This window comes from Lactuca serriola, chromosome 5 (assembly GCF_051521515.1).
Source record: "Lactuca serriola cultivar US96UC23 chromosome 5, Lser_US96UC23_V15, whole genome shotgun sequence".
NCBI lineage: Eukaryota > Viridiplantae > Streptophyta > Magnoliopsida > Asterales > Asteraceae > Lactuca > Lactuca serriola.
This window is the reverse complement of record NC_136412.1, coordinates 149784316-149928494: the sequence shown is the minus strand read 5'-3', so window position 1 is coordinate 149928494 and position 144179 is coordinate 149784316. Positions and strand designations below refer to the sequence as shown.

Below are 144179 nucleotides of genomic sequence, written 5' to 3'. Positions count from 1 at the left end.
GTTAGCCGAACGGGTAGGATAGACGAAACCTTCCATTATAAGTATAATGAATTATTAAAGTAACTAAATGTTTTCATAAAATTCCCAATCTTAGTTACTTAGGCAAATGTGAATTCATGCAATTCCATGAAATTAGACTTTGTGCCCTTGTAATTCCCCGATTCCTAGGTATTCATTTCTTTTGACATAAGATCTTTTTGATTTCAAGGTCTACTCGACAAGTTGGTTTCTAGACTAGTCGACTAGCAACGGGTTGGTCCACGTGTTTAAGTGACCTACTCGCCGAGTAGGAGCTGGAGGATGAAACCCTAATTTTCGGGGTTTTGCACCCTATTTAAAGGATCATTGCCCCCCCCCCCCCCCCCCCCCGCAGCCTCCCCTCTACAGCCTCTTGTCATTCCAAAACCCTAAATTTGTGTGTGTGTGTGTGCTTCCTTGGTGTGTTAAGCTTCGAAGAAGGATTTTGGTGAGAAAAGCCTGGGGAAACAAGTGATTAGTAGCAAGGAGCTTGTGGGAATTAGAGATCTACTTCAGTTGGCACCCTTTTGAAGGTATTAAGTTGTTACATTGGCTAATTTCTTCCTAGATCTCTTTTAGGTGGGTTTTTAGGAAGCCTTTCTTGTATTTGAGCTAAGATCTGAAGTTGCAACTTCAGATCTGAGCTCTTTTTGGCCTCTAAGTCCATAAAGTTGTTAGCTTTGGCAAGTATGACCTCCCTTTAAGTGTAAGACTTATTTGCAAGATTAGTTTTCTCATTTAAAGGCTTTAGAGCTTCGCATGCACGTAAAGTTTGCAACTTTACATGATAAGCATGCCTTGGGGAGCTGGATCTACAATATGGAGCCTTTGCATGGCTTAAAAAGCATCTGAATGGATGTAGGACTGAAGGGACTCGGCGAGTGGTATGGTCGACTTGGTGAGTTCGATGAAGATTGTCATGGGCTCGGCGAGTTGGCTAGTGTTTTCCCAACCTTTGGACATATATGAACTTAGCGAGTTGCAAGGGAAGCTCGACGATTCGGCCGAGGAGTTTACAGCCGCAAACCTTAGGAACTCGACGAGTCACTCTAGTGAATCGATGAGTTGGCGAGTTATGCAAGGAACTCGGCGAGTAGCTGAAGGTACTCGACGAGTTGAGGTCAACGTGGACTGTTGACCTTGGCAATTGACTTTGACATTAAACAAGAGTTGACTAGTGGGCTTCTGGGGACGTTTTAGGAGGTTGGAAATTTAGAAGTATGGTTTTGCAATGAATATAGGTGGTGGAGTTTGGAACGGTGATCCGAGAGTTTGAGCTTATCTTACGAGTCGACAGTTGTGAGGTGAGTTATACTCACTATATCAACAAGGTCTAAGGCACCAAGGCCGGCCCTCTATGGATTGTATTTGGGTATGGCATGATATGCTTATTGGTTTGCATCCTGGTTGTTAGGATGAGATTATGTTTATGCTTAGCGACCTGTTTAGGACAGTGTCTTGGTTATAGGATGGTATTATGTGATATGCTAGTATGATCTGTTAGATTGATATCCTGATAGATAGGATGGCATTATGTGCTATATGGTATGATTATGTTAGATCAGTTGTTGTCTATAGACTGTTATGTGATTATCTGTTGTATGTACACATGTTTGTTTGGTGGTTGAGGCTTATTTGCTTTGTGCGAAATCCAAAAGACTTGGGAATTCCAACCTATTGGTTGTGGGCCGTGAGTATTCCATCTCAAGGATGATTGGACTCATAGTATGTGGGCATTCCAAACTGGTGGTTGTGGGCATGGGGTATTCTATCGCGAGGATGATTGGATCCATAGTATGTTAGCATTCCAACCTGATGGTTGAGGGCCTGGGGTATTCCAACCCGATGGTGGATTGGACCCATAGTATGTTGTTTATGATTATATGTGTATTGCTGTGAGTATAGGTATTTTGGGGGGACTCACTAAGCTTTCGGGCTTACAGTTTCAGCTTATTGTTTCGGGTACATCAGGGGATCGTAGCAAGGCGAAGGCGTGATCGTACAACATCTTATGTTTTATTATTGTTTCTGGGGAAAACTCTGATATAGACTATTTTGGAAACAAATTTTTAATAACTGTTGGTTTTAAATGTTTTTGAAAAGTCTTAAATTGGTCTAAATTTTATGGATGTTACAAATTGGTATCAGAGCCTTGGTTTGAATGAATTGGAGGAACATTCGTGTGGATCCAGTCTCAAATCAAGGAAAGATTTTTTTAAATAATTTCCAAAATGGTTTTTAAAGTAAGTAAAGGAGGATGCAGGGTGTATGATCAGCCGGAGCCAGTAAGTAAACCTCAAAATATCATACAACTATTTGATTATGTGATATGTTAGAACAACATGCTAGTACTAGGCTAGGGATCTTTAGGAATTGCATGATAGAATTACCTAATTATATGATGCCTGCTAGCCTAGGGTTTTCCTTATATGGGATTGACATCATTACCGTAGTTGCTTGTGTATGTATCACAACTGTAAATAATTAAGATCTTATAGCCAGAGAATGTTTGATTTGGCCTTATGTTTTGTTCTTATTGATTAGGGCTTAGGGTAGGATCCGATATTCGAAAGTCTATAGGGTCCAACATTATTAATGGTTAGCATACACTAGTGCTGCAGGGTTGTTTGAAGTCTAATGGATGAGTGAGGTTGAGCGACCACCATATGCATGTATAATGTTGGGGTGTTGTGATGATACTTGAGACAAATGAGGTTAGGTGTGGAAGGTAGTATGCACCGGTACTACTGAAAGCACAGGACCAATACGCATAGCAAGGAAGTCACAACCCTAGGATTTGGTCGCGAGTTGGTTCCCGGTTGTTTATGTGGATTGTCTGATATCTTCCTTTTATATTTTCAGTATGGTGGTTATGAGGCATTTTGTGTCTGGGTCCAGATCAAGATCAGGGTAGGGAAATTAGGAGGCCCCAGTAGCACCTGAGGTCATTGGCCAGTAGGGGCCAATGTTGACAAAGGATCGAGTCAGAGAGATTATCCGCGGGGAGGTGGTCGAGATTGTCTGGGGTCATATCCCGGAGTTGTTTGGGTCTATCAAGACTGCTATGATGGAGTACTTCGATGACATATACACATCGCTTGTGGAGATGGCTGCCGTTGTAGCTGCATCAGCTGTAACAACGGTAGGAGGTGGAGTAGGAGCCGGTCGGGCTTCCAGTATAGGGACTTCGACAACACGAAGCCCCCTACATTTGATGGGACTCAGGACCCCATCAAGGCTATAAGGTGGGTTTCCGATGTGGAGGGATGTTTCTTTACTTGCTTATGTCCTACTGACCAGAGGGTCAGGTGCGCTTTGAACCTGTTTAGGTCCGAAGCCAAGGACTGGTGGGGGTTGACGACAAGATCGTACACTGATGATCAGAGAGCTGCGGTTACATAGGAGCAGTTCCGGGATATGTTATGCGCCTGATACATTCCACAGGTTGAGCGGGAATGTTTGGCTCAGGAGCTTTTGAGTTTGAGACATGATGGGGAGTCGGTGACGGAGATCACCCGTATGTTCACTGAGAGGGTGATGTTCTTCCCAGAGTTTGCTTACGAGCAGGATCAGATGACTCGTTATCTGAGCATGCTTAAGACCGATATCCGACAGTTTGTGTCTACCCAACGATGTGATACTCTTCTGGAGTTACAGGACGCCATGAGGCGGCGTGAGTTGGAGATCGAGTTGCAGTTGAAGGAACAACGGCAGGCCCCAACATAGTCGCAGCCGGCGCCAAAGCGGTCTAAGACCGCTGATACCAGGATTGGGGGACAGCCAGGCCGCACTTGTAGAAAGTGCGGAAAGGATCATTCATGGACATGCTAATCAGCGAGTGGGGGCCATCGATGTTGCAAACAGGGCCATTTGCCCAGGGATTACAAACAATAGACTCCGAATTTCGGAGTCAGACTTTGTTATCATTTTGAGCAGGTGGGCCATATGAAGGCCAACAATGTCCTCTTCTAGCCGTCAAGCCGGCACAGGCTATAGCACCGACTACTCTGAGGATTGCAGATGGGAGGCCAGTTAACGCAGGGCCTCCGAAGGCTTACGGTCGTGCCTTCCAGCTTATGGCCGAGGAGGCCAGGGCAGTGCCGGATATGGTTGCTGGTATGTTTCTATCATTTATCTCATTTATTATATATGTGTTATGCTTATCTGTTGTACCTGTGTTTAGGTACGTTTTTAGTGAACTCATTGCCTGCATTGGTTGTATTTAAATCCGGGGCGAGTCAGTCTTTCATATCTCAGACATTTAGTAGGGTGTTTAGTGTGCCAGTAGGCGAGCTAGAGTGTCTATTGCGAGTCTCTATCGCCAACGAACATGGAGTTTCTGCTTCTTCGGTCTACCAAGGATGTGAGTTGGAAATCTTCGGAGTGTCCTTTTCGATAGAATTGATTCCAATTCCTATGGGGGAAGTATGCGTGATTGTGGCGACAGACTGGCTTAGTTGATTTGGTTCCATGATAGATTGCGAGGGCCATCGAGAGGTAGTTCGAACCCCAAGTGGGGGAGAACTGATTGTATATGGTGACAACACAAGAATGGGATCAAGGTTCTGTTCAGCTGCTAGGGCTCGGCAGTATATTCTGCTCGGGTGTGCAAGTTTTCTGGTGTATGTGGTGTATACACGAACCAATGATCAGATTTCAGTTTCATAGGTTCCAGTAGTCAGGGAGTTTGTAGATGTGTTTCCAGAGGAGTTGCTAGGGATACCTCCGAAGAAACAGGTCGAGTTTTGAATCGACCTAGTGCCTGGTGCAGCCACTCTCGCCAAGGCGCCGTACTAGTTGGTGTTACATCCCTTAACTGAATTGGTGGAAACATTCGGGGGCGGAGGACGTCATGTCAAGTATCACAACACATGCATTATAGAAATCAAAGTACAACAACCATTGCATTAATAATGTATAAGTTTTTATATAAGTTTAAACATTAGATATTCAACATTAAAAGTAGATTATAGAAAAAGGCAAAAGACGCAGCACGGTACTAAGTTGTCTTTACAAATTCTCCGGGAGTGTACCTGTCTACTGGGTTCCTGAGAATACAAGTTATTTTGAAGGAGAGGATCAGCATTAAAGCTGGTGAGTTCATAAGTATTTAGTTATGGTTGTTTTAGCTTTAAGAAAATGACTGAGTTTGCTTCAGAAAGGCGTATACTTTCTATTTTACAACATAAAAGTTGTTTTACTCCATAAAACCGTTCTGATTAAGTGTTATTGTACGTATAACCTATTTAGACATAGTTTTAACTCTCCATAACATTATAAGGTGACTGTCTTCCATTTCGTTTGTTAAAAGTAGTATTAAGTCCAGTAAAAACGTTTAGCTTATTGTGGGTCATGATTAATACAGTAGTATTTATTAAGCATACGCTACTGATATAATGGCAACCCTGTAATTAAGTTGGTTTAATTAGGGTTCTAATGTGATAAGGTTGTAACCATGCTAGTTGACAATGAAAGAACACGACGACCTTCCGGCGTCGAAACTGAATATGTGACATTTGTCACCCCTTGTCCTCTCTGGTTAGGACTGTAGCTAACAGTCGAGGTGTGGGATTTTCAGTCTCATATATATCTATACAAACAAAGCCCGCTCTCCCTCCAGGAGATTATGGTTACAAAATGTGGCACAACAATGTATTGCTATGCCATGAAGTAGTATCTCAGATTTTAGTTATCATGTACATGTTATTGTGTGTACAATTCCTTCTGTTTCTTATAAATGTTTATGTATATGTATATGTTCCTTCTGTTTCTTGTAAATGTATATGTTCCTTCTTTTTCTTGTAAATGTATATGTATATGTATATGTTCCTTCTGTTTCTTGTAAATGTATATGTATGTTCTCTAAACTATACCTATTATAGTTTACTAGTACGTTTGTTTTGTAACTAACTTGTAGAAAATACTCAATTGCTAAGCCTGTACAATTGATTTAAGTATAACTTTAAAGGTAAACTTTAGTATTCATATATACATTTAGCATGTATAATTATGAGTTAATTGACAGTCGAAATGTGTATCCTACCCTAAGCCCACAACCAAACAAGAAACAGGAGTCAAGGTCATTAACATTATTCCTAAGTCCATTAAAGCATATTTATACTCGAAAACATAAAGGAATATGGTGTGGAAGTAAAAGAGTTTGCAAAGGGTTTTGAAAGTAGTTTAAAAGTAGTTTAAAAGTTGTTTGAAAATGGTGTTAACATGATGTTAACAGTGTTTGAAAGTTATATAGTTCAAATGTTTGTAAGTTTATATCTGTAACATAATAACAAAATTTTATTGTGTTAAACTTTTATTCCCCCCTAAAAGCATTTAAAACAATTAAAAGGTTGATTGTAGGGGTATGAACTCACCTGATTGTGAGTGACCTGCTATGAAAGATAGATATAGGATGTTTGAGTTCACAAATGAAGTCCCGAAGCACAATTGGATCCTATTAAGCACATATTAACATGTATAGGCTTACAATTAGTGCCTATAACAACTAATAAGCATAGGAAACAACCTTAGGATGTAGGAAACACTTACAGTGAAGTGTTAGAATCGAGACTAGAGGGATGAAAGGAGTCCACGACCAACCACTATGGGTTCACGGCCTAAGATGTGTTCACGGCTCATTACCACATGAAGTGTTCACGACCCTCACATGAACATTTGAAGGGCTTACGGTCGACATATGAAGGGTTCACGGCCTTGAACTCTTGGAGATCATCAAGCTGATGTAGAAAGTGATGAATCAATGGTGGAATCAAAGGAGTTTTCAAGTATGAACAAGTAAGGGATGAACACTTACAATTTTTTGAGTGAAGTGGGGACTTTATTTGATGCTACTTAAGAGATAATGGGTAGTTTACAACCAGGAGAGGAAGAAATGAAGAAAAGTGAAGCAACCTCATATATATAGGGGAGAGATCATAACCAGGAGAGAGTTCACGACCATGAACAGGGTTTGCGGCCGTGAACCCCTTATGTTGGGTTCCTGGTTCAGGTGCAGCCTTCTCATCTTGAGCTAATACTGCATAACACTCAATCCTTAAGTGTACAAGGCTCAGAAACCTATGTATGACCCTTAACACAGCTAGAAGATAACAGAAACAAGGCTGGACTTTTGATGGATTAGGTTGACTTATCAGATAGAAATTTTGGGTTGTCACATCATCCCCCCGTAAAAGGGAATTTCATCACAAAAGTAAGTCTAAGGAATATACATGGACGGAGGTGAAGGTACGGATACTCGAATTCCATTTGACCCTCCCGTTCTTAAGTGCAATAAGGTCCTCGCTATAACTTTTAGCGAACCTTTACTAACGAGGTACGGTTTCGTTTTCTTTCTCTGGACTGTGTTGTCTAGTGTTTCTATGGATTCCTTCGCAAGGTTGAGGCTCTCGCTTAGCTCGATCTAAGCGAGTGAAATAATAAGAGTCCCGATTACAAACTCTTTTTCAAGTTACAGGCGTGGAATATAGGGTGTATGTTATTGGATTCTCGAGGTAGTTAGGGTCTGTAAGCTACTGGTCCAATTCTATCAAGAATCTCAAATGGTCCTAAGTACTTTGGATTTCGTATTTCATGCTTCTGAAGAAGATTATGCCTTCCCAGGGTGTGACCTTCACTTGACGTGATCACTATCCTGGAACTCCAATGGTTTTTCTCTTATTGAAGGCATAACTTTTTTGATTGGTTTTGGAAGATTTACGTTGCTTTCGGATTCGTACACTCTACTTAGTAGTTCCTCGAGTGATTTCTTGACCAACGGATGTGTTCTCTAAAATTTTACCTCTAGCTAGTTGTGTGGCACCTACCTTAGTCTAGTGTAGAGAGGATTTGTACTTGCGACCAAGGAGGGTTTCGAATGGGGCAACTTCGAATTCTAGTATAGTAAGAAACTTGACTAATTGGCAAATGGGTATCCTTTGCTTTACCAAGGTTGATCAAATGCACTCTCAGCATAATTTTTAATGGTTGAATTGTTTCTTTGATTCGGTCTGTTCTTTTGGGGATGGTAGGCTATGTCCATGATCAACCTAGTTCCCAAAGATTTCTAAAGTGATTGACTGAATTGGGAGATGGGTTCACTATATCAATCGGAGATAGCAGAAATATCAGAATACCGTGTAGTCTAACAAATCTCTCTGACACACATTCTAGTAGTTTCCCTATTGTGTCTACTTCCTTCAGTTTGCAGGAAGTGTGCGGACTTGGCTAATCTGTCGATGATCACCCAAAATGATATTGAGTCCATCCGTTGCCTCGGGTAGCATGATTATGAAGCCCATCACAATCCGCTGCCACTTCCACTCAGGTACATTTGGTCGGGGTCAGAATCCTGCGGGGTCGGAATCCTGTGAGTTTTTAATATTCTACTTTTAACTTATGTGTGGGTAAGACACTTGCCTATAGGGTAGCCATATACATTTCCCATGCCCAACCACTGATATACTTTTTGAGGTCTAGGCACCTATTGTCTGAATCTGGATGAACGGAGTACCGAGTATTGTGAGATTATTTCATGACAATGTCTATGACGCCACCAAACTTCGGTGTCTAGACCAAATCCATGTGGTATAAGACTCCATCACCCATGACGTCTAAGTTCTTATCTATCATTCTACGGGTTTCACTTGACCCTTTTCTAGGTTTCTAGGCTTCATGTTGAGCCACCTTAATTTGTGTGGGCAGGTGTGAATGGAAGGTCATAGTCAATGACTTGACTCTATGACTTGAGAACTGTTTTCGACTAAGGGCGTTAACTACTACATTGGCTTAATCGGGATGATAACGAATTTCGAATTCATAGTCATTTAGTAGTTCGACCCACAACCATTTTCTTGAGTTCAAGCTCTTTCCTGTTGGATACATGATGAAAGGTTTTACTTCAAGGTTCATGATAAGACTCATACTTGGCTCGTTCATCACTACTACATGTACACAAGTCGTATATAGTTGAGACTGACAAGATGGTCGGATGGATGGCTTTGCCCCAAGTCCACCACCAGACAAGGAATAGGAAATAGGGCGGAATCACACATCTTAAACCTTATTGATCTAAACTATATACCACTCTCACGTATACACTTGGCAGTAATAGATTAATCCCATGAGTTCTTATTCTCTTTTCACGAACCTGACCATGCTGTACGAGTGGTCTTTCTAGGGGATCTATTGTGTATACCTCGGGTGCTTACTGGCTTCTAGTATATCTTTAGCGCTTTTCACTTCAATTCTATTGAATACTAGGTCGGCTAACAAGGAGTGGTACCCCTCCCTTGGATACTTCGGAAGTTTGGATGCGAGAGACGACTTGAGGGTTCGTATTAAGATTGCGATTTATAGCTTGAAATAATTTTATTTGACGGTTGACTAAGTTCAAAGTTCTTTTGCACAACATATAAATTTTTTGCATGGTGAGGGCCAAACCAAACCATGACAGATGACGATGTTGGAATTCCTCGACGTAATAGATATCGAATCGATATGGAAAAAATGATTATTAGGACGATGTGCTATATCAAGTACATAAGATTTCAGTGCTTCCGGATCGTCCATGGTATTACTACTGCGAACTTTTGAACCGAAAATAACGAGCGCTTAACAATTTGAGGGTCCTAATGATTTGGAATAATTTACTTTTCATGGAATGATACCTACTAGGTCTCTCTATAACCGCCTGGTGCATACTAGTCATGTATAATTAAGATTGGAAATACATTTGACTGAGTGACTCTGCCCTAAATTCACAACCGAAGAATGGATATGAAATGAGGCTGCATCACTCAATCTAGGTCTAAAAATCTTAATTATAAATGGCCTTAATGTATACACTAAGCCATTATAGCTTACTTACTAGGGTTCTTAGTTTTATGACAGTGCTATGATTTTGTTTTAACGAGAGAGAAATTATAATTTTTAATTAATTATTAAGGCTGGGAAGCATACCAAAATTCTAACAGGATTCTCTGATGCTTCTTCATGATTCGGGGTTAAACTCCTCCTGCGCCCTCGTCATTTCTTTCTGTTGGATAGTCCCTCTTGAAATGTCCTATTTCACCACATAGGTGGCATATTGGACTAATCCCAACATTGGTGGTTGAAGTGATGTGCTGGATTGGGATTCTGCAGAAACGGGTAGTGTGCCCCTTCTTGGTGCAGTTCCTGCATTGCAACACTCGGTAGACTCCCAGGTGATAAAAGCTACACTTCTTGCATTGGAGTAGGTTTCTGGCATACTGCCTTGTTGGGGTAGTGGTAGCTGGGACAGCAGTAGGAATGGTAGTAGGATCAATAGATGTCGTGGCCGCAGAGGCTGTCTCTGGGTGCTGTCTCTTGACCATCTTTTAAAATGATTTGCACTTCTTTTTATCCCAGAATAGTCATTTCTTACTCTTAGGGTTGAGGTTTGGTGTGTCTTTACAGGCAGGCGCTTGCTGCAATACTTGGTTATTACTGCGATCGGGATCGTCGATAAAGTTTCCACGAACATTTGTGTTGCTAGAATTAAGGTGAGCCATGACAGCTGCTACGGCTGCTGTAACTGCAGCTTGAAATGTAGCTGAATCTATCTGAAGGATTTGTGTTTTGCCAGTGTGTTGGTTACGTTTCTTCGGAGGCATGATTATGATACACGATGAGGAAACAAGCTTGTGAGTGGCGATGGTTTCTTCTAGATTACTTATAAATTTTTCTGTGTTTTGATCTATGGTTCTCAAAGTTTCAACCTACATCCCTATGATGCAGTCCTGGTAAAAAGGTAGAAGTAAGTTTTTAGAAAAGGTCATAAACCGGGTGTTGCTCGAACTAAGTTGTCTTTAGATGGGTGGATGTCACTCTCCAATTTCGAAAAGATTTGAAAACAGTTTAGAATGAAGACTACATAGGAAAGACTTATGAATTTTTAGAAATAATCATTCTCAATTGAGATTTCGTGATCTGATTTACCGATATTAGTCGTGACGGAAAAAGGTGATAAGCCTAACACATAATGTGAGCAGTGTAATAATTGACTCACTAAGTTGTATTAATTTATTAGTTATTAAGGTGACGCAATAGGCACAAAAACACTTCTCATGTTTCATGCGTTGGCTCCCTCTGTTCTCCGTTTTACTCTGGGTGGTAATGATTTTGGCTATCTACGGGGTCCTATACAGTGTCCTTCTCCTGTACAGGTATATTGAATTTTCGTGCTGTCTTACTTTCGATTCTAACACTGATCCTCATTACTTCATAATGGAGATTTTGAATCTTGGAAGTTCAGGCGAACATCTCACCGATGTCCCTAATAAAGTAAAGGCACATCGTGATTTTCATAGTTTCTTTATTGTTCATCAGTTTCCTTCTCGGAAATCCTCCTAATGAATCTCTTAGGGGTCCTTGTTGACTCCTCTGCTGACTGCTGAAGTGGCTACATCTATCTAAGTGGTATATACGACAATGGGAATGTCTAAAGAGTCTTAAGAGGTTAATAAAATATTTTTACTGTATGATCCTTACCGGGACCTTCTAGAATCACATAGTGCATACGAATTATATATAGCTCAGATCTAATAGAATTTCGAATATGTGATACCAACCTATATCCACATCTAAACAAGGAAAAGGAAATAAAGTGAAACCACACATAATGAGTCTATAAGATCTTTATTATATATATATATATATATATATAATGAGTCTATAAGATCTTTATTATATATATATATATATATATATATATATATATATATATATATATATATATATATATATAATCTTGGAAGCATACACTCCGTAACTATAGACCTACCAGTAAGGCTCTTTTAGTTTTCACGTAGGTTTATTTATGGTTTCTAAAATACTCCTATAGTATTTTAATTATATGTTTGGTTCTAGAATTTCTTGACCTTCTTTTAGGTTTGTTGTTATTATATAGAATCATGAAATACTACTATAGTATTTTAAACTTTAGGTTTGGTTCTAGCATTTCTTTATGTATATGGTTGGTAAGTTTCAGACTTGTTGCAACACCACTATCAGTCCCAAACACACGTTGGTCGTATCTCGAATAAATATAGTTGACCATGCTATATTTATCCCATATATGATTACATAACTGCCCAGGTTTGACGGTAATGTCCAACATCCAAAAACTTTTATCTTACTCTTCTTGTGATACTTGTTCTAGTATGCATATATATATATATATATATATATATATATATATATATATATATATATATATATATATATATATATATATATATATTCTGAATGTACTTATACTTTTATAAAATATTATTATTATTATTATTATTATTAACATTATTATTTTAAGTATAACTTTTGGTCAGAGTGTTTTTATCCAAATGTATTTATAGTTGTATATCTTTATGAATTGATATACTGATTTTTCTATAAACAATGCTCTGATACCAATCTGTTACACCCCTAAACTGAATTGGCGTAAACATTCAGGAGCAGAGGACGTCATGTCAAGTATCACAACACATGCATTATAGTAATCAAAGTACAACAACCATTACATTAATAATGTACAAGTTTTTACATAAGTTCAAACATTAGATATTCAACATTAAAAGTATATTAAAGAAAAAGGCAAAAGACGCAGCACGGTACTAAGCTATCTTCACAAATTCTCCGGGAGTGTACCTATCTACTGGGTTCCTGAGAATACAAGTTATTTTGAAGGAGAGGATCAGCATTAAAGCTGGTGAGTTCATAAGTATTTAGTTATGGTTGTTTTAGCTTTAAGAAAATGACTGAGTTTGCTTCAGAAAGTCCTATACTTTCTATTTTACAATAGAAAAGTTGTTTTACTCCATAAAACCGTTCTGATTAAGTGTTACTGTACTTATAACCTGTTTAGACATAGTTTTAACTCTCCATAAAATTGTAAGGTGACTGTCTTCCATTTCGTTTGTTAAAAGTAGTATTAAGTCTAGTAGAAACGTTTAGCTTATTGTGGGTCATGATTAATACAGTAGTATTTATTAAGCATACGCTATTGATATAATGGCAACCCTGTAATTAAGTTGGTTTAGTTAGGGTTCTAATGTGATAAGGTTGTAACCATGCTAGTTGACAATGAAAGAACAGGACGACCTTCTGACGTCGAAACTAAATATGTGACATTTGTCACCCCTTAGCCTCCCTGGTTGGGACTATAGCTAACAGTCGAGGTGTAGGATTTTCAGTCTCATATATATATATATATATATATATATATATATATATATATATATATATATATATATATATATATATCTATAAAAACAATGCCCGCTCTCCCTCTAGGAGATTATGGTTACAAAATGTGGCACAACAATGTATTGTTGTGCCATGACGTAGTATCTCAGATTTTAGTTATTGTGACAACCCGAAATTTCCATTCGGTCAAACCCTAAAAGTCAACCACTTCATATCATAAGCCAATGTCATTATTTCTTATTTTTAAGAAATATAAAGTTCGTTTGATTTTTTTAATATTATTTTTAAACGAACGGGTGAGAGAAAGTGTCGTCTCGGGTTTTGAATTTTAAAAACCGCAAACACTTCACATATTAGAAACACCCGACCAAACTTTTATGTTTTGGGTTTAGAAATCACCCAAAACCGTGAACTCATACCTATGTATGAGTTTACTCCCCAAAAAGTTAGTCATTTGTGTTTACTCCCCAAAAGTCAAAAGAGTAAACTCCAAGAAGTCTTTCAAGTATCATCCAAGATTTAATTCCAAATCTTCAAAGTTGTAAGTGTTCTAACCATTTCAAGTTAGTAAAACACTTAATCTAGTGTTTGTGCATCTATTCATCCATTCATTTATGTATTTTGTCTAGATTTTCCAAAACACCAAGAACACACACTAAGTGTTCTTGGCCTTTTAGCACAAATCAAGCCTTCTAATAGTAAGTGCTTCTATCCTTGAGTGATTTTAAGCTAGTATTACATTTCAACATCAATAAAATATGTCAAGAACACAATACTTGAGGTGTTCACGGTCCAAGGTGATGCTTGGGCCGTAAACACCATAAAGTGCACCAAAGTGTGCCTAAGTCTTTATCTAAGCCCTAGTTTGATGTTTAAACCTTCCTTAACATGTTTAAACCCTTCCTTATAGTGTTTAAGCTTAGAAAAACATCAAAGACCATCAAATATAGGTGTTTACGGTTTGGGGATCTCCCAAAACCGTAAACACCCTAAAGTGGGTTTAAGTTGGTCATTTTTCTTCCTTAGGCTTAGAAACTAGCTCATACACTTACCAATTTGTGTTAAGGGCTTGAAAACATGGCTATACCCTTCCTCATGATGGTTTACGGTAGTAAACCCAAAGGGAAAAGTCCATGAGACCGTAAACTCCTCCAAGGAGTGTTTTTGAGGTCCTAGTCCATTCCAAAGGCCAAACCACTTAGTAGAATTGCTTCAAGAGGCTTGCTAAACCACAAAACAACACCTAGTCATTAGGACTAGAGTTTACGACCATATACTCTAGAGTTTACTGCCATAAACTCTTTGAGTCATGACCATCAAAACCCTAAACCCCATGGGAGTTTACCCTTGGACTCCAAACACACTAGTTTTGCCCTACCAACACTCGGATGCAATCCTTGTGATCTTTAACACTTGAAACAAAGTGTTTTCATGTTATAGGGTTTCCTAACTTAATTTATTAGTTATAAATTGGCTAATTAGTTATATATATGTTCATTATATGATAACTAGGCTCGTGCGTGTGTACAAGTCTTCATTTGTCGCCTAGCACAATACCCGACACTTCAATCCAATCCACTCACCACAAGTGAGTTCATACCCCTTTAATCAATGTTTTAACTGTTTTTAAATGTTTTATGGGGGGGATACAAGTAGAATTATGCTAATTATTATATCAATCACATGTGATTAATAAGCAGCATTCAAATGATTGGCTACTCATTAGCCGTTTTACCAAACAGTTTCCTTCAAATGTTTATCGTAAACATTTATTATGTTTAAAACTCCTTATTAAACTGTATATTTTACTCTGTATATTTCCATTCAAACTCATTTACAATTGTGTTTCAAACAAATGCTTCCTTATACTTAAACTGTTTATTCAAACCCATGCCTTCAAACCGTTTTATAGATTGACATCAAGTCGATCTTTTCTTAGACAATAATCATGTTCAAAGGTTTTACAAAACTTATTTTATACTTTTATATTATAAATTGCATGCCTATATATTTATAGTTATATAAGAAATGTTGAAAGGACTTAGGAAGGCTATCCACCCTGTTTCCTTTTCCTCAATTTGGATGTGGTCTAGTGGGATATCGGGTACCCGTCCGAAGGTCGGTTAAATATTAGTTATATATCATGTGTACATATATAGTAATAAAGGTCCTTCCATTACATCCAATGCCCTTGGGTAGCAAGGGTATACATCAATGTCCATACGTACCAGTTAGATTTCTATTAAACTACCATATGGGTAGTTTAGGAAGATATTAGAACGATTACTAGAACGCAATATCATACAATGAGTCAGTTCATTCATGAGTCAGTACATTACTATACTTGCTAGATAGAGAGAGCATACACTACAGCTAGAACATTACAGTACATTACTATAATTGCTAGGTAGAGAGAGCATACACTAAAGCTAGAACATTATAGTACATTACCATACTATTACCTAGATATGGTTACATGATCACATTTACATGAGTACACTTACATGAATTACTAGTACATTTTATATGTATAGATTCTGTTATATAATCCTCATTCTTATCTTTACCTTGTGATTCAATCACATAATCGACGAGATAGATTGGATTTAATATCCTAGTACCAAAGTATACGTTGCGGGATTGACCATTCCTAGAATCTCTGTTAGCTACAGAGGTAAAAGCACATCCACGGATGTCAACGGTTGATACCATTACATGTATACTTTAAGGGACTGACTATTCCTATACCCAGTTGTTAGCAACAGAGGTAAATGTACATCTACGGATGTCTTCAGTTAACATTGTTAGTTGCCCTAGTACCAAAGGGTAATACTAAGGCTACATTCAGAACAGTCGGGTCTTGGTAGAAGACTACATTCAGAGCAGTTGGGTCTTGGTAGAAGACTACATTCAGAGCAGTTGGGTCTTGGTAGAAGACTACATTCAGAACAGTCGGGTCTTGGTAGAAGACCACATTCAGAGCAGTTAGGTCTTGGTAGAAGACTACATTCAGAGCAGTTAGGTCTTGGTAGAAGACTACATTCAGAACAGTTAGGTCATGGTAGAAGACTCCCTTTTATAATAGTAGGAATCATAGGGATTTCTAGGGTTTTTCAAACGTTTGCAGTTGTTTTACAAACATGTTCATACTTACAATTCATATACATTTTTAACACTACAGTTCATATACATACAAATACTTACATACAAATTAAGACACTAAAATACTTATGATCTCACCAGCTTTAAAGCTGATACTCGCTTTCAAAATTACTTGTATCCTCAGGTCATCGTTAGACAGGGACTGATGCAAGGTTTAGAGAAGATGGAGCTCGTTCAAGACTCATCTTTCATTTTGATTTATGCTCTTAGTGTCTATTATAATTTGACAGAACACACTTGTATAATAATTATATTATCAATGCAATGGATGATGTTGTTGCTTGTTTACTACTTTTCATTGTTGTGATACTGTACATGACATCCTCCGCCCCAGAACGTTTCCGCCGTTCTTGGTTTTGGGGTGTGATAGATTGGTATCAGAGTATTGTTTATAGTGAATTAAGTATATCAACCCATAAAAGATATACTAACTATAAATACATAAGGGATTAAAAATACTCTGACCAAGAGTTTATAATAAAGTATACGTGCCTGCATTTATACTAAAATCAGGGTCACTAGGACAATACAAAAGAATTACGATTGTTGGGAAACACAGGTGGGCTTAGAGACATATGGTCGCCTGATCACCTATATTATCCGAGGGTTGACTAGCATGTGCCTAAGTTTAATTGTGTGGTTGCAACAAGTCTAAAATCTTACCAACCCTACCACAATGAGAACAGTAGAACATAACATTAAACTTAAAATACTATAGGAGTATTTGGTGTTACTATAAGTACTTTATACTTGAGAACTAAAATGGGATCTTCATTACGAAGTTGATACTTGCTAAGTGGATACACTAAGGCTATATGTAATTAGGATGTTATAGACTTAGAATCTGTGAAAATTTTACTTTATCCCTATTTTGTGTGAATTTGAAGTTAAGGTCACTTATTCGAAGGCCTATTTACATATAATGGGTATGTGTGACAACCCTATATTTTCCGAAAGTGATGTAACACTCAAAAGTCAAATACAACGAAAACTATTCGGAATCAACGAAATTAACCTAAAAAATAAAGTGTTCAAATATCTAAATTGGGATGCATCAAATGTTAGAGATCGTGCCAAGGTTTCCAAAAACATGAAGAACATTCAAAACTGGGTTATATCGAAGAAATTATAACCACTTGAATATTTATGACACACCGTTAAAACATTATTTAAACGTAAAAAGTGAAATTTCAATAAAATGCATTTTAGCCTTAAGCATCTAAACAAAAGTTGTAGAGTTCGTTAAACTGTAAACATATATAAAAAGATCGCCCAAATTGGACCTTGTATGAAGAAGTTACGAATTTTCTAAGTTTTGCAACAGTAGTAGAGGGCTAAAAACTCGAATTGAAGATCGAGCGTTATTTATCTATCGCAACCTAAACGAAAGTTGAGGGTCTCCACAATAGGAGTAAAACGAAAAAAAGACAAACGAAAACCGACGTCGAATAAAGAAGCTATGAATTTTTAACGGACTTTAGCAGTCCCGACCTATTAAAAACATATCATTAAAAATAAATTCAAAACTAGCTGACGGAGTCTAAATGAAAGTTGTAGAGCATAATCTCACCTACGCGTGGATATAAAGAACGTGAAAAACGAAACCCATACGCGAAAGTTACGGAATTTAGAAGACGGAAGCCGAGATTACGCTCAACGTAATGTAGGAGTACGCCCAGCGTACTCAGGAGCAGGGTCGAGTCCCATCGGCTACAGCTCTACGCCTAGCTAGACTCGAGTCGTAAGCCATGACGCAAAGTTATGCCTAGCGTAACCGAAGTACGCCCAGCGTACTCCGGTGGTACACCCAGCGTACTCGACTTTCCAGCACTATAAATAGAAGGCTTGAGCTACGGATTTTGGCACACCTTCTCAAAGCTCTCACATACTCCCATATACTTTCAAGCACTAGAAGCTTCTCCGACGCCCTTGGTTTCCGCACCCGAGCCCCCGACGAAAGTTCTACGCTACCGAGATCCCCGAAGAGCTCGAAGACGCAGCATCCGCGGCTGAAGTTCTGCTCGACCCTAGCCCCACTCTCTTCAAACCAAACAAGTGAGTTCATACCCCTACCTTTCAAGTCTTTTCATGTTTTAGGGGGGAAATACAAGTACAATACAAGTAAAAGTATCGTTTTATAAACATAAATGTAACATTTATCTTATTGATTATCGATACCAACAACTACTTTACGTATAAAGGGCTAGTATATCATCAAGTTATTTTCACCAAATCGAACGTACTTTCTGAAAAACTATAATGGGTATAGTTAGCAAGTTATTCATACATCCTTATGTATACATCTTGAAAAACGAAATACTTTCAAACAAAATGAAGTAAAGTCTTTCTTATCGTAAATCTATTTATACTAAGTGATGTGAGATATTCAAACTTCAACGTACCGTTATGTATACATTTCAAGTCCTGTATTATATACCATAATCTCTTGGAGGGAGAGCGTGATACTTGTGTATAGATATATACGGGATTGACAACCCCGCACCTAAACTGTTAGCTACAGTTAGACCGGCAAGTCTGGGGTGACAAATGTCATAACACTACAACACATGAAGAATGTTGTTACAGGTAGTCAGTGTCAATAGTATGGTTATAAAACTCACATGAAAGTATAAAAACAAGTTTGATTTACGAGATTCATATATGCATTCAGGTTTTACATTATTTTGAGCACAAAGTTTATCTTTATCATTCAAGTAGGAAAAATACTAACGCTCTCCAACTTTGGGAACTTTTCAAACTATATATAGAAAATATTGGATTTTCTAAAAACCACGTTCATCGATTTTCTACCAAAAGGACATGCTTTTCAATACAAAACACTTATGAACTCACCAACTTAATTGTTGACACTTTTTCGGAACCACTTGTATTTCTCAGGGAATCAGTAATACAGGTAACCACCAGCTTTTGAAGAAGGAACGCTAAGGACGTTTATTATTAAACATTTACATCATCCTATTGTAATATTCTTTTGGAAATATGTATAACGCAACAATATACGTTTTTATTATATATTTGATGGTTGTGTTACTTTCTTTACAATATTCAATTGTTATGGTACTACGTGAAGTCATCCACACCCGAATGTTTCCTCCATTCTGGTTTGGGGGTGTGACAGATTGGTATCAGAGCATTGTTTATAGTGAACTAAGTATATTGAACCACATAAGATATACAAACTATAAATGCAAAGGGGACCAAAAACCCTATGACAAAACGTTTTCATAAACAATATATTTTCTTTTAAATATATACATTTTTACTCGCATGTAACAGTCTCGTATCATGACAAGTTTTCTAAAAAGTATTAAGGCAAGTTGCGACACTACGATTGGGCCTCGGGGTATGTAATCAAATCAAGAATAAATATAGCCTGATCAACTATATTTATCCTGGATTTTACCAATGTACGTCGAGGAATGGTCGTAGTGGACAACAAGCCAAAAACTTACCAAATAAATTTTTTTTTTAGATTCACTAATTTGAAATACTATAGGAGTATTGTTATAAATAATAGTACAATAAAAAACGTGCGCTCCGTAAGATGTAGTTAAACGTAGGATGTCATTAAATAGAAATTTCTTTTCTTATAAAATTCTCATACCTCTATCCTAGTACAGACAAATGGCCGGATTCCATTTACCGGGAGATCCCTACTACCCAAACCAAGGCAACGATGGATGGATAGAAGAAGACCCGGAGGAAGACTCGGAAGAAAACAAAGAGGAGGTCGAAGAAGAATTCGAAGTCGAAGTTGGAGAGGAATTCGAAGTCGACGAAGAGGTCGAGGAAATTACTAGTGGAACAGACTCCGAGCTGGAAGTAATCGACCCTCCCGCTCCTCATCCTCCCGAAGTCAGACCATATCAACCAGGACCCATCCCCTTCTGGGGAAGCCATCTCTACTACTGGAGCCGCCAACTAGGTGTATGCCTTCCTTTCGACATGTGTCGAGATTTTTACAATGTCAGTGGGGGAGGCTCAGCTGATCGAGAACTTCCTGTTATTGTGGTCACTATAGCTACCCAGAACTACAATGCGGACAAGCAAGCAGCCAGAGTTCGCGGGATCAATGCTGCTACTCAGGGTAACGCCGCAGACATCCGTCGTCTGGAAGGACTACACGAAAATACCCAAATCTACACAGGGACGCTTCAGAATCAAATGGTGACCGCACTAGCAGAAATAAGAGAGATGAAGGAACAACAAGCAGATCTTGAAAGGCGCCTGATGGGAGCCAAGCAGTCGGATGCCGAATCTAGCTCCAAACGTACAACAAACCGCAAGTAGAACTTGCTCAACTCCAACAATTTTGATATAGAATAGGACCTCGGATAAAGTTTTTTCTCTTATTTCCTTTGTATATGTAATCGGAGACCTCTAGATAGGTTAAATTTTCCTAAACATGAAGCATAATGTAACACACCTTAGGTGTGACATATATATAAATATGAAGTACTTCTTTATATACCTCTCGAAACTTATGGGATTAACTAAATTGCTGTACCTACTTTGAAACCATAAACTAAAGTCAAAACAAATTACAAGATACAACTAACCCTCTAGTACACGATTGTCAAAACATTAGAAACTTATAGTAGTCATTCTTATTTTCTCTACCAGAACATGCCTCCTCGGAGACCAGCACGCAGAAACTCAACTCCAGCACCACCTCCACCGCCCCCTCCAACTATGGATGTAGCTATGTTCCAAACTGCTGTAACAACCGCTGTAACGGCAGCAATGGCTCAAATGAGCAACAATGGGTCAGGAGGAGGAATAAACAGCTTTACAAATGGCCAAAGCCAAGGCCGTTCCGGGGTATGCACTTACAAATATTTCACCAACGGACAACCTATTCCCTTTTATGGGACTAGGGGAGTATTGGCTCTATCCCAATGGATAGAGAAAATGGAAGCTGTATTCGAAATTTGCGCATGCCCTGAAGAAAGCAAAGTAAAATTTGCTGCTTTTACTTTCTCTGAACACGTCCTGACATGGTGGAACGGCCACGTCAAGACACTAACCCTAATGGTGGCGAACTCCATGGGTTAGGAAAACCTGAAACGAATGCTCCTACGAGAGTACTGCCCAAGAGGTGAGATTCAGAAGCTCGAACAGGAACTGTGGGGTCTTTCGATGGTAGGCTCGTACATCGCAGGATACACCAACAGATTTAGTGATTTGATAACACTTTGCCCAAGGATGTTGATCCTAGAAAGCCAAAAGGTGGAGAGGTACATCTGGGGACTATCACCCCAACTTCAAGGAAGCGTGTTAGCTTCCAAACCAATGACCCTCGACAGCGCCAAGGAACTGGCGCAATCTCTCGTTGATCATGGTGTCTGTCAAGGAGTCACGGCTATCGTGGCTGAACCAACCAAAGGGAACAACAACAACGATAACAATGCCAACAACAATAGCAATAAGAAATTCTGGAACAAGAGAAATGGGCAAACTTCGCAAGAACCTTCAAAGAAACAAATGGTGGCGGTTCATGCTGCTACTGCTCCCACCACAACTCCTGCTACCCCTGCGCCAACAAAACAGTATGCGGGGAACCTGCCCAAGTGCAGCAAATGCAACTACCACCACCACGGTAATTGTTGCGAGATGCACTGTAAGAACTGTGACAGGAAAGGGCACACAGCCCGTTTCTGTAAGGCACCAGCGCGACCAGTCACTCAAGTTCCTGGTACTGGGATAAGCCAGGCATGTTATGGGTATGGAGAAACTGGGCACTTCAAGAGGGACTACCCCAAGACAAGGAATGTTGACGGTGTTGGGAGAGTGCTGGCGATAGGTCAAAATGAAGCAATAGCTGACCCAACAGTAGTTATGGGTACGTTTCTCCTCGACAACATTTATGCATGCATACTTTTTGATTGCGGTGCGGAGAGAAGTTTTGTGAGTCATAAATTCAAACACCTACTTAATCAAAGACCCCAACCACTCAATAAAATGTTCACAGTAGAAATGGCTAACGATAAAACGGAAAGCACAAGCGATATGTACGTAGGGCGCACATTAAATTTAAATGAACACTTATTTCAAATCGACCTTATGCCCATTTCGATAAGAAGCTTTGATGTAATCATCGGTATGGACTGGTTAAGTCTTCACCATGCCGATATTCTTTGTCACGAAAAGGCCGTTCGTCTCAATCTGCCCAACGGCGCAACTCTTGTCATATATGGAGACAAACCTAGTTCAAATTTACAAATCATCTCCTGTATTAAAGCACAAAAATATCTTCGCAAGGAATACCATGCCTTTCTAGCCCACGTAGTAGACCAGAAACAAGAACCAAAGAACATTAAAGACATTCCGGAAGTCTGCAACTTCCTAGACATTTTCCTAGAAGATCTTCCAGGAATTCCACCAGAACGCCAAGTCGAGTTCAAAATCGACTTAATCCCCGGAGCTACTCCAGTAGCAAAGTCGCCTTACCGGTTAGCCCCAGCCGAGATGCAGGAACTGTCCAGTCAATTAAACGAGCTGCTGAGCAAGGGCTTCATCAGACCGAGTTTCTCACCATGGGGAGCACCGGTCCTATTCGTGAAGAAGAAGGACGGATCTTTTCGCATGTGCATCGATTACCGGGAGCTGAACAAACTCATGATCAAGAACCGATATCCCCTTCCGCGCATAGACGATCTGTTCGACTAACTACAAGGAGTGAGATACTTCTCAAAGATCGATCTAAGATCTAGTTATCACCAACTGTGAGTACTAGAAGGAGACATCCCCAAAACGGCTTTCCGAACACGCTATGGTCACTATGAGTTTGTAGTAATGCCCTTCGGGTTGACAAATGCTCTAGCGGTGTTCATGGACTTGATGAACCGAGTATGTCGTCTCTTCCTGGATAAATTCATGATCTTGTTCATAGATGATATACTCATCTATTCAAGAAGCCAGGAAGAACACAGCCAACACCTCCGCCAAGTTTTGGAAACATTGAGGGCAGAGAAGCTATACGCAAAATTTTCAAAGTGCGAATTCTGGATTCGGGAAGTGGATTTCCTAGGACATGTAGTAAGCAAGGAGGGGATACATGTGGATCCTTCTAAGATCAAGGCAATAGAGAGTTGGATGACTCCAAGAACCCCTGCAGAAATCCGGCAATTTTTGGGACTCGCCGGGTATTACCGAAGGTTCATACAGAACTTTTCAAAGATTGCCAAGCCACTCACCACCCTAACTCAGAAGAGTGTGACCTTCGACTGGGGAGAAAAACAAGACACCGCATTTCAGACACTAAAGCCAACCTTATGTAGTACACCCATCCTAACCTTTCCAGAAGGAATAGAGGACTTCGTGGTCTATTGCGATGCATCAAACCAAGGACTCGGGTGTGTACTGATGCAACGATGGAAGGTCATCGCCTACGCTTCAAGGCAACTAAAGACGCATGAAGTAAACTACACAACGCACGATCTTGAGCTAGGAGCAGTCGTCTTCGCTCTAAAGATATGGAGGCACTATTGCTACAACACGAAATGTACGATCTTCACCGATCATAAAAGCCTCCAGCATATCCTCAACCAAAAGAACTCAACATGAGACAAAGACGGTGGGTATAGATACTAAATGATTATGAATGCGAGATTCGATATCATCCCGGAAAGGCTAACGTGGTGGCCGATGCACTCAGCCGGAAGGAATACTCGGGCCGTAGAGTGAAGTCTTTAACCATGAAAATCCATTCACACCTGTCCACACAAATCAAGGAAGCTTAAATAGAAGCCTTAACATCTGAAAATGTGGCAGGGGAAGCCTTAAGGGGAATGGATAAGAAGTTTGAGGTCAAGAATGATGGAGTTCATTACTTCATGGATCGGATCTGGACGCCGAAGTTTGGCGGATTTAGAGAAGTCGTCATGAATGAAGCCCATAAGACACGATACTCCATACACCCCAGCTCCGATAAGATATATCTCGACATCAAGAAACTGTACTGGTGGCCGAACATGAAAGCCAAAATTCCTACCTACGTGAGTAAATGTCTGACGTGCGCCAAAGTCAAGGTAGAATACCAAAAGCCCTTAGGATTGTTGCAACAACCAGAAATACCTGAATGGAAGTGGGAACGTATAACCGTGGATTTCATAACCAAACTACCCAGAACGGCAAGCAGACTCGACACCATCTGGGTGATCGTCGACAGGTTAACTAAATCAGCGCACTTCCTACCAATCAAAGAGACGGATAAATTGGAGAAACTAACTAGGACATACCTCAAAGAGATTGTACGACTACATGGTGTGCCCATATCCATTATCTCGGACCGAGATAGTAGATTCACCTCAAGGTTCTGGCAGTCGCTACAAAAATCTCTAGGAACAAGACTAGACATGAGCACTGCTTATCACCCGCAAACCGACGGCCAGAGTGAGAGAACCATACAAAACCTAGAAGATATGTTGAGATCTTGTATAATCAATTTTGGCAAAGCATGGGACACCCATCTACCCTTGGTCGAGTTCTCATACAACAATAGCTACCACACTAGTATCAAGGCTGCCCCGTTCGAGGCCCTCTACGACCGTAAATGCAGGTCACCACTATGCTGGGCCAAAGTGGGGGACACTCAACTAGCAAAAGGACAAGCAACAGACAACACGCTCACTGGACCAGAAATCATAAGGGAAACTACGAAGAAAATTGTTCAGATCCGGGAATGTCTGAAAGCATCAAGGGACAGACAAAAGAGTTACGCGGATAAAAGACGGAAACCCTTACAATTCTAGGTTGGAGATCGAGTCCTACTAAAAGTCTCGCCCTGGAAGGGGTTAATACGCTTCGGAAAGCATGGGAAACTGAACCCAAGATACATCGGACCATTCGAGATCCTTGACAGGATCGGTCCAGTGGCGTATAAACTTCGATTACCTCAGGAGGTCCACAACGTACACCCTACCTTTCACGTATCAAACCTAAAGAAGTGCTTGTCCAATGAGACCCTTGTCATCCCTCTAGACGAAATTGCAATAAGTGAGAATCTCCAATTCGTAGAGGAACCAGTAGAGATCATGGATCGGGAAATAAAAAGGACTAAACAAAGCCGCATACCTATTGTAAAGGTGCGCTGGAATGCCAAGAGAGGACCTGAATACACCTGGGAACGCGAGGATCAGATGAAACAAAAGTACCCGCATCTTTTTCCTAACCTGTAAACTCTACCTTAGATTAAATTTCGGGACGAAATTCCCCTAACGGGGTGATGATGTGACAACCCTATATTTTCCGAAAGTGATGTAACACTCAAAAATCAAATACAACGAAAACTATTTGGAATCAACGAAATTAACCTCAAAAATAAAGTGTTCAAATATCTAAATTGGGATGCATCAAACGTTAGATATCGTGCCAAGGTTTCCAAAAACATGAAGAACATTCAAAACCGGGTTATATCGAAGAAATTATAACCACTCGAATATTTACGACACACCGTTAAAACATTATTTAAACGTAAAAAGTGAAATTTCAATAAAATGCATTTTAGCCTTAAGCATCTAAACAAAAGTTGTAAAGTTCGTTAAACTGTAAACATACATAAAAAGATCGCCCAAATTGGACCTCGTATGAAGAAGTTATGAATTTTCTAAGTTTCGTAACAGTAGTAGAGGGCTAAAAACTTGAATTGAAGATCGAGCGTTATTTTGCTATCGCAACCTAAACAAAAGTTGAGGGTCTCCACAATAGGAGTAAAACGAAAAAAAAGACAAACGAAAACCGACGTCGAATAAAGAAGCTATGAATTTTTAACAGACTTTAGCAGTCCCAGCCTATTAAAAACATATCGTTAAAAATAAATTCAAAATTCGCCGACGGAGTCTAAATGAAATTTGTAGAGCATAATTTCACCTACGCGTGGATATAAAGAATGCGAAAAACGAAGCCCGTACGCGAAAGTTATGGAATTTAGAAGACGGAAGCCTGGATTACGCCCAACGTAATGTAGGAGTACGCCAAGCGTACTCAGGAGCAGGGTCGAGTCCCATCGGCTGCAGCTCTACACCTAGATAGACTCGAGTCATAAGCCATGACGCAAAGTTACGCATAGCGTAACCGAAGTACGCCCAGCGTACTCCGGTGGTACGCCCAACGTACTCGACTTTCAAGCACTATAAATAGAAGGCTTGAGCTACGGATTTATACTAAGTGATGTGAAAAACGAAATACTTTCAAACATCCTTATGTATACATCTTGAAAAACGAAATATAATGGGTATAGTTAGCAAGTTATTCATACATCCTTATATATACATCTTGAAAAACGATATACTTTCAAACAAAATGAAGTAAAGTCTTTCTTATCGTAAATCTATATATACTAAGTGATGTGAGATATTCAAACTTCAACGTACCGTTATGTATGCATTTCAAGTCCTGTATGATATACCATAATCTCTTGGAGGGAGAGCGTGATACTTGTGTATAGATCTATACGGGATTGACAACCCCGCACCTAAACTGTTAGCTACAGTTAGACCGGCAGGTCTGGGGTGACAAATGTCATAACACTACAACACCTGAAGAATGTTGTTATAGGCAGTCAGTGTCAATAGTATGGTTATAAAACTAACATGAAAGTATAAAAACAAGTTTGATTTCCAAGATTCGTATATGCATTCAGTTTTTACATTATTTTGAGCACAAAGTTTATCTTTATCATTCAAGTACGAAAAATACTAACGCTCTCCAACTTTGGGAACTTTTCAAACTATATATAGAAAATATTGGATTTTCTGAAAACCACGTTCATCGATTTTCTACCAAAAGGACATGCTTTTCAATACAAAACACTTATGAACTCACCAACTTAATTGTTGACACTTTTTCGAAACCACTTGTATTTCTCAGGGAATTAGTAGTACAAGTAACCACCAGCTTTTGAAGAAGGAACGCTAAGGACGTTTATTATTAAACATTTACATCATCCTATTGTAATATTCTTTTGGAAATATGTATAACGCAACAATATACGTTTTTATTATATATATGATGGTTGTGTTACTTTCTTTACAATATTCAATTGTTATGGTACTACGTGAAGTCATCCACCCCCGAATGTTTCCACCATTCTGGTTTGGGGGTGTGACAATATGCACTTCACAAATAGAGATGTAGCTAATGAAGATTTTCTAAATAATTATCTAGATAGTTCGTCTAATAATTATTCTCTTACCCTAATTATCGCATAGATGACATGGCTGGACTCCATCCCACGGCAACCAGTACCTCCCGAATGAGGTCATTGCTGGATGGTTTGAAGAAGAACCAAAGAATGATCATCCTATCCCCGTGAATGATCACCCTGATGAAAACCTTTCGGACGATGCTAACTCCGAACCAGAGGTTGAGAACCTACCTCAAGCAGCTCCCTTTCCAATTCCTAACCCTCGTCCGGCTTTTCATGGCCCGACGCCTGAGTGGGTGGAATGCTTGGAAACATGGAGCCAAGTTCAAGGCCAGCCCATGCCATTTAATGGTGACCGAAGATTTTATGACCTAAGCAATGGGGGCTCAGCAGACAGAACCCTGCCAATCTTGGTCCGCAGAGTGGCCTAAAATGAGATTCAAGGCAGGACAGCCCTACATCAGATCACTATGGTTGTCGCCGATGCGAGAATGCATACCCTCCGCACCATTCGTCTAGAAGATGCTCGCGAGAGATCTGAGAGAAACCATGAAACCCTGCTTCAAGCACTGGCTGAATCACGAGCCGAAGTCATAGAACTCTGCGTACGCCAGAGTGTACGAAAGGCACCTACTTGATATGGAACGTCAACTGGCTGAACTGAGAGTTCACCAGAGGGATGACCGTCGCCAGTAGTAGACGCTTTACTTTATTTTTCCCTATTAAAAGGAATCATTTTAATAGTCTATGCCCGATGTGGCATTTTCTATGAAATTATCTTGTACTGTAAGTACTTTTGGTTAGGTCTATATGCTGTCAAGAACTATCTTCTCTGGATATGATGTAAGACCTTTTACAAGGTCATTTTCCCGAACTTTTACGTCATGAATATCAAAGATATTGACAGTCGGCTAGCTTCTGTTTCATTCTTTATTCAAGTACTCATATCATTCTTTCATTGGAGTCTATCTGAAACTTGCTTTAGTCAAGTCATTGGACTATAGTAATTTAACTCTGGAGACATTTCCAAGTCTCTTTTAGTGGTTGAATCCTGTTATTCACCAACCATCGATACCTCGGCTTGAACGACAAACGTCTTGAGACCATTTTACAAACTCACTTCCATTCCGCACTAGGACTGCATCACATGGATGTAGGTCAAGCCTCCGTGAACATACTTCCAATCCGTACTAGGACTGCATCATAGGGATGTAGGTCAAACTTTCAAGAACATAGTCTTACTCTTTACATGAACAATCTAAGTACATCAAGGGTCAACCATAATCGCTCACAAAATCCTTATCTTTCGTATTAAAGAATCATGTCGTCATCAGGAAGCAATCAGTCAAAAAATGAAAGCTCCGCTTTTCCTATGGATGCCGCTACATTCCAATCCGCAGTTACAGCTGTTGTGATGCCTGCCGTGACAGCTGTCCTTGCGCATCGAAGCACTACCAACGCAAGCAATGTTGATGATGGGATTGAAGTTTCCAATCGTGGTATCCATCCAGGAAGTTGCCAAACAGTAACAGTCACAGGCTCGCAAAGCCGAAAGACAGAGAACAAGAAACGAAGGCGTCAAGCCCGGAAAGAACGCAAGAAATCCCAAAAACTTGCCATGTAATAACAGCAAGTGGAAACCCCTACCATCCCCATACCGAGCAGGCCATACGAGGGAAAACTCCCGAAGTGTGATAAGTGTAGTTTCCATCATCATGGGGCTTGCCATGAAATGAAATGTTGCAATTGCCTAAAATTAGGGCACCATGCTCGTAGTTGTGGAGCACCGACACGACCCATCACTCAAGTCCCTTTCCTCGGGACCAACCCTACACAAAAAGTAGTGATAAAGCCGAATGCTTTAGGAAGTAATTTCCAAGGTGGAGTAATGAGGAAGACAATCGTGTCCACATAACACTGGCTAAACACCTCACTTCCACCACCATTGTTGGTGTTGTCCAGATATGTCACCAATGCGGTGAAATTGGACACCTCAAGAAGGATTGCCCGATAGCGAAGAACTCGGGTGCTGATGGGAAGGTTCTCAGGATCACATCTACAGGAGAAACTACGTCGGACCCTCGTTAGCGTAATTTAGGCGTGTAGTTGTAACAGACTTATAAACTATCCAAAACTAGTGCAACTAGAGTCTTACCTTTTGCGAGATCCTGTCTGTATAGGGATGCTCGTGCTGCGTATACTTGTCTTTTGTAGCATACCTTATTCGTAGCAATAGTCTTGTAGTAAATCTAAAGTACTGTAACTTTGTTCATGGTTGCACGGTTGTGTTTTGTCTATAAACGCCTTATGTTCAAATCTAATGTCTTTAATTTTTTGTATGATTCTGACATTATCATGCAACTCGATTCAATTTGATCCTCACAAAAACAGCTTCATACGTACATCTCCTTATCAGTAAACGTCATTGTAGCGAAGCCGTCATATCAGAACACCAAAGTACTCATGCATGGAGTACCTCATAATTCTTCTCTTTTCCGAAGAAATCCCCGAAGTACCACTCGTGTAGTACGTCAAGTTTAATCCAAGGATTCAAGCGGTTGATCTATCACTGAGGAATGTATACGTAAGGGTAATATATAATCAAGGTTCTACAGGTTTAGAATTGATGATTCCACTTTAACTTCTTTTTCCTCGATGGGATATGAGCTTAAAGAAGAATCAGTTATTCGAATACCTTTTCAATCTTAATTATATACAATTTGTATACATGAGATTGCGATTGTGAAACCATGTATGAATTCTAATATGAACTTCAGGACAGAGAACTGCCTAAGTCTATGAGTAATCGCATCCTCATGTGAACAAACTTAGAACCCAGTACGACTTCTATAAATAGATCGCCCTATAGTCTAAACACCTACGGAGATACAAGAACAGCCCGGACAACTTAACAAACTACACAGAGATAGAATTAGAAGACTAGGATTCTCACCCTGGAGAACCCTGGTCATATTCTTCCAGAGATCGACAGATTGCATCGTATGTACCTCGGCTATCGAGGGCTCCGTCAAGATTTTTTTCAGTAGAAATCGTTATCTCTGCCTCGCATAAATGAATTGGTTGAGTGGACGCAAGGAAAGAATTATTTTCAGGAATGGGTCTGAGATCCGAATATCACCAGTTCGAGTGTTAGGGAAGGATGTCCGAAAGACTATCTTCCAAACTCGATGCGGACACTTCGAGTCCGTAGTGATACCCTTCGGATAGGACCAATATGCCCATTGTTTTCATGAGCTAAATGAGTAAGGTACGTCTTTCTTACTTGGATCAGTTCGTCATTTCTCCATGTAATGACTTACTTATCTACCCTCGTAGTAAGAAGGAACCCGCGGAAACATTACCCTCGGAGGAACTTTTCGTGAAGTTCTCTAGGCACGAGTTTAGAAATTGAAGAGTCAAATTTCTATGACACACTGTTAGTGATGTGGGAAGTTTTGAGTACTCTTACAATTTGTAAAAACCGTTGAGAATTTGTCGACACCAGAGACACCGACAGTCATTCGCCAAATTCTAGGTCTTACAGACCTACTGTCATAGTTCATCCAGAACTCCTCGCAAATCAAAGAAACCCTTTCGACTTTGACCCGGCAAAGGGGTGGCCCTTGACTGGGAAGTTTAGCAAGAGAAAGAACCCTTTGGAATTCCAAGTGAGAGACCAAATTCTTTAGGAAGTCTCACTCTGGGAATGGCTTAATACGCTTCGTATAAACCATGATAAATAGGACCTCCAAGATTCTTACCAGAATCGGTCCTGTATCTCGCAGACTAGACCTGCTCCGCGAACTCAGTAACATACATTCTACTCTTCGCGTCTCGATCATGAAACCGTACCTTTCCATTAGGACTCTTGTAAGTCCACTCGATGAGATCCTCGCCTTCGTACTAGAACCGTAGTGACCCTCGACCGAGAGGTCAAGCGGACGAAGCAACGCAGTCCCTCGTTAGTGAAGGTTCGTTGGGATACCAACCGAGGACCCGATTTCACTTAGGAGCGCTAGAACCAATCGATTAGGAAGTTTCCTCCTCTCGACTCGATCATTCATACCTACTTCCTTATCTAAATTCTAATTTTGGGACGAAATTCCCTTTAACAGGGGGATGATGTGACAACCCAAAATTTCCATTCGGTGAAACCCTAAAAGTCAACCACTTCGTATCATAAGTCAATGTCATTATTTCTTATTTTTAAGAAATATAAAGTTCGTTTGATTTTTTTAATATTATTTTTAAACGAACGGGTGAGAGAAAGTGTTGTCTCGGGTTTTGAATTTTAAAAACCGTAAACACTTCATGTATTAGAAACACCCGACCAAACTTTTATGTTTTGGGTTTAGAAATGACCCAAAACCATGAACTCATACCTATGTATGAGTTTACTCCCCAAAAAGTTAGTCATTTGTGTTTACTCCCCAAAAGTCAAAAGAGTAAACTCCAAGAACTCTTTCAAGTATCATCCAAGATTTAATTCCAAATCTTGAAAGTTGTAAGTGTTCTAACCATTTCAAGTTAGTAAAACACTTAATCTAGTGTTTGTGCATTTATTCATCCATTCATTTATGTATTTTGTCTAGATTCTCCAAAACACCAAGAACACCAAGAACACACACTAAGTGTTCTTGGCCTTTTAGCACAAATCAAACCTTCTAATAGTAAGTGCTTCTATCCTTGAGTGATTTTAAGCTAGTATTACATTTAAACATCAATAAAATATGTCAAGAACACAAGACTTGAGGTGTTCACGGTCCAAGGTGATGCTTGGGCCGTAAACACCATAAAGTGCACCAAAGTGTGCCTAAGTCTTTATCTAAGCCCTAGTTTGATGTTTAAACCTTCCTTGACATGTTTAAATCCTTCCTTATAGGTTTTAAGCTTAGAAAAACATCAAGGACCATCAAACATCAAAGACCCTAAAGTGGGTTTAAGTTGGTCATTTATCTTCCTTAGGCTTAGAAACTAGCTCATACACATACCAATTTGTTTTAAGGGCTTGAAAACATGGCTATACCCTTCCTCATAAGGGTTTATAGTAGTAAACCCAAAGGGAAAAGTCCATGAGACCGTAAACTCCTCCAAGGAGTGTTTTTGAGGTCCTAGTCCCTTCCAAAGGCCAAACCACTTAGTAGAATTGCTTCAAGAGGCTTGCTAAACCACAAAACAACACCTAGTCATTAGGACTAGAGTTTACGACCGTAAACTCTAGAGTTTACTGCCATAAACTCTTTGAGTCATGACCATCAAAACCGTAAACCCCAATGGAGTTTACCCTTGGACTCCAAACACACTAGTTTTGCCCTACCAACACTCGGATGCAATCCTTGTGATATTTAACACTTGAAACAAAGTTTTTTCATGTTCTAGGGTGTCTCAACTTAATTTATTAGTTATAAATTGGCTAATTAGTTATATATATGTTCATTATATGATAACTAGGCTCGTGCGTGTGTACAAGTCTTCATTTGTCGCCTAGCACCGTACCCGACACTTCAATCCAATCCACTCACCACAAGTGAGTTTAGACACCTTTAATCAATGTTTTAACTGCTTTTAAATGTTGTATGGGGGGGTGGATACAAGTAGAATTATGCTAATTATTATATCAATCACATGTGATTAATAAGCAGCATTCAAATGATTGGCTACTCATTAGCCGTTTTACCAAAAAGTTTCCTTCAAATGTTTATCGTAAACACTTATTATGTTTAAAATCCTTATTAAACTGTACATTTTACTCTGTATATTTCCATTCAAACTCATTTACAATTGTGTTTCAAACAAATGCTTCCTTATACTTAAACTGTTTATTCAAACCCATGCCTTCAAACCGTTTTATAGATTGACATCAAGTCGATCTTTTCTTATACAATAATCATGTTCAAAGGTTTTACAAAACTTATTTTATACTTTTATATTATAAATTGCATGCCTATATATGTATAGTTATATAAGAAATGTTGAAAGGACTTAGGAAGGCTATCCACCCTGTTTCCTTTTCCTCAATTTGGATGTGGTCTGGTGGGATATCGAGTACCCGTCCGAAGGTCGGTTAAATATTAGTTATATATCATGTGTAAATATATAGTCATAAAGGTCCTTCCATTACATCCAATGCCCTTGGGTAGCAAGGGTATACATCAATGTCCATACGTACCAGTTAGATTTCTAGTAAACTACCATATTGGTAGTTTAGGAAGATACTAGAACTATTACTAGAACGCGATATCATACAATGAGTCAGTTCATTCATGAGTCAGTACATTACTATACTTGCTAGATAAAGAGAGCATACACTACAGCTACAACATTACAGTACATTACTATACTTGCTAGATAGTGAGAGCATACACTATATCTAGAACATTACAATACATTACCATACTATTACCTAGATATGGTTACATGATCACTTTTACATGAGTACACTTACACGAATTACTAGTACATTTTATATGTATAGATTCTGTTATATAATCCTCATTCTTATCTTTACCTTGTGATTCAATCAAATAATCGACGAGATAGATTGGATTTAATATCCTAGTACCAAAGGATACGCTGCGGGATTGACCATTCCTAGAATCTCTGTTAGCTACAGAGGTAAAAGCACATCCACGGATGTCAACGGTTGATACCATTACAGGTATACTTTAAGGGACTGACTATTCCTATACCCAGCTGTTAGCAACAGAGGTAAATGTACATCTACGGATGTCTTCAGTTAACATTGTTAGTTTCCCTAGTACCAAAGGGTAATACTAAGGCTACATTCAGAACAGTCGGGTCTTGGTAGAAGACTACATTCAGAGCATTTGGGTCTTGCTTGAAGACTACATTCAGAGCAGTTGTATCTTGGTAGAAGACTACATTCAGAACAGTCGGGTCTTGGTAGAAGACTACATTCAGAGCAGTTAGGTCTTGGTAGAAGACTACATTCAGAACAGTTAGGTCTTGGTAGAAGACTCCCTTTTATAGTAGTAGGAATCATAGGGATTTCTAGGGTTTTTCAAACGTTTACAGTTGTTTTACAAACATGTTCATACTTACAATTCATATACATTTTTAACACTACAGTTCATATACATACAAATACTTACATACAAATTAAGACACTAAAATACTTATGATCTCACCAGCTTCAAAGCTGATACTCGCTTTCAAAATTACTTGTATCCTCAGGTCATCATTAGACAGGTACCGATGCAAGGTTTAGAGAAGATGGACTTAGTGTCTATTATAATTTGACAGAACACACTTGTATAATAATTATATTATTAATGCAATGGATGATGTTGTTGCTTTTTTACTACTTTTCATTGTTGTGATACTGTACATGACGTCCTCCGCCCCAGAACGTTTCCGCCGTTCTTGGTTTTGGGATGTGACAGTTATCATGTACATGTTATTGTGTGTACAATTCCTTCTGTTTCTTGTAAATGTTTATGTATATGTATATGTTCCTTCTATTTCTTGTAAATGTATATGTATATGTATATGTTCCTTCTGTTTCTTGTAAATGTATATGTATATGTATATGTTCCTTCTGTTTCTTCTAAATGTATATGTATATGTATATGTTCCTTCTGTTTCTTGTAAATGTATATGTATATGTATGTTCTCTAAACTATACCTATTATAGTTTACTAGTACGTTTGTTTTGTAACTGACTTGTAGAAAAGACTCAATTGCTAAGCGTGTACAATTGATTTAAGTATAACTTTAAAGGTAAAATTTAATGTTCATATATGCATTTAGCATGTATAATTATGAGTTAATCGACAGTCGGACTAGTGTATCCTACCCTTAGCCCACAACCAAACAAGGAACAAGAGTCAAGGTCATTAGTATTAGTCCTAAGTCCATTAAAGCATATTTACACTCAAATACATAAAGGAATATGGTTTGAAAGTAAATGAGTTTGCAAAGGGTTTTGAAAGTATTTTAAAAGTAGTATAAAAGTGGTTTGAAAATGGTGTTAACATGATGTTAACATTCTTTGAAAGTTGTACAGTTCAAATGTTTGTAAGTTTATATCTGTAACATAATAACAAAATTTTATTGTGTACAACTTGTTTTCCCTCCCTTAAAGCATTTAAAACTATTAAAAGGTTGATTGTAGGGGTATGAACTCACCTGATTGTGAGTGACCTGCTATGAAAGATAGATATAGGATGTTTGAGTTCACAATTGAAGTCCCGAAGCACAATTGGATCCTATTAAGCACATATTAACATGTATAGGCTTACAATTAGTGCCTATAACAACTAATAAGCATAGGAAACAACCTTAGGATGTAGGAAACACTTACGATGAAGTGTTAGAATGGAGACTAGAGGGCTGAAAGGAGTCCACGACCAACCACTATGGGTTCACGGCCTAAGATGTGTTCACGGCTCATGAACACATGAAGTGTTCACGACCCTCACATGAACATTTGAAGGGTTTACAGTCCACATATGAAGGGTTCACGGCTCTACGAAGGGTTCACGGCCATGAAATCTTTAAGATCATTAAGATGATGAAGAAAGTGATTAATCAATGGTGGAATCAAAGGAGTTTTCAAGTATGAAAAAGTAAGGGATCAACACTTAAGATTTTTGGAGTGAAGTGGGGACTTTCTTTGATGCTACTTAAGAGAGAATGGGTAGTTCACAGCCAGGAGAGGAAGAAATGAAGAAAAGTGAAGCAACCTCATATATATGGGAGAGATCACAGCCAGGAGAGGGTTCACGGCCGTGAACAGGGTTTGCGGCCATGAACCCATTATATTGGGTTCCTGGTTCAGGTGAAGCCTTCTCATCTTGAGCTAATACTTCATAACACTCAATCCTTAAGTGTACAAGGCTCAGAAATCTCTGTATGACCCTTAACATAGCTAGAAGATAATAGGAACAAGGCTGGACATTTGATGGGTTGACTTATCAGATAGAAATTTCGGGTTGTCACAGTTGGTGCCACCAGAGATGCAGGAGCTATCATCACAACTGCAGGAACTACTGGGAAAGAAGTTCATTCGACCTAGCATTTCTCCATGGGGAGCACAGATCCTCTTCGTCGGGAAGAAGGACAGATTGCACCGGATGTGCATTGATTTTAGGTAGTTGAACAAGTTGAGGTGAAGAACCGTTATCCACTCCCGAGGATAGATAACCTCTTTGATCTATTACAGCATGCATCTTCGTTCTACAATATAGATTTGAGGTCAGGGTATCATCAAGTCCGGGTCAGAGAGTAGGATGTAGAGAAGACCACGTTTCGAACTCGTTATGGTCATTACGAGTTCGCGGTGATGCCATTTGGGCTCACCAACGCGTCAGCAGTATTTATGGATCTGATGAATCGGGTCTGTAGACTGATGCTTGATCGCTCGGTCATAGTGTTTATTGATGATATCTTGGTATATTCTAAGACCTGAGAGCAGCACGAGGAGCACCTCAGGGAGTTATTGGGAGTTTTGAGATGAGAATGGTTGTATGCTATGTTCTCGAAGTGTGAGTTTTGGTTTCGAGAGGTCCAATTTCTCTGACATCTCGTTAACCAGGAGGGGATTCTGGTCGATCCAGCCAAAATGGAGGCAGTCATGTAGTGGGAGGTGCCAGGATCTCCCTTCGATATCAGGAGTTTTTTAGGATTAGCAGGGTACTACGGGAGATTTATTTGGGATTTCTCCAAGATTGCAGTACCCCTCATTCGTTTGATGAGGAAGGGGGTGGATTTACGGTGTGGCCATGAGCAGCAGAGGTCATTTGAGACACTCCGTCAGCAGTTGTGCAAGGCACCGGTCTTGACACTCCCGGAAGGAGTGGAGGATTTTGTGGTAATCTATGATGCATCCATCATAGGTTTGGGGGTGATCCTCATGCATAGAGGACAGTTAATAGCCTACGCGTCGCGGCAGCTGATGCCGTATGAGACGAGATATCCTACTCATGATTTAGAGCTGGGAGCGGTGGTGCTCGGTCTCAAGATATTGATACATTACCTATATGGGGTCCGTTGTACCATATACACGGATCACAAGAGCTTGAGACATATCATGGATTTGTCAAATCTGAACATGAGGCATCGTAGGTGGCTGGATGTAGTTAAGGACTACAATTGCGAGATCCTTTACCACCCCGGTAAAGCGAATGTGGTGGTAGAAGCTTTGAGCCTCAAGTCAGTTGGGTCTTCCACCCCAGAGGTACGTATGAGGATAGCGGTGGATTCTCCGCTTGTGAGTTTGATCAGAGATGCTCAGGTCGAGGGCATATGACCATAGAACTGCAAGTTGGAGAGGATCAGGGGTGAGAACACCCGGTTTGTACAGGATAGCCGAGGATTATTGACCCGATGCGGTCGGGTATGGGTTCCGATTTCTGGTGGGGTCAGACAGACAGTCACAGAGGAGGCTCATAAGTTTCACTTCTCAATTCACCTGGGGGCCACCAAGATGTACAGAGACCTGAGTTTGAGTTACTGGTGGCCATGTATGAAGCGATAAATCGCTTGGTACGTCGAGAGGTGCTTGACCTGTAGGATGGTCAAGGCCGAGCATCATTGGCCGCATGGTATGTTGTAGCCCCTAGAGATTCCAATGTGGAAATAGGAACAAATCACGATGGATTTTATTACCAAACTGCCAAGGACGGCTAAGGGGTTTGATGTTATATGGGTCATCGTAGATCGACTTACCAACAGTGCCCATTTCTTGGCTATACGGGAGAGTTCTTTGACCGAGAAGTTGGCTGACGTGTATGTTCGCGAGACCGTTGCTTGCCATGAGGTTTCGGTCTCCATTGTTTCCGACCGAGATGCTATATTTACCTCCCGTTTCTGGCAGAAGTTCCACGAGGAACTGGGCACACGGCTGTATTTTAGTACAACATTTCATCCACAGACCGACGGTTAGAGCGAGCAGACCATCCAGACCCTCGAGGATGTGTTGAGGGCGTGTGTCATTGACTTTGGTGGGATTTAGGATTCCCACCTATCCCTTGTGGAGTTAGCTTACAACAACAACTATCATTCCAGCATCGACGCCCTACCTTTTGAGCTGTTGTATGGAAGGATATGTCACACCCCGGTTTGTTGGGGTGAGGTCGAACACAGGGTGATGGGATGGACGGAGGTAGTTTTGCAGACTACCGAGAAGAATCAACAGATTAGGCAGCGATTGCAGACCGCTTAGAGTCGGTAGAAGAGTTACGCTGGCAGATGCCGAACTGAGTTAGAGTTCTAAGTGGGTGATATGGTACTCCTGAAGGTCTCCTCCTGGAAGGGTGTGATCTGATTTAAGAAGAGAGGGAAACTGGGTCCCCGTTACATTGGGCCATTAAGGATCATTTCCAGGGTCGGCAAGGTGGCATACAAGCTAGAGCTACCAGAGGATCTTAGTCGAGTCCATAACACTTTCCACGTTTCACAGTTGCGAAAGTGCATTATGGATCTGGAGGCGGTGGTGTCGTTGGATAATATTAGGTCGATGAGAGCTTGAAATACGTGGAGAGGCCTGTGGACATACTGGAGAGGAAGATGAAAGTTCTGCGGAACAAGGAGATACCTTTGGTGAAGGTGCATTGGGAGCATCATAGGGGATCCGAGTGGACGTGGGAACCGGAGGCAGAGATGCGGGAGCACTATATGGCGTTGTTTACCTCAACGGACTTCGAGCATGAAGTATAGTTCAAGTGGGGGACAATTGTTGTTGGATTAATGTCTAAGTCCATAACTGTATTTGGTATGTACTTGACCCGACCCGGCATGGTCCATTTGGGTTGCACTTCACCGACACAATTTATATGGATATTCTTTTGAGAATAGTATATTTATGATTTATATTAATATATTATAAGATCTAATATATTAATATATAATCATATTATTTAATTAGTATTGATGAATAATTAATTTATAATTAATTAAGTGATCAAAATGAACTAATTAAATATGGACTCTTATATATATGGAATGGGCCAAATTCATTTAGGTTGGGCTAAGCTTTCATGGATAGTCCATGGAGTGTTTAACCTATGGATCATATGAAATGAAAGGTCATGGGTTTAACCCTAGTCTCCATACTATATAAACATGTCATTGGTTGGTGAAATTGGCACTAGTGTGGTTACATTAAGAGGGCTGGCCGATTTCACTAGAGAGAACCAAGTATCCATATTCTGTAAAGTCTTCCAAGGTGTTTTGGTGATTTGTGATTCCGCTTGAGGCTTCCACACTATTGGGGCTAAGCTCTTAAAGCTTGAAGACATCAAGCTACATCAAAAGGTATGTCATCTAACTAGTACTTTGTAGTATAAGAGCTTCATAATATGCTAGTTAGGATTTAACCCTTGGAAAGTTCTTATTTGCATGTATAATAGAGAAAACATAGATCCAACTGTTATTCAAAAGGTCCAACAATGTATATATATTGGACCTTTTGAGGCAATTATAGATCCTGGGAGGCAATTCTGATTGGTCAATAAAAATCGATTTCAACGCCATTTTTTTTTATTTTTTGTTAGTTTAGCCAATTTATCATAAAAGGTAAAAGGGGGTAAAGGAACCATGTGTTGATTGCCCTCTAAATTTAAATTTTCTTCTTTGGTATGTAAAAAGGGAATCAATAAATCAATCAAATTCCGGGAGGCTTCATAAAGTGCTTCTTTAGGAGTTAAACTTCCATTTGTCCATATTACCTCTCTCTTTTTTTTTCAAAAGGGGGAGGCAGTGTGGGGAGAAATGACAAGAAGATATTGGAACATTAATTTAAAAGAGATGATGGAAGCAGGAGTTCATTTTGGCCATGGTACTAGGAAATGGAATCCTAAAATGGCACCTTATATCTCTGCAAAACGTAAAGGTATTCATATTACAAATCTTACTAGAACTGCTCGTTTTTTATCAGAAGCTTGTGATTTGGTTTTTGATGCAGCAAGCAGAGGAAAACAATTCTTAATTGTTGGCACTAAAAATAAAGAAGCTGATTCAGTAGCATGGGCTGCAATAAGGGCTCGGTGTCATTATGTTAATAAAAAATGGCTCGGTGGTATGTTAACGAATTGGTCCACTACAGAAACAAGACTTCATAAGTTTAGAGACTTGAGAACCGAACAAAAAACAGGGGGGCTCGACCGTCTTCCGAAAAGAGATGCGGCTATGTTGAAAAGACAATTATCTCATTTGCAAACATATCTGGGTGGGATTAAATATATGACAGGGTTACCCGATATTGTAATCATCGTTGATCAGCACGAAGAATATACGGCCCTTCAAGAATGTATCACGTTGGGAATTCCAACAATTTGTTTAATCGATACAAATTGTGACCCCGATCTCGCAGATATTTCGATTCCAGCCAATGATGACGCTATATCTTCAATCCGATTAATTCTTAACAAATTAGTATTTGCAAGGTTTATAGGGTTGCATGTACACGATAGGAGTGTTAGAATGCTCAAAACCCAACAGTGGTATCAAAGCCAAGGCTTGTTTTCTTGTTATCCTTGCAAAACTGCTTAAAAATCGAAGTTTTTTTTGCTGTCTGGGCATCAGACTCGGCAAGTCCATCAGGAGACTCGACGAGTCCATGCCTAAAAAGTGATCAAAATGATCCAACTCGCCGAGTTGGTTCTTGCACTTGACGAGTTGGACCCCCAGACAACATAAATTCGACTGTTTTTTTGCAGGAATCAGACTAGGAACATTACCCTAAGATGTTTTTGGACTTATAAACTTGTTTTTGATGTGGTAATGTTCATGCTAATCCAATTTCAAAGACAATTGTCAATAGATTCATGTTTTGTATTAGTTTAAAAGTTATGCTAATTACATGAAAAAGTTTGATGTGTATTATCTTTGTTCATATGACTTGCTTAAGATTAATAGAAGAGTTAATTGAATAGTTGTTTTCAATCCATTTTAATCTAAAAGTTGACTCTAAAATGTGTTTATGTAACTTGTCCTCAAGTTACATGAAAAGTCACATTTAAGTTTCTTAAAACTCATAAAAATTGTCATAGGTTACAAAATGAAGAGTCTTGTTCTTATTAAATGGTTTTATGACTCCATAACTTGTCCTCAAGTTGTGGAGGTTCAAGAGTCTCTTCAATAAATAAAATATGTGTAACCTTAGTTAACTAATAAAACTTCCATGAGTTATGAATTATGAAGAGTCACTTTCTTAATTAGTTTAAAGTCTTCCATAACTTGTCCTCAAGTTATGGAACTTGAAGAGTTTTTTAATTAAAAACCACTTTAAACACATAAGTTATGGAATATAAAAGTTTTGAAAGTTACAAAACTTGCCCTCAAGTTTTGGAATTTGAAAAGATTTCTCTTATGAATACTTTAATTCCAAGCTTAGCCCTTAGAATTTTAAAAAGTTAAAATTCAACCCTTATACTTTATCATATTATAAGTTAATAATATTTATATTTATGTATAAGAGTAAAGTTAGTCTTACCGTTAGTAGGCCTCATTCACAAAGCCGGTCTATAAGGGGGGTATAAGGTTACTGCCTATAAAATGGCAGTTTAATGGGTGTCCACTCTCACCCACCGCTTCCTTAACCGGTGGAGGGTCGTTAGCCAAACGGGTAGGATAAGGACTATAATTCTCTCTTCATTAAAAGTATTAATGATAAATACTAAGTAACTAAACCTTTTATAAATACCCAATCTTAGTTACTTAGGAAAATGTGAATAAGGTGCTAATCCATGAAATTACACTTTGCACTTTGTTTAAGTCGGTTAGTGGAGTGTTTGTGGTTAAATGGCACACTAACTCGTACTTAACAAGGTAGGAAAAGGGTAACTTAATGTTTATCATAGTATTGATGGATCATGTGTGGTTAACCGTCACATCGATTGATGGGTAAACACTTAAGTGTACCAAGTAATTTGCATGGTTACTTCACACCTTGTTTTGTGATCCTCGGCATCCCAGTCACAAAACCTGAAGGGCACACTCGAGATTGAAACATGACATTGAAAGTTCAATGAATCTCAAAGATCTAGGAGTTTCAAATCCAATTAAAACCTAATAAATTATTTCGTTTTTCTTGGTGGAAATTGGTGAATCATCATTCACCTACCTTCAAATATTCTATAGCTCGGATTACGGCATCCCTCTTCCAAGTTATAAAATAGTTTGTTGGGTCCTAGCCTTAATATTTTATATTGGGTGTTATATTAAGGACTTTAAATCAACTATCTTGAATATCTCCCAAAAGATGTCTAGTTCAGACATCTATGATCTTCCTAAATATCTTGGAACTTCACTTTCTCCACCTCCTCCAACTATTCTCCCTAACCCACAAGTTCAAGGTCACTCAAGCCCTATTGGCAAGGCAAGGTCTAGGTGTGATCACATCTTGGAGATGAAGTCACATACTGACAAGCCGGGAGAGTTGGGTGTCAAAGTCTTGAGAAAGTTAGTGGTTCAAACACTTTCTAAGTCACATAGTGAGTTCCTTTGGGACTCCTATGAAATAGACTATGACAAGATCCTTAATGATCTTATCTATTTGCTTGGTGCTGCTAAATCAAAAATGATTTAGTGTACTAGTAAAGCAAATTTGATTAGGAGATTAACTTCCCAAAACTTTATGGACAGGGATAATAGTGACATAGGAAATCTAGAAATGCATTCTCTTCCCAATGGAAAGGGATTGGCCATAGTCAACTTGGTTGACCAAATGATAAAGGCTAAGTCTGAGATTGTCCCATGTACTATTACCTAAGGGTCCATATGTTTCTATTGCCAAAGGAAGGGGCTTTGGTTACGAAGCTGCCAAACTTACCTAAGGATGGTAAAGTCACTAAGTTTGACTTTATTTCAGGAAAAGTCCATTGTCTAACTCTATTAAGTTCCTACTTGGAGATTCTTATTACATGATGTGGCTGGGTCACATGTTGATGTTTTAAGAATCAAAGAAAAGTAAATAAACTTAAAGAAAGTATATGCTGATTCTGATCGCGAAGATGGATTTCAATCGCATGGTTCGGTGATCAGAATTTTGAGCAGGTTCTTAAGAGTTATGATAGATTGCTTAGGAATAGATGACAATTTTTCATATCCATTTGCATTGTAAGGATTAGTTTTTCCGAAATGTTTTAAAATAAAAGAAAAGTTTTTAATTTTAGTTATTTTAAAATATCCTTACAATGGCATTTGTGGAGAAAAGAAAAGAAAAAAAGATGTTGCTTATATGATTCCATTGATAGCAATACTGGAAATATGAATTTGATTCTTTCATTTGTGGTAATGTCTAAATTTACCAAATAAGGAAAGATTCTCATCACCCAAGTTTCAGTTGGATAGAAACTTGGAATCATGCAAGTTGTATAGTATGATGAATGAGAACTTTCGAGCATTGGAAAATTAAGACTAACTGCTTGTTCACATGGATGTGTGAGTCAAGAGAAGGACTAAGGGATCAAGTACACTTTCTTGTGCACTTGTCAAAGTCCACCACAAAAGATGGATAAGACTATTCGTCATGATTTACTAAGGTTTAGTAAATATGATTATACTTAGAAGCTTAAGTATAATTCTGAAGCATTGGAAAATTTTCAACGTATGACAGAACGAATAAGAAGAATCAAATTAGGCAAAAGGATAAAAGTTTCTCAAATCTGAAAAGATGGGAGAGTACTTTAGTATCATGTTTTAAGATCATCTTAATGATTTTGAGACCTTATCACAATTCATCCTCTAAGTACATTATGATAGTTAAGACGAGGAGTTATGAATTGTTGAAGTGGTTAAATCAAGAAGATGATTCATACTTCATTCCAAAAAAATTCATAGAGTTATACTCTAAGATTGTAACTTGAGTGACACGTCTTAAAGAAGGTTTAAAACACTTGTCAAATGTAAGAGTAGAAGGTTTTCTACTCTTGTACATTTGAATTGGTAAGTTGTGATGTTTTGGATAAAACGAAGACCAACTAAGGCTAATTGTGTTAAGTGATTGTCTCGATTAGAATCCACACTATCTCTTGAATATTTGGCAAGAAAGTCTCATAGGTCAAGGAGACAGTGGGAGTCTAAAAGATCCTAAAAGGGTTTCAAGAAGTAATCAAGAATAAAACCTGTATTTCATCGCTAGCACACAACTAGAGGTTTATAACCTATCGTGCTGACATTTTTGTGCCCATTCCAGTTAAGTTGGCTATACATTTGAGTTCTACCTGTTCTCAATTGTTTGGATATCTACTTGGAAGCAATGGCAGGCCCCTGAGCTGCCAGGTGGCAAGAACTTAAGATTGCACAAGTTCAATCCATATGAGTTAGGATTTATCACTAACCTAGTCTTGTGATTATGGTTTTGACAAATTCACATGGATTGGAACACTTACACCATAAAATCTGAGTGTCATAAGGTTTCTCTTCGATTCATGAAAATGATGGTAAGGGAACTCTTTCACTAAGTAGATTTTGATTAGATAGCAATTGTGGGAATGACAAAATCCCTCTTCATAATTGTTTAGACACACCTGTGAGCTATCTAAAAGAGGTGTATGATTTTGATAAAGTCTTATCAAAGCAATCTAGTATCAGAAATCTGAACTCTGGTAAGAAAGTCAATAAAGTATTGATTTCTAGAAGTCCTGTAATTTCTGGATACATGTCAAAGCTAGTGAGAGCATAAGTGTTATGCTAATAATCATCATGTTAGTGGGAGCATGATAATTATGATAAAGGTTGCAAGTTAGCAATGTTAATTATAGAAAACAAAAGGTCTCAATTGGGAAAAAGTTGTTTTGCTATAATTAAGGTAGAGGAAATTATACTTCATCTCAAATCTAAAAGCCTAGATTGTGGTTTTAATCGTATTTAGTCAAGAATATATATGAATTTCATGGCTCAACATAAGGAAATTCTACATATGGGTTCATTATTTGCGTTCTAAAATTCAATTATGATTACGACATCCCTTTTCATAATCTGAATTATGAGAATTTGGCAAATAGAAATGGAAATATTATAGCAAAAGACTGGTTAAGTCTTTATGTGAGATATCATGAATCGTGTCCCATATGCTTCAGATATAGGATCGATTACATGTGCTATATTCATCCTTTCTAAAATTTTCCAAATGCCTGGGGCATTAAGAAGGGAAAAGGTCTAGAATTGGATATGACTAAAATGATTAAGCAATTGTTGATGACAATCTAAGGTTTACCAAAGATTGGTTGCTTAAGGACAGTTGGAAGTATAGTATTAATTCTAGAAGGACCATATTGACATAATATGTAAGGAGCCAACTCTTGTTTAGAAGTGATAGTCAAAATGGAATATGGAAATGCTTCAAAGTTAGAAAGTATTCAATCTGTATGATTAGGAAACTTAATGCAAGAAGGATGTTTCCAAGGAGTTGATCTCCTTTGGAATACTCTGTAATGATTGTTGCCAAGTCTTTGTGAATTTGTGCATAATCATTACAAGAGGATCAATGCATGTAAGTTTATAATCTAACAGATTTCAGTAAATGGCATGAATTTGGAATTCTTGCATTTGCAGTAAGGAATTGGGAGTGTGAAAAGAGAATCATTGAAGTTATGTTCAATTGATTTAGTTCATAAAGTAAAGATCATAGACAAACATAGTATGCATACTTGGTGTATGGCATGACTAGTGTCTAAGAAAACATAGTGTACATGCTTGGAGCATGGGACAACTATTGTTTTAAATTCAAGTATAAAGTTGATAAAACCGAAACAATGAATAATGAGTAATCAGTATGGTGATAAATAAAAGTGTTTATTTATATTCAGAGGGTTTGATACCATATTTGATTCATTTATTCTTGTGTTTCACTTTGCATGTTTTAACTTCCAGAATAAACTAGGTTATTCTTCCAGAATGACTAAGTTATTCAAACCATCCACAGTCAGTCATATGTTGGAAGTAGATATGAATTAAGACAGTCATGGGTTGGCTTGTAGAGGTCTAAGATGTTGGACAAAGGGCTACAACACTCATGGGTGCTCATAAGTTATGAGTATTGGATTCAACCTGCGCTCATTGGAATCACTTCATGGATTTTATCACGAGTGATCATGAGATGATAATATCTTATATTCTTCAAACCTACAGATATGAGTTGTTACTATGAGTTGATAGTACATTGATTGCACGAAAACACATTGGTAACTCGATGTTATAAAACATGCCTTTGTGTATGATTCAACAAGTAGTAGAACAAGCCATATGAGTCAAAGTTTATGCATTCCTTTTACCTTCGGGATAAAAGCGATATCTGTGGGCCCCTCGATGATTTAATGATGACACATGTGAGTACTTGGCCAAGCCAGGACTGATTTGATTTGTTCAATCAATTAGTCGTCATGAATCGGAAATCAAGAAACAACAAATGGACAAAGAGAATGATTATAATCCATGTCTCAGTCCATATGATATCTAGAATGGAGGAATATATGATCCCTTATCTAATGGACAAGTCATTTACAAGGTCAGAGTTTGACAACGGCTTTAAGAGATACGATTGCCAGTTAGGTTTTGAAGTCATACTTAATAATAGTTTTAGACTTATCCAAGTGGGAGACTGTTGGATTAATGTCTAAGTCCATAACTATATTTGGTATGTACTTGACCCGACCCGGCATGGTCCATTTGGGCTGCACTTCACCGACACAATTTATATGGATAGTCTTTTGAGAATAGTATATTTATGATTTATATTAATATATTATAAGTTCTAATATATTAATATATAATCATATTATTTAATTAGTATTGATGAAGAATTAATTTATAATTAATTAAGTGATCAAAATGAACTAATTAAATATGGACTCTTATATATATGGAATGGGCCAAATTCATTTAGGTTGGGCTAAGCTTTCATGGATCGTCCATCGAGTGTTTAACCCATGGATCATATGAAATGAAAGGTCATGGGTTTAACCGTACTCTCCATACTATATAAAGATGTCATTGGTTGGTGAAATTGGCACTAGTGTGGTTACACTAAGAGGGCTGGCCGATTTCACTAGAGAGAACCAAGTATCCGTATTCTGTAAAGTCTTCCAAGGTGTTTTGGTGATTTGTGATTCCACTTGAGGCTTCCACACTATTGGGGCTAAGCTCTTAAAGCTTGAAGACATCAAGCTACATCAAAAGGTATGTCATCTAACTAGTACTTTGTAGTATAAGAGCTTCATAATATGCTAGTTAGGATTTAAGCCATGGAAAGTTCTTATTTGCATGTATAATAGAGAAAATATAGATCCAAGGTTTATAGGGTTGCATGTACACCATAGGAGTGTTCGAATGCTCAAAACCCAACAATTGTAACTCCCCGATTCCCAGGTATTGATTTCTTTTGATATAAGATCTTTTTGATTTCAAGGTCTACTCGACGAGTTAGTTTCTAGACTCGTCGAGTAGGAGTTGGAGGATGAAACCCTACTTTTTGGGGTTTTGCACCCTATTTAAAGGATCATTGGCCTCCCTAGCCTTCCCTCTACAACCTCTTGTCATTCGAAAACCCTAAATTTGTGTGTGTGTGTGTGTGTGTGCTTCCTTGGTTTGTTAAGCTTTGAAGAAGGATTATGGTGAGAAAAGCTTGGGGAAGCAGGTGATTAGAAGCAAGGAGCTCATGGGAATCAGAGATCTACTTTAGTGGGCACCCTTTTGAAGGTATTAAGTTGTTACCTTGGCTAATTTCTTCCTAGATCTCTTTTGGATGGGTTTTTAGGAAGCCTTTCTTGGGTTTGGGCTAAGATCTGAAGTTGCAACTTTAGATTTGAGCTCTCTTTGGCCTCTAAGTCCATAAAGTTGTTAGCTTTAGCAAGTATGAGCCTTCCCTTAAGTGTAAGACTTCTTTGCAAGCTTAGTTTTGTCATTTTACGGCTAGCTTTGCATGCACATAAAGTTTGCAACTTTACGTGATAAGCATGCCTTGGAGAGCTGGATCTACAATATGGAGCCTTTGCATGGCTTAAAAAGCATCTATATGTATGAAGGACTAAAGGGACTCGACAAGTGGAATGGTTGACTTGGCGAGTCCGATGAAGATTGTCGTGGGCTTGGCGAGTCGGATGAGTGACTTGGCGAGTTGGCTAGAGTTTCCCCAACCTTTGGACATATATAAACTTGGCGAGTTACAAGGGAAGCTCGACGAGTCGTCCGAGGATTTTACGGACGTAAACCTTAGGAACTCGACGAGTCACTCTAGTGTCTCGACGAGTTGGCGAGTTATGCAAGGAACTCGGCGAGTAGTTGAGGGTACTCAACGAGTTAAGGTCAACATCGACTATTGACCATGATAGTTGACTTTGACTTTGACCAAGAGTTGACCAGTGGGCTTCTGGGGACGTTTTGGGAGGTTGGAAATTTACAAGTATGGTTTTGCAATGAATATAGGTGGTGGAGTTTGGGATGGTGATCCGAGAGCTTGAGCTTATCTTACGAGTCGACAGTTGCGAGGTGAGTTATCCTCACTATATCAACAAGGTCTAAGGCACCATGGTCGGCCCTCTATGGAGTGTATCTGGTTATGGAATGATATGCTTATTGGTTTGCATCCTGGTTGTTGGTACGAGATTATGTTTATGCTTAGCGACCTGGTTAGGTCAGTGTCCTGGTTATAGGATGGTATTATGTTATATGCTAGTATGATCTATTAGATTGAAATTCTGATAGATACAATGGTATTATGTGTTATGTGGTATGATTCTGTTAGATCAGTTGTTGTCTATAGACCGTTATGTGATTATCTATTATTTATGCACATGTTTGTTTGGTGGTTGAGGCTTATCTGCTTTGTGCGAAAGCCAAAAGACCTGGGCATTCCAACCTGTTGGTTGTGGGAAATGACTATTCCATCCTAAGGATGATTGGACTCGTAGTATGTGGGCATTCCAACCTGTTAGTTGTGGGCCTGGGGTATTCCATCGAGAAGATGATTGGACCCATAGTATGTTGGCATTCCAACATGATGGTTGAGGGCATGGGGTATTCCAACCCGATGGTTGACTGGACCCATAATATGTTGTTTATGATTATATGTGTATTGTTGTGAGTATGGGTATTTTCGGGGGACTCACTAAGATTTCGGGCTTACAGTTTTAGTTTATTGTTTCAGGTACATCAGGGGATCGCGGCAAGGCGAAGGCATGATCGTACAGCACCTCATGTTTTATTATCATTTATGGGGAAAAATCTGATATAGACTATTTTGGAAACAAATTTGTAATAACTGTTGCTTTTAAATGTTTTTGAAAAGTTTTAAATTAGTCTAAAATTTATGGGTGTTACAAAGATTTAGTATTCCCAAGAGTCATTTATAGAATGATATTGCTAATAACATACGATCATATAGGGTCACACCTTATAGCAAGTAACCATCAATTGATTATTTATTAGTACAATTTGATTATTAATAAATATATCAACACTTGTATTTAATTGAAAAATTATTATTTCATGAAAATAATATTTTACTAATTGGGAATTTATTATTTATGAAAATAATAGTTATTAGAGAAATAATAACTTTTGAAATATATCATAAAGTATGACTACTTATACGTTATATTTATATCTTAATAAACTATTTAGAGTCTATTTATATGAAAGGCAGTTTTATTATATATATATATATATATATATATATATATATATATATATATATATATATATATATATATATATATATTGTGTGAATGTATGACCAATTCTAGACCAATCATTTTGGTATTTCCTAAATTAATATATTATTTAAAGATTATAAACCAATAATTTATTTTTAATTTAAAAAATAACCAAATATAAAGCTTATAATTCTTGAAGAACCCTAATCAACAGTTTCTTCTTTATGTTATCTTCATCTTCCTTACTACTGGAACTAAGTATAACCATACATTATGTATCTCTTGTTCGGTTTTTCTGTTTAAAATCAAACAACCAGACTTGTTGGTCGTCGACTCTCATTCACACTTCCACATAATCGACTAAATCCAGGTAAGGACTTATGCCCAAATTTAAATTATTGTACATATTTTGCTGGTTCTGTCGTCTGAAATCTTCTAATTTATCTGTTTTGCATAGGTTCCTATTTGTATGAGTGGAGTTTATGTTAACAATGACCACCTGGTTCATCTTTACACAAGAAACCATATCTTTACACCAGAAACCATCAACACTAATCCATCAATACACCTTATATTTTGTACGTCATTTTCTGCACATTGTTATGAAAGTCGTTGAACTGGCGACAAGAATTAAAAAGAACATTGTCGATGGGCTTGATTCTCTAAACCCGGTTTCGACTATAAAATGAATAAGAATCAAGGTTTTCGAATGTATTCTTTCAAAATGGACATTCTTTGGTAATTCCTATTATATTAGCATGCTTCTTACTCTTGAAAAATATCTCATATACCTTTCAAGAATGTCTCTCATTCTTTCAAGAATGTCTTTTGTTCTTTCAAATAGTATTACCAGCATCATTTTCTTTTAAATTTTTATAAAATGTACTTGTATTAGATTTTGAGAAGGAATGTAGTAAAATTTTATTCTTTAAGAATGTTTATTCTTGTAAATGCTTTTCTGGAATAATTAATTATTCTTTAAGAATTTTGTTTGATATATGCTGTAGTATAATCTAAAAGAATGAAGGTAACAAATATTCTAAAAAAATATAATCTAAATAATCACATAAGAGAAGAATATATTCTAAAAGAATATATTCTATATATGTTGAGTTTATTGTATATATAAACAATTATGAATTGTTATAAAGAAAAATCTACAGACGTTGAAAACGATTACTAATCATATTAAATGATGAAATTAATTAATTTCAGTGCAAAACATCTAATTTTATTTTTGAAATATAGTGTAATTTTATCACTTAATATCTTCGATTCCCATAATTTATTGTTAACCATATTCCTTATTTTACAATTACTAGTAGTTTAAATATAGAAAACATATAATTTTATTCCAATTAATTACCATCATGCCATTCCCATCTAATGAACCAAATTTGGTTATACATTCACACTATATTTATCATTCATATTTAATCCTAACCTATATATATATATATATATATATATATATATATATATATATATATATATATATATATATATATATATCTTGGAAACACTTTATATAAATGATAGGCTTTTATATGTATCATCTAGTCATAAGTATATGGAGAATCCATTGGTTCCATTCTTTGTACATAGGGTTGAAAATTGGAAGGACACAAGGCATGTATGGCCTTTTGATTAGTTTATTCTACATGTATTCTTGTCCTCCTTGTCCATGTTTTGACTTACTTTATGTATGGTCCTTTACTAGCTTTTGTCTTAATAAAAGGATAAAAGATTAAAACATGAGAGAGTGTTCTTGCAAGCCATACTTTGGTCCTTCATTTTGGGCAAAAAAAGTCGAGAGCTAATGGCTCTCAATGAGGTAGCCAAATTTTCAAAAAAAAAACCTCTTCTTTTCTCCTCTATTCTCTTGCATTTTGATGTCAGATTTAGTCTCTTTGTTGCTTCACCTTTGAGCATATATTTGGTATATATTTCAAAGGCTTATGAACAACAAACACAAATGTATACTAACATGTTTTGATGGTTCTACTCTTGCTTGGTGGATAATTTCAGAGAGCTCTTGTTTTTAGAGTTTCATGCCATCTTCATCAACTTTCAACCTCCCATGATGATCAAAGTCTTCAAAGGTTGTTGTGATTTCTCTTCTATGGTTGTTTTAATCATTCTAACTCTTGCAAAATGACCATTGGTGGGAATAAAACTACTTTTATTTTTGTTCAAATCTTAAGTCTTCCGTTGCATTGTTTATGTTTTTGAAACAATTTTTTGAATAAAATCCAAACAGAAACAAGCAACAACTCGTATATATTTCGTCCTCCGTCAGAGCTATGGTTTGCCAAACAGATCTTCGTCAATTTTTTTTGCCTTGGATTTGCAGGTGTGTGTGTATCAATTTAAAGCTTTTTTGGATATGTGGGTCTGTGTGCATCGATTTCAAGCTATTTTTTGCCAATCATTGATGGGGGATGACAATCGTCGTTACAGAAGACGACACCGGACAACGTCTAAGCTTCTTCCAGAGATTTATGTTTAGGAAAATAGGAAGTTGAACGGAGGTTGAGGGTACAGATGACCGAATTTTTGAATAGAGGGTTAGGGATGATAATGGCGGATGCTGGTTACAGCAAAAGGGATGAAGGACATCAATGGTAAAAAAAGTGATGGACACTGGTGTTAAAAAAGGTGATGGACCCCGATGACCGAAGAGGGTGACAGAAATCGGTGCCAGAATATGGAGAGACAGACTGAAAACCTTTTGGCTCTTGGAGTGTGCATTATGGATAAGTTTTTTTTACAGAAGATAAGGGTAGAGACAAGGGATAAGAGGGACGGGTGGGTGGGATTTTTGTTTGTTTTTTTCTTTAAATCGAATAATAAGTAAATAATTAAAAGAAAATGAAAAAAGAATTATTTTAGGGCATATTTGTCCTTTCATGTAGGGTATGGACCAAAATAACAAGGAAATGTTAACAATATGGACAAAAATTGCAAAAGGTATTTACAATTGGACCATTGATGCATCACCAAATATTTTTGGACCAAAACCATAGATTTTTGACAAGCACAAAGACCATTTTTACAATTTTGTCATTTTCAAATTCATCAACGTAAACAAAAAATAAAATAAAATATAAGTTAGTTACTATTCGATACAAATAGCGTAAATAACTATTTTTGAAGTTCATTACTGCATAAAAAGATATATAGATATTTATATCTTTAGGTATCATTGCACATAAAGTAGTCAAAGTTACACATTTAGTTAAATAAACATTTTTATATAAACTAAAATAAAATAAAAAAAACTATAAACCAGTAATTTCTAACCTTTGTCTATGAGATTTCAATTAAAACCACAAAATTTCAAACCCTTCAATAATAAATATTAACAATCGATTTGAACTTTCAAACGTCATTTCAACCTTTAAAATCACAAAAACTCTGAAAATTCAAACCCTTAAAATCATAAAAACCCAAACCCTTCAATAAAAAATATTAACCTTTTATGAAGTCCTGGAACATAACAAATATCCCTAAGCTTGAAATCTTTCCCCAATGTCATGTGGTGGTCGTATTTCTCATGTGGAGCTTTTCACCATTATTAACATCTTTGTAAGTGTTTGAATTACTCTTTTCATGATACACACGACGAGTAGCTCCAATATTAATCCACCATTATCTTGAATTTGTATTCATGACATTCACCTCCGATACCAGGAACGTAAGATCCGTAATCATGGCCACCAACTCCAGATCATCGTTCACCATGTTTTCTTGACGAAGATTATCACGTTTAGCTTGTGGGAACTCCAAAGCTTTATGATCTGTTTAGCCATAATTGTAGCACTTCAACTTCTTTTCGAAGTTTCTATATTTAGGGGATAGGTTTTCACCCATCCCCTTTCCTTTGTATGCTCCCTTGCTTTGTTCTTGGAAGCTTGGTCAACTTCCACCACATGGACCTTTGAAGGTTCAACACCACTACCTTTTCTTCAAGGCCATTAAATTCTCTTTTTCAATGTGAATACGCACCATAAGCTCCTCCACAGCAATCTCCTTTCTTTTATTCTTAAGGTAGCTCTTGAAGTTTATCCAACCACGAGAAAGTTTTTCAATCATTGATGCAACTTGGAAAGACTCAATGAGAATAACTCCTTCTGCAAAGTTATCATGTATAATGTCCTTAAAATCTTGGAATTGAGTCATAACAGATTTAGAGTCAATGATTTTGAACTCTAAGAATTTTTCAACAACATGCTTTTTGGTTCCAACATCATCGGTCTTATACTTTCGTTCCAATGATTCCCAAAGTTGATTAGTCATTGCAACTTTTCAATAGACATGGTAAAGTACATCAGGTAGCCCATTCAACATATAGTTGCATCATAGCAATTTGGAGTGCTTTCAAGCCTCCACCGTTCTCACATATTGACTGTTGGCTTGTCCTTCGTCAACTTCGGGAGTAGTTTTTTTAAGCAACCAAGCGAAGTTTAGAGTGGTTAAGTAGAAGAACATTGTATTCAGCCACCTTTTTAAGTTAAGGACAACAAACTTCTATGGCCTCTCAGCATGATTATCCATGGTGTTTGCCATAGGTTTGGTAAAATTGTGATTCATAGTTGGGGGAAGAGTTGGTGTTTCATTTGATTTAGTCATTCTGAAAAGATTTATACTTTAAATGAATAATGAGAACACAAAACATAATATGTTTACACAAAACAGATATAACACAACTAGCAAAACCAAAAATGAAATAAAAGAAAAGTAATTTAATCAACACAAACTCGATTAAATAGTTTAACGAATTTTTTTTTTATGATTGTTAGTTTTCGATAATAAATCTACAAAATAAATTATTAAAGAATCATGTCGATTGACTAAGGCTTGTGTTTGACACGATTCTCTTAAACATATTTGCCGTTTGTTCCTAAGGTATAACAACTAAAGCAGTGTGTTTTGTTAGACTAGACCACTTTCCTGAAAAGATCATCATAAATGTCTATTGGAATGATAAGCAAATGTCAAGTTATATATTGATCTTTGTAACTTTAATTATTAATTCAAAATTAATTGAATTAATCGTGCATTAACTCACATTAAATACATCATTTACAAAAATTATAACATTAAAGTTTGTAACTATAATCATTAATTTGAAATTAAATTAATTAATTGTGCATTAACTCACATTAAATACATCAGCTACAAAAATATAACAGGGACCAAAATTGTAAAGTTCTTCAACAACATGGTTGCGCGGACCCAAATTTTCGGAGATACATTTGTGTCTGTAGGTCAAGCCCGTACATGAGTTTAGTGATATTTGTATACGAAATCCATAATTTGCAACCCCATGCACGCTTATATAGGCATTGAAGTAAAACCATACATAAAAGTTTGTAAGCTCATTACATATCTATGCTTATAAACCCACTAAGAGTTTACTTTTTACTATTCTCACATCCACTTTATTTGCTAATTTTATTTATCAATACTCATCTTTGTGCATTGATATTTCATTCACATACTTCGTTTTGGACACGACATATATTATTTCGGAGCTCTCACGGAGGAAAACATAACTCATTAAGGATTAATAATATATAAAAAATATATTTATATTTAAATGTGTCCAAAGTTTAATAAAAATAGATAATTTTTATCCAACAAATGTGACTATAATATCGAATATATGAGACAAGTTGATGTAGCTTGTATTTAAATTGCATCCTCTAAGACGTAGTTATTGCTTACAATATCGATATGTAAACACATAAAAAGTGGCTTCTATTAAGGTTCATCAAGCTCTAGAGTTCAAGGATAAGATTTGGCTACACTAAATATAAATGACAATTCCATATACACATTGAATGTAAAAGAAAGATACATATTGGTTTTTTTGTTTCTTAATAATGCCTAACAACATCTGGTCCAATATTTTCTTACACGTTCTTTTCAAAATGAAGTATAGAGAGTTGGTGTTACCATCAATGGAACTTTCTTTATTGCAACCCCTCCCTCGTTCTCTGTCATGTCGATACTTTTAGGGCTTAATTCATAAGGAAGTGTCCAGTTAAAGTGGTATAGCATTTGAGCAAGAGCGGACTTAACAGAAATTACACCAAAACCAATCCCAGGACAAATTCTCCTCCCTGATCCAAATGGAACGAACTCAAAGTTTGTACCCATGAAATCAATAGACGATTGTTCAAATCTCTCTGGTTTGAAACTTTCTGCATCATCCCAATATTCAGGATCAACTGCACATGCAAAAGCATTGACAATCACTTTCATTTTCAATGGAATATCATAGCCATCAATTTGACATTGTTCTCTACATTCCCTTGGAAGTAGTAGAGGGAGAGAAGGGTGAAGCCTAAGAGTTTCCTTGACAACTAAGTTAAGGTAATGCAGTTCTTGTAAGTCACTCTCACTGATTTTCTTCTTTCCTTTAAATGCATCTCTCACTTCTTTTTGTGCCTTTTCCATCACGTTTGGGTTTCTCATCAATTCTGTCATTGCCCATTCGATTGTCATTGCACTTGTATCAGTACCTCCAACAAAAATATTCTGTGTCATTACAAATGGTTCAAAAGTCAAACAGAGTAGCTTTCTTAATTAGTTACTTATTTATTAATTCTATAAATATAAATTAGTTATAAAAAAACATTATAACAAGTCAACTACTTCTAAAGTTATATTTTCCATATCCATGCATTTACTATGTGTAGAATATATATATATATATATATATATATATATATATATATATATATATATATATATATATATATATATATATATATATATATATATATATATATATATATATATATTACAAAATAGAACTTAATATAAAAATACCCACACAGAACATGCTTGTATAAAAATGTATTTTCTTTTCCAAAAAACAAAACCCAAAGTCAACACTCAGGAGAGAGGGAGCAAAGAGGAGCATGGCAAGTGACAACTAATATCAACACTTAATAACAAAATAAACATAGAATATATATTAGTCGATATGTCGTTTATGTCTTCTCTATATATTAATTAATCAAAAAAAGAAACCTGTTGTAAGAGGTTTATATAAATAAATAATATATTAATAATATGATATTAGTTTTTTTTTTTGAAGTGTAAACACTATACTATTAATCACCACAAAACTACCCTAAGCTAATTAATTGAGTGAAGGACACTTTTGTTATACACCATATACGTTTATAGTTCCTTTGATAGTTTAAATATATACTAAGGGAGATAATTTATAGAGGACAAGGAGAGAGATGCATAGTGTACCACAAAGATAGCTTTGATGTTGTTGTCTGTGATAGGGACCTGAAGGCTGCCACTCTCTTTAATTGTAAAAAGAACATCAAGCAGATCGTCTCCCGATCCTTCGTTTCTTTCTCTTTTGATTTTCCTTTCTTCAAAAATATCATCAAAAATCTTATCAAGACTTTTATGAATCTTCCTCAACTTTGATCTCATCCCAGAAATGACGGAAAGAAACCCAAACTCAGGAAACAGATCTGCAACAGAAAACCCACTCACCAATCTTCCCAACTCATCCACCAACTCGATCAATACATCTTGTTGTTTGCAGTTATCGCCAAACGAAGATTTGCACACGATGTTATTGATCATTCTCGTTACCTTATCACGTATGATCACCGGCTTTCCACAGTTGGATCGAATGAACTCAATGAAATGGTCCACCTCTTGCTCCCGGAAACAACTGAAAGATCGGACCTTTTTGGGACTTAGAAGCTCTACAGTGATGATCTTCTTCATCTGTCGCCAGTAATCACTGTAAGGGCCTAGAGCAACGTCGGAACTCCCATACAACACAATATCGGCGAGCAGTGTGTAGGGGCGGCTGGCGAGGGCGAGGTCGTTGGTTTTGAAGACTTCTTTGGCTAACTGGGGCGACGAGACGACAATGGTGGAGATCTGGCCGAGTTGCAAGTGCATGATGGGACCATATTTCTTGGCTAACTCACGGAATGCATGCTGCGGCAGTGCTCCGCCGATCTGGTGGAGGTTTCCGATGATGGGTAGTTTTGGTGGACCTGGTGGGAGGTTTAGAGGTTTGGAGGCTTTAAATTTTCTGTTAAGGATGAAGTAGAAGGAAAGAATGAGAGATGAGAGGACAACGAGGAAGGTGAGATCAGCTTCCATGTTGTGACGATGGAGAAGATGATGGGGAAGCTCTGTCTATTTATATAAATTTATAAGTAAGACTTTTTGCCTATTCAAATAGCAAATTGGCCAATTGCCAATACATAAACATGCATTACTCGGAGCGACAACTCTTTCCTTTCAAATAAACAAAACACAAGTAGAAATAGACTAATAGTTAATTAGTTATAATATACCAAATAAGACAAAAAAATAGTTTCAAAACGAATATTATGTGCTTCTTATGATTGCTAATTAAACGCCTGATTATTTTAGATAAATTGTTGTGTTTGTAAATCATAACACTACTATTTATTTTATAATATTTCTTTGTAAAACAAGTTGATAATCATACTATAAACAATGCTTTAATTTTCATAATAGCTGAAATTTCCAATCGAGTCGACGATTGCAACTTTCTTTTATTTGATTATCTTGTCTAATGTGCCGTCTTCTTTTAGCTTTATTTTTAAGTTTAGACATATACACATGCGTTCGGAAAGATCTAATATCACTACAAAAAAATGTCAATTAGTGACCAAATCGAAATGGTCACTAACAATAGAATGAGTCGTCACTAAATGATTTAGTGACCAAAATTCCAGTCGTCACTTTTCGTCACTATAGGTCCGTCACAAAACCGATTTAGTGACCAAATATAAATATGGTCACTAAACAGTGACTCAAATATACTCGTCACTAAATCTGTGACGACCCGCTTCGTCACTAAATGTTGTCACTAATCAATGATAGTCGTCACTATTTTATCTACTTAATGACCAATAAAAGTCGTCACTGTTTTATCGGATTAGTGACCATTGAAAGTGGTCACTGGTTTATCTAATTAGTGACTATAACCGGTCGTCACTGATTTATCCTTTTAGACAAAAAAGGGGTCAATAATTAAGAAATTATTGAAATATTAAATGTTATTTTTAAAATGAGATATAACAATATCCGATTAGACAAAAGAAAACACAAATGCTATAAATGTTTACAATACAACAATAATAACCAAATAAATCTTAACATGTATAATATGAAAATTAAATGTCATTTTTAAAAACAAAATCCATACATTTTATCCAATATTTCAAAAAAAACATATAAAGATCAATGTGGATTAAAAGTAAATTCAATTGATCAATGTAGTCAGACACCTAAAACCACAAAATAAATAATTAATAATAATAATCAGTAATTGTTCTTTAATGTTGTTATTATTTCTTTATTTACCTTTTCTTGTAGAGTTCTACATATGTGTTCTCTTGTAGAAAGACAGAGTTGCACATACGGGAGATTATCCTGCAACTTTTTGGTTTCTTTATCATCATGTTTTGCTTTCTCAGTCTATTTTTTTTAACAAAATAAACAACAGATAATTAATTTAATTATATAAGAAAACAATATAATAAATAAATGAAAGTAGTTTGCTAATTAATTACCAGCTTCTTGTACTTGAATAGCTCAGTGACATCAGTTTGTTTTCTAGCTGGCCATGTTCAACACCTCTCACTCTACTTTGCAAAATTCAGGGAACAAATTGTTTCTCCCAAATCCGATGAACATCAATGTCCTACAATCACCTCCTGCAAGAAAATATAAATCTACTTTTACTAATTTATTTGTTGTAGTATTGTAATTTTATCACAACATTATGTACAAAGAAAGCTCACCTAGAGAGCTCTGAAGAATATGGGTAAGCTTTCAGTTCCTGATTTGGTCAAAAACAAGATTGAAATAGAAAAAGAACAATAAAATAAATAAATAATCTAAGATGGGGTAGATGAGAGACATACAATGATATAACTGAATATGGGTAAGGAATGTGAGAAGTCTTTGATGCAAGAGCTGAAATCACATCTCCCCACAAACTGTCACTCTCAATAAGCTACATAATAACATTTTCCATAAAGATTCCACCTTTATTTTATATTCACAACTACAATGATATTACTGAATACACACACACACACACACTTACCAGTGAGATTGGCTACTTAGCTTATAGGCACCTCAGAGAGTCCAGGAACTTCTTGTGTTCCTTCAGCTGATTGCTTAATTTCCAACCTGGATTTGTATGTTTATGAATAGATGTAGAAAGTAAGATGGTGTATGTCAAGATTCAAGAAAGCTTACTTTTTAGTAGGGTTTTCAGTGTCTTCAACTAATATGCTGATAAAGAGTTCCATATCTCATGAATAGTTGACTCCTCTGTGTTCAGGTGTTCCTTCCATTGTGGATGTTTTTCCAGTTCCAGTTTGTCCACATGCAAAAATGAATACGTTAAAGCCATCCAGGATTGATACCACTAGAGGCAAAGTTTGTGTAAAAACAGCCTCTGCAAGTGATTGTGATAAGATAATTGGATGAAGATAAAAATGAAGTGATCACTGGAATTTGTTGTTGTTTACCTTGATTGTCCTCTGGTTTGAAAATAAGGAAGATACCAAGATTTTGAAGAGTTCAATTAAGTTAAGATCTGCTTTATAAGAAAAATGAAAATCAATATAAAGAAAACTTAATATATGATATGAAATTATACATTAAGAATATAGAGAATCAAACCTGTTCAATAGAACTAACACAAACCATCATTCCATCTTGTGCATACAATAGAAAAATCAGTACTAGTTATATAATAATAGTAGGGGTAATGTTGTCAAAAACAATTATTTAACAGAATAATAGGAAATAGTATCAAATCTAGTTTACAAGATGAGGCATCAAACTCTAATGGAATAGAAGGTGAATCCTTTTTCAAACTCATTGCAAAAATTTATGTTTCAACCTGTATATATGATATATGCTACTTTTTAAATTATCATACCTTACAATTTACACAATGACATTTTAAGAGAACTACAATAATAAATTTACAATATTACATACCTCTTTGGGACTTCCACCACCATGATCACCATTTTAAGTGAAATAGAAAACTCAGGTGGTGAAACATTCTTCTGTGAGCTGCAGGTTCCTTCTTTCTTCTGTGAGCTGCAACTTCGTGAGAATTTATAAAAAGAGCCCTCACAGGGGTAATAAAAAGCGGTTTGAGAGAAATAATTTGTTCAAACAAGGTGAAAAAAGTTCAGATTACTGGAATCTTGATTCAAGTAAAGGAAAGATCTCTGGAATTGGGAGAACAAGTCTGAAATCTGTAAAACCTGTTGTTGATGATCATCTTGATGATTTCACAAAGGTTAATGGAAAGCCCATGCATGTGAAACCTGGTTCACAACATAATAATAACATTAATGGTGGAGAGGTAGTCACAGGGGCAATATTGGGAATTGGGTTGGAAGGGTATACAGATAGTCAAAGAAAAGCACCGCCACATAAGCATGAGAAACAAGTGGGCCCCGTTGCAAATAAGAAGCAAAAAACTAACGATTTAGGTGAAAAAAAGAAAGGATTTGTGGTGCTGTTTATCTGCTTGTTCACAAGTTACAAGTAATCATCAAAACAATGGAATGATTGCATAGCATATTTCCACTGTATTATCATATGCTATTATCATATGCTGGAATTGATTATTTAGCTTGTTTAGAATTGTTGCATCATTATTCCATTCCCTTTATCCATCTTCAACTTTGAAACTAAATTTATTAGGCTACACTTGTAATTTGTTACATGGAAACCAGAAGACAACTAGATGAAACCGGACAAGCTGATTTCTAGGGTTAATTTTGATGATGAAACAATTATATAGCAAAAAGATTACAAATAGAGAAAGAGGGAAAATAAAGTTGTTTCCTAATGTTAATACCTGTAAGCATCTAAATTCAAATTATTAATTAAATTATGATTTTTTGGTATGATCAGGTTTCAGCTGTAGGGCATGCAGCAATCCTAAATCCTTGTCCCCTAATCCTTGGAGAAATCACGCTAGTAAACAAAGCACTACCTATATTACTCATATAAGTTGCATAATCCCATTGAAGATAGTTACCACTTTTATCAAGACATAGGTCACCAAGCCCTAAAAACTAAAGATGGCAAGTGATTTGGTGGTGTGACCTATTAAAGAATGATGAAAGAATTTGAACTTATACATGTGTTCATGATGTAATTTATATTTGCAAAGCGGATCAGGGTAAAGTACCTGTTTGAATTCGAGTGGAGAACAGAGGTGCGCAATGGGAGGGTGTGGAGGACGATGGACCGCCGACCTAGAAAATGAAGGTGATAGTCACTCAATCAATTGAAGTATCTGATCATGCGAGTATGGAGTACCTGTTTTACTTCGAGTTTGACTTCGAGTGGAGAACAGAGGTGCGTCAATGGGAGGGTGTGGAGTGACGATGGACCGGCGACGACGGACCGACGATGATGGATCGGTGCGATGCTGTCAAACTGGGATTGTTGGTGTATCGATTTAGGGCAAAAGAGATTTGTTAGAGTCAATTTATGGCATAGTATCGATAGTCAAAATTAGTCAACCAATTAATTGTGTTTACAAAATTAGTCAAGCTCCTTATTTCTTATTTAGTCAAAATTAGTCAAGTCTCCTTATTGAGTCAAATATAAATACAATTTTTTTCAACCTTTTATTTTTCTAATGTGTTTCTCTTTTTATTTTTTCAATTCTTTTCAAATATGTATAGTCAGTGACCACTTACTTAATGGTCACCAATTGTTTTTTTTTCTTATATTTCATCAGTGACCACTATTAGTTGTCACTAATTGTTTTTCCACATCATTTAGAGAATAAGTGAGCATTTTTAACAAAAGTAGTAAGTGACCATTATTTTTGGTCACTAAGCGTTCAATATAGTGACCATTTTTTGTCACTAAACTTCTAACATATTGGCCTTATCCTTAGTCACTATATAATTAACATAGTGACCATTATTTTTAGTAACTAAATAGTTTTATGATATGAAACAAAAGCAGTTTAATTATTTTGCATTTTAGTGACTGAGTTAGTGACCACCACATATAATTCATCATTAAATTTATAGGATTACCAAAATTCAGTGTCCACTTAATTTCTAGTGACTAAAAGATGCTTTCAGTGACCAAATTTTAGGTCGTCACTAATAAGGACTTTTCTTGTAGTGTATGTACGATAGTTATATTAGAGTGATATTGATATTTAACATATACAATATTTATATTAGAATGATATTGATATTTAACATATCTTAAGGGTTACACTAACAACAATTTAATACACTTCATTATTTATTAGAAATTGATTTTAATAAATATTAATAAACTCTTATAAATTAGAAAAATATTTATTTCATTGAAATAATTATTTTACAATAATAAGTAACATATTATTTCATATGTTATTAATTAATAAGTTACGTATAATCTTTTGGACTAGTTGAATCATTTTGTCTTTTACCTAAAGACAGTTTATATTTTAAAAACTTAGAGTTTATAAAATTTAAACAATTCTTTTCTGTTTGCATCATATGGCTGAAAGTATAGCGTAAGAGGAGGAGAATGAGTTTCCAATTTGCTTAATATAAAGTATTAAGCATAGGGACAAGGTTGTCTAAAGGTCTTAACGGTTAATGACCTTTAGACTAAGGCTTTGCTTTAACTAGTGAATAAGGATTTCATTTGTGCTAGTTTTTACTAGTAAAAGCCTAGAGCACCTCTCCCATCTCTCTCTCTCTCTCTCTCTCTCTCTCTCTCTCTCTCTTCTATTATCTTGCACTCTTGAAGAATTGTTACTAGGTTTGAACTCTCTTGGATCAAATACTTGGGTATTTTTTTCCAAGCTTAAGAGCTTATAAAGAACTAGAATTATCATCAAGTTGGTGCATTGTTGGTGTCTCAAAGGTTTAACCATCTTCATCAAAAATCAAGTCTCCCAAAAATACTCAAGGGTACTCAAGGGTATAAAGGTTGTTATCATCTTCTTTCTTCTATGGTTGTGTATTTTTAGCTTTTCATTACTTGCAAGATGATCTTTGGTGGGTTGTAACAAGCTTATTAACTTCGGAATTTTAAGACTTCCGTTTGTCATATTTATGAGTTTTTGTAACTAATTTTTGTACTAAAACCCAACAATTGGTATCAAGATCCACATTTAAAGTCTAGTCATATTTTATGATTTTTTGAAATCTTGGTTTTTGGGGAATATGGATAACTTAATTTTGTATAAAAATAAGTTTATACATACTTTATTTGACAAATTCATAATTGTTATTTTTATGTTACAAAAACTTACATGCATTTTTTTTCACTTAAAGTTGTCTTCAAAAAATAAATGTTGTTTTATGTTTATATGTATTTAGAGTGCATAAACAAGCTTTAGACCATTTGTGTTGTTGTTTGTGTGATTTGGTTAAAAATGGTTTGTAATATTTGTTTATTCATAAAATATGTAATAAAAGTAACTAGTTTTTATTCTTGTCATTTTTATGTAACAAATTAGTTTTAGACTAGATTTATTTTATGAAAAATATAACAACAACAACAACAACGTTGGGGCCAGTCGTACTTGTTATGGTTGTGGAGGAACTAGCCATTTTAGACACAATTTCCCCAAAGCCAACAACCAAGGGGCAGGAGGATCGGGCAGGGTCCTGGCTTTGGGTCAAGGAGAGGCAGTTCAAGACCCAACGGTTGTTACTGGTACGTTTCTGCTCAACAACACTTACGCATGCATTCTATTTGATAGTGGGGTTGAGCGGACATTCGTTAGTAACAAATTAAAACACTTACTAAACTAACAACCCCAAAAGTTAAGCGAAGCCTTCACGGTGGAGATGGCTAATGGGAAAACTGAAACAACCAAAGATGCTTACGTAGGGTGCACATTAAAACTAAACAACCATTCATTTCAAATAGATTTGATGCAGTAAATATTAGGAGCTTTGATGTGATAATCGGCATGGATTGGTTAAGCCCCTACCATGCTGATATTATGTGCCACGAGAAGGCCATTTGCCTTCACCCTCCCAACCACGAAACATTAATAATCTATGGTGATAAACCTAGCTCAAATCTCTGTCTTATCTCATGCATCAAGGCACAAAAGTGCCTGCACAAGAAAAACTATGCCTTCCTCGCTCACGTTGTGGATAAGGCAAAAGAGGAAGTAAATTTTACAACATCCCAGTGGCATGCGACTTCCCGGCCATGTTTCCTGAAGATCTTCCGGGAATACCCCCAGAAAGACAGGTTGAATTTCGAATCGACCTAATACTAGGAACCACATCAATTACCAAACCACCCTACAAGTTAGCTCCCGCCGAAATGCAGGAGTTATCCAGTCAATTAAGAGAACTTTTGAACAAAGGGTTCATCATGCCAAGCTTCTCACCCTAGGGAGCGCCGGTCTTGTTAGATCCTTCAGAATGTGCATCGACTATCGTGAGTTGAACAAACTCACTATCAAAAACCGATACCCACTTCCTCGAATTGATGATCTATTTGACCAGCTTTACGGAGCTAGTTACTTCTCAAAATTAGATCTAAGATCCGGTTATCATCAACTCCGAGTCCAGGAAGAGGACATTCCAAAACCTGCTTTCCGTACCCAATAGCCATTACGAATTCGTTGTTATGCCCTTCGGTTTAACAAATGCCATCATAAAATTTATGGACCTCATGAATCGAGTTTGCCGCCCATTCCTCGATAATTTTGTAATTAATTTCGGCAAGGCGTGGGATACCCACTTGCCCTTAATTGAATTCTCATATAATAATAGCTATCACTCGAGCATTACAGTAGCTCCTTTCGAGGCTTTGTATGGCAGGAAATGCAGATCGCCTCTTTGTTGGGCTGAGGTGGGTGACACTCTATTGGCAAGAGAACAAACACCAAACAACACTCTCATGGGACCCGACATCATCTGGGAAACGATGGAGAAAATAATCCAAATCAAGGCACGACTCCAAGCATCCCGGGACCGACAAAAGAGCTACTTTGATAAACGACGAAATCCTCTGGAATTTAAAGTCGGAGATCGGGTGCTATTGAAGGTCTCTCCCTGGAAAGGGATGATCCACTTTGGGAAGCAAGGAAAACTAAATATGCGGTACATCGGACCATTTGATATTCTTGCCCGAATTGGTCCGATGGCTTATAAGCTGCAGCTACATGTGGAGCTCAGCAACGTACACCCCCATGTTCCACGTGTCGAATCTGCAAAAAGTGCTTATCAGATGAAACCCTCATTGTTCCCTTGGGTGAGATTGAAGTAAACGAGAATCTACTGTTCGTAGAAAAGCCGGTTGAGATAATGGACAGAGAAGTGAAGCGTACAAAACAAAGCCGCATTTCGATTGTGAAGGTTCTTTGGAACGCTAAGCGTGGACCGGAATTCACATGGAAACGCGAAGACCAAATGAACCAAAGTACCCTCACCTTTTCATTAGTTCCTAAGAATAACTTTCAAAAGAATTTCAGGACAAAATTCCCTCTAACGGGGGATGATGTTACAACTAGCATTTTTGGCTAGGAAATTCTGTCTACATGTAATCAACTCATGTTGTAACTTGTAACTCTAAGTTAAAGTTAAACAAAATACTCATTCAAAAACAAAAATTCGAATCAAAACTCATTTGTGAAGTCCAAAACCAAATTTAATACATTTCATACGCTCAACAGTGGGTTTGTAACATTAATGTCCCAATTCAACTTTAATTGGGCCATGGCCCTCTTATTGGGCCTAATGGACAAATAAACACACAACTAGATTTTTTTGGGCTTAGAATCCTCAATTGGGCTCTATTTAGACCCATATTCATTAAACCATAGCCTTTTGGGCCATATTGGGCCTAAAATGTCTCACTTTGTCTACATGGGCCTTCATGGGCCATAAATGTCTTCTTGAATTTCATTGGGCCGAAAACACATTGTAATTACCCCTTTTGGGCCATGAATTCATAAGAGGTCCCAATGGGCCGAAGACTTCCATATTGGGCCTTATAATTTCGAGTATAACCAAAACTAGCGCAAACATTTCTTTTTCTTTTTCTTTTTCCTTCCTCTCATTCTCGGTTATATATATATATATATATATATATATATATATATATATATATATATATATTGTAAAAAAAGGGTATTATGGGGATAATTTGAGGATGACACCTTATTAATATCTCATATACATCTATGTTTAATCCTCCATGTATTAACCTAACTAAACCTCTATCTCTCTTCTTCTTAACCCTCGGCTAAGGTGCATCCCACCACCACCTTCGTTTTTCACTACTAAGTCATTACATTCCTCCAGGAACTCCAAGCAAAATCCATCGATTCTTCCAAAAATTTCATGTATGCTTATAAGTTTGTACTTAAGAATACATCATCAAGGTTCATCATTTTGGTAAGATAGTTTCTATTCTAGTGTTTAACTTCATCATATGGCATATCTTTCACTCATTAACATTCCAAATTGTGATTCATGCTCCTAAAATCTCCTAGAATTCGAAGATCTCATCTCAAGGAAGCATCTAGACCGAAAACTCCTCCAATCCTCTTACAAAACTGATCAATAAACCCCAAAGTGAGTTCATACCCCCTATTTTCGGTTTTCGCTATGTTTTAGGGTAGAATACAAGTTACTTTGTGTAGATCTATGTGTTTATGCATGATTATATGTGTTTTCCATGTTATATGTTGTGGTTATGCGTTTAAAACATCTTAGATTTCGAAAAATCTACTAAAATATGGTGATATTGTAAAGTAAAACATCTTATGCAACTTATGATGAAGATGAAAGGATTAAAACATGTTTAGGATGCTTGAAACTAAGTAAAATCATGTAAAGGGATAAAAATTGACAAACAAAACAAAAGTGAGGATCTCTTTGTCAACTCACGGTTTTAAGAGGACTAGAACAGTCATTTTAAAATAAAAATGGGTCTTTATAATATTCATGGTTTTAAAATGGCCAAAAGTGTAAATCTTCACAAAATGGACCTCAAATTGGGCCTTCACGGTTTCATGGCCTAAACTTGTAAATTTTTTACTTTTATGAATTAAATTGTCAGTTTAAACAATTTGAGTCAAAATGTAAAATTTCGGTTAAATGGGCTGAAAATGAAATTTTTATTAAACTTGGCTAAAAAGGTTAATTTTTTGTGCATTTGGGCCGAAAATGTCAACTTTTACAAAAGTTGGGCCGAAAATGACAATTCTAACAAAAGTGGGCTAAAATGTCATTTTATTTTGGAACAAGCCCTTAAATGTAAACTTTGGTCTTAAGAGACTTAAAGCGTCATTTTTACAAAAAAACGTGCCTTAATTGTAAATTTTCGTTTTTATGGACCAAAAATGTATCTTTACAAAAAGTGGGCCTTTATGTCATCTTGGTAAACAATTGAGCTTAAATGATTAACCTAATAACAAACGGAACAAATATGTTACTTACATTTTTTTATTTGGGCCGAAATATACCTTAAACGCTTATTGGGCCTTAGTGGCCCATTTCTATGTTTAAGTGCGCCTAGAATACACATTGCATGTCAATTGGGCCTTTGTAGTCCAATTACATGCTTATTGGGCCAGGAATTTGTGGCCCATTTACATGCTTGTCGAGCCTAATAAACTAAAAACATGCACATAAACAATATATTCTATGCAATTCAATATTCACGTAAACTCAGTTAAGGCTCCTGTGAGACATTTCGTTTGACACCTATCTAGTGTACAACCGTAGCCTGTAGTTATAACCAGAGTCTCCTAGAAGGAGAGCCAGAGTTTTGTGTATAGATCTATACGGGGTTGACTCCCCCTCACATGAGCTATTCGCTACAGTTAGACTAGGCCAGTCTAGGGTGACAACCCTTACCTTAAACAAGTCAGCGCATGAAAAATGTCAAGACAGGCGAACCAGTCATTATCAAGTATGGTTATAATGACTCACATAGAGAATAAATCCATTATAAATTTACGGAATACATATACCCTTTTGATGATACAAAAACATACATACATCGATACTCGGTCTTAGGGTTTTAAGGCCACAACACTTTTAGAAACAGAAAATATCATATTTTCTGGGAAAACATACAATTTTACAATACCTTCTAGTTACAACAAGAAGTATAGGATTTTCTGAAATACTCTTTATACATTTTCAAACAAAAACACACATGCCTTAACACGGAATTGAACACAAAACTTTCAAACCATTTTTACAGAAAATGTCGGATTTTCTGGTGTTTACTATATGATACAAAACTTTTCATTCAAACATGTTTATGAACTCACCAACATTATATATGTTGATGCTTTCAAATGACTTGTATTCTCAAGAAATCGTTAAGCAGGTGGGCATCAAGAATATGTGAAAATTTGTTGCATTTTGTTGCTATTATAAATATTTATATTTTTGGATGTAACTCTTGTAAACAGTTAGAACGATGTAAACTCAATATTGTCGTATTATTGTACGTGTGATGATGATTCTTGCCTTGTTTCTATTATATTCACTGTGATGATATTACAAGATGAAGTCATCTAACCCCCGGACGTTTCCGCCGTCTGGTTCGGAGCATTGTTTATAGTGAACTGACATATCTAATCATACAAGCTATGCAACTATAAATACATTGAGACTAAACTACTCTAAACAAAATAATTAAAATACATACTTATGTGTGCACCATTACAATAGCAATAAGCATCATTGGATGAATTGAACATCGTGGTCAAACCCGGACAGTTATGTAGTCGTATTGGGAATAAATAGAGCCTAATAAACTATATTTATTCAAAATACAACCAACATGTGTTTAGGAGTGATCATGGTGGGCAATGAATCTAGAAACATACCTCGTATCCAAAAAGCTTTAAGGAATCAAACTAAAAAAATTAAAATGCTATAGGAGTATTTTAGAATGCTATCTATATACACCCCCTTCACGTTTCTCACACCTCCTTTTTCCGTATAGACATCATGACCAAACACCAGCAAGGTGGCCTCTACTATCAGGCCCTGGTGGCCCATGGTTGGGTCGAGGAGGAACCTGAAATGGTTCAGGAGGCAGGTCCAGGTATGGAACCTGATGAATACATAGAGATAGAATACGAGGACGAGGGATTCAATGAGGAGACTGAAGGAGTAGAGGGCGTTGAGGAAGTCCTTAGTGAATCCCACCCTTTAGAGATGATATCAGATCCACACATAGCACTAGAGGACCCCACAGATGGACGAGCTCCTTAGAGGAGGAAGTTGCTATTCTTAGGCAACAACTTTTTGCAGCTAAAAGAAGAGCAGTTCAGGTGGAGCAGGAGAGAGACGAAATCACTCGGGAGATGAGTGAGTTAGTTGACCGTTTGGTGCGCTTCTTAGGCATCTGACACTTCCCGTCGCGACTAGAGATCAGCTCCACCTGCTACCACTATTGCTATGGTTCTCTTATATGTACTATCGACTCTATGATTAAGTGACTACACTACTCATAAAGTCGTTATGCTGTCGGATCATATATGTCTCTATGTACTGTACGCATTTTTAAAAGGAAAATTTTCATGCTCGGTACTATGAATATTATATCTATAATGAAATAGTTCTATGTTTTATTTGTGATGTTGTTATCTGCTATGTGCTTTATTTTCCTTGTTTCATGATATTATGTGAATTCACTTATATGCATAACCGAACCACCGAAACCGATACACGCCAAAGGAATTCGAAACCAAGAACTGCTATGTATTCACCATCTTTCTGCTCTACGATAGAAGATGCCTCAAAGACCGAATCGTGGAAACAATACGACACCACCACCGCCGCCTCTACCGAAGGTAGACTCTGTTGCATTCCAAGCAGTAGTATCAGTTGCGGTTATCGCATCATTGGCACATATTCATAATGGAAAAAAAGGTGGTGGTAACAGTCAAGGGACTGGAAGCTCGAACCAAGGAACGAACCAAGTGTTGGGTTTTGAGCATTCTAACACTCCTAAGTGTACATGCAACCCTAAATACCTTGGATCTGTGTTTTCTCTATTATACATGCAAATAAGAACTTCCAAGGTATTATCCTAATCTAGCATACAAAAAACAATGACTATAGCAAGATAGAATACATACCTCTTTGGTGTAGAAAGTCTTCATGAAGCTTGAGTGCCAAGTGCCCCAAGTGTGACACCTCAAATGGTTCACACAACACCAAATACACATGGAATGACTTGAGAGAAAACTATACTCATGAAAATCGGCTAGCCCTTTTACTTCACACACTAGTGGCCAATTTTGGTCAAGAATAAGATGCTTATATAGTTAGGGTTACACCATGTAAACCCTAATTGACATGGCCTTTCATTTCCATGATCCATGGGTACAAATACACCATGGAGCATCCATGGACCATCCGATGGGTTTTAGCCCAACTTGATTATCCATGGAGCATTAGCCCACTATACAAGTATGGATGATTTACACAATCAACCCATATATTTAATTAGTCTTCTTTTGATCACTTAATTAATCCTAGATTAATTCTTGATCAATACTAATTAAATAATCTTATTATTCTTATTAATATACTAGAACTTATAATATATTAATAACCATAAGTGTCTTATTCCTCTCATTTAGTCTATCCAAGTGCATGATGCCATGCAACCCAAATGGACCATGCCGGGTCGGGTCAAGTCTTTACCAATTATAGTTATGGACTTAGACATTCATCCAACAGTCTCCCACTTGGATAAGTCTAAAACTATTTTTGCGTATGACTTCAGGAACCAACTGGCAATCGTAGCTCTCAAAAGCTTCTGTCGAACTCTGACCTTGTCGATGAACTTTGACCTTTGTCAATGACTTGTCCATTAGATAAGGGATCATATATTCCTCCATTCTAGATATCATATGGACTGAGACATGGATTATAATCATTCTCTCTGTCCATTTGTTGTTTCCCGATTTCCGATTTATGACGACTGACTAATTGAACAAATCAAATCAGTCCTGGCCCGGCCGAGCACTTCCATTTGGCATCATCAAATCATCGAGGGGCCCACAGATATCACTTTTATCCCGAAGGTAAAAGGAATGGATAAACGTCGACTCATATGGCTTGTTCTACTACTTGTTGAATCATACACAAAGGCACGTTTTATAGCACCGAGTTACCAAATGCGTTTTCGTGCAATAATTGTACAACCAACTCATAGTAACAACTCATATCTCTAGGTTTGAAGAATATAAGATAGTATCGCCTCATGATCACTCGTGATAAAATCCATGAAGTGATTCCAATGAGTGCGGGTTGAATCCAATACTCAGAACTTATGAGCACTCATGAGTGTTGTAGCCCTTTGTCCAACACCTTAGACCTCTACAAGCCAACCCATGACAGTCTTAATTCATATCTACTTCCAACATATGACCGACTGTGGATGGTTTGAATAACTTAGTCATTCCGAAAGAATATCCTAGTTTCTTCAGGAAGTCAAAACATGCAAAATGAAACACAATAATAATTAAATCCAATATGGTATCAAAACCTATGTACATAAATAAAACACCTTTTATTTATCACCATATGATTACACATTATTCATTGTATACTGTTTTAGCTATCAACTTTATTCTTGAATTTAAAACAATAGTTGTCCCATGCTCCAAGCATGTACACTATGTTTTCTTAGACACTAGTCATGCCATACACCAAGTATGCATACTATGTTTGTCTATGATCTTTACTTTATGAACTAAATCAATTGAACATAACTTCAATGATTCTCTTTTCACACTCCCAAATCCATACTGCAAATGCAAGAATTCCAAATTCATGCCATTTACTGAAATCTGTTAGATTCTAAACTTATATGCATTGATCCTCTTGTAATGATTATGCACAAAGTCAGAAAGACTTGACAACAACCACTACAAAGCATTCCAAAGGAGATCAACTCCTTGGAAACATCCTTCTTGCATTAAGTTTCCTAATCTTAAACAGATTGAAAATTCTAACTTTGAAACATTTCCAGATTCCATTTTGACTATCACTTCTGAACAAGAGTTGCCTCCTTCCAGATTATGTCAATATGGTCCTTCCAGAATTATCACTTCCAACTGTCCTTGAGCACCCAATCTTTGGTAAACCTTAGATTGTCCTCGACAATTGTTTAATCCTTTTAGTCATATCCAGTTCTAAACCTTTTCCCTTCTTAATGCCCCAGGCATTTGGAAAATTTTAGAAAGGATGAATATAACACATGTAATCGATCCTATATCCGAAGCATATGGGACACGATTCATGATGTCTCACATAAAGACTAAACCAATCTTTTGCTATAATATTTCCATTTCTATTTGCCAAGTTCTCATAATTCAGATTATGAAAAGGGATGCCGTAATCATAATCGAATTTTAGAACGCAAATAATGGACTCATATACAAAATTTCCTTATGGTGAGCCATTCCAACATGAAATTCATATATATCCTTGACTAAATGATTAAAACCTCACGATCTAAGCTTATAGATTTGAGATGAAGTATAATTTCCTCTCCCTTAATTATAGCAAAACAACTCTTTCCCAATTGAGACTTTTGTTTTCTATAATTAACATTGCTAGCTTGCAATACTTATCATAATTATCATGCTCCCACTAACATGATGATTATTAGCATAACACTTATGCTCCCACTAGCTTTGACATGTACTCAGAAATCAGCTTGACTTCTAGAAATCAATACTTCATTGACTTTCTTACCAAAGTTTAGATTTCTGATACTAGATTGTTTTGATAAGGCTTTATCAAAATCATACACCTTCCCTTAGATAGCAAACTTGTGTGTCTAAACAATTATGAAGAGGGATGCCATAATCATAATGGTTAGACCTTTTTGCCACTTCTCACAAGTCCAGGTTAGTGTGCCGGTAAACCACACACGCTCCACTAACGAATTTGAGAATGCAAATATCACAATTGCTATCTAGCTAAAATCTACTTAGTGAAAGTGTTTCCTCACCATCATTTTCATGAATCGGAGAGAAACCTTATGACACTTAGATTTAATGGTGTATGTGTTCTTATCCATGTGAATTGTCAAAACCATAATCACAAGACAAAGATAATGACAAATCCAAAACCATATGGATTGAACTCAATCTTAATTTCTTGCCACCTGGCAACTTAAGGGCCTGCCATTGCTTCCAAGTTGTTAAGAAACCAATTGAGAACTCTAAGAACTCATATACAAAGCCAACTTTAACTGGAATGGGCATAGAATATGTCAACACAATAGGTTATAAACCTCAAGTCGTGTGCTAGAGAAGAACTTCAGGTTTTATTCTTGATTAGTTCTTGAGACTTTCAAGACTCCCACTGTCCTCTTGACCTATAAGACTCCCTTGTCAAATATCCAAGAGATAGTGTGGATTCTAATCAAGACAAACACTTCACACAATTGGCCTAAGTTGGTCTTTGTTTTATCCAAAACATCACAACTTACCAAATTCAAATGTACTAGAGTAGAAAACTTTTACTCTTACATTTGACAAGTGTTTTAAACCTTCTTTAAGACATGTCAGTCAAGTTACAATCTTGGAGTATGACTCTAAGACTTGTATTGGCACGAAGTATGACTCATCTTCTTGATTTAACCATTTCAACAATTCAAGATCCCTCTTCTTAGTCACAAGAATGCACTAAGATTTCCTTAGAGAACTAATTTTGATATGGTTTCTTAATCATTAAGATGATCACAAAACTGATACTAAAGTACTCTCCCATCTTTTCAGATTTGAGAAACTTTTATCCTTCTGCCTAATTTGATTCTTCTTATTCGCTCTGTCATACATTGGAACCTTTTCCAATGTCTCAGAGTTACACTTAAGCTTGTAAGTATAATCATATTTACTGAGCTTTAGTAAACTATGACGAATAGTCTTATCAATCTTTTCTGGTGGATTTGACCAGTGCACAAGAATGTGTACTTGATCCCTTAGTCCTTCACTTGACTCACACATCCATGTGACCGAGTAATTAGTCTTAATTTTTTCCAATACTTGAAAGTTCTCATTCATCATGCTATACAACTTGCATGATTCCAAGTTCCAGTCCAATTGAAACTTGGGTGATGAGAATCTTTCCTTATTTGGTAAATCTAGACATTACCACAAATGAATGAATAAATTTCATATTTCCACTCTTGCTCTTAATGGAATCATATAAGCAACAATTTTTCCTCAAATGCCATTGTAAGGATATTTTAAAATAAATAAAATCAAAAAATTTCTTTTATTTTAAAACTTTGCGGAAAAACTTGTCCTTACAATCCATATGAAAACTTGTTGTTATCTATTCCTAAGCAATATCTCATAACTCCTAAGAAGTAGCTCAAGAATCCGATCTTCAACCTACGCGATAGAAATCCATCTACATGATCAGATTCAGCATATTCTTTCTTTAAGTTCCTTTACTTTTCTTTGATTCTTAAAACATCAACATGTGACCCAATCTGTCACACCCCCAAACCTGAACGGCGGAAACGTTCGGGGGCGAATGACTTCATGTGGTAACATAACAAATGAATACATAGTAAAGAAAGTAATACAACCATCATATATATAATTGAAAGTTTACATTTGTCAAAAGTTACATGTTCAAAACCAATTACAATATGATGTCAAAGTATGAGATTAAACTGGCACCGCAGCATCCCTTCATCAAAAGCATAATGATACCTGAAATTACTGATTCCCTGGGACATACAAGTAATTTTGAAAGAGTAGATCAGCATTTAAGCTGGTGAGTTTCATAAGTATTCAAATGACAATGTTTGTATGAAATGAAATGTTTTGTCTTTGTTTGTTTGAGTTTAGAAAATCCTATATTTTCTACTAGTATAAAAGTAGCCTCCACTCAAGACCAATGTTTGTTTCTAAAATGTATGTAAGTGTAAAATAACCAATGTGTTTGAAAACCTCGTAAATCAATGCATTTTTAATACCCCATGTGAGTTTTATAACCATACTATTGACTTGGAATGCCTATACACAACGTTCTTCAGGCGTTGGAATGTTATGACGTTTGTCACCCCAAACGGTGGACTGTAGCTAATAGTCAGGGCGCGGGTTGTCAAGCCCGTATAGATCTATACACAAACACCATGCTCCCCCTTCAAGGGATTCTGGTATATAATACAGGACTTGAAATGTGTACTCGAACGTACGTGAAGTTAGTGTCTCACAAAACCTGTGGTATAAAAACAGATCTACTTGTTAAAATGTTACGTTTGTTCTTGTATATGAAAGTGACTTCTTGAAATTCATGTTTCTAGTACATAAGAGTTAGAAATTTGTTCGTAAAACTATACCTATTATAGTTTTCTAAAAGTGTGTCTCGTTTGTTTAGAAATACCTAGAAAAGGAATCATTTGTTATGAAAGCATAGATTTTTGGTGTAGAGTCTAAGATAGACAAGTATACATATAATCTAACAAAAATGTTTAGTTTATACATGCATTACAACAATTTATATTTCAAAAGATAGAATGCTATTTTAACATATGTTATATATATGAAAGTTCCCTATAAAGTTTGTAAATCGCATGTGATTTGGATATATAAAAGCATATAAAATAGTTCTTTATGTAACACACGATAATACTCGTGTGTTTTACTTGTAATCCCCCCCTTGAAAGCATATAAAAGAATTTATAGAACATTTAAAAGGTAAATTAAGGGGTATGAACTCACTTGTAAGTTTGAAGATAGCGAGATAGAAAACCGGGCAGAGTTTCGTCTCGGGAAACGGATTTTTCTCGGGATTCTCGGGAATCTTGGGAGTGAAATCGACCCTCGGGACTCGAGCAAAAAGACCAGAGCTTCGGGTTTGAACGGGCACGGAAAACGAGGCAAGATCGTGAGAGAAAGGAGAGAAATGAGCATTTTTTTCGGAAAGCCTCGCATTCTATTTATAGGGGGGTATGAGAAGCCTCGTAGGCGGGGCGTACGCTCGTACGCAGCGCGTACGCGTACGTCATGCATGACCGAAGCCTCGACTGCCTCGGCTTCGGATGGGACGGCGGGTCGGATGAGACGGCGGGTCGGACGGGTCGGTCGGACGGGTCGGTAGCCTCGCATAGGGCGACGTGGACGATCCGAGGCCAAGGCCCTCGGGTACGCAGGGCGTACAGGGGTATGCGGTGCGTACCTCGGATGAGGACGCTGACTCCTCTTCGGATAATACTTGATTTTTGAATTAAATAAATATATAATTTATTTAATAAGCTTTAAAAATTCATATCTTCTTCATACGAACTCCATTTTCGATGGTCTTTATATCCACGCGTAGGTGAGACTACGCTCTACAACTTTCGTTTAGACTCCGGTGGCAAATTCCGAAATTATTTTTATTATTTCTTTATTAAAATGACGTGATTAAGGAATTTCTTTAAAAATTCATAACTTCTTTATCTGACGTCGGTTTTTGCCAGACTTTTTACCACTGAAATACCATTGTCGAGACCTTCGATTCTCGTTTAGGTCATTCCGGCCAAAAGTCGCTCGATCTCCGATTCGAGTTTTTAGTTGTCTGTTGCTAAGCCGAACTTGGAAAAATCATAACTTCAATATACGAAGTCGGATTTGGGCGTTCTTTTTACGTACGATCATGGTTTAAAGACATTTAAACATAGAAGGAATTTAAATAGAACTTTTTGGACATTTTATTATCAAAGTTAATTTTATTAACTCAAAAGTGGTTACAAAACTTGACCTTTTAGGTCATTACAAAGAGTTGAAATATCGGGCTGTCACATCATCCCCCCGTTAGAGGGAATTTCGTCCCGAAATTTAAAGTAGTAAAGATACTAGTGCACATGAAAGAGATGAGGGTACTTTTGTTTCATCTGATCTTCGCGTTCCCATGTGAATTCAGGTCCCCACTTGGCGTTCTAGCGAACCTTCACGATGGGTATGCGACTTTGTTTTGTTTGTTTGACCTCTCGGTCCATGATTTCTACTGGTTTTTCCACAAAGTTGAGGCTCTCATTGATCTCGATCTCGTCGAGTGGAATAACAAGAGTCTCATTGGACAGACACTTTTTCAAGTTTGAGACGTGGAAGGTTGGATGTATGTTACTAAGTTCACGCGGTAGGTTAAGCTTGTAAGCCATAGGGCCGATTCTGGCAAGAATCTCGAAAGGCCCTATGTATCTTGGATTTAGTTTCCCACGCTTTCCAAAGCGTATTAAACCCTTCCACGGTGAGACCTTTAATAAGACGTGGTCTCCTACCTGGAATTCCAAAGGTTTCCTCCTTTGGTCAGCGTAGCTTTTCTGTCGGTCTCTAGAGGCTTTCAACCGTTCATGAATCTGAACGATCTTCTCTGTCGTTTCTCGTATGATTTCCGGACCGGTGAGAGTGCTCTCAGGAACTCTTCCTCTAGCTAACTGGGTATCGCCAACTTCAGTCCAGCACAGAGGGGGTCTACACTTTCGACCATAGAGGGCTTCAAACGGAGCAGCCTTTATGCTTGTATGATAACTATTGTTGTATGAAAATTCGACAAGGGGTAAATGGATATCCCATGCCTTTCCAAAGTCAATCACACAGGCTCTCAGCATATCTTCTAAAGTTTGTATCGTTCTCTCACTTTGTCCGTCTGTTTGTGGGTGGTAGGCTGTACTCATGTCTAGCCTAGTCCCCAGGGAACTTTGTAGTGACTACCAGAATCTTGAAGTGAATCTACTATCTCTATCGGAGATAATGGATATCGGAACACCATGCAGTCGCACTACTTCCCTCAAGTAAGTTCTTGTAAGCTTTTCCATTTGGTCAGTCTCCTAGATGGGTAGGAAATGCGCGGATTTGGTCAATCTGTCGACAATGACCCATATGGTATCGAGTCCACTTGTCGTCTTGGGTAACTTGGTTATGAAGTCCATAGTAATCCGCTCCCATTTCCATTCTGGTATCTCTGGTTGTTGTAGTAATCCTGACGGTTTCTGATACTCGACCTTAATCTTAGCGTAGGTAAGGCATTTACTTACGAAGGTAGCAATTTCTGCTTTCATGTTAGGCCACCAGTACAGTTTCTTAAGATCCAGATACATTTTATCTGAACCTGGGTGAATGGAATATCTTGAGTTGTGTGCTTCGGTCATGACTACATTTTTGAAACCACCATGTTTTGGGGTCCAGATTCGGTCCATGAGATAGTAGGCTCCGCCACCCTTGACTTCTAGATTCTTTTCCATTCCTCTCAGGGATTCACCCGCCACATTTTCAGGTTGCAAAGCTTCCATTTGTGCCTCCTTAATTTGTGTGGATAAGTGGGAATGGATACTCATAGTCAGAGATTTGACCCTCCGACCAGTGTATTCCTTTCGACTGAGGGTGTTAGCTACTACATTGGCCTTGCCAGGATGATAACGAATTTCGCATTCGTAGTCATTTAGTAACTCAACCCATCGTCGTTGTCACATGTTGAGTTCCTTCTGATCGAAAATGTGCTGAAGGCTCTTATGATCGGTGAAAATAATACTCTTTGTTCCGTATAAGTAGTGCCTCCAGATCTTAAGAGCAACTACCACTGCTCCTAACTCAAGATCGTGTGTCGTATAGTTCACTTCGTGTGTCTTAAGCTGTCGGGAGGCATAAGCAATGACCTTCCCTCTCTGCATAAGAACACAACCAAGTCCTTGATTTGACGCATCGCAATACACTACGAAGTCTTCTATCCCTTCGGGGAGGGATAGTATCGGTGCGGTGCACAAGGCCTGTTTTAGTGTCTAGAATGCCTTCTCTTGTTTCGCTTCCCAGTCAAAGGCCACGCCTTTCTGGGTTAATTTAGTAAGAGGTTTCGCAATGCTAGAGAAGTTCTTTATGAATCTGCGATAGTAGCCAGCGAGACCTAGAAATTGACGAATTTCTGTAGGTGTCTTTGGTGCCGACCAGTTCTCAATGGCCTTAATTTTGGAGGGGTCCACGTGTATCCCTTTCTCGCTAACAACGTGACCTAAAAATTCGACTCTTCGAATCCAAAATTCGCATTTAGAGAACTTCGCATAGAGTTTCTCTGTTCGCAGTGTTTCTAGGACTTTTCATAGGTGCTGACTATGCTCTTCCTCACTTCGGGAGTAGATAAGTATATCATCGATAAAGACAATGACGAACTGATCCAAGTAAGGACGGCATACCCTATTCATTAGGTCCATAAATAATGCTGGTGCATTGGTTAATCCGAACGGCATCACTACAAATTCGTAGTGTCCATAACGAGTTCGGAAAGCTGTCTTTGGAATATCCCCCTCTAGAACTCGTAATTGGTGATATCCGGATCGTAGGTCTATTTTGGAGAAGTAGTTTGCTCCTTGAAGTTGATCGAATAGGTCGTCAATACGGGGTAGAGGATAACGGTTCTTGACAGTAAGTTTGTTCAGCTCTCTGTAGTCGATGCACATACGAAACGATCCATCTTTCTTCTTTACAAACAAGATCGGTGCTCCCCAAGGTGAGAAACTTGGTCTTATGAATCCTTTTTGAAGGAGTTCATTAAGTTGACTGGAAAGTTCTTGCATCTCTGCTGGTGCGAGACGATAAGGCGACTTCGCTACTGGGGTAGCCCCTGGAACTAAGTCGATTCTGAACTCGACTTGGCGTTGCGGTGGTAATCCTGGTAGTTCTTCTGGAAAGATATCGGGAAAGTCGCGTACTACCGAGATGTTCTTGATGTCCTTCAGTTCTTGACTTGTATCAACGATGTGCGCTAGGAATGCTCAACAATCCTTCCGCAAGCACTTTCGAGCTTGGATGCACGAAATGATGCGAAGGTTTGTACTTGATTTGTCGCCGTAGATAACTAATGTTTCGTTGTTAGGGAGGTTAAGACGAACTGCTTTTTCAAAGCACATGATGTCGGCGCGAAGAAGACTCGACCAATCCATGCCGACTATGACGTCGAAACTTTTAATTTGGACCGGCATGAGATTGATTGGAAAAGAATGACTGTCTAAAGTTAACGTACAGCCCATGTATATGCAGTTAGTGTTTTCGGTTTTTCCATTGGCCATCTCTACAGTGAATGATTTTTCTAACTGGCTAGGTTTAGGTTTAAGTAAATGAATAAAGTTTTGACTCACGAAGCTTCTCTCCGCTCCACTATCGAATAATATGCATGCGTATGAATTATCGAGAAGGAACGTACCAGCAACTATAGTTGGGTCAGCTACAGCTTCGTCGTGGCCTATTGCCAAAACTCGTCCCACACTGCCGGTGCCTGCTGCCTTAGGACAGTTCCTCTTGTAGTGGCCCACCTCGCCACAACCGTAGCAAGTCTGGCCTACACCCGCACTGGGAACTTGAGTGATCGGCTTTGCGGGGTCTTTGCAGAAATGGGTTATGTGTCCCTTCCTGTTGCAGTTGGCGCACTTCATTTCCCGACATGGTCCATGGTGGTGGTAAGTGCATTTGGTGCACTTTGGGAGTTTACCTACATACGACTTTGTTGGGTAGGTATTTGTAGGAGCTGTAGTAGCTCCAGTGGCAGCATTCACTGAAACCAGTTGTTTCTTTGCGGATTCTTGGGAAGACCCACCCTTCCCTTTATTCCACGCTCTCTTCCTGCTATTGTTGTTGTTGTTTTTGTTGTTGTAGTTGTTGTTGTTGTTGTTTCCTTTCTATGGTTCTGGTGCAGAAGTGGTTGAGTTATGATGACCTCCGTAGTCAATCAGAGATTGTGCCAGTTCCTTAGCACTTTCAAAGGTGTCAGGTTTGGAAGCTAACACGCTTGATCGTATTTGGGGCGTCAGTCCCCAGATGTACCTTTCTATTTTCTTGCTCTCGGGAGCAATCATATCTGGACAAAGGATTGCTAGTTCGTAGAATCTGTTGGTATAAGTAGCGATGTCGGTACCAACCATTCCGAGAGTCCATAGTTCGTGTTCGAGTTTTTGAATCTCTCCCCATGGGCAGTATTCTCTCATCATCATGGCTTTCAGGCTCTCCCACCTTATGGAGTTTGCCACGATTAGGGTAAGTACTTTAACGTGGCCATTCCACCAAGTTAAAGCTTTATCAATAAGGGTGAAAGTTGCAAATTTGACCTTGCTGTGCTCGGGACAGGAGCAGATTTCAAAGACTGCCTCCGTCCTTTCAATCCACTGCCTCAGGGCCAACACACCACCCGTTCCATAAAACATCCGGGGCTTGGCATTAGTGAAGTCCTTATAGGTGCATTCTCGAGGTGGTCCATGACTCTCGCCATGGTTAGATGGGTGTGTGCCAGATCCCGAGCCATTAGTACTCGAGTTATTGATCTGTGACATGGCAGCTGCCACCGCTGCGGTGACTGCTGCTTGGAACATAACAGCATCAAATTGAGGTGGTGGAGGTGGTGGTCGTACAGGTGTTTCCCCACCGTTGTTTCGCCTTGGGTTCCTACACGGAGGCATCCTTCAACTATAGGTTGAAAAGGTAAAGATAAGAATTCCATAGAATAGAAAATGTATGTGTCTCATGAACTAAATCGCTATAGTTCAACAACAAATGATAGTACGAGTCTTAAAATAGAAGAATGAAAGTTATTTGTAAGACTGAAAGTATGAAACAAGTATTTGGTTTCACAAAGACCTTTCAAGGTTTGAACGAAATACTTAACGTAGTAATAATAGTGTCACTTATATTAATATAAAAGTTGTTACAACGATCATGAAAATTTGACCCCTATAAGGGTCTCCGATTACAAAGTTCGAGAAATTTAAAGACTTTTAGCCGATGTCCTAAGCTATAACAAAATTCGAGTCCTTGACAAGCACTACTTGCGACGTAGGTTGCGCTTGGAGCTTGACGCCGCATCTGATTGCTTCGACTCCATTAGACGCCTATCAAAAGCGGCTTGTTGTTCCCTCAGTTCAGCGAGGGCTGCAATCATTTGCGCTTGAAATGCTTCAGTTTGGAGTTGAGCATTGTCTTGTATCTTGTCCAGCCTATGGATGTCAGAAGTGTGAACCTGCACTTCTACGTTGACATCCCGGAGTCGGCTAGCTTGAACTCCGGACTGATAGGACTGATTGGCTAACTTACCCACCATTACCGGGAGTGCTCGATCAGCCAAACCTCCGCCGCGGACATCATAGAAGTACCGGCACATGTCGTAGGGAGGGCGTAGGTTTTGTTGTTGGCTCCAATGGTGGAGGTGACTTCCCCAGACGGGAGTCGGTCCTTGAAAGTTCCTTACGAAGACGGGAGGTTGAATGGGTGGTGGATCGATAACTTCCGGCTCTGAGTCGGTACCGGAGTCATCACCCAGTTCTATGGGTTCCTCGTCCTCTTCGGGATCATCTTCAATCAATCCTCCGTTGCCTTGGTTGGGAAAGTAGGGGTCGCCAGGGTGGTGAAATCCAGCCATTTGACTGTACGAGAAATAGGGTTATAAGAATGGAATAAAGTTGAAACATGCAAAACATGTAAGTAAAACTAGTTTAGATAGCAAATACTCCTATAATATTTAAATTCTTGTGTTTGATTCTAGTAATGGTTTGGTAAGTTTTAACTTGTTGCTTACTACGATCATTCCTCGATATACGTTGGTCCAATCCCGGGCAAATATAGTTGATCACGCTATATTTGTCCAAAATCTGATTACATATATCGAGTCTTAATCGTAGTGTCAACTTGTCTAAATACTTGTATAGTTGGATAACACGAAAATAATTTGTGGTATGCATGTAATTGTACTTAAATGAACTATCAATTTAAGTTGAACGCAACGCTGCTTAAGCGTAAAAAGAAAAATTGTTTTGTCAGAGAATATTAGTCCCTTAAGCATTTATAGTTTGTATATCTTATGTGGTTCGATATACTTAGTTCACTATAAACATTGCTCTGATACCAATCTGTCACACCCCCAAACCTGAACGGCGGAAACGTTCGGGGGCGGATGACTTCATGTGGTAACGTAACAAATGAATACATAGTAAAGAAAGCAATACAACCATCATATATATAATTGAGAGTTTACATTTGTCAAAAGTTACATGTTCAAAACCAATTACAATATGATGTCAAAATATGAGATTAAACTGGCGCCGCAGCATCCCTTCATCAAAAGCATAATGATACCTGAAATTACTGATTCCCTGGGACATACAAGTAATTTTGAAAGAGTAGATCAGCATTTAAGCTGGTGAGTTTCATAAGTATTCAAATGACAATGTTTGTATGAAATGAAATGTTTTGTCTTTGTTTGTTTGTGTTTAGAAAATCCTATATTTTCTACTAGTATAAAAGTAGCCTCCACTCAAGACCAATGTTTGTTTCTAAAATGTATGTAAGTGTAAAATAACCAATGTGTTTGAAAACCTCGTAAATCAATGCATTTTTAATACCCCATGTGAGTTTTATAACCATACTATTGACTTGGAATGCCTATACACAACGTTCTTCAGGCGTTGGAATGTTATGACGTTTGTCACCCCAAACGGTGGACTGTAGCTAATAGTCAGGGCGCGGGTTGTCAAGCCCGTATAGATCTATACACAAACACCATGCTCCCCCTTCAAGGGATTCTGGTATATAATACAGGACTTGAAATGTGTACTCGAACGTACGTGAAGTTAGTGTCTCACAAAACCCGTGGTATAAAAACAGATCTACTTGTTAAAATGTTACGTTTGTTCTTGTATATGAAAGTGACTTCTTGAAATTCATGTTTCTAGTACATAAGAGTTAGAAATTTGTTCGTAAAACTATACCTATTATAGTTTTCTAAAAGTGTGTCTCGTTTGTTTAGAAATACCTAGAAAAGGAATCATTTGTTATGAAAGCATAGATTTTTGGTGTAGAGTCTAAGATAGACAAGTATATATATAATCTAAGAAAAGTTTAGTTTATACATGCATTACAACAATTTATATTTCAAAAGATAGAATGCTATTTTAACATATGTTATATATATGAAAGTTCCCTATAAAGTTTGTAAATCGCATGTGATTTGGATATATAAAAGCATATAAAATAGTTCTTTATGTAACACACGATAATACTCGTGTGTTTTACTTGTAATCCCCCCCTTGAAAGCATATAAAAGAATTTATAGAACATTTAAAAGGTAAATTAAGGGGTATGAACTCACTTGTAAGTTTGAAGATAGCGAGATAGAAAACCGGGCAGAGTTTCGTCTCGGGAAACGGATTTTTCTCGGGATTCTCGGGAATCTTGGGAGTGAAATCGACCCTCGGGACTCGAGCAAAAAGACCAGAGCTTCGGGTTTGAACGGGCACGGAAAACGAGGCAAGATCGTGAGAGAAAGGAGAGAAATGAGCATTTTTTTCGGAAAGCCTCGCATTCTATTTATAGGGGGGTATGAGAAGCCTCGTACGCGGGGCGTACGCCCGTACGCAGCGCGTACGCGTACGTCATGCATGACCGAAGCCTCGACTGCCTCGGCTTCGGATGGGACGGCGGGTCGGACGGGTCGGTCGGACGGGCGGGTCGGACGGGTCGGTAGCCTCGCATAGGGCGACGTGGACGATCCGAGGCCAAGGCCCTCGGGTACGCAGGGCGTACAGGGGTACGCGGTGCGTACCTCGAATGAGGACGCTGACTCCTCTTCGGATAATACTTGATTTTTGAATTAAATAAATATATAATTTATTTAATAAGCTTTAAAAATTCATATCTTCTTCATACGAACTCCATTTTCGATGGTCTTTATATCCACGCGTAGGTGAGACTACGCTCTACAACTTTCGTTTAGACTCCGGTGGCAAATTCCGAAATTATTTTTATTATTTATTTATTAAAATGACGTGATTAAGGAATTTCTTTAAAAATTCATAACTTCTTTATCTGACGTCGGTTTTTGCCAGACTTTTTACCGCTGAAATACCATTGTCGAGACCTTCGATTCTCGTTTAGGTCATTCCGGCCAAAAGTCGCTCGATCCCCGATTCGAGTTTTTAGTTGTCTGTTGCTAAGCCGAACTTGGAAAAATCATAACTTCAATATATGAAGTCGGATTTGGGCGTTCTTTTTACGTACGATCTTGGTTTAAAGACATTTAAACATAAAAGGAATTTAAATAGAACTTTTTGGACATTTTATTATCAAAGTTAATTTTATTAACTCAAAAGTGGTTACAAAACTTGACCTTTTAGGTCATTACAAAGAGTTGAAATATCGGGTTGTCACACCCAATATGAAATATTAAGGCTAGGACCCAAGAAACTATTTTATAACTTAGAAGAGGTATGCTGTAATCCAAGCTATATAATATTTGAAGGTAGGTGAATGACGATTCACCAGTTTCCACCAAGATAAACGAAATGTATTATTAGGTTTTAATTGGTTTTGAAACTCCTAGATCTTTGAGATTCATTGAACTGTTCAAAGGCATGTTTCAATCTCGAGTGTGCCCTTCAGGTTTTGTGACTGGGATGCCGAGGATCACAAAACAAGGTGTGAAGTAACCATGCAAATTACTTGGTACCCTTAAGTGTTTACCCCTTAATCGATGTGCCGATTAACCACACACGCTCCATTGATACTATGATAAACATTAAGTTACCCTTTGCCTACCTTGTTAAATACGCGTTAGTGTGCCGGTTAACCACACACGCTCCACTAACCGACTTAAACAAAGTGCAAAGTGTAATTTCATGGATTAGCACCTTATTCACATTTTTCCTAAGTAACTAAGATTGGGTATTATTAAGAGTTTAGTTGCTTAGTATTTATCATTAATACTTTTAATGAAGGGAGAATTATAGTCCTGTCAAACCCGTTCGGCTAACGACCCTCCACCGGTCAAGCAAGCGGTGGGTGAGAGTGGACACCCATTAAGTTGCCATTTTATAGGCAACAACCTTATACCCACCTTATAGACCGGCTTCGTGAATGAGGCGTACTAGCGGTAAGACTGACTTTACTCTTATATATATATATATATATATATATATATATATATATATATATATATATATATATATATATATATTATTAACTTATAATATTATAAAGTATAAGGGTTGAATTTTAACTTTTAAAATTCTAAGGGATAACTTGGAATTAAAGTATTCATAAGTGAAAACTTTACAAATTCCAAAACTTGAGGGCAAGTTTTGAAACTATTCAAAACTAATTAATTCCATAACTTATGTGTTTAAAGTAGTTTTAATCCAAAAACTCTTCAAGTTCCATAACTTGAGGACAAGTTATGGAAGACTTTAAACTAATAAAAGAATTAACTTTTCTTTATTTTATAACTTATGAAATTAATTAAGGTTACACTTTATTTATTTATTTATTAATGAAGTGACTCTTGAACCTCCATAACTTAAGGACAAGACTCTTCATCTTTTGTAACCATTGCCAACTTTTATGAGTTTTATGAAACTTAAATGTGACTTTTCATATAACTTGAGGACAAGTTACAAAAACACATTTTAGAATCAACTCTTAGATTAATTTGGATTGAAAACAACTATTTCACTCAACTTTTCTATTAATCTAAGCAACTCATAAGAACAAGATAATTCAAATCAAATTTTTTCATGTAATTAGTCTAAACCTTAAACTAATACAAAACATGAATCTATTGACAATTATCTTTGAAATTGGATTAGCATGAACATTACCACATCAAAAACAAGTTTATAAGTCCAAAAACATCTTAGGGTAATGTTCCTAGTCCAATTCCAGCCAAAAAACGTCGAATTTATGCTGTCTGGGGGTCCAACTCGTCGAATGCACGAAACAACTCGGCGAGTTGGATGCTTTTTGCCTTGGACTCGGCGAGTCTGCTGGGCAGACAACATCAAAACTCGTTTTTTCAGCTCCTTTTGCAAGTATAACAAGAAAACAAGCCTAGGCTCTGATACCACTGTTGGGTTTTGAGCATTCTAACACTCCTAAGTGTACATGCAACCCTAAATACCTTGGATCTATGTTTTCTCTATTATACATGCAAATAAGAACCTCCAAGGTATTATCCTAATCTAGCATACAAAAAACAATGACTATAGCAAGATAGAATACATACCTCTTTGGTGTAGAAAGTCTTCATGAAGTTTGAGTGCCAAGTGCCCTAAGTGTGACACCTTAAATGGTTCACACAACACCAAATACACATGGAATGACTTGAGAGAAAACTACACTCATGAAAATCGGCTAGCCCTTTTACTTCACACACTAGTGGCCAATTTTGGTCAAGAATAAGATGCTTATATAGTTAGGGTTACACCATGTAAACCCTAATTGACATGGCCTTTCATTTCCATGATCCATGGGTACAAATACACCATGGAGCATCCATGGACCATCCTATGGGTTTTAGCCCAACTTGATTATCCATGGAGCATTAGCCCACTATACAAGTATGGATGATTTACACAATCAACCCATATATTTAATTAGTCTTCTTTTGATCACTTAATTAATCCTAGATTAATTCTTGATCAATACTAATTAAATAATCTTATTATTCTTATTAATATACTAGAACTTATAATATATTAATAACCATAAGTGTCTTATTCCTCTCATTTAGTCTATCCAAGTGCATGATGCCATGCAACCCAAATGGACCATGCCGGGTCGGGTCAAGTCTTTACCAATTATAGTTATGGACTTAGACATTAATCCAACACCAAGGTCCTACAAAAGTCTGTAGCTACAAGGACTTTTCAAATGCCAAACCCCAAAAATTCAATGGAACGGGAGGCGTGATAACTTTAAACGATGGATGGAAAAGATAGAGTCGGTTTTTGAGATCTGCGGATGCCCTGAAAAATGCAATGTGAAATTCGCAGCTTGCACGTTTGTCGACCAAGCGCTCTCGTGGTGGAATGGTCATGTGCAGGCTAAGACACCGCTAGTGGAAAATGCCATGTCCTAGGAGGAGCGCAAGGAAATATTGATGGCAGAGTACTGTCCCTGTGGGGAGATACAAAAATTGGAGTAGGAATTATGGAACCTCACAGTACAAAACTTAGATATCGAGGCTTACATATTAAGGTTCAACGAATTAGCCCTTCTGTGCCCGGGTATGATCACATTAGAAGAGAAGAAGATCGAGTGGTTCATTTGGGGATTAACTTCTCCAATCCAAGGAAACATGATTGTGGAAAACCCAAAGACTTTCGACAGTGCGAAAAGGCTAACTCAGAAGCTTTACGACCATAGCAACAAGAAAGGGACCGAAACTACTGATACTGAGACAAGAAGGAAGGGTATAACAAGAAAAACAAGGACAACAAACGAAAGGGACGACAGAACCAAGGATCCTCTAAAAATCAACAAACCATAGTAGTCGATGCTACTACAGAGCAAGTTGCACCAGCACCAACTGTTCCAGCCTCAACTGCACAAACCACCACTAGAAAATACTCAATATCTTTACTAAAATGTAGCAACCGCAGCTACCACCACTATGACGAGTGTTGAGAAATGCAGTGTACCAACTGCAACCGCAAGGGGAATATCGCCCGGTACTGCAAATCTCAACCCCAACAAAACCAACAACCAAACAACAACAACATCAACAACAAAAACAACATTGGGGCCAGTTGTACTTGTTATGGTTGTGGAGGAACTGGCCATTTTAGATGCAATTTCCCCAAAGCCAACAACCAAGGGGCAGGAGGATCGGGCAGGTTCCTGACTTTGGGTGAAGAAGAGGCAGTTCAATACCCAATGGTTGTTACTGGTACGTTTCTCCTCAACAACACTTACGCATGCATTCTATTTGATAGTGGGGCTGAGCGGAGTTTCATTAGTAACAAATTCAAACACTTACTAAACCAACAACCCCAAAAGCTTAACGAAGCCTTCACGGTGGAGATGGCTAATGGGAAAACCGAAACAACCAAAGATGTTTACGTAGGGTGTACATTAACACTATAAAACCATTCATTTCAAATAGATTTGATGCCAGTAAATATTAGGAGCTTTGATGTGATAATCGGCATGGATTGGTTAAGCCCCCACCATGCTAATATTATGTGCCGCGAGAAGACCATTCGCCTTCACCTTCCCAACCACGAAACATTAATAATATATGGTGATAAAGTTGGCGCAAATCTCTGTATTATCTCATGAATCAAGGCACAAAAGTGCCCACACAAGAAAAACTATGCCTTTCTCACACACGTTGTGGATAAGGCAAAAGAGGAAGTAAACATTTACGACATCCCAGTGCCATGCGACTTCCCGGACGTTTTTCCTGAAGATCTTCCGGGAATACCCCCAGAAAGACAGGTTGAATTTTGAATCGACCTAATAAAGGGAGCTACATCAATTGCCAAATCACCTTATAGGTTAGCTCCCGCCGAAATTTGACAACCTAAAATTTTGTTTTGTCTTGTAAGTCCAGCCAATCAATCGAGATTCAGACTCGTTTCTACTATCTTTTAGCATTTTTTAGGGTCTGTTTGAGTGTTCTAAGCCTAGTACATTCAAGTTTTGGGTTTAGAGATGAGTTAACTTAATTTCTTCATGTTACATTCGAGCCAAGCACTCCATCAAGAGGAGTGTAAGACCGCACACATGAGTGTATGGCCGTACACTCAAGATGGTCGTGACTCACCCCATATGTATCATATCCCTTCATTTTCTTCATTTCTTACACTTTCACCTCAAGAAATTCCATTCTCTCTCAACTATCATCAAGAACACTCCTTCTAATCTTCAAAAGTGGTAAGTGATTCATCCATCTTTCTTGACATCCTCCTTAGTTTTGTAAACATCTCATGATTCATCCATGAAAACATCTCTTTATGATAGATCTTCAAACCTTCATCCATTTCACCAAGAACACACACTTGTTCTTGGTGGCTGTGAACCCCCTTCAAGCTTCCAAAGCGTAAGTATCCTTTCCATATACTTAGTATTCATTAGAAGCTCTTGTTTAACACCCTAGAAACAACTAATTTAGCATGAACAACAAGAGTTTACGAATGTACACCCTTTCATGGCTGTAAACCCTTGTTTGGTGCATGTCTTGGCTGTAAACTCATCTCATGTCCCAAACATAGGATCGTGTACACTTAATGGATGCTAGATAGGGTCGTAAACACCTCCTTTGCATGTTTTCCATGAGTGTATGACAGTACACTCCTTAACCGTACACTCCTTGGCCGTACACTCCCTTGTGTGGCCATAAACCCCCTTTAGTGAATCACATGTGATTGTAACACTTCCTTGCAAGTGTTTTCTAGTCCCTAAGGGTGTTTCCTTGCATGATAGTTGTTTAAAACACTAATTACATGCCTATATATGCCATTATATGTCATTTAGGACTCTTTTGTGTCTCGGGAATTCATTCAAGGAACTTCTCATCCTTACACGAATCTGCAATTGAATCACCCACATAAGGTGAGTTCATACCCCTGTAATCAATCTTTTAAATGCTTTTAAGGGGGGGGGGGATACAAGTTGAACACAATGATAATTGTGTAAATGTTATTTGTGATAACCATCACGTTAAAGGATTTCTTATGCTTTTATAAGTAATCAAAATCATTTCAAAAACTCTTTTAAGTTATGTTACTTTATTATTTATAAAACACTATTTTAAAGTATGAGCATAACTCAACAGATAATCGAGTCTTTTCTACAAATCAGAGGAAAATCAAAACAAACATACTAGTAAACTATAATATGTATAGTTTAGAGGTTCATAACATACTATAACGAGAAACAGAAAGAACATACTATATAGAGAAACAGGGAGGAACATACAATAACTATAACAGAAGAACAAATCATGATTTACATACTTATACTATCTATTTCCAGTGACCTAGGAATGAAACATATCATTAACTCATTGCTCTAAACAAAAGATGATAATAAACATGGTATAAGGTTATATATATATATATATATATATATATATATATATATATATATATATATATATATATATATATATGGGGTACATCTACACAGTACCTGATTTATTTAAAGAGGGTACATTTATAAAGTACCGGACAATAATAAGTAAAACATGTTGATATATACAAAACTCACAACTTACTCAGAACATGAACAATCAGTTAGAAAGGGGTCTATAATGCTAACTTTATGATTCCTTGGTAGATACATCAGGGATATATATTAATCAGGTCCTACAGATAGTAGGATGTGTGTTTTCTGCTTCATTTCCTGTTCCTTGTTTGGTTGTGGGCTTAGAGCAGATACACCCAGACTACTATCTATTTGATCTTATATATATATATATATATATATATATATATATATATATATATATACATACATACATATATTCCATATACACCCAGTAATCATAAAGAGTACGAGGTATAGGTCAGGTCATAGTATACAGATTCAATACACCGTTTTCTAGTACAAAAACATACTTTTCATATAGAACATGTAGTAGACTAAACTAGAAACTTATCAGTAAAAGGGTATAATCCATTTTATTAAACTAGTATAACTTAACGGACCTTTAGTGGTTAATTCTATAATACCTTAGTTTATATATCAGGGTTATATATAATTAATATCTTATAGGCAGTTGGATGTGTGCTTTTCACCTTACTTCCTGTTCCTTGTTTGGTTGTGGGCTTAGGGCAGATTCACACAATTAACTATCCATTCGATATTAGATTATATATAGCTAGTATAAACTATGTGATTATAGAAGGAACTATTGTGGTTACCATTTTTAATAAAGGAAATAAGGGTTTTTCTTAAAGAATGTTTTCATCAAATAAAGGAACTATTACAGTTAACTCCGTGAGTACCAAATGAATCCATCAGGGTTATGTACAGTAAAGATCTAACAAACAATGGGATGTGTGACTTTCGCCTCATTCCCTGTTCCTTGTTTGGTTGTGGGCTTAGAGTAGATTCATACAATCGATTGTCTGTTTACTCTAAATTGTATATAACTTGTATCCATTTAGTACTCATAAAAAGGATTGTAGAGTAATTTTACTTACCATTCATCATATCAGAAAATATAGGATTTTCTGGAGGAACAGGCGAACTTTTCTAAAAAGAACTTACAACATACTTTACATCACTAAAATACTTATGAACTCACCTACTTAAATGATGATCTACTCTTTCAAAATACCTTGTATTCTCATGAAAATAGTAGACAGGTATGTACGTTGGGATTCGGAAGATGAAGTATAGTAGCTTCATGTCTTGTTTTGTTATTTACTTTTGGATTCAATCTTTTGTGAATCACTACTTTGTAAGCACTTTAATATTAATACAATGGTTGTTTGTTACTATGATTACTATAATACATGTGTTGTGATACTAAATATGACGTCCTCGGCCCCTGAACGTTTCTGCCATTCCAGTTTGGGGGTGTGACACGAAATGCAGGAGTTATCCAGTCAATTAAGCGAACTTCTGAACAAAGGGTTCATCAGGCCAAGCTTTTCACCCTGGGGAGAACCGATCTTGTTTGTTAAGAAGAAGGACTGATCCTTCAGAATGTGCATCGACTATCGAGAGTTGAATAAACTTACTATCAAAAACTGATACCCACTTCCTCAAATTGATGATCTATTTGACCAACTTCAAGGATCTAGTTACTTCTCAAAAATAGATCTAACATCTGTTTATCATCAGCTCCGATTTCGGGAAAAGGACACTCCAAAAACTGCTTTCTGAACCCGATATGGCCATTACGAATTCGTTCTTATGCCCTTCGGTCTGACAAATGTTCCCGTAGCATTTATGGACCTCATGAATCGAGTTTGTCGCCCATTCCTCGATAATTTTGTAATCGATTTCGGCAAGGCGTGGGATACCCACTTTCCCTTAATTGAATTCTCATATAATAGCAGCTATCACTCGAGCATTAAAGTAGCTCCTTACGAGGCAGTATATGTGTCACACCCCCAAACCAGAACGGTGGAAACGTTCGGGGACGGAGGACGTCATGCCCAGTATCACAACAATTGTACAATAGTAATCAAAGCAACAACAACCATTTCATTGATAACATATAGTTTACATTGTAAATGCTTTACATAAGTTTAACTTTCAAAAGTAAACAACAAAACTAAGACTTGGCACTATGATGCTCCGTCTTCTCGAAACCTGTATGCATACTTGACTTACTAATTTCCTGAGAATACAAATAGTTTGAAAGAGTATCAACATTAAAGCTGGTGAGTGCATAAGTATTTTTGTTGTAAAAGAGATACGTCCTTTTGTTCTTTGAAAAAAATGAAATGTTGCCTTAGAGTCTTAAGACCAAGTTATATTCGTGTTTCTCATGTTATTAAAGAATGTTTCAAAATTCGAAAGACTAGTAAGCAAAATACGTTGCTGGTGCGGTTTCTTGGTGTGTACATGTAGTAAAGTTTTTAGATCGAACGAATCCACTACGTGTTTACTAAGACGCTATTTTCGTAAGTAAATCTACATACTTAAAATACTATATGTAGTTTTGTACGTGCATAAAACCCCTTTTTGTGTGGTTCTTAAGTCTCTAATGTTTCCAGAAAATCCTATATTTTCCATAAAAATGTGTTATAGCCTTTATTGAACCAAGGCCGAAATATGTAAGTATAAGCACCATACTTAGTTTACAAGTGTGTAGTTTTGCTATTAAGAAAACTAGTTTGAAGATGTCCTCACTTTGCTAGTGATGACGCTTAACCTGGTAGATTCTGTATTTTCAAAAAGATAGTTTGTAGCCTTTAATGTATTAAGACTCCAATTTTGTAAGTAAATTCTCGTACTTAAAATAGTATACATGGTTTTAAATGTGCATAAACTCCTTTTGGGGTGGGTGTGTGTGTGGTTCTTAAGTCTCCGTAAACTTTATGTTTTGTTAATACCCCATGTGAGTTTTTATAACCATGCTAAAACTTGAAGACCTCGTACTCGAAGTTCTTCAGGCATCAGAATTTTTATGACAGATGTCACCACAGACCTACCGGTCTAGCTGTTGCAAGCAGCTTAGGTGCAGGTTTGTTAGACCCAATATAGATCTATACACAACTATCATGCTCTCCCTACAAGAGATTCTGATTATAACTACATGAATTTTCTATGGTATTTAGGAGTACCCCGAAGGAGAATACCTCACAAATTTATTCATTAACAAGTTTACGTATTAAGCAACCAAATCCCTTTTTGTTTGGAAAAGTATGTGTTTTCCTTTTTGTGTAGGTGAATGTGACTAACAAACTATACCTATTATCGTTTAACATGAATGTTTTGTTATGATGTAAAACCTTTATAATTATGATTTTTATTCCTTAGCGAAAATAAAATGGCAATAAAATACTAAGTATACTTAACCCTAGTATTATGTACTTTGCTCGACACGTTACAAAGTGTGAATAACTCTTAAACTTGTTTTTGGAAAATTTACTCTCTATTATCCCTATTTTAGAATATTTATAGAAAAATCATCGTTAGTCAAAAACTAAGTCCGTAAACTTTGAGAGTTTGGAAACAGAGTCTACTATGCTCATAAATATTCTTACAATTTTTGGTGGTCTCAAAACAGTGTGAAAATGTTCATTTTCACAACCTGGTCCGATTTCGTTGCTGTAGTGATAGGCAGTTTTGTAAAAATCACTATAAATTGTAGAAAAATAGTATGAAGATGTTCAAGTATTAATTTTAAAGGTATAAACCTGAACTATTTTCATATTAAACATTTCTGAAAAATATTAAGATTAAGTTGGGTAAAAAAGTTCGTGAACAGGTCACAACTTTTCTGTTGTAAGCTGTCAAGTTAAGTTTTAAATATGTTTTGGTGTTTTAACTTGTATTCCCCCCTGAAAACTAAAGAAAACTAGAAATTTTAGGGTTATGAACTCACCTTGAGTGGTTTCTTGAAGAACGGAAGGTCGAAGACGAGGAGTATCAAGTCAAGAACACTTGATGAGCACGTGAAAGCTTGGATGGTCCTAAGAACGATTCTTTGTTGTTAAAATGTGTGAAGATGATTCAAGTATGTTATGAAAACATGGAATAACACTTGATTTTAGATGGAATACTTACCAAAAGTGAAGTAGTAGCTCAATAACACTAGCACAAAGTGGTGGGAAGTAGAGAGAAAAGAGCTTTCTTGAGGTGGTTTGAGAAGTGTGTAAGTGAAGGATTGATCAAAGTGAACAAAGAAATCCTCTAGGGATTTCTTTATATAGATGTTGCTGGAGCAAGTGGCAAGGTTGAAATGATGTTTAACATGGTTTGTGTGATGTCGATAAGGTTGGGCTAATGAGAGGATGACACATGGAGGCAAGTGGGCACACTTGACCCACTTGTGGGGTAAAATATCCTTAGATATTTATATTAATGAAATAATGATTTTATAATTAATAAATCCTTGAAATATGAATAAAATATGAATATATGGGGTCTCATATGTCAAAATATGAATTTGGGTGAAAATCCCATGTTAAAATCATGAAAAACGGGCTTAAAACGTGAAAGTGGTCGAAAACCAGGAAAAAGGAGCGAACCTGCGAGGTTGCTTGGACTTGGGCCGAAGTTTGGTCCTAGCAGCCAGAACCGAAGGTTGGTTTGGTTGCTTGGTGAGAGCCGAGAGTGGAGAGAAGGAGGAACCGAAAGTGCGAAGCTCGGGCCCGAAGGTGTGAATGAGCGAAGGTGGGTCTCGGCTATTGATGAGGTTCAGTCCTTGAGAGGGAGGATTCGGTTCAGAAGGGGACCTTCGGTTCTTAAGCCGTTCGGTCATAAGAAGCTTCGGTCCTAATAGGGTTTTGGCCCTATTTGGCTATTTTTCAATAGAACTCCCCGATTCATGCGATTTTTGGCCAAGTTAAGGGTCGGGATGACCCAGATGACTATAAAAAGTTTGAGAGAGATTTTGGTAGAGATTTCATATACTTGGAGAGATTTCACATACTTGGAGAGATTTAGGAGATATTTCACATACGTGGAGAGATTCGGGAGATATTTCACATACTTGGAGAGATTTGGCATACTTGGAGAGATTTGGGAGAGATTTCATCTTAGCCATCATTATCGTATAATCTCGCAAAGCAAGGTTCGTGAACCTCGTTATGCTATGTTTATGATTGATTTAAGTCCCCGAAAGGGTCCATAGTCGTGTTTTGATGCATTTAACTCCCTTTTTAGGGTTTTTACATTGCTAAACACATAAATTTTCCGAGACACTTGGATTCTTGACATACAAATGCACATTTTTATACATAAAATAACTTTTATCATAGAAGTACAAGTTAAGTTTGATCGGTTTGACTTTGAATTTGACTTGTTGACTTTGACTTTGACCAAAATTTGACGGTCGTCACAATATGGCAGGAAATGCAGATCTACTCTTTGCTTAGGTAAGGTGGGTGACACTCAGTTGGCAAGAGAACAAACACCAAACAACACTCTCACGGGACCCAAGATCATCCGGGAAACAATGGAGAAAATAATCTAACTCAAGACACGACTCCAAGCATCACGGGACCAACAAAAGAGCTACGTTGATAAACGAAGAAAGCCTCTGGAATTTAAAGTCGGAGATTGAGTGTTATTGAAGGTCTCTTCCTAGAAGGGGATGATCCGTTTTGGTAAGCGATTAAAACTAAATCCACGATACATCGAGCCATTCGATATTTTTGCCCAAATTGGTCCGGTGGCTTATAAGATGTAGCTACATGCAGAGCTCAGCAACGTACACCCCATGTTCCACGTGTCGAATCTGAAAAAGTACTTATTAGATGAAACCCTCGTTGTTCCCTTGGGTTAGATCGAAGTAAACGAGAATCTCCTGTTCGTAGAAGAGCCGATTGAGATAATGGACAAAGAAGTGAAGCGTACAAAACAAAGCCACATTTCGATTGTGAAGGTTCTATAGAATGCTCATTGTGGACTGGAATTCACATGGGAACGCGAAGACCAAATGAACCTAAGTACCCTCACCTTTTCTTTAGTTCATAAGAATAACTTTCAAAAGAATTTCGGGACGAAATTTCATCTAACGGGGGATGATGTCACAACTAGCATTTTTGGCTAGGAAATTTTGTCTACATGTAATCAACTCATGTTGTAACTTGTAACTCTAAGTTAAATTTAAACACAATACTCGTTCAAAAATAATAATTCGAACCAAAACTCATTTGTGTAGTCCAACACCAAATTTAATACATTTTATACGCTCAACAGTGGGTTTGTAACATTAATGTCCCAATTCAACTTTAATTGGACCATGACCCTCTTATTGGGCCTAATAGAAAAACAAACTCACAACTCGATTTTTTTGGGCTAAGAATCCCCAATTGGGCACTAGCTGGACCCACATTCATTAAACCATAGCATTTTGGGCCATATTCGGCCTAAAATGTCTCACTTTGTCTACATGGGCCTAAATGGGCCATAAATGTCTTCTTGAATTTCATTGGGCCGAAAACCCATTGTATTTGCCCCTTTTTGGCTTTGAATTCATAAGAGGGCCCAATGGGCCGAAGACTTCAATATTGGTCCTTATAAGTTCGAGTATAACGAAAACTAGCCCAAACATTATTTTTCTTTTCCTTTTTCTTTCCTCTCATTCTCGGTTATATATATATACACACATACACACATTGTAAAAAAGGGGGGATATTATGGGGATAATTTGAGGATGACACCTCATTAATATCTCCCATACATCTATGTTTAACCCTCCTTGTATTAACCTAACTAAACCTTTATCTCTCTTCTTTTTAACCCTCGACCAAGGTGCATCCCACCACCACCTTCATTTTTCACTACTAAGTCACTACATTCCTCCAAGAACTCCAAGCAAAATCCATCCATTCTTCCAAAAATTTTGTGTATGCTTGTTTGTGTGCACTCAAGAATACATCATCAAAGTTCATCATTTTGGTAAGATAGTTTCTATTATAGTGTTTAACTTCATCATATGACAAATCTTTCACTCATTAACATTCCAAATCGTGATTCATGCTCCTAAAATCTCCTAGAATTTGAAGATCTCATCTCAAGGAAGCATCTAGATCGAAAACTATGCCAATCCTCTTCCAAAACCGATCCATCAACCCCAAAGTGAGTTCATACCCCTATTTTCGGTTTTCACTATGTTATGGGGGAGAATACAAGTGGCTTTGTGTAGATCTATGTGTTTATGCATGATTATATGTGTTTCCTAGGTATATGTTGTGGTATGTGTTTGAAACATCTTAGATTTTAAAAGATCTACTAAAATATGGTGATATTGTAAACTAAAACATCTTATGCAACTTATGATGAAGATGAAATGATTAAAACATGTTTAGGATGCTTGAAACTTAGTAAAATCATGTAAAGGGCTAAAAATTGAGAAATAAAACAAAAGTGAGGATCTTTTTGTCAACTCACAGTTTTAAGAGGAATAGAAGAGTCATTTTTAAATAAAAAATGGGTATTTATGATATTCGTGGTTTTAAAAGGGTCAAAAGTGAAAATCTTCACAAAATGGGCCTCAAATTGGGCCTTCATGGTTTCATGGGCTAAACTTGTAGATTTTTTACTTTTATGAATTAAATTGTCATTTTAAACAAATTTGAGTAAAAAATGTAAATTTTTGATTAAATGGGCTGAAAATAAAAATCTTATTAAACTCGGGCTAAAAGGTTAATTTTTGTGCATTTGGGCCGAAAATGTCAAATTTTATAAAAATTGGGCCGAAAATGGCAATTCTATCAAAAGTGGTCTAAAAATGTCATTTTATTTTAAAACAAGCCCTTAAATGTAAACTTTGTTCTTAAGGGACTTAAAGCGTCGTTTTACTTAATTGTAAAATTTCGGTTTTATGGACCAAAATGTCTTTTTAAAAGAAGTGGGTATTTATGTCAATTTGGTAAACAATTGAGCTTAAATGATCAACATAATAACAAACGGAACAAATACGTCAGTTATATTTTTTTTATTTGGGCCAGAATATACCTTACACACTTATTGGGCCTTAGTGGCCCATTTGCATTTTTAAGTGGGCCTAGATTACACACTGCATTTCTATTGGGCCTTTGTAGTCCAATTACATGCTTATTGGGCCTGAAATATACACTACATGTTGGTTGGGCCTTTGTGGCCCATTTACATGCTTGTCGGGCCAAATAAACTAAAATCATACACGGAAACAATATATAATGTGCAATTCAATATTTACGTAAATTCAGTTAAGGCTCTTGTGAGATATTTCGTTTGACACCTATCTAGTGTACAACCGTAGCCTGTAGTTATAACCAGAGTCTCCTGGAGGGAGAGCGAGAGTTTGTGTATAGATCTATATGGGGTTGACTCCCCCACAATTGAGCTATTTGTTTCAGTTAGACTAGGCCAGTCTAGGGTGACAAACCTTCCCTTAAACAAGTCGACGCCTGAAAAACGTAAAGACAGGCGAACTAGTCATTATCAAGTATGGTTATAACGATTCACATAGAGAATAACTCCATTATAAATTTACGGAATACATATACCCTTTTGATGATACAAAAACATACATACACAGATACTCGGTCTTAGGGTTTTCAGGCCACAACACTTTTAGAAACAAAAAATATCGGATTTTCAGAGAAAACATACAATTTTACAAAACCTTCTACTTACAACAGGAAGTATAGGATTTTCTAAAATACTCTTTATACATTTTCAAACAAAAACTCACATGCCTTAACATGGTATTGGACACAAAACATTCAAATCATTTTTACAGAAAATATCGGATTTTCTGGTGTTTACTATATGATACAAAACTTTCCATTCAAACATGCTTATGAACTCACCAACATTATATATGTTGACGTTTTCAAATAACTTGTATTCTCAGGAAATCGTTAGCAAGTGCGCATCAAGCATATGTGGAAATTTGTTGCATTTTGTTGCTATTATAAACATTTATATTTTTGGATGTCACTCTTGTAAACAGTTACAACGATGTAAAATCAGTATTGTTGTACTTGTGATGATGATGCTTGCCTTGTTTCTATTATATTCACTGTGATGATATTACAAGATGAAGTCACCCAACCCCCGGACGTTTCTGCCGTCTGGTTCAAAGGTGTGACATCGAGCTCCTCCCCTTGGAACCGGAAGTACCTTGAAACATTTAAACATAAAATCGTAAGCACAAAGATTAATGAGTTCCCCAAAAGAACCACATACCATACATATATTGGGATTCGCCGGACATCGAGCCCCGCCTAGTACTGGTCGAGCCTTACCTGATTAAAAGGCCTATCTATAACATGTAGTGGGTCCCGCCCAACAAATATAATGGGCCCCGACCAAACATACATAAAAATACATGCAAGAGTAACAAAGACAGGTAGCATCCTGTAAGCATAATTCAATGGGTTGATATTGGTGCCTTAGAACTGTAAATGCTGTTGAGAGACTCAACTCAATTGGTAACAATTAGTTCTCACACAGAAGTCCCTGGTCCAAGAATCTCCTCACACTATACATATCAAAATCAACCGTGATTAATAATTTGGGTAATAATCATAATCAAGGGTCCAATACATACTTCCTCTCTCTAGGGTAAAAGACCATTCTACGCTTTCAAAGTTAGTCCATTCTAAACATGGCCCAAAGCCTTAAAATGACCAATTTCCTCTATTGGGGGTACACCATGCGTACTCCTTCACAAAGCCATACATAATGTGTTTCCATAGAGAAAAGGGCTAGACTAGGCTACATGTTGCATAGCCAGGTTTACACCTTGTGTACTCGTTGCTTCATCAACTCTCCCCATTAAGTCCTTAATGCCTAAAGATTAAACATCCAACTCATATATATTTATCTAAGGGATTTCTTCATTGATAAATTCATCGACTTTAAGGTTTTGCATGGCTTAATAGCGTAGAAAATCATGCCCTAGATTCAATATACACTCTAAAGTCTAAGATCTCATGCATGGAAGAATGAGAGTGTCCATGTTCCCAATTTTATGACTACACACATCCATAAATGGCTAGAAATGGTGCTCAAGAGTTCTGGAGTAGCTTATACTCACAAGAATCAAAACTATGGGACTAAAACCATGCAATATTTAAACCAACCTAGATCTAAACCAAGGAATCATAAAGGTTCAAGCTTTATACCTTCTGAGGCTTGCAAATGGGATGAAATTTCAAGATTTTCAAGCTTCAATCTCTTCAATGCTTCTCCAATGGATTCCTTCTTCACAAAACAAACAAAAGCTCAGCAAAATGCTCAAGTTCCTTACAAAGTGGCTAGGGTTTCAAAATGTCTTCTTAGGGATGTAGAGACTGAAGATAAGGGAGGCCTTAAGGACTTAAGGTCCTTTAAAAAGGGTCTAAACCCTAAAAATTAGAGATTTGACACTATGACTCTACGCATTGCGTACTTCAGGTACGCCCTACGTAGAGCTCTAAGTGCTCACGTCCCATTTCTAATACTACTTTTGGATTAGGTGTCTAAGCCCATAACTATAATTGGTATGTAGTTGACCTGATAGTGGCATGGTCCTTTTGGGTTGCCTTCACCATAGCAATTTGATAGGATGAATTATGGAGAAAGAGGTTAATTATGATTTATTAATATATTATAAGAATAATATATTAATTAAGAAATCATATTATTTAATTAGTATTTATTAGAAATTAATTTGGAATTAATTTGGTGATCAAAAGAGACTGGTTAAATTATGGGGACTGATATTGCAATTATATGATAGTTGCAAAGTTGGGCTTATGGAACCCTAAGAAGGGATGGATGAAATCCTATGTATAGCCCACATAGATTTTTTCCATAAGAGGCCTTCTGGAAGGATCTACTGGATTGCTTAAGGCCTAAGCAGAGAATTAGGGTTTCAGTCAAATACCCTAATTGCACAACTATATAAAGACCCCATGGCACCCTGAAATCGGCCACTTGCATTCATGAAAATACCCTAGCCGATTTTAGGAACCTCTCACCTGTCTCTCATAATCCTCCATTGCTACTTGGTGTTTGTGACTCACTAGAGGTGCAACAATTGAAGCACTAAGCTCTTGAAGGTTAAGATCTACAACCTACAAGGGAAAGGTATTCTTCTAATCTTGTTTTATGTTGAAAATCTCGAAAATTGTATGCTAGCTAGGGTTCATGCTTTGGATGATTTGATTTGCATGTATAACTTGAGAAAAACCTAGATCCAAAGCATTAGGGTTGCATGTACACCATAAGAATGATGTAGTGTTCAAAACCTATCAGTGGTATCAGAGCTTAGGGTGTTTTTCTATCATATTTGATGCATTAATGAATTGTTCGTCAAAGCAAAATAAAAATCGTTTTTTGGTTCTGCCTAATGAACACGACGTGGTCATAATGGAACACGACATGTTGGCTCTCCATGACGTGGAGACGAGTCAGATAGCAGATTTTTGGGATTTTGGCTTAAATTAAATTTGGATAATTACCATAAGTTGTTTTACTAATTAAAAATTCGAATTTTTGATATGGTAATTGATATCCTTATCTAATTAAATGATAATAGTCAAACTTTAAGATAATTACAAGTTTTCGTGATAAATTAATTATTTGTATTTATCTTACCAAATAAAATTGGATTAGGTCAAATTTAGATAAAGATAAAATTATATGATTATTGTAAATATTTTAAATTTGATCTAAATAGTTTCGAAAAGTTTTATAACTTGTCCTCAAGTTTTGGAATTTAAAATTTGATTAAAAAAGGTTTTAATTTTGAAATATTAAATTCTAAACCCTAGTGTCCACTCTCACCCACCGCTTCCTTGATTGGTGTAGGGTCGGTAGTCAAACGGGTTGGATATGACAAAACCCCCCACTATAAGTATAATTAAATACCAAGTAAGTAAATGCTTAATAAATTCCCAATCTTTGTTACTTAGGAAAAATGTGAAATTGGTGCTAGTCCATGAAATTGCACTTTGTACCTTGTTAAATCGTTAGTGGAGCGTGTGTGGTTAATCGACACACTAATTTGGGACTAACAGTGTGTGACAAAGGGTAGCTTGATGTTAATCATGGATCAATGGAGCGTGTATGGTTAACCGACACATTGATTAGATGATATGTAACATCGAGAGTACCAAACTAATTTGCATGGTTATTCACACCTTGTTTGTGATCCTCGGCATCCCAGTCATAAACTTGAAGGGCATAATCGAGATTAAACATGCCATTGAAAAGTTCAATGAATCTCAAAGAATCTAAGAATTTCAATTCATTTAAAACCTAAAGTTCATTTTCGTTTTTCATGGTGGAAATTGGTAAATTGTCATTTACCTACCTTCAAATATTTTTCAATTGGATTTCGGCATCCCTCTTCCGAATTGTAAAATATTGTGTTGGGTCCTATCCTTAATATTTCATTTTGGGTGTTATATTAAGGACTTAAATCAACTAACTTGAATTTCTCCCTTATAGATGTCTAGTTCTGAGAACTATGGTCTTCCCGAATCTTTTTGAAAAAGATTTCCTTATGAGGATGATGTCCCATGATTGGATCGTGGAAATGGATATCATGTTTGACTTCCTCCACCTTCCCCAATAATTCTCCTAACCCACATGTTCAAAGGACTTGAAAAGTTCAAGGTCATGCAAGCCCTATTGGCTAGCACAAACCAAGATGGAAGGTTTGTGTGTGCACATGTATTGGAGATGAAATCACATGTTGACAAGTTAGGAATGTTGGGTGTTGTTGTTTCAAGGAAGTTGATTGTTGACTTGGTTCTTCAATTACTTCCTAAGTCATATAGCGGTTTCTTTAAGGACTACTATATGGGAGATCACAACATGACCCTAATTGATCTAACATATTTGCTTGATGTTGCTGAATCAACAATGATTTGGCGCACTAGTAAAGCAAATTTGATTGGAAGATCTACTTCCCAAACTTCTGTGGATATTGAAAATGGAAACATTAGAAGTCCAAAAAAGTCTTCTATTCCCAAAAGAAAGGGATCGGCCACAGTCAACCCAGTTGAGCAAATGGTAAAGAGAAGGGCTAAGTCTGAGATTGTCTCATGTACCATTCGAAAAGAGTTTGTTTTCTTCTACTGCCAAGAGAAGGGGCATTGGTTGCGAAGCTGTCGTATCTACCTGAAGGACCACAAGCATGGTAAAGTCAAAGTGTATGACTCTGCTTCAGGTAAGTCCACTATCTAACTCTATTAAGTTCCTATTTCTAGATTCTTAATACATGATGTGATAAGACATCTTGATGTTTTGAAGGATCAAAGAAGAGAAAGGAAGCTTAAAGAAAGAGCAGGTTGAGTCTGATCGCAAAGAGATGGATTTCGATCACATGATTCGATGATCAAAATTTTGAGTCGCTGCTTAGGAGTTATGATAGATTGCTTAGGAATATTTAGAAACATAGTTTTCATATGTACTTGCATTGTAAGGAAAGGTTTTCTACATTTTATAAATAAAGAGATAATTTTTATTTTATCTTATTTTTATTTGCTTGCAATGGCCTTGTGAAAATTGATGTTTGTATGTTTCTATTTTTAGCAATATGGATTTGATTCTTTCGTTTGTGTTAGTGTCTAAACTTACCAAATAAGGAAAGATTCTCATCACCCAAGTTTCTATTGGATAGAAACTTGGAATCATGTGACTTGTATTGTGTGATGAATGAGAACCTTCATTTTTGGGAAATTAAGACTAATTCCTTGTTCACATGTATATGTGAGTCAAGTGAAGGACTAAGGGATCGGGTACACTTGGTTGTGCGTTGTTCAGGTCCACCACAAAGAATGATAAGACTATTCGTTATGATTTAATAAAGGTTTAGTAAACATGGTTATACTTACAAAATTAAGTGAAATTTTGAATCATTGGAAAAGTTTCAATGTGTGGTAGAACGAATAAGAAGAATCAATTAGGCAAAAAGATAAAAGTTTCTCCAAATTGAAAAGTGAGGAGAGTACTTTAGCATCATGTTTTATGATCATCTTAATGATTATGAAAATCATATCACAATTGATCCTCTAAGGACATCTTAGTGGATTTGTATGGCCAAGAATAGGAATAGTGAATTGTTGAAATGATTAAATCAAAAGGTGAATCATACATCGTTCCAAAATCGAGTCTTAGAGTCGTACTCCAAGATTGTAACTTGAGTGACATATATTAAGTAGGTTTATTACACATTCAAATTGGTAGTGGTAAGTTGTGATGTTTTGGATAAAACAAAGACCAACTAAGACCAATTGTCAGAAGTGTTTGTCTTGATAAGAAACTGCACTGACTCTTGAATATTTGTTTGTCAAGTAAGGTTTCTTGACAAATAGAATCTTATATGTCAAGACGTAAGTGGGAGTCTTAAAGATTTTGAAAATTTTCAAGAACTAATCAAGAATAAAACCTATTGTTTATCGCTAGCACACGAATTAAGGTTTATTACCTATCGTGTTGACATATTCTTGTTTCTGTGCCCATTCCAATTAAAGTTGACTATACATGTGAGTTCTATGAGTTCTTAATTGAATGCATAATGAATTAACCCATAAGAGTGAGCTACTCAACAAATTGGAAGACATGATAGGCCCTTATGCTACCAAGTGGCAAGAAATTAAGGTTGAACAAGTTCAGTCCATATGAGTTTGAATATTTCATAGACCTTGTCCTGTGATAATGGTTAGAAATAACAAATTCACATGGATAGGAACACATACACCATAAAATCTAATTGCCATAAGGTTTCTCTCCAATTCATGAAAATGCTTGTAAGGAAACACTTCCACTAAGAAGATTCTGAGGAGATAACAATTGTATTAATTTCATTCTGAAATTCGATTATGATTACAACATCCTTCTTCATAGTTCAAATTGTGAGAAATGGAAAATAGTCCGAACATTCAGAACTTATTGCTGTAATTTATGAAATAGTTTAGACACACATATGAGCTTTCTTATAAAAGGTGTATGAGCTTAGATAAAGGCTTATCGAAGCATCTCGGATCAAAAATCTAAAATTTGGAAAGAAAGTCAACAAGTATTAATTTCTAGAACTCCAACTGATTTCTCGGTACACGTCAAAGCTAGTGGGAGCATAAGTGTTACGCTATTAAAGAAATGATTGTTATGCTAGTGTGAGCATAATCATTATGGTAAGTGTTGCGAGTTAGCTGTGTTAATTAATAGAAAACAAAATGTTCAATTCGCAAAGTTGTAGAGTTTGAAAAGTTGTTTTGCTATAATTAAGGGAGAGGAAACTCATACTTTATTTCAAATCTAAAAGTTTAGATTGAAGTATTAATCAAACTTAGTCATGGATATATGAATACCATGTGGAAATATTTCAACATTAGAAATTCTATATATGGAAATATTAATGCAAAAGACTGGTCAGGTATCATGTCTTTATGTAAGACATTATGAATCGTCTCCCATATGCTTCAGATTTAGGATCGATTGAGTATGCTATAATATTCGTGTTGGGACCCAAAGTGTTGCGTTTGTGGCTCGCTCCTTAGCCCAATTTTGTTACCGGTTTGGGCTTGTCCAACCGTATTTATTTTGATTAGGGTTTTAGTATTTAAGGTGCATGCATGCATCCTTGTAATCATCGCTTTTAATTTTTATAATTCTCAGTATTGTACTACAAACCCTAGCTCGCCTCTACAGTGGAAGTTCTTCATAGAGCTCTGCTGAGGCTGACTATTCTTGAATCATTAAGCCATATTTTGATTCTATCATGTCTTCTCAGTGTTTGTTTGTTTGTTTTACTGATTAACCTGTTGAATATCTAATCGATCAAAGATTTTCAACTCAACAATTGGTATCACAGCAGGAGACTGCGTAATCCATACGTATCTCTTTTGTTGAAGAAGATCTTAGGGTTTTTCCGCTTTGATCGATATTGTTAGAGTTGTCATTTGCTATTGACGTAGTTATTTAATAGTTGATCTTACCCTAACGTTATTTACAAGTCTGGTTTTAAACAAGTTTTTGAACAAACATCATCATGTCCATGGAGGATTCTCAGAGAAACCCAATCAATATCTCCAATAGTATAGGATTGACGACAATGATTCCTATATTATACACTCAAGATTATGAGGTTTGGACGCATCATTTTGAAGACTATGTGATTGGTTCAGAAGACAATGGATACTTGATCTGAGAGGCGATTACTGTAGGTCCATTCGCTCACTCAAGTCCTTCAAGAATCGTCAAAGCCCAAAAGGAGTACAATCAACTCGTTAATGATGTAAAAGACATACCCCAATATGAGAAGGAAAAGCTTCAGTGTAACATCAAATCTTTAAGGATGATAAGGTTCGCCTTACAGTCGGATACGTTTTGGTTGGTAAGATCATGCACAACAGTGAAAGAAATATGGGACAGGTTGAAGGAACTGTATTCTATGGATGAATATCTTGAGCACTCAATCCAAAATTTGTTGCTATCAGAATTTGGTGACTTCAAGCAGAAGCCTGAAGAGAAGCTTATTCAAGCCTTCGATCTCTTTAATCATCTTCTTAGTAAGATGATAAACCATGGGATTGAAAGGAAGGTCATTAACCAGAAGGTCACATTCATGAATGGCCTTAGACCTGAAGGATGGTTGTGGTGTCTACTGTGAAGGCACATGAACAATTCAAGGCTTATTCTCTAGTAAAACTGGTGGGAATATTAAAGTTACATGAGAGTGCAGTGACTAAAGAAATGAATGTGGTTTCTGGCATGGGGTCCTTGGCTATAATCTCTAAAGGAAAGAATGTGGCTGATGAAGAAGAAGATTTAGATCTTTCTAAATATGATCTAACAAGTGAAGATTATGCTTTAATGGTGTCAAATCCCAAGAAGTTCATCAAAAGAAGGTTCCCAGCTAATAAGAACCTAAACTGGCAGGGAATCTATAGTGCCGAGAAAATGAAGGAGGAACCGAAGAGTGTTTCTCAAACCGAAGAACCAAAGAAGGAAGCAAAACTTGCTAGTGACTCAGGTTTTAATTGTCACTACTGTGGAGGCAAAAATCACTTAGCCAAAGATTGTATGTTGAGAAAGAAGTCAGAAAAGAATGATGATGATGACGAGGAAGCGAACCTAATATGAAGATTGGAGGAAATCCAAAAGAAGAAAGTTAGATCTAATAACACTATGAATGCTCTTATTGTGCAGGGAAATAATGTTGATGATGAGTTTGGAGGTGTTGAAGTTTGGTCTATAGATACTGAAGATGAATAAGTGAGGAAGCCCACTCATGACAGGGCTTTGCTGGTGAAAGAAGAGAACGTTGTAGGAAAGTGTCTAATGGTGACCTCTGGGGTGTCAAAAATGAGAGGCTATACCACTGATGGGGGACCAGACGAAGCAAAAGAGCAAGAAGACATGTGTTGTATAGTGAAACCTGTCAGTGAGCAGATAAACGAATGCAATGAGTTGATCAAGAAGGTACAATACATTCTTGTTTCATTACATATCCCCACCACAAACTATGAAAAAGAACTTAATAGATTAAAAGCTAAATTTTCTAGTATAAGTGGTAGTTTAACTCAAACTCGCGTCACAAATTGCAACCTAACTGATCAAATAAACAGGATATCGTCGAATCATGAGGAGAGGCTTATGTGGATTGAGCAAAAGGAGATGGAGTTGATTAGGTCTAGGGATGAAACAATTTACTTGAAAAGAGATAATTTAAAGCTTTTAAAACAACGAAATGTTTTTTGTTTGATTGCTAAACGATTATATTCCAACATTACTCAATTGCATCTTGATTGTGATATAGGGAAGAAGATACATCGTATGATTTTACCCTTCCTTGAGTTAAAGGAGGATGAAATCGATGTCGATGCATATAACTGTGAAAACGTTGTTTCTTCTAATGATATATCTCTCGCTTAAAAAATTGGTCTTGACAAAATAGAGTCCTTCATAAAGTCAAAAGACCATAAGGACATGCTCAAAAATTTGTTGGATGAAAATGACATATTAAAAATCAAAACCAAAACTATACAGAAATTTGACTCGTTGAATGCCAAGTTGAATTTGGAAAATAAAATTGATATTGAAAACACTTCTGAATTCAATGAGGATGATGATATGAGTGAAATATCTGTAGAAGATGAGGCGGATTGTTCCGAATTTGTCAAGAGCGAACCTGAAACCAACAAAAATCTTATTTCATAAAATTCTGTTGAGTTCGCTCGTTTATCCAAAAAAAAGACTAAAGTCCTCAAGGAAAAGGATGTTGTATATCAAAAGGTCCAAAAAACTCCAAATCAAGTTTATACAGTTAAGGGAGTTACTCAGCAACAGACAGCCGAACAGACAGCTTTAGTAGAAGAAGATAATGTTGATGGTTGTGATGAGTTTTCCTGGTCAGCACCGATTGATAACGCCGATGAAACAGAACTTCTATGTAAGAAATCATCATTGAGAGTGAAAGGTAGGTATGTGGCAGAACCATTTAATGAACCCACTCGCTTTAATGTGCCAAGCACAAGTGGTACCAAAACTCCTTCAGGCGAACCGGTCATGGTGTGAAGCGAAACCTCTTCGCTAAAGAGCGAAACTCATGCTCAAAGACCGAAGAAAAAGGCCAACATGCATGAAAATCCAAAACAAGTGTTAGAAAGAAAACATCAATGAAACTTGATATATAAGAAGAATCTCACTGAAAGGAAATAGTTTTGCCGATCTCAAAACCCTAATTATCTTCGCTGTGAAAAGTCCTTTAAGTCAAAGGAAGAAGCAGGAGCAAACTCAAATTCTCACACTCAACATAATGAAAACAACCGAAAGAAGAGTTTTGGTCCCTAGAACCAAGGCAACCGAAAACAAAGTTTCTGTCCACAACGGCATAACAACCAAAAGAGAAGTTTCAGTCCTCAGATGGAAGACAACCGAAAAAGAAGTTTCGGTCCTCAAAATAAGAGAAACCGAAAGGATGGTTTCGGTCCTAGATCAACCAATGATAGGAACCGAACGGAAAGTAGTTTCGGCTCTCAACCAAGTAAGAGTAATGACCAAAAGCTTAATTTTGTTCCCAAGTCTCATCTTTCTTATTCTCACTCTCACTTACAGAATGATCGAAAGGGAAAAGGAAATCTCGTTCCAGAAAATGAAAAGAAGACATCGTTTGAAGCCAAAGTGGAGAATTGAAAGACTGCTAACGTCAATTCAAAAACTAAAGTACTCAAATCTAATAAAATCAAAGTTTTCACCATAAAAAGAAAAGATGAAACGACCTTAATAAAAAGAACCTTTTTAGTTGATGTTTCTCTTACAATTCCCTGTTCTATAAAAGGTTCACAAGGACCCAAGAAACTTTGGGTACCTAAATATGTTTAATCATTGCAGGTTATGCGTGACGAGCAGTTCGACGATGAATGGTACATAGACAGTGGCTGCTCGCGTCACATGACAGGGAGAAAGGAAGAGTTGAGGGAATTTCGGTCCCTTAAAGATGGTGGAAGTGCCAAGTATGGTAATAATTCTTTTGGCATGATCAAAGGTTATGGTATGATCACCAATGGTGATTTCTCGATACGAAAAGTGGCATACGTTGAAGGTTTACAACACAATCTTATCAGTGTTTCTCAACTGGTGGTTGGTACCGGGTTAAAAGTTTCGTTTGTTGACGAGGGCTCAGAGATTACTGAAAAGAAGACGAACAATATCCTGCTGAAATCGAAGCGAAAGAGAGAGATGTACCCTCTGAATCTCAATCCTATATGAGGGAAACTAGCAGTTTGCTTGCTGACGAAGGCTCATTCAGATGAAATCTGGCTTTGGCACCGAAGACTTTCCCATCTCAATTTCAAAGACATCAACAAGGTAGTGCTTGGGGATCATGTTTGAGGTCTTCCTGTTCTAATGTTCAATAAAGAACACTTGTGTGCTGTGTGTGAAATGGGAAAACAAAGTCGACAGATTCATCCCTCTCAAGTCAATACAAAAATTATTGAACCACTAGAATTACTTCACGTTGATCTATGTGGTCCATCTTCAATCGAGAGCGTTGGTAGTAGCAAGTATATAGTTGTAATAGTGGATGACTTCTCTCGATTTACCTGGGTGTTCTTTTTGAGACAGAAATCAGAGGCCACTTCCAAGCTTAGACTCTTTATCAAGCAGGTAGAAGTTCAACTATGAAAGGTAGTTCGAAACATAAGAAGTCAAAATGGGTTGGAATTCAAGAACAAAGACTTTGAAGATTTTCTTGCAGAGAAGGGGACAACTCACAACTTCTCGACTCCATATACTCCACAACATAATAGAATTGTCGAAAGGGGAAACCGATATTTATGTGAAGCAGCCTGAACCATGCTTAGCTTCGCTTCACTACCTCTATATTTCTGGGAAGATGCCATTGCTACTACTTGCTACACGCATAATAGATCTTATCTCAACAAAAGTTTCTCCATCACTCCTTATGAGAACTTGAACAACTGAAAGCCTGATGTATAGTTTTTTCATGTGTTTAGTTCAGGATGCTTCATCTTTAATTCAAAAGAGCACCGCAACAAGTTTGACGTCAAAGCGGATGAAGGAATCTTTCTAGGTTATTCATTATACTCCAAAGCATACAAGGTATTGAACAGGCATTCAAAGAAAATTGAAGAGACTTATTATGTCACCTTAGATTATAACTACGTCAAGAAACTAAAGACAACCGAAGGTTTTGTGAAGGAAATATTACCAAAATATGGTCAAGCTACGGTACCAATCTCAAACCTCTTTGAGCAATACATGTTGTTGTTTGATGAACCAGAAAATGATATTCACTCTGAATCCAAAGTTGCAAACAACAGGGTAGACAACCTGAAGAAGATAATCGATGATGCTGCAAAGAAAATGGCAGATGAACGACAACAACCGAACAGCCTGACTCAAGCAACCCTCCAAAAGATAGTTCTTATGTTCAGGGGGAGGGTTCGTCTTCTCTAAAAAACCAAAATTCAAAATTCCAGGGGGAGATTCCATCATCATCAATACCAACCAAAATTCAAGTCCAAAAGGATAATTCTGAGCCTAGCCGAAGAAGTATCGCCATTCGAGGGGGAGAATACAAATACATACGATGATGAAACTCAGTCAGAATTTGAAGAAGAAGTGACTGCTGAACTGGATCCCTCTTATGATCCTAATTACCCTCATCTATCCAAATGGACCAAAGTTCATCCACAAAAACAAATTATTGGTAAACCAACAGAAAAAGTTCTCACACGATCACAACTGAAAGTGAAACAAACTGCACTATTCTCTAAAGTGGAATTTCACATGTTTAATTCGTTTGTCTACAAGGTTGAACCGAAGACGATAAATGTTGCACTCGATTGTCCTGACTAGGTATAGGCGATGCAGGACGAAGTCAATGAGTTCGAGCAAAAGGATGCTTCTGTGGTCGGACTAAAGTGGTTTTTCAGGAACAAGATGGATAAGGAAGGAAATGTGATTCGCAACAAGACAAGATTGGTTGTGAAAGGTTATTGTCAAGAAGAAGGCATAGATTACGAAGAGACCTTCGCTCCAGTAGCAAGGCTAGAATCGGTTCGTATTTTTCTTGCCTATGTTGCACACAAGAACTTTTAAGTATACCAAATGTATATGAAGTGTGCCTTCCTAAATGGAGAACTGGAAGAGACTGTGTACGTAGAGCAACCACCGGGTTTTGTGAACCAGAAGTATCCAGATCACTGCAACATTCTGGACAAGGCTGTCTATGGTCTCAAGCAAGCACCAAGGGGATGGTATGAAACTCTAACTAGATTTCTCAAAATTTCAAAGTTTAAACAAGGTTAGATTGACCCAACTTTCTTTCGTAAGAAAGAGGGTGACCACCTTATGATCGTTCAAATTTGCGTTGATGATATCATCTTCGGTTCCACAAATCCTGGCTTAACAGCTAAATTTAAAAAGTTGATGGAGACTAAATTCGAAATGAGCTCAATGGGCCCTATTAACTTTTTCCATGGATTAAATATTAGACAGGGACCCGAATGCATTTTCATTAATCAAGACGCTTACACGAAGACCTTGCTTTCCAAGTTTGGAATGATGGGAGATTTGAAAGTAAAGGTTCCTATGACGTTTGGCATAAAGTTAACACCTTCTCTGGACAAGTCGACCAGACATAATGTTCTATGTTTGCTATTGTGCTAGGTTTCAAGCTAATCCACGTGAACCTCATCTGCTAGCTGTGAAGAATATCTTTTGATACCTGAAGTGAACCTCTTCGCTCAGTCTATTGTACCCAGCCAATTCAGGGTTCTTTGTCCAAGCATTCTTATATGTTGATCTAGGAGGATGTGGACAGGACTGAAAGAGTACCACTGGATGTAACGCCTGTGTTTCCGGGCTTGCCGTTATTAGCAATGTAATAGTCTAGGTTAACCTTTGTAACCCGTTTTGAAATAATAAGAATGTATTATTTGAGTATTATGTGTTTTGTGCTTAATTGCTTAATTATGTGGTTTGATTAATTAAGAATAAAAATAAGCGTCAAAATTTAAGTGTAAAATGAACTTAATATCTTTGGTTAATGTTGTAGTAGTTGAAACGAGGTTTCCGAATATATATAGAACGCCCAAATCTGACTTCGTATGAGGAAGTTATGATTTATCGAAGTTTCGACTTAGCGGTATACAGCCTGAAATACTCGATTTGAGATCGATCGGTTTTTAGCCGAAACAATCTAAACGAGGATCAAAGGTCTCGTTGTTGGTATCGAAGCGATAAAAAGTTAGGCGAGAACGGACGTCAAACGAAGAAGTTATGAATTTATAACGAAGTTTTTCTGTCGCAGCCTATTAAAAATAAATAATAAAAATAAAGTCAAAATTTGCCGACGGAGTCTAAACGAAAGTTGTAAAGCGTAGTCTCACCTTCGTGTGGATATAAAGAACGTCGAAAACGGAGTTCGTATGAAGAAGATATGAATTTACGAAGTTTGATAAATAATTTGTATTTATTTTTAATTTGAAAAATCCGGCATTATCCGAAGGGGGAGTCAGCAGTCCGATCCGACGTACGCCCTGCGTACTCCGAAGAGTGTCGACACTTCGGATGATGCATGCAGTGACGACTTTGGAGGCCAGTACGCCCCGCATATGCCTGTACGCCCTGCGTACTCCGAGCTCCAGCCTCCTATAAATAGGATGCGAGGGCAGCCGGCTATTTTGCTAATTTCCTCTCTTCTCTCTCCCGTTTTGCATCGTTTTGCATGCCAAAAATACCCCGAATCCCCGGTATTATTCTCGAGCCCCAAGGCAAGTCCCGAGATCCCGAAGATCCCGAGAAGTGCGGTTCCCGAGCCGAAGCTCTACCCACGAGAAGTTTGATTTTTGTGGAGATCTTCCAGATCTGCTGTGGATTACTACTTCTGCAAGTCGTAGTGCTGTCCGATCATCTTCTGATCAAGTGAGTGTATACTACCTTTCATAATCACGATAATAATACAAGTACAGTTTGAGTGTATTAAGTAAATTGTGGTTTATATGTGTGAGGGTGTAGTTACTTTCTTCTAACGAGTAACTATGAAGTATTTTATACGATATACTTGTTATGTGTATATTTTGTGATTGTATGCGTGAATGGATATTCACTTTATTCTATCTCATAGATTTGAATTGTTTTCTATGGAATACGTGTTATGTGGTATGCCTCATCTGTTACGTGGAATATATATTGAATGAAAATGATATACAGGTTTTAAACTATGTATGAAAATATATATTTTTATCTACTAATATGTTGGGTAGAACATGGGTAGATTGTTGGTGTGTAATAAACAGATGAGAGGCCTCGATGTTGTTGTTGTTGTTGATCTAGTTATTCAGCGGAGTATGGATAACGACCACGGACTCTTTCTAGACAGTCCAGTGGAACGTTAGCAGGTTCATAACCTGTAGATGTTGTGAACGATGTGTTCACCGGTGTACTCTATCCCCCTCATGGTTGCCTTTAGGATATCTATTGTTGAGGAAACCCCTTAGCAGTGATGTCCGTCCCGATGAAAATCCTAGATTAGGTCCCTTGAGATAGATGTTGTTTTAGGGACGTAAAGTGAGGATAACGGGAATGGGTAATCAGGATAGTGATTGGTTGGTGAAATTAAATATAACTTATTTATTGTGGGTTGAAAACCCTATATGCTCACCAAGCTCCCAAGCATGACCCACTCAGTTTTATTTGTATTACAGGAAGTGGCACAAGGGCGTAAGATGGATGGATCATCTTGTTGTTTTGTTTACAAGTCTGTATATATATATATATATATATATATATATATATATATATATATATATATATATATATATATATATATATATATGTTGAATGACTTGTAATGTTATCGTTTATGCTTTATGGTCTATATCAGAACATGACATCCCGAGTTTTGATTATATAATGAAAATGCATCTCTTGATGAAATGCTTTGATAAATATTATTTTATCATGTTTTGTTTTGGGAACAAATTCCGCAACTCTTTCAAATCAAAAGGATTTACTCTGAAATTATTTAAAAGCATAAATGAAAATCGGTCTATTATGGCCGTGATTTTGGGGATGTCACACTAGAGGATGCCAATTTCTAGATGGAAAACTTGTTAGCTGGCAGTCGAAGAAACAAACATGTGTCTCTCTCTCCACTACAGAAGCAGAATATATAGTCGCAGCATTGTGCACATCTCAGGTCATTTGGATACAAAGTCGACTTCGAGACTACGGCCTGAACATGAAGAAAATCCCACTATATTGTGACTCGGAGAGCGCAATTAGGATTTGTCATAACCCAATGCAACACTCAAAGACGAAACACATAGCACTGAGTTATCACTTTATCAAGGATCATGTGGAAGATGATAATGTAGAAATTCATTTCGTAAGAACCATTAATCAATTGGCTGACATCTTTACTAAGGCCTTGCCTGAAGCAAGTTTTAATAAAATCCTACAAGGCTTAGGAATGATGGAAGCTAAATCTGTACCGAAATCACTTTTTCCTCAATAAAAGTTAGAAGCGAAATAGAACGAACGCTCGGTCCTTTTCGGGTTCGGTTCTTTTAGGAACCGAAATGAACCAAACGCTCGGTCCATTTCAGGTTCGGTCTTACTGGGCTCGGTTCGCTTTTCATCTTCAAGGGATGGTTTCGGTTGTATTGTATGTACACTCTCTTTTCTCGTAATTTATTTTATGTTTTCCTTTTATTTTCTTAAAATCCAAAAAATTTTAATTCTCTCTCAAAAAATCTTATAAAATCCAAAAATATTTTTCATTTCTGTTTTTATTTCTTTTCAGAAAATGCAAACCATAATTCAAAAATATTTTCTTTATTTTATCGATTCCATGTATAAGGAACATTCTCGATGATGGGGCTGGTGCAAGTATAATTTCTTTATCTTTGTACTAGTTTAATGTCCCTAGAAGCATGCTGTTGTATGTTGACCCAAGCCTCCGAAAATTCTGAGTGAAGGCTTAATGACTTGATAAATCCCAATCATGTCTTCCCAATTAGGCTGTCAAATTCACTCCAATCATGAGCTACCTTACTCTTCTCTAAATTGAGTTAAGAGTTTTTCTGCTTGGTCTTATTTTATAGTAGAGGTACATTAGTTCTTTAACCACCTCAATCTTATTCTCCATAAATCATTTGTTTCATTATTGTAACCCTTGAGACTCTCTGCACTACCACTTAGGTTTATGGTTACTCAACTTCAGTGTTAATGATCTTAGTTTCGTGTCACTATGTGTTAAGTGAAACCCAAAATTCAATACCTATAATGCATTGACGGTGAACAATTTAATGTTCTAGTTTTCACTTTGAATTAACGAAACCACTTTTGTGGAAATACCTTGAAATCTCTTTTTATCTTTGAGAGATCCTTATGAAAATGTCTATCACCACGACTTTTCTTCCCATAGGATCCAGTTTTTATTTTTTTTAGAGATTTCTAATTAACTATTGTCAACAAGTCATTGAATATGGTCCAAACCTACTTGTTTAAAAGGCCACATCGGTCTCACAAGTACTTTGTTCTGTTTTTGGTCTTATGTCAAGTACCGAAATCTGAACTAAAGCGGAAGCCACCCTTAATAGCCTTATATATAAAAGATGCCTTTCAATGCTTCTTAAAATGTATTTGATCGTATTTCAAACGGGAATCCACACAAGCACTTTGAAGTCTATCTTGACTATAAAGGAAGAGAATCGTGCCCGGGATCCATTGCTTTATGTCTTCTATGACATCACAATATCCCACAAATAGTTTGATTTATTTCTTTATCTTTGACACTATCTTGCACGAAAATCTTGGATTTTCCAAAAGTCTAGTTCGGTTATTCATAAGCTATTCACAAATATAGCTTCGGTTCCTAACGATGTAATGCAGTTATTTAAAAACGAAGGGATAGGCTAGCATATTGCCTTGGTTAATTATGGCAATATCAATTCCATTAAAGGTACAAGAGTTGAGTCAGCAGGAAGTCCAATCAAGTATAAATTTGAAAAGGAGGATAAGTATGGAAAGGCGCGTGAATTTGAACCGTTACCCAGTCTTGCGTCATCACCTACTTTATTTGGGCTGCTTACTGTCAAATCTCGCCGTTTTAGGCATCGTTTCACATAAAGGTGGCATCATTACTCTGGATTTTTCTCTCTCCATAGGATCGTATATAAGATATTTGATTGGCATGATCTCATTCTTCATCACTCTTCAACCCTCTCAAGCAAAGAAGGCGATTTCAGGTAATTCGGCCTTCACTGTTCATCTTCCTCTTCCTCAAGCTCCAACAATGGCAAATTCTTCTTCAGCTCAAGAAACCTCTACCCGCTCCACTCTTCTCTCAATCAAGCCAAATCAAAACTTTCTGATCAATCTCACATCGTTCCTTTATGATACTTACATGTATCAAGTGGTGGAATGTCTCAAGTATTCCCCACTAGTCAACGCTCTATCAATTGTCGAAGTCGTTCCCATGGCATGCCTTTCAACAATCCACTCCCCTGCTACTTACGATAAAGCTGCAGACAAGATTTATTTTGATATTCTTAACCAGAAGGCTTCCATTTCAAAGAACCGATTTATCTCGCTACTAGGGCTTTCTTATGATGCATCTATGGTGAATCATGATTTCATCTCCACAGGTCAGCTCTTTTCGATGTTCTACAACAAGGGGTACACTGAAACCCTAACCACTGTGACTAAGTTCAGAAAATCGTGCATTCCTCCTCAATGGAATGGACTCTTCACCCTACTCTTCAAAGGGCTTTCAGAACGCAATATTGGGTTAGATGATGCTATCAAGTCTTTCATGACTCTGCTTTATGGGTTGTACCATGGTATCAACCTTGATTATGGGTCGGTTTTATGGCAACAACTTGTTCAAAGTTTGTCATCTACCTCTCGTCACATAGAAATTTCATGTGCCCGGTTCTGGACCATTGTCACTCAATGGACAATGGAGCGCTTTCATGTTCCGATCATGGTAGATTCCTTGCTCTCCTCCATCGCTACATTTCACACCACGAAGATAATCGTTACTGATCCCACAAAGTATTTCTTCATTGGCTCAATTCCAGAGTCAATGTACACTTGTGTATCTGCTGAAAGCAAGATCATTTAGGAATACAAGAAGTTCCCTTCATCTGGTCCAAGGGAACTCACTCCAGATATGTTGAGGTCTGTTGAAGAAGCAGAAAAACCCGCTAAGAGGGGCAAAAAGCAAGAAGCAAAAAAGGGTGTAAAAGGCGTTAAAATATCAAAGACGCAGACTCCAAAGAAGTGAAAGTATGAGAACGCAGCACCTTCCCAGCCCAAGCGGAAGAAGGCCAAGAAAGCAGTCAGGAAGCTTATTCTTGCCTCATCAAGCAGCTCAGATTACGTGCCTTCTGATCATCATCCTATCATTTAACCCAACGAAAGCGAATCAGAGAGCGAAAGCTCAGATAATGAGGGTTTGGTTCGTGGTGACACAGCGCCTCGTTCGCCTACACCAGATGTATCTGTTCGCTCTCAAGCACCTTCTCATCCACCTGTTTCCATCCCAATTTCCTTTCCTCCCATTTCCCCTATCGACAGATCTCAACCTTCATCCACCATTCCCATTCCTTCTCCTATTTTCTCCGAAGCTACAACCACAAACACTACTAGAGTTCACACCAACGTATCTGATATGGGGGTTCGTACTTCAGCACCCTAAACCCCTGTTACTTCCAAACCTTTATCCCAACCCAATCCACAGAAACCAATACCGTTCTTGGTGGTGATGATGTGAATTTTGACAACTTCTACTACAGCCCATTCAGGTTGCAGAGTGATGATGATGATGCTCCATACAGATAACGCTGCATTACGAACTTCTATCAATGAGCATCTCCAGAAGCTTCAAGACAACTTGGCCATGGAAAGCAAGATCATGGATGAACTGGCTCTCAAAACTACTCAGCTAAAGACCAAGTCCCTCCAACTTTCTCAGGCGTACAAGGAGATTGAAAACCTTTATTCTGACAGGGTTGTTGTCAAGAGTTGTATCTCGGATGTTCATGCTCTTCTCTCCAATGTTCTGGATGCTCACGACTCAATTCTCACTCTTTCTGTCATACGTCATCTTGTAGACAAACTTGGCCCAGCACTTGAAATATTAAGTCGTATGAGGGTGTTTCGGAGATAGTTGTCCTTCCGAAACAAAGGGGAGAAGGAATTACAAACACTACTAACACTACTCAACCTCCTCCTACAAGCAAAATTGTTCCTCCAACAGTCACCACTGAACGACCGAAGGGTAATGAAGCTTCGGGTTCTAGTGTGAAGGACAAGGGAAAAGGTGTTCTGGAGGATAGTAAAGAAGAAGAAGAGACCATTGTTGAGGCTCTAAAGCGAAAGAAAAGGGATAAGGAACATGATCTTCATGCTAAGGTTGTTAGGGAAGCAGAAGAGAAGGAGAGAAAAAGGAAAGAAGCTCACGATCTTTTGGAAAGCAGAAAAATGCTTTTTCCTCTTTGGTTGTTGGAAAGGCTAATTAAAGAAGCTATTGAATGTCCAAGCACACATTGGCTTGAGCTGGTTGTGTCTCTGGACTGTGAGAACTCTAGATATTAACAGTTTGACATGCCTATAACCCGAAAGGAATTTATCTTTCACTGCCTCCTTGCTATTGCTGATGTTCCCCATCCTGATCCAGAAGTCGAAAGGGATCTGATTAAATTTTATCTTTAGTTTGCTCAGCCTCAGTATCTTACCTGGAGCACTCAAAAGATAGCTTTTGTCAAGGTTCTAAAACCAACTACTGCAGGGAAATTCATCAATGTCAAATTCAAGGTGACCAGAGGTTCAACAAACTCTGAGCATATAATTTCTCTGGCAGATATTCCAAATCTCAATCCTCACGAATGGATCTTGCTATACAACTTTTTGCTCTCCAATCCAGATGAATATGAGTCGATCATCGATCACATCAAGAGGATGTTGGTGTGCTACATTTTAGAAGTGGCAAAGATGGATCAAGAAATTGCTACTGTCCTTAAAGAGATGCCAATGGTGTTACCCATTGGTTCATCTAGTGACATCAACAAAATGTCGATGGGGAAGATTGACCCGAAGCTCAACTTTGTACTGTTCACCAGAGGCGGGGGTCGAAAGTGCTTGTTCTCTCTAATTGACAAACATATTTTCACTACAAAATGCTTAGAACATGTTTTAGAGATCATTCATAAGTGCAAGCAAAACAGTGAGGTTGAGAAGAAGTATTTCACTAACATGATTAGATGGTACATCAGTTTTCGTCAAGTATTGCTCGTTATAATTCAAAATCTATTCAAAGTGGTGAAGCGTACTGCAGTGAATCAACCGAAGTGATGTCTCGCCCCATTTGACATAAAGGGGGAGATTGTTAGGACCCGAAGTGTTGCGTCTGTGGCTCGCTCCTTAGCCCAGTTTGTTACCGGTTTGGGCTTGTCCAACCGTGTTTATTTTGATTAGGGTTTTACTATTTAAGGTGCATGTATGCATCCTTATAATCATCGCTTTTAATTTTTATAATTCTCAGTATTGTACTACAAACCTTAGCTCGCCTCTACAGTGGAAGTTCTTCATAGAGCTCTACTGAGGTGTGACTATTCTTGAATCATTAAGCCATATTTTGATTCTATCATGTGTTCTTAGTGTTTGTTTGTTTGTTTTACTGATTAACCTGTTGAAGATCTAATCGATCTAAGAGTTATCAACTTAACAATTCGCGTGTTCTAATTTTCCAAATGCCTAGGGCATTAAGAGGGAAAAAGGACTAGAACCGGATATGACTAAAGTTATTAAAAAACTATCAAGGATGATCTAAGGTTCACTAAGGATTGATCACTTGTAGTTGGAAGTATAGTAATGGATGGACCATATTGAGATTATTATGAATAGACAAGATTATATTAGTAATGAATTTTCATATGGAAAATATGGAAATATTTCCATATTGGGACTTGGATAATAGGAACCTATGTGGAAGTTAGAAACTTTTATGCAAGCAGGATGTTCAAAGGAATGTACTTCGAAATTGAGACTTTGCTTCCATGGAATTGTTTTATAATAATATCCAAACAAATACTTTGTAATATCGTTGGCAAAGTCTCTGTGACTTTGGTACCATGAAATTACAAAAGTTTTTATTGCATGATAGTTCAAAATATGACACATTCTAGCAGTGACAAGAATTTGGTATTCTTACACTGGCAATAAGGATTTGGAATTGTCAAATGAGCATCGTTGAAATGTTTTCAGTTGATCTATTTCACATAGTAAGGACCATAGATAAACATAGTGTTCATGCTTGGAACATGGGATAACTATTGTTTTAATTCAAGTATTAAGTTGATAAATCAAAACATTATACAATGAATAATGTGTAATCAATACAGTGATTAAATAAAAGGTATTTTATTTATATTCAAAAGTTTTGAGACCATATTGGATTCGATTATTCTTGTGTTTCGCTTTGCATGTTTTGACTTCCCGAATAACTAGATTATTCATACTATCCACAGTCGATCATACTTTGGAAGTAGGCATTAAAGCTAGACTATCATGAATGGGTCTGTAGATTGTCTAAAGGTGTTTAAACATAGCACAAGTTTGCTGCAGTATTCAAAAGTGCTCCTATAATAAGATTTGAGTATTGTACTAAACTGACACTCATTTGAATCACTTCATGGATTTTATCACGAGTGATCATGAGACAATAATATCTTATATTCTTGAAACCAAGACACGTGAGTTGTAGTTTCAAGTCAGTTGCACATTGACATATGTAAACACACCAGTAACTTGGTGTTATAAAACATATTGTTGTGTGTAATTTGATGAGTAAGTACAAGAAAGAATTTGAGTCGAAGTTTATCCATTCCTTTTACCCAATGTGGGATAAAAGCGATATCTATGGGCCCTTCGATGATTTATTGATGACAAATCTAAGCGCTTGGCCAAGCCTAGGCTGATTTGATTTGTTCAATTAGTCGGTCTTCATAAATCGGAAATCAGGAAACAACACATGAACAGAGAGAATGATTATAATCCATGTCTTAGTTTATACGATATCTAGAATGGAGGAATATATAATCCCTTATCTAATGGACGTGTAATTGATCAAAGTTCGACAACGACTTTTGAGAGCTACGATTGCTAGTCGGGTTTTTGAAGTTGTACTTACAATTATAGTTATTAGACTTATCCAAGTGGGAGACTGTTGGATTAGGTGTTTAAGCCCATAACTTTAATTGGTATGTACTTGACCCGAGAGTAGCATGGTCCATTTCGGGTTGTCTTCATCAAAACCATTTGATAGGATGGATATTTGAGTAAGAGGTTATTTGTGATTTATTAATATGTCATAAGTATAATATATTAATTGAGAAATCATATTATTTAATTAGTATCACAATCAAGAATTGATTTGGAATTAATTTAGTGATCAAAAGAGACTAATTAAATTAACGGAGACTGATTATGTAAATTAGTGAAACATATGGTTTGGGCTAATGATCCATTATTAATTTGTAATGGGCTAAGCTTATGTGAAAGTTCATAAATTATTAGTCCATATAAGTTATGGATCATAAGCCTAAGTGCAAGAATTAGGGTTACATATAACTCTTGGAATTCTACACTATATATGTGTAACCCCTTAAGCCAAAATCGTATCTAAGAGTGACATTGCAAGAGATGGACAATTTTGAGCTTCATAACTTCTCTCTCTTTATTCTCCAATTGTTCATGATGTTTGTGACTTGTTTGAGGCACAACACTTGGGGTGCTAAGCTCTTGAAAGACCAATTCCCACAAGCTACAACAAAGAGGTAATCTTCTAACTTAATTTTATGATTCATATGTCAAATTGTATGATAGTTGTAGGTTTCTAGCTTTGGAAAATTTTGTTGCATGTATAACTAGAGAAAACATAGATCCAAATCTATTAGGGGTTGTATGTGCACCATGGGAGTGTTATAGCACACAAAACCCAACAACCACAACCTGTATCAAGGACCTAAGAACTGGAATGTGATGAGTTTTTAGATAGAATAGTGTAAATACCTGCATGGGTGGGCTTTATCTTCCCATCTTTGACATCCTACAAGTATTTGGGGCAGCTTCGCTTCCAATGCCTTTTATCATGAAAATATAAGCACTCTGCTTCTTTTGGATTGGTAGAGGGATTAGCATAACCAACTTTGGTCCCACTAGAAGAGGATCAATCATGAGACTTTCCCTTGTGGCTCTTAGAAGGAGCCTTCCTCTTCTTTCCTTTCTCATGTCCAATTGCTAGGACTGGGGCAACAGTAGTAGGAGTAGGAGTAGATACAATCGATTTTCCTTTTAGACTATTTTCAACAGTTCTCAAAAGGCCTTGACGCTTGCCAAGAGTGACCTCCTCCTTGTTCATATGATAAGTCATACAAAACTGATCATAACAAGGAGGCAAAGAGTGTAGGATAATATCAATGACCAACTCTTCATCCAAGTTAACATTCAACTTCAGCAAGCGGTCCATAAACCTTTTGCATTTTCTGCAAGTGGGTCGTGATGGATTCTCCATCCTTCATCTTTGTTGTAATCATGGAGGCAATGATTTCATACCTTTCTTGACGAGCACTTTAACGGTATCTTTCAATCAAGTCTCGGTGCATCTCGAAATGGTAGTATTCCTCATTGGACTTTTGAAGTTCAGTTGTCATAGTGGCAAGCATGATACAAGACACCTTTGTGGCATCCTTCTCATGTGCCCTATACTCAACAACCTCTTTAGGAGTAGCAGTGGCGTCATCAATCTCCTTAAGCTCTTTGTCAAGGATATATTCCTTGTCCTCGTAGCGAGTGACCATCCTAATGTTCCGAATCCACTCATTGAAGTCCCATCCATCAAAGATGACCCTCCCACACAAGTTCATGAGGGAGAAAGATCCCGAAGGGTTTGATCCATAAGCGATGTTGGAAGACATCTGAAAAGAAAGACAAAGTTTAGATTAGATAAGAATCCTTAATATAACACCCAAATGAAATATTAAGGCTAGGACCCAACACAATATTTTACAATTCGGAAGAGGGATGTTGTAATCCAATTGAAAAATATTTGAAGGTAGGTAAATGACGATTTACCAATTTCCACCATGAAAAATGAAATTAATTATTAAGCTTTAAACAAATTGAAATTCCTAGATTCTTTTGAGATTCATTGAACTTTTCAATGACATGTTTAAATCTCGATTATTCCCTTCAAGTTTGTGACTAGGATACTGAGGATCACAAACAAGGTATGAATAATCATGCAAATATACTTGGTACTCTCGATGTCATTTATCACCTGATCAATGTGTCGGTTAACCACACATGCTCCATTGATCTATGACAAACATCAAGCTACCCTTTTCCACCCTTACTAGTCCAAGTTAATGTGTCGGTTAACCACACACGCTCCATTAACGAATTGGCAATGTGCAAAGTGCAATTTCATGTAACAACATCATCTTCACATTTTCCCTAAAGTAACTAAGATTGGTAATTTAGAAGAACATTTAGTTACTTTATAATTATCATTATACTTTTAATGAGAATCAATGTCCTATCCTACCCGTTCGACTAACGACCCTCCACTAGTCAAGGAAGCGGTGGGTGAGAGTGGACACCCATTAAACCACCATTGTATAGGCAATATCCTTATCCCCCCCCCCCCCTTTATAGATCGGCTTCGTCAATGAGGCCTACTAATGGTAAGACTGACTTGTGTTATACATACATACATACACACACACACACAAATATATATATATATATATATATATATATATTATTAAACTTATAATATTATAATAGTATAAGGGTTGAAATTTAAACTTTTAAAATTCTAAGGTTTGGAATTAAATGTTTCATTAGTGAGACTTTACAAATTCCAAAACTTTAGGGCAAGTTTTGAAACTCTTCAAAACTTTTGGGTTTCCATAACTTATGAGTTAATGTATTTTAATGAGTGAGACTTTTGAAGTTCCATAACTTGAGGACAAGTTATGGAGTTCTTTAAAAAAACATTTAGATCAATTTTAATTAATAACATTATCATATAATTTATCGTTGATCTAATCTAACTCATAAGGCAAGGCAATTCAAATTAAATAATACAAATAATCAACCTATTATCTTAAAATTTGATAATTGTCCTTTAATTGGATGAGGAAAAATATCACCATATCAGAAAAAACAAATTTTATGATACAAAATGGTTTGTGATGATGATCGTAATCCAATTCTAGCCAAAAGGCTTGAAATTCTGCAAGTAGAAGGTTCTACTCAGCGAGTGCATGAACTGGACTCGGTCGAGTTTCCAGTTTGTGAATGAAATCGTCGAGTCAGATCATTGGACTCGTCGAGTTCATCAGTCAGAGGCTAGAAAAGTGACTTTTTCAGCTTTGAAAAAACAACCAAGCATCAATATAACATAAAACAATCCTAGGCTCAGATACCAATGATGGGTTTTGAGCACAATAACATCCATATGGTGCACATACAACCCTAATGCTTTGGATCTAAGTTTTCTCTAGTTATACATGCAATAAACAATTTTCCAATGCATGAAGCATAAACTTTCATACAACTTGATATATGAATCATAAAAACTAGTTAGAAGATTACCTTTTGTTGTAGCTTTTTGTAATTGGCCTTTAAGAACTTAGAAACTCAAGTATGATACCTCGAATGGTTCACAAACACCACCAAAAATTAGAGAACTTGAGAGAGAGGTTAATCACTCAAAATTAGCTATAGTGTCTCTAAGATCACTAGTGTGTCCCATTTAGTCCAAGGGGTTACATATATATAGTGTAGAATCCCAAGGGTTATGTGTAAACCCTAATTCTTACACTTGGGCTTGTAACGGACTAACACTATATGGACACTTACATAAGCTTAGCCCATCATTAATCAATCATGGATTATTAGCCTAATTTATATACATCATTTATTTACACAATCAACCCCTATAGATTTAAGTAGTCTCTTTTGATCACTAAATTAATTCCAAATTAATTCTTGATCAATACTATTTAAATAATATGATTCCTCAATTAATATATTATACTTATAATATATTAATAATTCATAAATAACCTCTTTCTCTAATATTCATCCTATCATATTGTTCTTGTGAATGCAACCCAAAATAGACCATGCTACTCTTGGGTCAAGTACATACCAATTATAGTTATGGGCTTAGACACCTAATTCAATAGTTTTCACATTTGTTCTGATTTGCAGGGACTAAGAAGAAGTATGGATGTGGAGCACGGGAAGATAAACTTGATCATGGGGAATAGGAAAGCGTCGCATGTCACCAAGATTGGACTTTATTATTTAGTGCTTAGTAGTGGGTTAGGTTTAGAGTTGAGTAATTGTTGCTACTCGTTAGAGATGACGAGGAATATTATTTCATTTCATGGTTTGTATAGAAAAGGTTTTAAATTTTCATTCAATAATGAAATTGGTTCTATTATTAATGCTTTCTATAATGGTACTTTCTATTTTAAAGCATTGCCTTGTAATGGTATATATGAAACTGTAATGGTTGTAGACAACTTAAGAAATAATGTGTTGCATATAGATTCATCCAATGGTTTTGACAAGGCATGCTTGTGGCATTGTCATCTTGGACATGTCAACAAGAAGCACATAGCCCAACTCCAAAAGGATGGAGTGTTTGATTCATTTGACCTAAATTCGGATGACACATGTAAATCTTGTCTGCTTGGAAAGATGACTAAATCACCTTTCACTAGTACTCATGATAGAGATTAGGGATTGTTGGATCTCATACACACCGATGTGTGTGGGCCCTTTAGATCCACCACAAGAGATGCAAATCGCTTCTACATGACTTTTACTAATGATTATAGCAGATATGGGTATATCTACTTAATCAAGCATAATTCAAAAACTTTTGAAAGGTTCAAAAATTTTAAACAAGAAGTGGAGAATCAATTAGACAGGAAGATAAATATGCTCCAATCTGATCGAGGTGGTGAGTGTCTTAGTATCGAGTTCCACGACTATCTTAAGGAATGTGGAATTGTTTCACAATTGACGCCGCCTAGAACACCACAGCTGAATGGTGTGGCTGAGAGGCACAACCGAACCTTGTTGGACATGGTTCATTCCAGATGATTCGAGCTTTGTTACCTATCTTATTTTGGGGGTATCCCTTAGAGACTGCCGACCATATCCTTAATCTAGTCCCAATTAAGAAGGTTACCAAAACACCTCACGATATGTGGACAGGGAAGGTTCCCTCGTTGGCACACATCAAGGTTTGGGGTTGCGAGGCCTTCGTAAGACGAGAGACTTACGACAAAATTGAACCTTGCAGTGAGCGGTGTATTTTCATCGGCAAACCACAGAAGTACTTTAGATATCTTTTCTACAAACCGAGTGATAATGTTGTAATTGTTGTGAGGAGATGGGTATTCCGAGAGAGAGAGAGAGAGAGAGAGAGAGAGAGAGAGAACTCATATGCCAAGTGGACAGTGGGAGGAAAATTGACCTTGAAGAGCTTCAAGAATCAAGTGATGAAGGAACCTCAAACACTAGCGCTCAACCCGATGAGGAAACTCCTATTGAACCGATTGACGAATCCTTACCTCTTAGACATTCCAGTAGAGTTACTGTTCCACCCGTGTTATATGGATTCCATATAACTGCTGAGGGTGATACGTTTATTAGTGATAGTACACTAATAAATATGGATGAACCTAACAACTACAAGGAAGTCATGGCAGGCCCGGTGTCTGCAAAATGGAAAGAGGCGATGGACAACGAGTTTCAGTCCATATATGACAATCAAGTCTAGAACTTGGTTGAAAGTTTACCAGGTCGTAAGACGGTCGGGTGCAAGTGGATCTTCAAGAGGAAGACAGACCAGGATGGGAAAGTTCACACATTCAAGGCACGACTGATTGCGAAGGGTTTCACTCAAACTCCGGGAGTTGACTATGACGAGACCTTCTCACCAGTGCCCAAGATCAAGTTTATAAGGGTTATGCTAGCCATAGTTGCATTTCATTATTATGAAATATGGCAGATGGATGTCAAAACCGCTTTCCTTAATGGAAAGTTGGCTGAGGATGTTTACATGAATCAGCCAGAGGGTTTTGTGGATGCAAAGTACCCGAATAGAGTGTGTAAGCTTGAGAAATCCATCTATGGATTAAAACAAGCATCTCGCAGATGGAATCTTCGTTTCGATGAGAAAACCAAAGAGTTCATTTTTTTGAGAAGAGAGGATGAGTCATGCATATATGTCAAAGCTAGTGGGAGTATAGTTAGCTTCTTGGTATTGAATGTGGATGACATACTACTCATAGGAAACGACGTCCCAACCTTACAGGAGGTTAAGTCCTGGCTTGGGAAGTGTTTCGCAATGAAGGACCTTGGCGAGGCTGCTTATATTCTAGGGATAAGGATATTAAGAAATAGGAGTAAGAGACTAATAGGACTTAGCCAAAGTACATACTTGGATAAAGTGTTGAAACGTTTTAGCATGAATAATTCCAAGAACGGGGAGTTACCAATCCAGAGCAATACCAAATAGAGTAAGACTCAAAGCCCAAGTATCGATAATGACATATCAGAAATGAGTTGAGTACCATGTGCTTCCGCCATTGGCTCAATCATGTATGCTATGACGTGTACTCGGCCTGATGTGGCTTTTGCTTTGAGCATGGTCAACCAATATCAAGGGAACCCTGGTAGAGCTCACTGGATAGCAGTAAAGAACATTCTTAAGTATCTACAAAGGTCGAAGGACTGGGTCCTTGTACTTGGTGGAAGTGAAGACTTGAGAGTGACAGGGTATGGTGATGCTAGTTTTCAGACCGACAGCGATAACTTCCACTCTCATTCGGGCTGGGTATTTACCCTGAATGGAGGAGTAGTGACTTGGAAATGTTCCAAGTAGGAGACTATAGTTGATTTAACAGGTGAATCAGAGTACATAGCAGTGGGCAAAGATTTGAAGGAGGCGATATGGTTGGAGAACTTCATCAAAGACCTTGGAGTTGTACTAGCCATAAAGGAGCCTAAGGAGATTTTCTATGATAACGAAGGAGCGATTTCCTTGACAAAGGAACCGAGGGATCATCGGAGATCTAGACATATCGACAGAAAATACCACTTCATCATACATCGGGTAGAAAAAGGACTCCTCGTAAGAGAAGAACCCAACAGATCCCCTCACAAAGGTTTTGAGCAAGGTTAAACATTTACAGCATGCGAGGAGCATTGTTCTGAAGGACGATATTAGTTTTAGTGATTAGATAGTTATTTAGAAACTTGTAATAGATAATAATTGACATTTGATGATTGAATAAAGGAGTTTTATTTATGACTAAAGTAAGTATCTTGTGTTAATTGTTTACTATTGTTTCACTTTTGCACGTTTTGACTTCCAGAATAATAGGATTATTTGGATTATCCTCATTCGATCTTACTTAGGAAGTAGTCTATGAAGTTATACTGTCATGAATTGGTTTGTAGATTGTCTAAGTGTTTAGACATAGAAAACGTTTGCTGCAACGTTCATGAGTGCTCCTGAAATAAGATTTGAGCATCGGATTAAACCCACGCTCATATGAATCACTTCATGGAATTTATAACGAGTGATTGTAAGATGATAATATTGTATAGTCTATAAACCGAGGTATATGAGTTGCTATTTACAAGTTGGTTGTGCATTGATAATGCGTAAACACATCAGTAACTTGAGGTTATAAAACATATTGCTGTGTACGATTTAATAAGTAAATAGTACAAGCATGTAAGTCAAAGTTTATTTATTCCTTTTATCCTAAGAGGATTAAAAGCGATATCTTGGGCCCCTCGATAATTTTGTGTTGAGTTATGTGTTGGGCCTAGTTAGGACTGAATTGGTGTGTTCAATTAAGTTATATGTTAAACAAATCAGAAATCGGGAAACAAACTATTGGACAATGAGTGTGACTTTATTCAATGTCTTTGTCCACACAATATCTTGAAAACGGAGGACTACATGATCCCTTGTCTAAAGGACACGTTATTAACTAGGTCAGAGTTCGACAGCGGCTTTTAAGAGCTACCATTGCTAATTGGATTTTGAAGTCGTACTTGCAGTAATACTTATTAGACTTATCCAAGTGGGAGACTATTGGATTAGGTGTCTAAGCCCATAACTAGAATTGGTATGTACTTGACCCGATAGGAGCATAGTCCTTTTATCGGGACCTTTAATCATGACTTCTGCTCGTTGCATGCCTTGATCTACTGCTGCACGAATAACATTTCGTGTTGCGGTTTGAGCAGCAAATGGTGTCCCCCTTATTGTACCTCGGAAGCCAGAAGTATCGGCAAAGGACCAAGAAACCGCTCGCCCCCCGTACATCTTTAATAGTCACAATGGTATTATTGAAACTTGCTTGAATATGAATAACCCCCTTTGGTATTTTACGTGTACTCTTACGTGAACCAGTACGTCCACGTGAACCTTTTTTGGTATAGCTTTGCCTTCACTATAGCAATTTGACAGGATGAAGTATGGAGAAAGAGGTTAATTATGATCCATTAATATATTATAAGAATAATATATTAATTGAGAAATTATATTATTTAATTAGTATTGATCAGAAATTAATTTGGTGATCAAAAGAGACTGATTAAATTATGGGGAATGATATTGCAATTATATGATAGTTGTAAAGTTAGGCTTGTGGATCCCTAAGAAGGGATGGATGAAATCCTATGTATAACCCACATAGATTTCGTCTATAAGAGGCCTTTTGGAAGGATCCATTGTATTGCTTAAGGCCTAAGCAGAGAATTAGGGTTTCAGTCAAATGCCCTAATTACACAACTATATAAAGACCCCATGGCACCCTGAAATCGGCCACTTGCAATCAAGAGAATACTCTAGCCGATTTTAGGAGATTCTCACCTCTCTCTCATAATCCTCCATTGCTACTTGATGTTTGTGACTCACTAGAGGTGCAACAATTGAGGCACTAAGCTCTTGAAGGTCAAGATCTACAAGCTATAAGGAAAATGTGTTCTCTAAATCTTGTTTCAAGTTGAAAATCTCGAAAATTGTATGCTAGTTAGGTTTCATGCTTTGGATGATTTGATTTACATGTATAACTTGAGAAAAACCTAGATTCAAAACATTAGGGTTGCATGTTCACCATAAGAATGATGTAGTGTTCAAAACCCATCAGTTATGCCATGCGTATAGGAAAATTACGATCCGCGTAAGGAACATATTTAAAAAGAATTTAATCCTTTAAGCTGAAAATGAGAATACTTGGAAAACAGATGTTACAACTCTCCCCCACTTGAATCAAACTTTGTCTTTGAAGTATGTTGCTGCAAATAACTCTGGGTAATGCTCCTTCATCTCCTCCTCAGGCACCGACGTCCACTCTGAGCCTTTATGGTGCCGCCATTGCACCTTCACCCAACGCACCACCTTGTTTCCTAGAATCTTCCTCTTCCTATCGAGGATCGTGACCAATCTATCTATGTAGTTCAGGCACTCGTCCACCTCAATATCCTACAAAGGTACCACTATGAATCATCAAACAAAAATTTCCGTAGCTGAGAGACGTGAAAAGTGTTGTGATTCTGACCGAGCTTCTTTGGTAGATGCAAACAATATGAAACCCTGCCCACCCAGGTAATAACCATGAAAGGACGAATATATATAGGGCCCTACTTCTTAAACCAAATGATACCTTTCCAATGTGACACCTTCAAAAGTACCATGTCACCAACCTAAAACTCAGGATTGGATCATCGCCGATCCGCATAGCTCTTCTACCGACTCTATGCAGTCTGTAATCTCCCGCGCACCTGTTGAATCAATTCGATAGTCCGAAGCACCACCCCCGTGCTACCCCATGACTCGATGACCAACCTCGCCCCAAGAAATAGGGGTATGATAGAGCATCTCAAAAGGAGGTCAACCAATACTGGTGTAATATATGTTATTGTAAGAAAACTCAGCCAATGGGAGAAACGTATCCTGACTACCACCAAAATCGAGCATACATGCCTGAAGCATGTCCTCCAGAGTCTGAATAGTCCACTCATTCTATCCATCAGTCTGTGGATGAAACATTGTGCTGAAGTGTAGTTGAGTACCCAACTCATCGTGAAATTTCTTCTAGAATCTGGAAGTAAAGCATGCATCCTGATCTGAGACCACTGATTCGGGAACCCCATGTCGTGCCACAACTTCACGGATATAAACATCTGCCAATTTCTCCATGGAGATGCTCTCCTGAAAGGGGATAAAATGTTCACACTTATTCCATCAATCCACAATGTCCCAAATCGAATCTACCCCTCGCTCTATCCACGATAACTTCATGATGAAATCCATCATGATCTCTTCCCATTTCTAAACGGAAACGCCTAACCGTCTAACTTTTCATGTAGATGTTAATGTTCATCCTTGACCTTCCACATACCAAGCCACATCCTGCTTCATGCAAGGCCACCAATAATCAAGCCGGAGATATCTATATATCTTAGTCGCACCAGGATGAATGGAAAACTTCGACTTATGCACCTCATCCATCAAAATCCGGCATGAACCAAACAAATATGGAAACCAAATCCTCCGGTTAAAGTCAACAATCCCCAACTATCATAATCAAAAGAGGACACATGACCTACTATGCGGTTACTCTTCTAGTGCTCTTCCCTCAAGGGCTCGACCTGTGCCCCGCGATTCTCCTCTAGAAATGACGTAACCACCATCATCCTCAAACACAAATCCTAAGTAGGAGTATAATTTGCCTTGTGGCTCAATGCATCGACCACTACATTGGCCTTCCTAGGATGACATAGGATCTCACAGTCGTAATCTTTCACTATATCGATCCACCTATGATTCCTCATATTTAGATTTGGCTGGTCCATTAAGTACCTCAAACTCTTTTGATCTATGTAGATCATACAACGAACCCCATACAAATAATGATGCCAAATCTCGAGAGTGAAAACTATTGGATTAAGGTGTTTAAACCAATAACTAAATTGGTATATTCTTCAATTAAAATCAAAGTCCTTTTTGGGTTGCCCTCAAAACTAGTATTTGCATAGAATGACTTTTAGAGGAAGAAACTGATTTGCTAATTTATAATACGATTAATAAATTAAATAGAGATTGAAATAAATGATTTATTAATATTATATGATTGATATATTAACTGGAAATAGTAATAATTACATTGGAGTTTTTGGAATATTCCTTATAGATAATTAGGAAACTAGACAATTCTGGATTTGAAATAATATTATTTTATTTCAAATTAGGGTTTCTAGGGTTTTCCGATCGGCTATAAATAGGGTCATTCGGCATCGTATTTTGGTACACAGTATACACTATCTGAATAGCTGAAATTCTCTTTTAGCCTCCTCTCTCCTCAAGTCTTCTTTCTACTAGGGTTTTAGGTACAAGCCATTAGAGGCATCCATTCCTCTAGTGTTCGCTTTCCAAGTTCTTAAAGATGGAATCTGCTTTGATTATTGTCACAACAATCAAAAGTATGTAACCCTAGATCTATTAGGATTTCGATTTCTATAGTCTTCCCTTAGGGTTTCTTGATGTTCATAGATTATGGTTATCAATAGAGAAAACATAGATCGTTTCTAGGTTGCATGTGAACTTAAGGGTTTAAGTGTTTTTCCACCACATGAATTTTTTATAACTTAGAAAATCCATCAGTGGTATTAGAGCCTAGGTTTTCTATTTGATTTTACACTTAAATGAATTGATAAAATTAGGGTTTATGAAAACTAAACCCTAAAGGCTTAAATTTCGACTTGGCTAGGGTTTTCTGAAACCATAGCCACCACCCCTTTATTTTTTAAAATTATAGCTTTTCCCTAGGATTTCTAGTTTCTTTAATTATTATTTTAATATGATTTAAAATTCAAATAATTCAAAACCTAATAAACCCTGGCATTTTTCGAAAATTAGAAGGATAAGGGATTATCATTAAATTTGAATTATTTAATTAGTAAATAATTATTTAATCCATGTGTATAAATTATTTAATTAATTTTTTAATTGGTAAATAGTATGATTTAAATTTATTTAATTTACTATTTAATTAAGATAAAAGATTAAATCATTATTTTGTTTAAAATTAATTATTATTAATTGTTTAATTTGGAATATATTAATTTTAAACCCTAGTATTTTGAAAAGGTTTTAAAATACACCTTATACTATATATATATATATATATATATATATATGTGTGTGTGTGTGTGTGTGTGTGTGTGTGGGGGGGGGGTGTGTGTGATTAAGAGTTTAATATATTATATGCATAAGACAAGTCAGTCAAATCGCTAGTACACCTCATTTACGAAGCCATACTCTAAAGGGGATATAACGAAGCGGCCTATAAAATGACCGTTGTATTGGTGTCACTCTCACCACTGCTCCCTTGTATGGTGGAGGATCGTTGTCGAATAGATTTGATAGGATATAGCCTCAATAAAAGTATAATATTGTTAAAGTACTAGAAACTTTTATATAAATTCGAACTCTAGTTACTTTAGGATGAATGTGGAATTTTATGCTAATCCATCAAAAATCATATCACTCTTTATATATCGTTAGTGGAGCGTGCATGGCTAACAGACACACTAATTTAGGACTATAAAGTTGAGGTGATGGACAGATTGAAAGTTATCATTATTGATGGAGCGTGTATGGTTAAACGACACATCAATTCAAGATGATAAATGATTTTGAGGTTATCGAGCAAGTTTGCATGGTTATTCACATCTTAGTTGTGATCCTCGACATCTCAAACACAATTGGTAAGAGCATAATCGAGATTAAACGTGCCACTGATAAGCTTCAATGAATCTTAAAAGATCTAGGACTTTCATGTGATTGAAATTGGTGAGATGATTATAACTACCTAAAATAGATTTGAATATGATTACAGCATCCCTCTTCGAAGGGAGAATTAAAAATATGGATCATAGCCTTGATTTAATTATGGGTTAATAATTAAGGATTAAAATAAACTAAATTGAATTCTCTCTTATACTAATTTTAGATGCCAAATCAAGATAATAATGGTGTTCCTCATTCTTATGGAAATAGTTTTCCTCAATCTTTTGGAGATGATCTTCCACTTTCAAGCCAAGGTAAAAATATATTCCCTTCCTTAGGAAATGGTGGAACTAGACATCATCTCTCTTCAACTCTTTCAACTCCTCCTCCTTTGAATATCCTAATGTCATGAGTTGAAAGATATGAACAACTCAAGCCCTTTTGGCATGTAAACATGAATACAGAAATTTTGTGTGTGTGAACATTCTAAAATGAAGTTGTACATTAAAAAATTAGATAGGATGGGTGTCGTATTTCTAAGGGAGTAAGCCATTGGTTTGGTTCTTATCTCACTTCCTAATTCATATGGTAAAGTTTATTGATAATTTTCATATGTGGAATCTCGACGTGACCCTAATAGATCTTACCTAAATATTAGTGGTTGCTGAGGCAAAAATGCTTAAAAACACATCTGAAGCATAGATTCTTATAGGGTCTAATTCCAAGGTTTCCATGGACATTAGCAATGGTGACATTGGTGATCTAGAATTGATTTCTCTTCCCAATGGAAAGGGGTCGTCTAAGGTCAAACTGTTTGATCATATAGTTAAGAGAAAGTTTTGTTCTGGGATCGTTCCATGTGGTAAACCCAAAGAGACCATTTGTTTCTATTGCCAATTGAAGGGACACTGGTTGCGAAGCTGCCCAAAGTACCTAAAGGATCATAGAGATGGTAAAGTCAATTCGCATGACGCTACTTTAGGTACATCCATTATCTAACTCTTTTGCTTTATAATTTCTTATTCTTAAACTCTTAATACATAATGTGACGATCACATTTTGATGGTATTGCAGGATCTTAAAGGAAGAATGAAGCTTAAGTGAAGTGAGCTAAATATGATCGTGGGAAATGGAATTTGGTCACATGGTTCAATGATCACAATTTGAAGCTCCTACCAGGGAGTTAGGATAATTTAATAGATTGCTATTACACATTAGAAATGTCTAGAAATATAGTTTTTCATTTCATGCATTGTAAGGATAAGTTCCCATTTTCCTTTTAGCAATAAAATGAAGTTGTCTTATTTCCTTGCAATGGTATTTATGAAAGTTTTGGTTATGTTTCTAATAATAGTAATGTTAATAGTAGATATTGATTCTTCTAAGACGTGCTTGTGGCATTGTCATTTTTTTAACCAAATGAAAAGGAATCTCATTACCAAGTTTCAATTGAACAGAAACTTGGAGTCATACAATTCAAATTGCATGATGCATGAGAATCTTGTTCATTGGAAAATTATGACTAATTCGTTGTTCAAATGTTTATGTGATGCAAGTGAAGGACTAATGGATCTAGTATATGTTGATATGGACTCTTCAGATCCACTACAAGGGACGATCACTCTATTTTTCACGATTTACTGATGCTTCAATAAATATGTTTTTGTTTATAAGATTAAACAGAATTCTAATACTTTTAAAAAGTTTAAAGAGTAGCGTAACAAAATGAAGAATCTATCAGGCAAAAGGATAAAAGATTCTTCAATCTAAAAAGAAAGGAGAATGCTTTAGTATCATGTTTTATGATCATCTTAGTAATTGTGGAATTATATCAAAATTAATACTCCAAGAACATCTCAGTGCAATTGTGTGACTAAAACGAGGAATCAAACATTGCCATAAATGGTTCAATTTTAAGAAAACTCATACTTTGTTCCCAATCAAAGTTTTAGAGCCATGCTCTAGTAACTATGAAACATATCTTGAAACTAATTTCAAAAACTAAGAAGGATAGCAACACCTCATGATATTGTTGGGTTTTGAGCATAACATCATTCCTATGGGATACATGCAACCCTAATTGCTTTGATCTAGGTTTTTCTAATTTGAACATAAAACATTGAATACCAAAGCATAAACCCTAAAACTAGCATAAAAAATCCAAAAATCGCATATGATTAGGGTTTAGATCTTACCTCTCTCAATATGTAGTAATAACAAGATTAATCCTTCTTGATCTTGACTTCTGAAAGCCTAGTGCCCCAAGTGTTGCACCTCTAATGGAGTCACAAACACTCTTTGCAAAGGATGATGTAGGAGAGATGAGGATTTCAACCACTCTTGGGTTTCTAGAAGCCTTTTGATGAAAATCCCTTGTAATGGGGTCTATTTATACTTGTGGCTGCTAGGGTTTTTGGTGGAAACCCTAATGTGACTGCTTAGGCCTTAAGCAACCCATGGACTCCTTCTAGAATATCCCTTGGACGAATTCCTTATAGGCTTCCCGTAGATTTCATCCAACCTTATTCCAAGGTAATCCATCATCCCAATTGCAACTATCAAAAATTTTACAATATCAGTCCCCTTTATTTAATCAGTCTGTTTTGATCACCAAATTAATAATTTATGATCAATACTAATTAAATAATATGATTTCCAAATAATATATTAATCTTGTAATATATTCATAAAACCAATTTAAGTATGAATTTATTATTCATATAAAAAATTCTACTCTCCCTCCTCTTGTCACCCTATCAAGTTGCATGAGTGAAGGCAACCCAAAAGGACCATGCTCATAATCGGGTCAAGTACATACCAAAATAGTTATGGGCTTAGACACCTAATTCGACAGTCTCCCACTTGGATAAGTCTAATAACTATTTTGTAGGTACGACTTCAGAACCTTATTAGCAATCGTAGCTTTCAAAATCCGTTCTCGAACTCTGATCTTATCATCAACGCGTCCTTTATATAAGGGATCATATATTCCTCTATTCTAGATATCATATAGACATGCGACATGGATTAAAATCATTCTCTCTGTCTATGTGTTGTTTCCTAATTTCCAATTTAGGACGACCAACTAAATGAACAAATCAAATCAGTCTTGGCTTGGCCAAGCGCTTAGGGTTGGCATCACTAATCATTGTGGGGCCCACAGATATCACTTTTATCCCTCTTAGGGTAAAAGGAACAGATAAACTTCGACTCAAATGCTCGCTTGTACTTACTCATCAAATCACACAAAACAATATGTTTTATAACACCAAGTTACTGGTACGTTTACATATGTCAATGTGCAACCGTCTTGCAAACTACAACTCACATGTCTCCATTTCAAGAATATAAGATATTATCGTCTCACAACCACTAGTGATAAAATCCATGAAGTGATTTACGTGAGCGTGGGCTTAATCCGATACTCAAATCTTATTTCATGAGCACTCATGAACACTGCAGCAGACTTTTGCTATGTCTAAAATGCTTTAGACAATTGACAGTCCGATTCATGACAATCTTACCACATTACCTAGTTCCAAAGTATGATTGACTGTGGATGTTTGAATAACCTAGTTATTCTGGAAGTCAAAACATGCAAAGTGAAACACAAGAATAATTGAATCTAATATGGTCTGAAAACTTTTGATTATAAATAAAACACCTTTTATTCAATCACCATATCGATTACACATTATTCATTGTATAATCTTTCGGATAATCAAATTAATACTTGAACTGAAAAACAATAGTTATCTTATGCTCCAATCATGCACACTATGTTTACCTATGGTCCTTACTTTGTGAAATAGATCAATTGAACACATTTCCAATGATGCCCATTTTACAATTCCCAATCCTTATTACAAGTGTAAGAATATCAAATTCTTGCTACTATTAGAATGTGTTAGATTCTAACATTTTACGTAATGATCCTTTTGTAATGTCATAGCACCAAAGTCACAAAGAATTTGCCAATGATAATAAAAAGTCCTTTATGAAGTCTAACATTCAAAGTACATTACTTTGAACATCCTTCTTGCATAAAAGTTTCTAATCTACATAGATTCTAAATATCTAACTCCCATTATCCATATTTTCCATATGACAACTCATTCTAAATAAAATGCTATCTATTCATAATAATGTCGGTATGTTCCATCCAATACTATACTTCCAACTGCTTACAAGCGACAAATCCTCAGCAAACCTTAGATTGTCTTTAATAGTTGTTTAACTTAATTTAGTCATATCTAGTTCTGGTCCTTTTCCCTCTTAATGCCCTAGGCATTTGGAAAAGATAGAACAGTAGAATATTACAACATATGTAATCGATCCTATACCCGAAACATATGGGATACAATTCATAATATCTTACATAAAGACATCATACTTTACCAGTCTCCTGCTATAATATTGCCATATATAGAATTTTCTTATGTTGAACCTTTTCAACATAACATTCATATATGTCATTTGACTAAATTTGATTAAAATTTCTCGATCTAAGCTTTTAGATTTGAAATGAAGTATAAATTTCTCTCCCTTAATTATAGCAAAACAATTTTTCAACCTCTGCAATTTTACGAATTGAAACTTTTGTTTTCTATAATTAATATTGCTAACTCGCAATACTTAACATACTAATCATGCTCCCACTTACATGATAATTATTTCCTTACCAGCATAACATTTATGTTCCCACTAGCTTTGACCTGTACTAAAAAATAGTTGGACTTCTAGAAATCAATACTTATTAAATTTCTACCAAAGTTCATATTTCTAATTCGTGATGCTTCGATACGTCTTTATCTATGCTTCTCAAACTCACATACCTTTCCTTCGATAACTCATATGTGTGTCTAAACAATTCTAGAACTTATAGCTATAAGTTCCAAATGTTCAGACTAATTGCCAAAAACGCATAATTTGAACTATGAAGAGGGATGTCATAATCACAACTGAATTTGAGAATGCGATTTACACAATCACTATCTGCTTAAAATCTTCTTAGTGAAAGCGTTTCCTCACAATCATATTCATGAAGCGGAGAGAAACCTTACCACTTAGATTTTATGGTGTATGCATTCCTATCCATGTGAATTTGTCATAACCATTATCACAAGACAATGTTTGTGACAAATCCAAACTCATATGGATTGAACTTTTTCAATCTTTATTTCTTGCCATTTGGCAGCACAAGGGCCTACCATGTCATCCAAGCCGTTGAGCAGCTCACCCATAAAGATCAATAGACTTTAATTGATTAAGGCGTTTTGCCTTTATGCATTCAAATGAGAACTCATAGGACTCACATGCATAGAAACTTTACATGAAATGGGCACATAAACAAGAATGTGTCAACACAATAGGTTACAAACCTTACGTCGTGTGCTAGTGATAAATAAAAGGTTTACTCTTGATAAGTTCTTGAAAACTTTTTCAAGATCTTTAAGACTCCCATTGACCTCTTGTCATATAAGATTTTCTTGTCAAGAAAAATCCCTTGACAAAAAATAACCAAGAGACTGTGTGGGTTCCTATCAAGACAAACACTTTACATAATTGGTCTTAGTTGGTCTTTGTCTTGTCCAAGACATCACAACTTACCAATTTTAAATGTACAAGAGTAAGAAACTTTTGTACTCCCCATTTGATGAGTGTTACAAACCATCTTAAGATGATGTCACTCAACTCACAATCTTGGAGTATGACTCTAAGACTTGATTTGGAACGAAGTATGATTCACCTTTTGATTTAACCATTCCAACAATTTTCAATTCCTCTTCTTAGCCATACTAGTGCACTAAGGTGCCTTAGAGGATCAATTATGACACAGTTTCATAATCACTAAGTTAATCATAAAATACGATACTTAAGTACTCTCCCTTCTTTTAGTTTGGAGAAACTTTTATATTTATGCCTAATTGATTCTTCTTATTTGTTCTGCTTTACATTGAAACCTTTTCAACGATTCAGAATCATACTTAATCTTGTAAGCATAATCATATTTACTAAACTTCTAGCAAATCGTGATGAAAATTCTTAATTTTCTTTGTGGTGGACTTGACCTAATGCACAACAATGCGTACCAGATCTCCTAGTCCTTCACTTGACTGGCATACATTTGTGAACATGGAATTAGTCTTAATTTCCCAAATCCGAAGGTTCTCATTCACCATAAAATACAAGTCGCATGATTCCAAGTTTCTGTCCAATTGAAACTTGGGTGATGAAAATCTTTCTTATTTGTAAATTTCTGACACTACGACAAATAACATAACTAAGAATCACATTCTTTTTCAATATTGCTAACAATAGAAACATACAAACATCAATTCTCACAAAAGCCATTGCAAGAATATGTAAATAAATAAGACAAAACAAAATTTATTTTATTTATAAAAGTGCGGAAAAACTTGTCCTTACAATGCAATTACAAATGAAACTAAGTTACTAAACATTTCTAAGGAATCTATCCTAACTCTTAAACAAAAACATAAAAATCTAATCTTCGAACCATGCGATCGAAATCCATTTCATCGTGATCAGACTCAACTCACTCTTCCTTTAAGCTTCCTTTCTTTTCTTCGATCCTACAAAACATCAAAATGCAATATTATCACATCATGTATTAAGAATCTACAAATAGGAACTTAATAGAGTTACATAGTGAATTTTACCTCAAGCAGAGTCATACATCTTGACTCTCCCATCTTCGTGATCCTTCTGGTAGATAACGCAGCTTCACATACAATGCCGCTTCTCTTGGCAGTAGAAACAAACGAACTCTTTCGGAATAGCACATAGGACAATCTCAGATTTAGCCTTTCTCTTTACCATTCGGTCAAACGGTTTGACCTTGGCTAATCCCTTTCCATTGGGAAGAGAAGACTTTTTCGGACTTCTAATGTTGCCATCGTCGATATCCATGGAAGTTTGGGAAGTTGACTTACCAGTCAAATTTGCTTTACCAGTATGCCAAATCATTGTTGATTCAGCAGAAATTAGCAAATAGGTAAGATCAATGAGGGTCACATCGTGGTCCATCATATAGTAATCTTTAATGAACTCACTATATGATTCAGGAAGTGATTGAAGAACCAAGTCAACAGCCAGCTTCCTTGATACATTTACACCCAACATTCCCAACTTGTCAATATGTGACTTCATCTCCAAGACATAAGCCCATATAGACTTTCCATCTTTGTGTTTTCTTACCAATAGGGCTTGAGTGACCTTTAACTTTTCAATTCTACGAACACATAAGTCAGGAAGAATTATTGGAGGAGGTGGAGGAAGAGAAGTATGATTTTTGTTTCCATGATCCAATCATGGAACATCATCTTCATGTGGAAATCTTTTTCCAAACGATTCGGGAAGACCATAGTTGTTAGATTTTGACATCTACAAAACAGGAGAAATTCAAGTTAGTTGGTTTAATCCTTAATATAACACCCAAATGAAATGTTAAGGCTAGGACCCAACACAATATTCTATAACTCGAAAGACGGATGCCATAATCCAGCTGCAGAATATTTGAAGGTAGGTAAATGGCGATTTACCAATTTCCACCATGAAAAACGGAAATGAAAATGAGGTTTTAAATAAATTGAAACTCCTAGATCTTTTGAG

At 37.1% G+C, this 144179-nt stretch overlaps 1 protein-coding gene across 1 annotated transcript; it reads right to left on the bottom strand.

Moving 5' to 3' along the window:
- Positions 1 to 55926: 55926 nt before the first annotated feature.
- LOC145053094 (cytochrome P450 Tp9025-like) lies at positions 55927 to 58369 on the bottom strand. The gene is made up of 2 exons (XM_079001073.1): positions 57460 to 58369; positions 55927 to 56730 (listed from the first exon to the last, which is right to left on the bottom strand). Exons 1-2 carry the CDS (start codon positions 58339 to 58341, stop codon positions 56116 to 56118), a joined length of 1497 nt encoding a protein of 498 aa, XP_078857199.1. The 5' UTR covers positions 58342 to 58369; the 3' UTR covers positions 55927 to 56115.
- Positions 58370 to 144179: the final 85810 nt, after the last annotated feature.

Bases quoted from the DNA above. Each gene is read 5' to 3' on its own strand.
- LOC145053094 (XM_079001073.1), bottom strand. From the start codon at position 58,341: ATGGAAGCTGATCTCACCTTCCTCGTTGTCCTCTCATCTCTCATTCTT. The intron at 56,731-57,459 runs GTACACTATGCA...GTAATGACACAG, and splicing joins ACATCAAAGCTATCTTTGTG to AATATTTTTGTTGGAGGTAC.